At 44.1% G+C, this 125260-nt stretch overlaps 27 protein-coding genes across 33 annotated transcripts; 14 read left to right on the forward strand and 13 right to left on the reverse strand.

The window, feature by feature from the left end:
• Positions 1–510: 510 nt before the first annotated feature.
• Positions 511–16141, forward strand: LOC6495571 (serine protease filzig). 3 transcript variants are annotated; one of them, XM_014907871.3, is made up of 7 exons: positions 513–1671; positions 10085–14021; positions 14347–14589; positions 14655–14839; positions 14910–15025; positions 15094–15213; positions 15279–16141. In XM_014907871.3, exons 1-7 carry the CDS (start codon positions 1461–1463, stop codon positions 15441–15443), a joined length of 4977 nt encoding a protein of 1658 aa, XP_014763357.1. In that variant the 5' UTR covers positions 513–1460; the 3' UTR covers positions 15444–16141. The 3 variants fall into 3 exon arrangements, with proteins under 3 accessions (XP_032306928.1, XP_014763357.1, XP_001959118.2); XM_001959082.4 differs by having other exon boundaries at positions 10085–14017; positions 14403–14589; XM_032451037.2 differs by lacking the exons at positions 14655–14839; positions 14910–15025; positions 15094–15213; positions 15279–16141 and having other exon boundaries at positions 511–1671; positions 10085–14017; positions 14168–14438.
• Positions 16142–16968: 827 nt separating this feature from the next.
• Positions 16969–21235, forward strand: LOC6495572. The gene is made up of 6 exons (XM_001959083.3): positions 16969–17021; positions 18929–19316; positions 19858–19984; positions 20340–20568; positions 20624–20729; positions 20810–21235. The coding sequence occupies exons 2-6, from the start codon at positions 19023–19025 to the stop codon at positions 20819–20821; spliced, it is 768 nt and encodes a 255-aa protein (XP_001959119.1). The 5' UTR covers positions 16969–17021; positions 18929–19022; the 3' UTR covers positions 20822–21235.
• Positions 21236–22211: 976 nt separating this feature from the next.
• Positions 22212–32777, reverse strand: LOC6495076 (TGF-beta receptor type-1). 3 transcript variants are annotated; one of them, XM_014907650.3, is made up of 8 exons: positions 31930–32777; positions 31467–31796; positions 30489–30606; positions 27713–27843; positions 25766–25996; positions 25473–25706; positions 24880–25403; positions 22212–24816 (listed from the first exon to the last, which is right to left on the reverse strand). In XM_014907650.3, the coding sequence occupies exons 1-8, from the start codon at positions 31994–31996 to the stop codon at positions 24634–24636; spliced, it is 1818 nt and encodes a 605-aa protein (XP_014763136.1). In that variant the 5' UTR covers positions 31997–32777; the 3' UTR covers positions 22212–24633. The 3 variants fall into 3 exon arrangements, with proteins under 3 accessions (XP_014763136.1, XP_014763137.1, XP_001959120.2); XM_014907651.3 differs by lacking the exon at positions 27713–27843 and adding an exon at positions 29534–29676; XM_001959084.4 differs by lacking the exon at positions 27713–27843 and adding an exon at positions 30211–30407.
• Positions 32778–32970: 193 nt separating this feature from the next.
• LOC6495075 (mitochondrial import receptor subunit TOM7 homolog) lies at positions 32971–33633 on the reverse strand. The gene is made up of 2 exons (XM_001959085.4): positions 33293–33633; positions 32971–33187 (listed from the first exon to the last, which is right to left on the reverse strand). The coding sequence occupies exons 1-2, from the start codon at positions 33390–33392 to the stop codon at positions 33123–33125; spliced, it is 165 nt and encodes a 54-aa protein (XP_001959121.1). The 5' UTR covers positions 33393–33633; the 3' UTR covers positions 32971–33122.
• Positions 33634–33855: 222 nt separating this feature from the next.
• On the forward strand, positions 33856–36841 carry LOC6495573. The gene is made up of 3 exons (XM_014907872.3): positions 33856–34046; positions 34171–34252; positions 36003–36841. The coding sequence occupies exons 2-3, from the start codon at positions 34202–34204 to the stop codon at positions 36189–36191; spliced, it is 240 nt and encodes a 79-aa protein (XP_014763358.1). The 5' UTR covers positions 33856–34046; positions 34171–34201; the 3' UTR covers positions 36192–36841.
• LOC26515031 lies at positions 34256–35455 on the forward strand. Its single transcript, XM_014908593.3, has one exon. The coding sequence runs from the start codon at positions 34379–34381 to the stop codon at positions 35369–35371; it is 993 nt and encodes a 330-aa protein (XP_014764079.1). The 5' UTR covers positions 34256–34378; the 3' UTR covers positions 35372–35455.
• A 372-nt stretch (positions 36842–37213) lies between the features above and the next one.
• Positions 37214–40283, forward strand: LOC6495574 (dymeclin). The gene is made up of 5 exons (XM_001959087.4): positions 37214–37469; positions 37523–38711; positions 38771–39268; positions 39333–39455; positions 39515–40283. The coding sequence occupies exons 1-5, from the start codon at positions 37327–37329 to the stop codon at positions 39662–39664; spliced, it is 2103 nt and encodes a 700-aa protein (XP_001959123.1). The 5' UTR covers positions 37214–37326; the 3' UTR covers positions 39665–40283.
• A 2521-nt stretch (positions 40284–42804) lies between these two features.
• LOC6495074 (kunitz-type serine protease inhibitor nigrescinin-2) lies at positions 42805–43544 on the reverse strand. Its single transcript, XM_001959088.4, has one exon. The coding sequence runs from the start codon at positions 43466–43468 to the stop codon at positions 43121–43123; it is 348 nt and encodes a 115-aa protein (XP_001959124.1). The 5' UTR covers positions 43469–43544; the 3' UTR covers positions 42805–43120.
• A 603-nt stretch (positions 43545–44147) lies between these two features.
• LOC6495575 (Fanconi anemia group I protein homolog) lies at positions 44148–50042 on the forward strand. Its single transcript, XM_001959089.4, has 13 exons — positions 44148–44333; positions 44397–44851; positions 44909–45144; positions 45205–45314; positions 45386–45836; positions 45892–45980; positions 46040–46152; positions 46204–46469; positions 46523–46866; positions 46927–47258; positions 47325–47656; positions 47712–48477; positions 48531–50042. Exons 1-13 carry the CDS (start codon positions 44235–44237, stop codon positions 49675–49677), a joined length of 4740 nt encoding a protein of 1579 aa, XP_001959125.2. The 5' UTR covers positions 44148–44234; the 3' UTR covers positions 49678–50042.
• LOC6495073 (immune-induced peptides) lies at positions 49975–50938 on the reverse strand. 2 transcript variants are annotated; one of them, XM_001959090.4, is made up of 3 exons: positions 50806–50938; positions 50119–50744; positions 49975–50061 (listed from the first exon to the last, which is right to left on the reverse strand). In XM_001959090.4, the coding sequence occupies exons 1-3, from the start codon at positions 50855–50857 to the stop codon at positions 50053–50055; spliced, it is 687 nt and encodes a 228-aa protein (XP_001959126.1). In that variant the 5' UTR covers positions 50858–50938; the 3' UTR covers positions 49975–50052. The 2 variants fall into 2 exon arrangements, with proteins under 2 accessions (XP_001959126.1, XP_014763135.1); XM_014907649.3 differs by having other exon boundaries at positions 50119–50741; positions 50806–50903.
• A 215-nt stretch (positions 50939–51153) lies between these two features.
• LOC6495072 (PAN2-PAN3 deadenylation complex catalytic subunit PAN2) lies at positions 51154–56123 on the reverse strand. Its single transcript, XM_001959091.4, has 16 exons — positions 55982–56123; positions 55687–55883; positions 55460–55629; positions 54252–55398; positions 54079–54193; positions 53899–54020; positions 53741–53840; positions 53627–53686; positions 53272–53567; positions 53011–53207; positions 52576–52947; positions 52310–52508; positions 52040–52251; positions 51753–51974; positions 51586–51695; positions 51154–51522 (listed from the first exon to the last, which is right to left on the reverse strand). The coding sequence occupies exons 1-16, from the start codon at positions 56034–56036 to the stop codon at positions 51356–51358; spliced, it is 3741 nt and encodes a 1246-aa protein (XP_001959127.1). The 5' UTR covers positions 56037–56123; the 3' UTR covers positions 51154–51355.
• Positions 56124–56202: 79 nt separating this feature from the next.
• LOC6495576 (aminoacyl tRNA synthase complex-interacting multifunctional protein 1) lies at positions 56203–57348 on the forward strand. Its single transcript, XM_001959092.4, has 2 exons — positions 56203–56337; positions 56388–57348. The coding sequence occupies exons 1-2, from the start codon at positions 56203–56205 to the stop codon at positions 57192–57194; spliced, it is 942 nt and encodes a 313-aa protein (XP_001959128.2). The 3' UTR covers positions 57195–57348.
• A 53-nt stretch (positions 57349–57401) lies between these two features.
• LOC6495071 (protein FAM8A1) lies at positions 57402–58692 on the reverse strand. The gene has a single exon (XM_001959093.4). It carries the CDS (start codon positions 58576–58578, stop codon positions 57574–57576), a length of 1005 nt encoding a protein of 334 aa, XP_001959129.1. The 5' UTR covers positions 58579–58692; the 3' UTR covers positions 57402–57573.
• Positions 58693–58809: 117 nt separating this feature from the next.
• Positions 58810–61559, reverse strand: LOC6495070 (stromal membrane-associated protein 1). The gene is made up of 2 exons (XM_001959094.4): positions 61085–61559; positions 58810–60875 (listed from the first exon to the last, which is right to left on the reverse strand). Exons 1-2 carry the CDS (start codon positions 61191–61193, stop codon positions 59461–59463), a joined length of 1524 nt encoding a protein of 507 aa, XP_001959130.1. The 5' UTR covers positions 61194–61559; the 3' UTR covers positions 58810–59460.
• Positions 61560–61689: 130 nt separating this feature from the next.
• On the forward strand, positions 61690–63710 carry LOC6495577 (CDK5RAP3-like protein). The gene is made up of 4 exons (XM_001959095.4): positions 61690–61848; positions 61922–62096; positions 62150–63010; positions 63072–63710. The coding sequence occupies exons 1-4, from the start codon at positions 61843–61845 to the stop codon at positions 63575–63577; spliced, it is 1548 nt and encodes a 515-aa protein (XP_001959131.1). The 5' UTR covers positions 61690–61842; the 3' UTR covers positions 63578–63710.
• An 88-nt stretch (positions 63711–63798) lies between these two features.
• Positions 63799–74805, reverse strand: LOC6495069. 2 transcript variants are annotated; one of them, XM_032450329.2, is made up of 8 exons: positions 74206–74805; positions 68741–70149; positions 67868–68678; positions 67675–67807; positions 67108–67562; positions 66941–67049; positions 66064–66876; positions 63799–66005 (listed from the first exon to the last, which is right to left on the reverse strand). In XM_032450329.2, exons 1-8 carry the CDS (start codon positions 74296–74298, stop codon positions 65071–65073), a joined length of 4758 nt encoding a protein of 1585 aa, XP_032306220.1. In that variant the 5' UTR covers positions 74299–74805; the 3' UTR covers positions 63799–65070. The 2 variants fall into 2 exon arrangements, with proteins under 2 accessions (XP_032306220.1, XP_032306221.1); XM_032450330.2 differs by lacking the exon at positions 74206–74805 and adding an exon at positions 70305–70343.
• A 127-nt stretch (positions 74806–74932) lies between these two features.
• LOC6495068 (proteasome subunit alpha type-4) lies at positions 74933–76272 on the reverse strand. The gene is made up of 3 exons (XM_001959097.4): positions 76141–76272; positions 75839–76044; positions 74933–75633 (listed from the first exon to the last, which is right to left on the reverse strand). The coding sequence occupies exons 1-3, from the start codon at positions 76141–76143 to the stop codon at positions 75045–75047; spliced, it is 798 nt and encodes a 265-aa protein (XP_001959133.1). The 5' UTR covers positions 76144–76272; the 3' UTR covers positions 74933–75044.
• An 8-nt stretch (positions 76273–76280) lies between these two features.
• On the forward strand, positions 76281–78539 carry LOC6495578 (augmin complex subunit dgt3). The gene is made up of 6 exons (XM_001959098.4): positions 76281–76408; positions 76470–76798; positions 76858–77220; positions 77277–77942; positions 77997–78174; positions 78234–78539. The coding sequence occupies exons 1-6, from the start codon at positions 76391–76393 to the stop codon at positions 78375–78377; spliced, it is 1698 nt and encodes a 565-aa protein (XP_001959134.1). The 5' UTR covers positions 76281–76390; the 3' UTR covers positions 78378–78539.
• Positions 78540–78829: 290 nt separating this feature from the next.
• LOC6495579 (atrial natriuretic peptide receptor 1) lies at positions 78830–84224 on the forward strand. Its single transcript, XM_001959099.4, has 11 exons — positions 78830–79675; positions 79737–79848; positions 79907–80072; positions 80396–80473; positions 80646–80922; positions 80989–81544; positions 81597–81712; positions 81772–81850; positions 81906–82549; positions 82602–82926; positions 82990–84224. Exons 1-11 carry the CDS (start codon positions 79381–79383, stop codon positions 83822–83824), a joined length of 3483 nt encoding a protein of 1160 aa, XP_001959135.1. The 5' UTR covers positions 78830–79380; the 3' UTR covers positions 83825–84224.
• Positions 84225–84846: 622 nt separating this feature from the next.
• On the forward strand, positions 84847–87282 carry LOC6495580 (fukutin-related protein). The gene is made up of 3 exons (XM_001959100.4): positions 84847–85883; positions 85948–86064; positions 86126–87282. The coding sequence occupies exons 1-3, from the start codon at positions 85143–85145 to the stop codon at positions 86981–86983; spliced, it is 1716 nt and encodes a 571-aa protein (XP_001959136.1). The 5' UTR covers positions 84847–85142; the 3' UTR covers positions 86984–87282.
• LOC6495067 (dynein intermediate chain 2, ciliary) lies at positions 87059–92174 on the reverse strand. Its single transcript, XM_001959101.4, has 7 exons — positions 91975–92174; positions 89604–90040; positions 89066–89291; positions 88581–89007; positions 88448–88525; positions 87579–88392; positions 87059–87519 (listed from the first exon to the last, which is right to left on the reverse strand). The coding sequence occupies exons 1-7, from the start codon at positions 92020–92022 to the stop codon at positions 87336–87338; spliced, it is 2214 nt and encodes a 737-aa protein (XP_001959137.1). The 5' UTR covers positions 92023–92174; the 3' UTR covers positions 87059–87335.
• Positions 92175–93617: 1443 nt separating this feature from the next.
• On the forward strand, positions 93618–94857 carry LOC6495581. The gene is made up of 2 exons (XM_001959102.4): positions 93618–94309; positions 94389–94857. Exons 1-2 carry the CDS (start codon positions 94271–94273, stop codon positions 94785–94787), a joined length of 438 nt encoding a protein of 145 aa, XP_001959138.1. The 5' UTR covers positions 93618–94270; the 3' UTR covers positions 94788–94857.
• On the reverse strand, positions 94847–95311 carry LOC6495066 (U6 snRNA-associated Sm-like protein LSm6). Its single transcript, XM_001959103.4, has 2 exons — positions 95124–95311; positions 94847–95053 (listed from the first exon to the last, which is right to left on the reverse strand). Exons 1-2 carry the CDS (start codon positions 95212–95214, stop codon positions 94905–94907), a joined length of 240 nt encoding a protein of 79 aa, XP_001959139.1. The 5' UTR covers positions 95215–95311; the 3' UTR covers positions 94847–94904.
• A 255-nt stretch (positions 95312–95566) lies between these two features.
• Positions 95567–96935, reverse strand: LOC6495065. Its single transcript, XM_001959104.4, has 3 exons — positions 96775–96935; positions 95830–95915; positions 95567–95770 (listed from the first exon to the last, which is right to left on the reverse strand). The coding sequence occupies exons 1-3, from the start codon at positions 96913–96915 to the stop codon at positions 95653–95655; spliced, it is 345 nt and encodes a 114-aa protein (XP_001959140.2). The 5' UTR covers positions 96916–96935; the 3' UTR covers positions 95567–95652.
• Positions 96936–98470: 1535 nt separating this feature from the next.
• LOC6495582 lies at positions 98471–99398 on the forward strand. The gene is made up of 3 exons (XM_001959105.4): positions 98471–98606; positions 98996–99163; positions 99222–99398. The coding sequence occupies exons 1-3, from the start codon at positions 98574–98576 to the stop codon at positions 99369–99371; spliced, it is 351 nt and encodes a 116-aa protein (XP_001959141.2). The 5' UTR covers positions 98471–98573; the 3' UTR covers positions 99372–99398.
• Positions 99399–111847: 12449 nt separating this feature from the next.
• Positions 111848–118237, forward strand: LOC6495583 (retinal homeobox protein Rx3). The gene is made up of 5 exons (XM_001959106.4): positions 111848–112388; positions 114133–114412; positions 114575–114704; positions 117176–117263; positions 117440–118237. The coding sequence occupies exons 1-5, from the start codon at positions 112232–112234 to the stop codon at positions 118015–118017; spliced, it is 1233 nt and encodes a 410-aa protein (XP_001959142.1). The 5' UTR covers positions 111848–112231; the 3' UTR covers positions 118018–118237.
• Positions 118238–122632: 4395 nt separating this feature from the next.
• On the reverse strand, positions 122633–123410 carry LOC6495064. Its single transcript, XM_001959107.4, has 2 exons — positions 123235–123410; positions 122633–123041 (listed from the first exon to the last, which is right to left on the reverse strand). The coding sequence occupies exons 1-2, from the start codon at positions 123296–123298 to the stop codon at positions 122917–122919; spliced, it is 189 nt and encodes a 62-aa protein (XP_001959143.1). The 5' UTR covers positions 123299–123410; the 3' UTR covers positions 122633–122916.
• Positions 123411–125260: the final 1850 nt, after the last annotated feature.

The raw sequence follows: 125260 nt of genomic DNA on the forward strand, positions 1-125260 counted from the left end.
CTAAGACATTAATATCTTGAATATCTATAAAAATCAAATTAAAATTCACATTCTATTGTACTATTCTCATATTTCTTTCTATCCAAAAGTATGATATATTGAAACATTTTATTAATAGACTTTAAGAACTCCAATGAACCTTCTTAACAAGTTAACAAACTTAAAGTTTTAGACAATATTATTGTACTTTAATAATTTAATTTAAAATAAATATTCTCAGACTCCTCTCCTTTAAACCTTGAACCTTAAACCTTTAGGAGATCTGGCCAAAAAGTATAAATGTCTTCTTGTTGTTGGTTAATAAGCGGTACATCTAAAATGTATATACATATTATTTGTCCCCGAAAAGGAGCAGATGATCCGTGTTAATCGGACGCCGAATAGCCACCGGCGAAAGCCCCAACCCAGCCAGCTCCATAGCCAGCTCCATAGCCATCGCCATCGCCATCTCTTCTCCAGGTGTGACATGAATAGCGGGCAACAGGCCGCACGGAGCGCTCTTAACCGCAAGGCCGCCGCGTTAACCGTTTCAGTTGGGTTTCAAACGCGCACGCGTGCGGACGCCACAAGAGAGCAGCGATTTGCAGCAGCAGAAGCAGCAACAGTAGTAGCGGCAGAGTAGCAGCGGCGAAAGAAAGCAGCAGCAGCAGCAGCGTTAGAAAGAAACAGGAATCCAAATCGGTGGCAAGAAGCAGAAGCTGAAACGGACGCCGAATTAGAAATGTTTACCATTTAAGCCAGGCTTAATAGAAATACTCTCACGTACACTCTACCTGTGCTCTCACCCGCCAGCGCTCTCTGGCTCTCCTTTCTCTCACTCGCACCTGCTCTCGCGCAAACTCGACTCCGCTCTCCGTGTGGCCGGGAGTTAAAGTGAAAGTTTTCCACACAAAAGTGGCGAAGGTCCGTTATCTTGGCCCCCGTTCGGGCCAACTTGCAATCAGAAACTCAGACACACGCGGAGCGTTCAATTGACCGGACGCTTGGATCGGTCGAGGATCGGTCGTGAATCGGAAACGGAATCAGATAGCTGAGATACTATAATATAACCACCATATACTAACTATATGTGGTGCAGTGTGTTAGTGTTTTGGTGCCAGCAACTGTAAATTCGCAGCTGACCAAAGAAAGCGGCCGAGTTAAATACGCAAAGTGTTCAGCAGCGATCGTCGCAGCAATTAAATCGCGTCTGATCAGAATCGGAATCTCGGAACCCAGAGATCCAGATACAGTTACAACTTATTTTCCACTCGACGCGCGTTCGTTGCCTAAGTCTTTCGTTTTTTTGCGCGCGCTCTTCTCCGTTGCAACATTTGGCTTTCGCACTCGTTCTACCGATTTGCGATTTCAAAATCTGGACAACCTGGGTGACGAATATTAAAGCCAGCTGGTACATAAACTGCTGCCAGACGGTCTAGGCCAAGATATCCCCGCCAAGTGTCCGGCCGCCACCAGCAAACATGTTTAAGTGGGTTACGCCGGCCTCAACGGCGACGTTGTCCCGCTGCAAAGCAACAACTGACAGCAACTGTAGAACAGCTACAGTAACAGAAACAACAACGAGAACAACAAAGCCACAACTACTTTCCATCGCTTTAACAAGTTTAATAATAATAGTCGCATCATTTGTGCCGACAACAAGTGGATTTAGATCAATTGAAACGAATGGCGGTAAGTGACAAACAATTTACCTCATTGAATTAACCGAATGGATCGATGAAAGGCTGGAGATTCAAAGGCACAGTATCAGATACTGTGAGGGAGAGGGGAAAGAAGAAAGTTTAGCACACAACAATAATACAAAAAAATGTAGAATTATGGCAAAGAAAATCAATTTGGCAAATTGCAAGCTCATTTCGCTGCAAATCGAATCGTGTCAGTGGCTTTTGCTGCCTCATTTTGGCCTCATACTCATACAGATACTATATATTACACATCCAGTAAGATACGTTGGGGGGGGCTTTCACTCAATGGCTTGCTTTTGGCCCGGCCAAGTTGACAATGCGCACGGGCAAAACACAAACTATGCCTTTGTGTCAATAAATGAATCAGAAAAACTTTGGCACAGAAAACTCTGGCAACAGTTAGTGGTTGAGATGGTGGTGGTGGTGCCAGCCAGTGGTGTTGCTCTTGCGAATGACTTTCCACACTCCACGCACTTGGCAATTATTTGGTTCGTTTTATGCTACATTACGGCCACAACACCGTCGCCACAAAAGACCTCAAGATGCTCAGGCATCACAGTCACAAGTTAAACGTCAGACATCGACTTTCCATGTGACAGTTTTTTACGAGTGGCGCGGTTTGTACTCTGCCATCTCCATCTCATTGCCGTTAATTGTCGAGGTCATTCGGCTGATTTAAAAAGTGAAACAAATTTCTAGAGTACCTGGTTATTAGCTCGAATCGGCACAAGTCGCAGATTGGGCTCACGAGCCAGCCGACAAAAGACTTCGAGTGCCAACTCAATAAAGGGCCAAAACAACCTATTAGTACTTAGATACAATGCCAGACAATGGAAATCTGTTATCGTTCTTTGATATGTGAAATTTCACACAGCATTTTCACTTCTAAAGCGCCATAAAGTTGGTGAAAATGTTCATAAGTAAGTTGTAACGAATTTATGGTGTCAGGTGTATATAGTCTTTTGTAAGATACTCTGTTTGGCTTTGTTCTTCAACGAGTTGTATCTTTTATTTGTTCAGCTTACGTTGCAAAAACCAGGCTGCAGCTTACAGATCCTTTGGTAAACAACTCTCTTTGGAAAATAAATAAAAGGAGGTATCAAAGATTGTAATACTCTTTGAAGAAACTGGAATATCTGTTTAATAAAATGTACAATTTTCTTTAATATTCCATGATGAGTTAAGAAGACTCAGATCCATCGCAAAGTGATCCTCTATTAGGAGTTCGTTTGACTGCGGTTTCTTCACCTGGGCTGGGGTTTGGGAAAATCAAAGAAAAGAAAATCAATACTTCCGCTGGCGCAGAAGTCTGCTGCGTCAGAGAGGTGGAAGTCAGCAAATGCCAATCATCGGGCACATACACACCTGATCATTAGTATAAAACACGTAGAACAATTTTCAATTTCTATTCGGGCTTTGTTTGTTCGGAACAGAAAGGAAGGAGGACTGGGAAAGCAGTTCGCTGAGATACTACTACTTGGGTAGTTGGGAAAACGCGTGCGAAATGAAAATGTCTTGGCCAGAAGCCAGAGACCAACAGCGAACACCGAACAGCAAAAAACGCTGATTCTGATGGAAGCGTGTGCCAGTTTGCGGCTTTCGTCGTTGCCTGTCGCTCGGCGACTTGACTGCGACGGTTGTGGTTGCATTTGCGGTTTTAGCCATGGCCAAGACTCTGCTGCTGCTGCTGCTGCTGCTGCTGCACTTGTCGACGTTGACTTTGCGGTAATTTGCGGACCGGCCCGCGGGAAGGAAGCTGCAGCTGAATCGGAATCTGAATGTGAAGTGGCTGATGGACAGACAGTTTTCGACGTTCGACGTCGATGTAATTTCAAGATCACGTTTTTACCGCTGCCTGTTGGCCGATGTCCGATGTCCGATGGCCGATCATCGACTTGGTCAATTGTTGCTCCACATAGATCTGGCCAACTCAATTGCTCTCTCTGGCCGGCTGTTTAAAAATCAATTCATAACTCAATTTTCTACTCGTTTTGGCTAATTGTTGCGACCGTTACCCGCTCACACACGCCAACATTCTCGGTTTATGCAAATTTCAAACAAAAATTCCATAATTCCATATACATATTTGAGATTTTTTTTTGTTTTTCCCTCTTCATGCAATTAATGTGAAAGCGACATTTGACTTTCTTCCGAACTAGAGGTAGTGGTAGTAGGCAGAGGCAGTGAGAGGGCCAAAACCATTTTCCCACAGACATTTTACACTTCATAAACTTAACGCAATCGCATTAAAACTGTGACAGATCATGAACATCGAGTACCGGGGAGAGCATTTCACCACGGCCCAGTATAGATTGCACTTCCTACGGCTGAGCACTCAAGTGAAACTACAGTAGAACTCCCCTAACAGCTACTGATACTATATAAAGATCTTTAAAGTCTATTAAACTCATATCTTGAATCGATTTTTACGAGTTACAAGGAAATAAAAGTTAGTGTCTGTTCCGGTTAGAGGTTCTTGACTGTATGGGAGCTTGTGAATGGAGTTCGAACAGTAGCTCGGAGTACTCGCACCCATTTTGTTGACTGTTTGTTTGGTTTATCTTTTAGGCGCATCGGCATTGTTTCAAGTGCTACTAGCCTTATATCGACACCATCGACACCGAGAGCAGTTACAAATCATCAGAGCCGTCGAACTGAAAGAGCTGTTTGATGGCACAGGAAATACATGGCAAACTTTGAATTTGTTTTGACATGTTTGGCGGTGAAAGTGAAATTCTCCCGTGGAGCGAAGCTTGCTTCCGCCGCATGACAACACACATTCTTCGGGGCCTTTGTATTCGCATGGAAATCAAATAAATAAAAAAACGCACTAATGTTTGCATCCATAAAAAAGGTTTTAAAACTCTGCCATTCTGTGGCAGCTTCCTCATACATTCGGTGTGTACTTATTGCTTTTTTTTTGGATGGTCGATGGTGGATGGGCTATTGATCGGAATCGACAGATGGAATCGAGGCTATTGCCAAAATGATGTCATTTATTGCGGCCAAGCACCAACTTTCACTGTTCATTCACAGCCCAGTTTTCTTTTCACAGCGCAACAGGCAACTCATCGAACTTGATATGATTTTTCAGTAAATTTGTTGGCAAAATGTTTCCCATTAACGCGAATTGTCCCCCCAGACAGTTCAATATAGTTCCCATTGTGCACCATTTTCACCAAATTGAATGCTCCCCGGGTCGCATTGTGGCATTGTTTGGCCAAACAACCAGACCATGCCTACCATCGTCCATTGTGACAGTCACCACTTCTCCAGCCACCCAGTCACTCATCCATCCCAGCTACCAAGATCATGACCTGGCAAAAAAAAGTGACCACCAAAAAGAATAATAATGTTAATGAAAACAAAACGAAAACCCGAACATGTGTAGCAGTTACAGAAGTACATGGTAGCTAGTATAATGGCTAAAGTGCTGTTTTAAATTCAACTACATAGTCATAGTGCCTAGGCCCTGCCGTGGCCATTGCCCAATGCTTGGCCACTCGAGGTGCCCCAAACATAACCAGTTCCAAGCTGAACTGGACCTGGACACCGGGAGTGACACCGTACGATTACCTTTCTTATTACGGTCAGCATGGCAGAACTTTCAGAGATGCCAGTTCTAGAATCTAGATTAATTAATTGGTTGAATTATTGTTAACCACAAGCCATTTGTTAGTTAATGGCTTGGTAGATATTAATCGCTCTACTTATTAGCACTTAACAGACAAAACGTTTAAGCCACAAAGTGGCTATAATATATTTTATTTTATATTCTTCAAACTTTATTGCTCATCTCTGGCGGCGTTTTTTTTTCACCTGGTTTGACGAGAAAAGAAATTACGGTTTTCAGTCGAATTGCATGCGTAAAATTCATACCTACACCTGTGACTACACACACTGGGTGTGTGCGGAGATGGACTGGCTGGCACTTGCACATTCACTGTTAGCTTACCGGTCTTTTGGCCACGTTTTTATTTGGGTCACTGTTACGATTTACACCGGAGAAGAACCAGTGGCCAGTGGGATGCTGTTCCCAATTCGCAAAAGGCGACATATGGAGCGAATCGGATCAGAGCATATCGAAGAAAATACAGAGAGAAAAATGAAGATAGAACCTAACATAGCTACTTTCAAGCTGTGATTTATGTAATTCAAGGTGGGAACCACCCCCTCGAATGGGCCCAATATAGCTTGCGTGCAAATCGGTTATAGCCGGGCTTACTTTGTGTAGTTATATGGCTCATGGCCACAGTCCAATTGGCATAAAGTGCACTAGAGCATGCAGCGGGATTTATTTATGTTTATATGCCGATGCTGATACCCAACAATTCAATTACAAGGCGATTAATGGAGATGTTTGGTTGCGGATCAGATGCTATCTGGAGTGTTTCGAAATTGTATCTACAAGAGTAGCTATAAGATAGCATAAGTTTAAGCCAAATGTAACCGTTTAAGCCGAGAAAGGTCAAGACTCAAGAGTGAAGACTCTGCGAAACTTTCCATTTCTCTCACGCAAAGCGGAAAACTTCTCGCGTGATGACACTCTCGAGAAAGATATAGCCGTGTACTACTGACGCAGTGCCGCACGTAAAGCCCATTAAGATTAATAAAAAAAGCCAGCATAAAACAAAGGAAAAAGATAACGAAAACAAATCAGTATTGTGGCCAAGACACTCTCGCTGCCAGCCTCCGAGTCAAGTCATAATTAGTAGCCTAAATCAAGCGATTCATGAAAAGCAAACAGTTTTTCTTCGCTTTTGTCTAGGAAAAGTGAAATTAACATGGATGGTTTATGGTAATTCCATGAAAAGTGACATTTTGTTTTTCTTTTTTTTTTCATTTTTGTGGCTTTATTCGTTGCTGGCCAATAAATCGTTAGGGAATTCTTTTTTCGCCTGTCAATGGTCAGAGTTTCTCTAATTAATTGTGCTTGGGAAATGTTCAGGTTTTTTTTTTCTAATCAGATTCTGGCCTAATCGAACTATTTTGGATTTCACTTGGCCAATAACTAACTGGCCAATAACTGGCTAATAACTATCACAAATGTAGACCAAGAATATTTAACACTTTCACAACGCAATTAGAGCAAGATTCGTTAAATGCAAAACTGGCCAAGATCAGATCAGATCACACGTGGTGTTGCATGTTCGCTTCAGTAAGAAAGTTTTTCTGTTTTTTTTGCAGTCTTGGGCTAATTGATCGATAATAATTTTCCATTTTACCGTTAAAGCGCCTCGTTTGTTTACATTCTTCAGACTCCGGCCGAACACCACCACCGAGATCTGGCATTAAAAAACAAGTTCTACAAAATCTCTGAGCTACAGACGCAACTTCATCGGACTCTTCTGCTCTGGTCTGGCTCAGATCTTGGTCTTTTCGAGTTGGTTTTTGGTCTTAGCCTTGGCAGTATCCATTTACTCATGATTTAATTAAATTTCACTGCACGATAACTGTTCCATTGACCAAAAAGATTGGCCAAAAAGGTTGGCCAGAACCAAGACCACTGCCCCCAAGGGCTCCCAGGTGACATCGTTGTGGCGATGCAACAGAATTCGGCTATTGGGCCAATTTTCTTCGATGATTAATGATATTGCTCAGGTTTCTGCTGCTGGGAAGCCAAACTTGTTATCTCATTTTGCAGCTGCCTCCTCGCTTATATATTTTTCTGGTCTTTATTTCTTCCTCTCTTATAATAAACACCGAAAAATGTTTTAAAGCGGCGCGAAATTATTCAGGCGTTTGACACACTTTCGTTCCCCCGGCCAAAAGCATTCATGTTTTCTGGCTATATCTCTCGGTTTTAGCCGGCTCGACTTGATCTTCGATGTTGCTGCCGTCCAGCGATGCTGTAACCTATTTTGCATGCGACGTCGCCTTCGATTATTACGCTGCCGCATGCATCGACTGCAGTTTCCTGTTGCACAAATTAGGGTCAGAGGACTGTCAGTCCGTAGTCGGTTATCCCCTTGACTCTCAAACCTCACGCACACATGCTTTGTGTTGCATGTGGCAAGGTGCTGCTCCCCCCTCTCCTGACATCTTGGCCCAAAGGCGTGCCCATTTACCGGCAAACATTCTTAGCATATTTGATTCCAGGCAGTTGAAAGTGTTACCTTAACAAGGGTCTTAACATCTGAATATGTTATGATGGGCATTAGTTGGGGTACAGTGGAGCTTCCATAATAATCCATAATATAAATAATAATTAAAAGTAAAACATACACACTATAAACAATGAACTTAATGACTTGCCTCTCCAGTATATCATTTAATATTAACTTATTACCCCTAAAGCCCAGTTCCATTTAAACAAACTCCACTGTAGAACCACTTAAACTCCATAACTTTGTGATAACTTTCAAAATGCATAATCATGCGGCCCTTGAGTGTAGTACACCATTCAATTTGCCCCGGCTAAATCAAATAAATTATGCTAAACTGCATAATTACCGCTGCCTCCATTCGTGTTGCCTGCCAAACTTCATTAAGTCAGGCCCCATAGCCCCCCGGGCCGCGAGACCCAAACCCCTAGCCCCGGAGCCGGTAATTAATTCATTGACTCCGCAACTCCAGTCAGAAGATGGGGCTGACGGGAGGCCTCCTCTGTTAGCCATTTCTCCCTTGAGCTCCAATAGCCCGGCTCTGTTAGATTCGGAAATTCTGTTAATCGAAAAAAAGAGGCTTTTGTTTTTTTTTTTTTGGCCTGGCTAATAGCGCCTCCGGCCATTTCTCACGTCTCTTCGGCGGGACCAGCTCTCTTTCGAGGCCGGCGCGTTCTTTTAACGATTTGCGGAAGAATACTTAAGAGTACTTGAGTGTCTAATCGTAAAAATACGAAATGTCTGCAAATAATAAAGCTGCAAAAAAAATCATTGTTATTTTATTAGTAGACGCCGGAGCAGAAAAACGCACAAAAAACGAAATCGCTCCAAGAGATGAATGAGCCGGGCTCAGATAGAAAAAAAAAAGAGAAATGGGGAAGTAAAACACTATCACTTTTTCTCAATTATGTATGTATGAAGATATTTTGACTGCTATTCTAATGGAATGGCTTTTTGCACTACTTGTTGTGTTTTTTTAGCTGCCTAATACACTTGACTCCACTTTTTACTTTACTTTCACTGAAGCCGGAGCCCTACGTGTCTGGCATATACCCTCAATCGGCTTGAGTCATGATGGCATGGCCTCTATTTTGGGTTAGTTTCCTGCAATTTCGGTTTCGTTACCCTTAGATTTTCATTTAATTAGCATCCAACTAATTGGCACTAAGCCTCCGCCGAATCTAGTCCGTTTGCATTGGGGTCTCTTGCTCCAATTTCGAGTCCAAACATTGACACAGTCCCCGGCCACAACCACACCGATCGAGGCCAGCGTCCGTGGAGCAAGTGGAGCGAACGCTAGAGGTGTTAATTTGTCAGCGTAAACCCGTCAGAAGTACTGGTTTCGCGCTTCTGGTTTAATTGCCCTCCAAATCAATTTCGCTCCAAAATGTCAAGAACTTCCAATGGCAACGCCGTCATTAAATGGTTGGATGGTTTTTTGAGGTACCTTTTGGTCTAGGGACTAGGGCATTGTTTCACAGAAATATTACAAGTATTTTTAGATCAAAACAGGGTCTAAAAACAAGGAGATTTTATTAAAAAAATATATATTTAAGGTAGACTTTAATTCCGATAGTGTATTTCAATATGCAGCTTCCCGAAAAGAAACCTTTCTCTCGCCATTCCCTGAGGTTTCTGTCGTCATTTGGCAAATGAGCTGGAAAAACCCTCTCAAGTGCATTGCCCACACCTGGGTCGCAGATGAACTTTGACATAGCAAGTGGCTGCTATGTTGGTTTCCCAGTCACCATTTGGACTGCCGCCGCCAGCCAGGGCCACTTTCACTTGGTGGTTTTCGAGTGGCATTCGAGTGGCTCGGCCATCCACACAGAACAGGGAAAAATATGGCCACTTTTAATTGAGTTTAAACTTTATAGTTAAAGCTGCTGTTTCTGTTTGTGTGTTTGCCCGAAGGCTTTTTGTCACAATTAGCACTCAAAAAATGGCAATTATATGGATGGAATTGTGCGGCTTTGTGTGGCATTTAATTTGTTGTCACTTTCATTTGAGGAATTTCCCACATTTTCACTACGCCCGCCAGTTATAATCCAATCATGTACAGTTGAGCGACGATGCGATACCTGAATGGCATCTTAATTAAGTTTTAGCCACGGGGAATTTGGCATTATTGAGTCCGGGGATTATTGACAAATGAAATCTGCATAGAAATCTGGGTAGTTAACAGGTGTCGAATGGAAAAAAATAGAAAATTACACAAGCATTTCAAATAAGACTCTTAAGATTCAAGCTTTACTTTCTTGATAATCCAACTAATTATTCTTCTTTATTTTCCAGGTGGTCGCAAACTGTTTGGTGGCTATCGCATCACCCCGAAGCACTGCCGTGCCACCAAGACCCTGCCCAGCTCCGATCCGCGTGCCAATGGACCCACTATCTGCATGTTCAACCACGAGTGCGCCCAACGGGGCGGCGAGGTGGTGGGCGCCTGTATGGACGGATTCCTGTTTGGTGCCTGTTGCCAGATTCCGCCCACCCACGAGCTGGCCAGCACGCTGATCAACGAAGCCCAGAACGCCTACTTCCAGCAGCACAAGCTCCAACAGGCAGCCGCCCAGTCCTCGTTCGAGAGCTATGGTGGCCAGCAGGAGCAGCACCAGGAGCTGAGCGATGAGCAGGTGGCGGCACAGCCCTCGCAGAACATCTACGACCAGCAGAACCTGGACAAGGTGTACCAGCAATTGGGTAGCAGCAGCACCAGCAGCAGCAACATCAGTCCACCCAGCGGCGGCTATGGAAATGAACCCGCCCAGGAGCCGGAGCAGCCTCTAACCTACTCCAGCAGCACCAGCACAGGCACTTCCACAGAAACCGCTCAGTACCAGTCCTCCTCCGCAAGCTTGGAATTCGAACAGGAGGCCTCGCAGCAAGCTGATGCCTCCAAGGAAGCCAGCACCACCCAGAAGGTGGTAGTCAGCCAGCCCGTCCAGCCCCCCACTTTCCACGTCCACAAGCACTCTGTGACCATCAATTCACCCTCTTCCCCGCCCCAGAACGACGACTTCGTGATGCAGGTGCTCAGCACCCTGCCGCCAGAACATGCCGATGACCACCGCGTCGTCTTCACCACCGAGGTGCCCACCAAAATAGCCAGCGGCCTGCAGGACCAAACCAGCTCCGAGTCCAGCTCGTTCGAGGAGGTGTCTTCCACGGCGGCCACCCCTCTGAAGCCTAAGCCCAAGCCTGCCACTCAGAAGCCGAAGCCCAAGCCAGTTCCCCAGCTGGCCGAGAGCATGAAGAGGCCCATCCAGCAGGCCAAGCCTCAGCAGGTGGCGAAGCCCAAGCCCAAGCCTAGCCAGACTGCGGGTAATGTCCACCACCACAACCACCTCATTCTGGACGGAGGAGAGTTCACTCACAGCGACATTACGCACCCCGGAGCTGATGCCGATCTGGTGGAGGATCTTCAGTTCTCCACCGGCTACGGACCCCAGCCCGTTTATGCCGAACCACCGAAGCAAGAGCCAGAGCCACAGCTGCCCGAGCAGAGCTACATCTCCTCCAGCACCGCTGCCAAGCGCCCGACGACCGGCCAGAGTCCCACCACCATCTCTTCAATCACCACCCATGTGGATTCCATCGAGTCCATCATCCTACAGCTGAACAACACCAGCCACGGACCCAGCTACAATGTCGTAAGTCAGCAGACTCCCACCTACGGTTACCCAGTTTCGGGAGCTTCGCCAAGCGAGCCGGCCACCCAACCACCTAATTTCTACCAGGAGAACGAGTCTGTGAAGGTTCAGGAGTCGGAGCAGCAGTCGGACTACGGCTACACCACGACAACCAACTATGACTCCACCTACGACAAGGTATCCGACGAGCAGGACACTTCTGCCGCCGGTAGCCAGTCTGCAGAGCAGCCCACTGCCCGCCCCGGCTACGGTGATGATGTGTCCGCCGTGCTGGAGGATCACACATTGCCAGCCACCAGCTACAATGATGCCATGGCTCCTGCTCCTCCTCAGACCTCCGAGTTCAACAAGATGCCCGTCATGGGTATTGCCTATCCGGTGGATATGTCCTACATTGAGGAGGAGGGCAGCTTGCCAAGTGCATCAGAGAGTGGAGCGGGCTATGGCCAGGTGAACAGCGACTCTTACGAGGCCAGCACGGAATCCGGGTACCAGAAGCAGCCCTCCGTCCAGACGGAGCAGCCCCATCCAGTGCCCACTTACGTCCGTCCCACCACGAATGCCAACAACCAAAACCGCCCCGTGGCTTCATACATCGGAATGGTGACCATGTCGCACTACAATCCCCAACCCGGAAATACAGACTACAATTCGCAGCTGCCCGCCGAGGTCTCCGTGTCCTCGCATACAACCAAGGTGCAGGAGCAGTACGACGAGAGCTCCAATGGCTACCAGCAGCCTTCGGAAACGACTTCTGGCTACATTGCCTCTCAGCCCACAGCTCTTCCTGCAGCTGCACCTCAACGTCCCCAGTACGACGCTGTGCCGGATGCACCATCGGAGCGACCCGTATTGGTAACGGCTAGACCCAAGCCCTCGACCAAGCGACCGGGACTAAAGAGACCCCTTAACGGAGAGAACACCAAGAAGAAGCCGCAACCGCAGAAGCAGCCACAGCTGGGTGGTTACAACCAGGAGAAGGTGGGCGAGCAGAACACTAGGAAGCCTCCATCTGTGTCCGAGTCTCCTATTACTCATATTCAGATCAAAAAGCCAGCGGCCACTTATCACAAACAAGAACAGGTTCAATCTGGATACCCAAGACCAGCTACTGGAGGATACGAACAAACCACCGCTGCTGCTCCTGCTCCAGCTGCTCCCTCATTGAACTACGACAAGCCCGATGCACCGGCGACTCAGTTCGATCAGCCTTCTGCTCCATCCTCCGGATACGACCAGCCGGCGCCGATTCCCTCGCTGCACTACAATGAGGATCACCAGTCCAGCTCGCCGGGAAGGAAGCCATCGACTGCCAAGCCCATCGCCACCAGCTACGTGACTGGACCCAGCACCCCTCGGCCCTCGGCCAACGTGGACTACCACTACGACAATGTGCCTCCGCTCTTCATGGCGGATGACAAGCTGGATGCGTTCATCCAGAGCACAGCCGAGAATATTGTGGGCTCCACTCCCGGCAACTACCAGCCTCCCTTGGTGGCCACCGCCTCCACCCCCGTCTATGTTCAAAGGCCCACTAGCAGTGGAAGCTATGGCCACAAGAAGCCCGGATTTGTGCAGATCAATGGAACCCCGAAGCCACCACGTCCCACTGTGTTGATTACACCCAAGCCCACGGCCATCAACCTGGTTACTTACAGCACCCTCGGCGAGGACAGCAATAAGCTGGCCTCCAGCACCAGTTCCTATATAACCGGAAGACCTGGAGCGGGCGTCAGCTCGAACGACTTTGAGGATCCTGGCTACTTTGGCAGCAGTCCCGTACACTCGGCCTTCACCCAGTCCACCACGGAAGCCATTTACGCCGTGCCCTCGGATGACAAGCCGGCGTTCCCAGGATACTTTGGACCCACGCCCTCGTATCCGGCTTTCTCGGTGCCTGGCGAGAAGGTTGGCCAAAATGTAATGGAGGAGACGTACACATCGCCGAACGACTTCGTCAATTTCCCGCCAGTTCGGAATCCGAACCTGAACATGTCTGCCGCATCCAGTGCTGTGACCAGCGACCTGGAACTGTCCACTCCAGCCTTCGTGGAGGATGTGGTGCTGAAGGACAAGATGCACACCCTGGTGCACAAGCTAGTGGCCTCGCTGCAGGGCAACTTTGAGGCTCTGGCGGATATGATTGAGGAGCCGGGAAGCAACAAGACAGCTTCCACCTACCAGGCGGGAGCAGGAGCAAAGCCTGTGCGAGTAACCACCCGCAAGCCCGTTAGAGTAGCAACCACGACAAGGCCCAAAGTAACCACCAAGAAACCCGTGGTCACGCGAGTCTCCACCAAGGCTCCCAACAAGAAGACATCCGCCACCAGTACAACCCGGAAGCCAGTGACCCGTCGCACCACCGTAGCCACCACCACTCGTAAGCCAACCACCAAGAAGCCAACTCGCCGGGTGAGCAGCACCGTTAAGCCCACAACGGAGAGCGCGGCCCGTCCCGCTGATGACGAGATCGTGGACGAGGAGGACGAGGAGGATGTGAACCCGAATCCCAGCGACAACGAGATCGATCAAGGCGCCCTTCTTAGCTCGTACGGAAGCAACGGTCGCAAGATCCGTAAGTGTGCCCTGAACGTAGCATGGACCCGAAACAACTGTCTTTCTCTCTCTCTATTTCTTGTTCTCTCACCTGCCTATTCACCTGTTCCTAACCGCTCACGCATTAACCAAATCGCTTCCTGAACCTCATCCCCATTCGAATATGAAGCGCGTCGCAAGCACAAGAGGCGCAATAAGAAAAGAACTTAGATCCTGCCACAAAAAATGAACCCCCCTAGTGCTAGCTTCCCCTCCATAATCCATACCCTCATCCATATCCATTACCCATACCCATCCGATATCCGTGTAACTGTCCCCCCAAGATCTATGCCTACCCGAAACTCTCAGACTCGACTCTCGAACACTCCCCACTCCTAACCTCGCATTTCACTCCCCATCAACAGAGTGCGGTGTGCGGCCCCATGTCAAGTCCGGCCGCATTGTCGGCGGCAAGGGCTCCACCTTCGGCGCCTTCCCCTGGCAGGTCCTGGTCCGCGAGTCCACCTGGCTGGGCCTGTTCACCAAGAACAAGTGTGGCGGCGTCCTCATCGCCAGTCGTTACGTTATCACTGCCGCTCATTGTCAGCCTGGGTATGTTATCACCTGAAAATAAAAGAAATTTAAATAATTTCTTACCTTGATGGGATAAATTGCAGATTCCTGGCCTCGCTGGTGGCCGTTATGGGCGAGTTCGATATCTCCGGCGACCTGGAGAGCAAGCGTTCTGTGACGAAGAATGTGAAGCGAGTCATCGTCCATCGGCAATATGATCCGGCCACCTTTGAAAATGATCTGGCGCTGCTGGAGCTGGACAGTCCAGTGCAATACGACACCCATATAGGTAAGTTTATCAGAAGTCTCTTAAGAATATAAGTATATAACACTCTTCTTATACTTTCCCTAACTTTCAGTTCCCATTTGCATGCCAAATGACGCGGCGGACTTCACTGGACGCATGGCGACGGTGACCGGTTGGGGACGCCTCAAGTACGGAGGTGGTGTGCCTTCTGTTCTGCAGGAAGTCCAGGTTAGAATACTCTTTCATACTCCATTAAAATACAAATTATTCATAAACTAATTTATAAATTGTACTAGGTGCCAATTATCGAGAACAGCGTTTGCCAGGAGATGTTCCACACCGCTGGCCATAATAAGAAGATTCTCAACTCCTTCCTCTGCGCCGGCTATGCCAATGGCCAGAAGGACTCCTGCGAGGTGAGATTAAGACCCAAAACTTTCCACTTCTTTGACTTAAATTGCGTAATATTCCTATCCGACAGGGTGACAGTGGTGGTCCGCTGGTGTTGCAGCGTCCCGATGGCCGGTACGAGTTGGCCGGAACCGTGTCCCATGGCATCAAGTGTGCGGCACCCTACCTGCCCGGCGTCTACATGCGAACCACCTTCTACAAGCCCTGGCTGCGCAGCATAACGGGAGTGAAATAAGAAGGACGGTCCTTGGAGAAGGTCCTGCGGCAACCGAGAAGTTGGGATGCTGGGGAGCAACAAGTGTAAATAGAACGTAGAGTTTTAAGAGTCGTGGATCGAGGTGCGAGAACAGTTTGTCGAACTTCAAAGTGGCGTCGCTGTCTCGCCCAACTGTCTTAACCCCCAAACCCTCCTCCAGCTTCCAACATTCCACTAGCTTAATTGATAATCAACTGCAGCAACAACGAAATGGAAAAATCCAAAACGAAAAACACGAAATACGCAATCCGCAATCCGCAATCCGAACAGGCGCTGCTAGTTTCGTATTTTTTTTTCAGTTCGCGTGCCTAACTTTTGTAGAGTCTGAATGAGAATTATGCTAATTGCAAGCCGTAATGCTTAAGACATATTTATTCTAGTTCTAAGCCTATTTATACAACTATTTATTTATTTATGAGACGAAACGGCAGCAGTTTCAGTTTGATTCAACTAAAAAAATTGTTATTTTCGTAGGCAAATTGTTGTTATGTTCAAAATGAATGAGAAAGTGAGCAAATGTTTTTAGTTCAATTGAATTTACTAATTTATCGATTTATACCACTAATCTTTTTCTTAATTACGTTTTATGTTAATTGTTAAGCCAACGACAAATCGAAGCGAAAAGAGATCGAATTCAAATAAACGACATAAATTGTAGAATAAATAAAAATATATATCTTTCACTTTCATATCCACAAAGTTACTTTAATCCTTGAGTTTGGTGGAGTGCAATCCACCATCCATCCACTTTTTTCCGGAAAATGTACTCAAATTACCGCTGCACTCCGAGGCAGCCCTGCATTCCGGAATATTTAATGGTGGGTGGCCCTTTCCGGTCTCCCCCAGATGTGGCAGATGCCAATGCTGCCAGTAAATTGAAAACAAGGTTAACAGTCTAAGCCAACAATTTCGCTCCTCTCGTGTTGGCCGAGTTAGAAAGTTGGGGTTGGGAAATGACTTTGCATAAAATTGTATTACCCTCGCCGGATTTAAATAAAATGTGGAAAAATATTTTAATTAGAAATTCGATTGCGAATAAAAATAGCTCAAGGTACTTCAAAGAAGGTTTACACAATTTTGCGAATTAAATATTTAATAAAATAAAAATGCAAAGAGAGCAAGGATGTAGCCTACACAAGTCCCATTATCCTGATGCAGAAAATATCCTAAGGCTCCTGGCCAAAAATTGCAGCAGGCTTTCTCTGTTAAGAAATTAAATTGCTTGTTTTCGTCTGAACAGATTTGCCTGCCGGGCAAGGATCCTTTGTTGGCCACATAACGAAGCTCATTATATTTTCATCTGAACAGCCACAAATCAGCGTGACGTCATGGCCAAAAAACCGTGTACTATGACCACAAAAAATATGCTCTGCCATTGATATTGATTCCCAGTTGCGGCTGCCAGTTGGGGAGCTTTGGCTGCGCCACAAACACACTTGATTCATAAAAACTAAGCGAAAGCTCTCGGTTACAGGCCTTTTGGTCGAAAGCTCGCCGACAACAAGCAGCCGACAGGTGTTGTGGCGTTCAGTAGCCGACAGGACGACCAGCCAGCAGGTACGTGTGCCACAAGATTCGCATCCCTACCGCTTTCCCCACACACACTCCTCCAGTGCGTTCGCGTGCGGTGAAAGTAAGAGTCGTTGACTGGCGACACGTGTGGAAATGTTGTGCGAATTGGGATTTTGGCGATGGGTGCGGCATTGTGATGCAACTGAGTAATGCAACTGCCACCATCTACCAGTTGAGGGCGTGTTGCCATTACCTCAGCCAAATTAGAGTCTAATTTTCACGTGAAACCGTTTCTGTGTCGGATTTACGTGAGTGGAAACGACCAAGTTGATCAAATTTCGCACAAAACTCGGTTGCCTTAATGGCAGAAATAGGATACAACATAAGAGGGAATGCTAATGCGAAATAGTAGCCTTGCAGATATTATTATAATCCACACTCAGTGCTTTTAGAGTTCCATTATATTCCATATTTTCAAAATAAATAACTTCCCATCAGTTTATGGTCCACACTCAAAGGTCAATTAGTTTAGTTGGCAAACTTTTATAAACTCATCGCCTAAGTGCATGCCACCTGCTCGGCATTAGAAAACTTTATCCAATTGTACAAAATACAACTGGAAACTAACTAATTGCAAAACTTTCGAATACCCCCAAAGCAATTAGCCACATTCTGTTGCAGGAGCTCGGGCAGCCCAGTCGCCCAACGAAGTAGACAAAAAGCAAAGTTTTTACATCTTTTTATGGACGCACTTTGACACTTTCGATAGAATAAGGACTCGAACTTGGAGACGCGTCAGCAGCACTTTACTTAATTAAGAATCGAGCTGGCAGCATAATGTATCTATTTCATTTCCTAACCTGGCTATTAAAGGATCGTTCGTTTCCTTTTCGTAATTAGTCGAGTTTTGATAAGCGACAGTGGATAGGTAATTGGTGTCCGCAAGGGATAAGCCAACCTGAGCCAACCGTCAATATCACGGTTTTGGCCCAAAAGTTTAATCTGACCCGGCTGACCAAAATAGACGAAAGTAATTAACAAACGCAAATGGGTTTTATTTTTTTCTCAGCCCTTTACCGTTACAACCTTCTGGGGTATTAATAGACCCCCACGCGGAAAAGAAAATGTATTTCTTTGCCCAGGGCCAATAGCTATGTAAACTCATTAACTTATTGATGGGAGAGCATGGCGACCATTTCTTGATTAAATTGAATCATTACGAACAAATAACAATGATTGTATAATTCGGCCCATATAAGTATGCTACCATTTCGACGAAAATAAACTTTAAGGAAGATCCTTTAAGGTGGCAGTAAAAAACTCACTTCCTGGGGCAAGTAATTATAAAATCATGTAATTTATATTCATTTTCAAAAGGAAAGCCAAATGTTGTTTATATATTTTAGGCCTTAACAAACATTATTTCTAATGGCTCTTGGCCACACACGTTTCTGAATTCTCTTTTCGACATTTTCAATAGACTCAAGATAATAATAACGTCTATTTTTATGTGGTTTAGGTTTTATTTATTTTTATGTGGCCTAGGCATTAAGGTCTAATTATATCATCCATCGATTTTCGGCTAAGCCGTTAAATTGACCAAAATAGCCTTAACTTAAATTGCCATAATTCGGCACATTTCCTGACAACAACCACCAATATGTGAGCATTACTATTTATGCATGCCCCAGGGGGCAATAAATGCGAAAGGTGGGGTCTGAGAATACATAAATTAAGTCGCAGCCGGTAATAACACTAAAAGCAAACTCACAATTTTAATGAGCTGCCTGACAGGGACATTCCGCCGGCACAAGCGGCGATTTATGCTCCCGTACGGTTTATCCATGCGTATGTATACGGAAATTTGCTCATCCCGGAGAAAGAAAATTGACTCTGCACAAGCATACATTTTAATTAACCGAATAGGAGGGCATCCATTTTCACCATTTCAGGCAGCAGGCAACAGGCATCTGGCAACCGGCAACTGGAGGCATCGGCATCAGCAACAGGCAACTCCACGGGCGATGACGTACTAACTTGACTGCAATGAGTAACATACCGCTGCGGGCAGCTTTGCTGCTGCTCCTCAGCACTTCTCTTGCCACACCCTCATCCGCATCATCATTCACCACCGGAACGGGAAAGGGAGCCGGACCCGGAGCCGGAACAGCTTGGCAGCGTGCCCTTTTTGGACGCAATTCGCGCAACCTAGTGCACCGCAGACCCCCCGGGGACTTGGGACTGAACGACTACTATGGCCCGTATGCCGGACTGGACCTGGATCAGAGCCAAGTGGGGGAGCAGAGGGAGCTGCACCAACCATTGCCGCCTCCGCAGCAGGTGAGTGGGCATTGTAATTGCAAGGCTTCGGCCGGGAAACAATTTTATTTTTTATTTTCTGAAATTACTTTGGTAGAACAGGAAAAAATTGCAGTTGGTCGTAAAAAAGAAGGAGAAAGCCTGGTGTGGATTGGGAGTTTAAACATAAAGGTATTCCTATTTCCTATAAGACCTGAAGGTGGGAGATTTTTCTATGTTCCTTGGCTTCCATTATTGATATAATTAGACTCTAGGGAAATTAGTCTATTTTTAATCCAAAGTGCTGAATTTTGTCAGACACGTAGTTTTTTTAATTAAAAACCAAAAATATTCATACGCCATGTAGGCAAATTATAATTGAAGCCACCAATTCTACCCAAGTTTAATTGAACAATTCCTGCGAAGGTAGCAATCAACTGGAAAGTTCAGAGTTCAACTGAATGTTCGAATTAATCGGTTGTTGCAGCTCAGTGTGGGGGGTAACATAACGCATACGCACCGTGTAACACGATGTTGAACAAACGCCACTCTAATTGCCACCGAATTTGAACCTTCCACACAGCTTCGCCAACAAACCGAGGTATATGGAATTGTAGAGCCGCTGATTGAGGACACGCCCTGTGCGGACCGCGCCTGCCTGCTGAACGAGGACTGCTGTCCCTCCGGGGTCTGCGTCAACACATATGGCGGTAAGTTGGCTTAATTGCATCGTACGTCTCAATCAGCACTTGATGCCAATGAAAGGTTTTTAATTTCATACAAATATGATTAATTAGTTGACCAGATCATTAAAGAGCATAATTATGAAAGCAGAGCTTGTGTTAAATGCAACAAATGATAGTAAAAATAAAGCAGATTTCTTTTAAATATTGGCTCTTATGAAAACAGTATATTAAAAACAAAAAATAAATAAAAGTTCTTAACAGGACAACATAATCCTGAAAGTTTGAATACCTGTAGTTGCCTAAAAGTTTTCGGAGCAATGTCCACAATTATAAAAACATGCTAGATAACTTTTAAAAAATTGCTATATAACTTTTCCAGAAGGTAAATGCGTTTATGTGTTTGGACGACAGCGAGAGCTGTGCCAACATCATGCGGATTGCCCGCAGGGAAGCGCCTGCATGCTGGTGGCCCAGGAAGGAGTCTGGAGGTGTGAAGCAGAGCCGGAATCGGGGGCGGCCCCCTCGCTGCTGGAGGACGTGTTCCGGATGAGACCGAAGCAGCCGTTGGGCAGCGATTGCAGTAGCAGCAGTGACTGCCAGGTGATCAAGTAGGTTGAGGGTATACCAAAAAGTATAATAGAATATTAATGGATTCTATTTCAGTGGCATGTGCTGCCAACAACAACGGTTGCACCATCGCGCCACCATCAAGCTCACCTGCGGTTACTTTCGCGACGCTTTTGATTGCGTGGACATGGTCGGAAATGAGGTGGGTTTATAGCATAATATAAAAAAACCAGTAAATAATTAATTTAAAAATGTCTCTAAATTCGGATTTAATTTCCACAGCATCGGAATTAAAAAAGGCAGCAGGCTGATTGAAACCGGAAAAGACGCCATACAAGCCAAGAACGAGCTAACTGAATAAAATACAAACATATTTCAACATGAATTAAGACGGTTCTCGGATATAAATACAATATTGGAACATATCAAATGTTAAACGAATACATATCAATCTTCGAGTTTGCTGTAGCTTAGAGAAATCGCGTATATATTGCCCGCATATGAGAATTTACTCGCGTACCACGTTAAATTACCTAAATGTTCTTAGATATCTAAATGTGTTTTTAGTAGAAACTCCATATATACTGACTGAGGCATTCAATGTTATTAACAAACGATTATTCTAATACAATTTTACCATATTCAAGAAGAAATTAAATCGTTTCACCTTTCAATTTAAATCAAATCAATAAATGAACTTAGCAAACACTTTTATTTTTAATTTAATTGCTGCATTTGGAACAGGACACCCCAGAAAATTTACCACATTGGAGATTGGTGGATAATCGATACACAAATCGTTTAAGGTATTCCGCTCAGGATCATATAGAAATTGGCCATCGCTGGAGCCAAATCATCCTCCCCATGAGCTTTACGCATTTTGAGGCGGAAATGCTCAGGAAATTGAGGAAAAAATTTTTAAAATATTTAGTTTTCAGATTTTAAGGCAGAACGGTGGAGAATCGACCCACAAATCGTTTAAGGTATTCCGCTCAAGAATCGGATGGAAATTGGCCAAGATATAGCTATCGCTGCGGGCCATATAGGCCTCCCCATGCACTTTCCCCATTTTGAAGGGGATAGCCCAGGAAATTTAGGAAAAAATTTTAAAAATATTTTGTTTCTAGGTTTTGATACAGAATGGTGGAGTATCGATCCACAAATCGTTTGAGGTATTCCGCTCAAGAATCGGATGGAAATTGGCTAAGATATGGCCATAGCTTGGGGCCATATAGGCCCCCCTATGCACTTTCCGCATTTTGAAGGGGATAGCCCAGAAAATTTAAGAAAAAATTTAAAAAATATTTTGTTTTTAGATTTTGATGCAGAATGATGGAGAATTGATCCACAAATCGTTTAAGGTATTCCGCTCAAGAATCGGATGCAAATTGGCCAAGATATGGCCATAGCTTGCTTGGCACTGCACTTTCCGCATTTTTCAGTGTTTTGAATCCCCGTGACCTTTGTCCTTTTATTGCATATGTGTTTTCCTACCACATAATGTTTAATATTTTATTAGAGAACACCATCAAGGCATTTATGAGAAAAGAAATTAAAATAAAAGCTTTCCATTTCCCACCATTTAATATTCATGTCCTCGAACCAAAATGACCCAGGGCATATTGTGGTTTTCCAGCTTGGAAGACTCCACATGGCACACATTTGAAATAAAAAAACACGGCGATTTCTTTTACAAATATTTTCTGTTGGTTTTATTTATTTAAAGTGCCAGTAAAAACGCAGCTTAAAGCTAAAAGTTAGACTCTGTTTACACTTTCAACGCTTTTGTTTTTAACATTACACCCAAGAAAATCATCCTTTCATCGCCATTCCTTTCTCTTCCCATCTCTCGGTCTATATATCTCTCATGATCCAATTCAATTACGATTATTACACATAGAAATGCTTTTAGCTCATATTCTTTATGGCTGAGACACTCTTCGCTAACTTGAGCCTAACATAAGTCGCGAAAAGTATATCGGTTTAGTCCTTAAAATCTTAAAAATTTTCGAACCAAAAATATGTTTTGTTTCTTTGCCAGCAAAATAGGATTTATTATTGTTAATTTAATATTTTTTTTTCACGATTTCGCGCATTGTGTAAGTCTTATCTTGTTTTTGTGTTCGGTTTAAATTGAATCTTAAACTCAGTTCAATGTAAATGGTTTTTGGTTTGGATCAAGGGCTACGGGTGGGGGGTATAGGAAATGCCCCACATCGGAGGTTGTTCAAGGGTTTGTCTTAAAAACAATTTTCGTCTTAAACTTAGCTTGCAACACAGTCAAGCATTTATCAATTAACACTTTGTATTGAATTATGTCTCATTTTTTTGTGTTTGACTCGCACGCACGGACTGCACAGACTATTTACACATATTACAAATACAGGAATAGTTTTAAAAACTAAATATACGTATATATGATCTAATAGATCTAAAATATTTTGTTTAGATTTTTTTTTTCCGAAAGAAATCCTTTGAGTTCGGTCAGGAAATGATTAGCTTCGGTAAAACTAAATTAAAATAGGAAGTGAAATTTCGCAGGCCGAAAATGTAACAATATGTACTATATAGTAGCTAAAATTATATCATGATAATCATGCACACACTGATCGCACAAACGCTTACTTATAGCTTACATCAAAATGATTAAAATGTTAATTAATGTTTACGTTAATCTCTCAGCTGGCGTGTGTATATGGTTTAAGGAAACATGTTTTATGCACAAACTACTATTGCATCCTCATAAAGGTATTGTAATTATAAAAAAAGATAATGGACTCAATTAGCTTATGGCAATCGATATGGAAATTCAATTATTCAATGACTTTCAAGTTTAAACACATATGTATAACTGGGAGTACTCACTAGTACTAGAACTAGTATTAGTGGTTTAGGTTTGTTCATGAAACATCAAGTTCCTTACAATTTACAATCGAAGCAAATATAGTTTACAATTCATATTTAAATATACTAGATTACTTTATAATTATATAGTTTTATTTTAATTTGCATTATGCTTTACGTCTACAGTAAAATAGGAAGAACAAGCTTTGGTTACAAAAACAAGAAACAAAACTAATAAAAGTCGAACGGAACACTAATTAATGCGAAATGAACAAAAAAAATAACAAAAATAATAAAAATTCATTGATTGCAAGGATCGAGAATTTTAATGGATGAAGGTGTGTGCAAATCGTTGGAGCTTATAATAACAAACATAAGCCCATCAACCGATATATTGCGGATGGGCGGGTAACCATGTGTGAAGTGCTTGGTACATATTTTAAGATTAGAGGCACAGCAGCAGCAATAGCGACGCGGGCATGGCAAGCTGCACGTGAGCAGGCGGCGCACCAACTTTGATTCATTAATTCTTTACTTTTTGTTTTACGTTACGATTTCCTGAGTTTATCAACGTTGTGTTGGTTTATGCCTAAATATTTAATTCTCTTCTATTCTGATGATGTGGTACCTCGCTGTCGATGTATATCTTTCACATTGCAGTTAAAAAGTGTTCTGCTTATTGAATCCGTTTGTATATTGGGTGTAGTTGCTTTCACTGCTGCTCAGTCTTGACAAAGTCTGTCTGTATTTTTCGTTTTGTATTTATAGTTTTTGTGTGCTGGATTCCCTTGCTCGCGACCAGGATTTGTAAAAATATATATGGATTGTGTATATAAGATATTTGTTGGTGGTATACCCTATGCCCTAATCGGCAGCTCTAATGGCAGTGCGGTAAGTTTCCTTTGGCGCGCCGCCTTGCTCACGCTGCCCGGAAACAAGCAAATCTCAGCGGAAATGTCAACGAAGGCTATGTACAATAGTTGAGGATGGTTTTTGGACACAAAACTAATAACGAGCTCGTTTTCGCGGAAACAAAGCAAGCATTGAAAACGTTAAGGATGGGTTTAGCGCTTAATATTTACAATTTCCTTTGTATTTCTATTCTTAACGGTTTGCTCGAACTGCTTTGCAGGCGCTGCCAGGACATTTAAGGTAACGCGGGGCCAGGTTACAGGTTGCTCATGAGCAACGCACGAAAGTGTCGCCACAATTGTACGCACTCAAATCTCCTCCCTCTTGAACTCGTCGAACTAGGGCCACAATCAGTTTTTGACCTTGTCCTCGACACTTATGCTCGCCAGCGTCTTTTTGATGCGCAGAGCGGTCAGACGCGCCACGGGATTCGGATACCAGCACTCCTTCATCACCTTGGCCATATTGTGGAGCACATCGGATGCGTGCCAGCGATTTGGAATGTTGGGGCGGATCCTCTCAATGCAGACAACCTGAAAGGAAGAAATCCTTTTTTTAAAAACTCCATATACAGAAAACTATCTGCTACTGCCAACCTTCTTCATTTCTTCGATGCTGGGATCCGGTTGCACGGCATCATAGTACGGCAACTGGTACTCGTCGTAGATCATGCCCATGTTACAGCGCCGCGCGATCTCCCAGAGGATCAAGCCGAAGGCGTAAACATCTGCCCGCTTGTAAGAGTCAAAGTGCTGGGCGTTCATCGTCTCATCCAGTACCTCGGGAGCCATGTAGCGCTTGGTGCCCACACGATGCGTCGAGGGAATGTCCACCGAATCATCTTTTTCCACGTGACGCACGGCCAAACCCAAATCACCGATAGCACAGCTTAGGTTCGACTTAACCAGGATGTTCTTGGACTTCAGATCCCGGTGAGCAATGGCTGGCTTTCCGCGAGTACCCACAATGTCCATGTGCAGGTGGGCCAGTCCAGTGGCAATGCTTAGCGACATGTTCAGCATGGTGTTGGTGTCCACCGCGTGCGTGGTCAGATAATCGAATAGCGATCCATTCTCGTGGTAGTCTGTCACTAGCCACAACTGTGTCCAGGTTCCATTGTCTGTTTGAAAAAGGTAGCAGAAGAATAAGCATTTTGGATTTCGCAAAGAGGATCGTCTGACAGGCTCACCCTTGTTGTCAGCGGCTATGAAGCCCAGGATGTTTTCATGCCGAAGCATAACCGTCTGATAGATCTCCGCCTCGCGGAACCAAGAGCACTCCTCGCGACTGGAGAAGATCTTAACGGCCACATTTTCCCCACGCCAGCGACCGCGCCACACTTCGCCAAAGCGACCCTTTCCGATCACGTGGCACAGTTGCACCTGCCGGGCAATGGAGCGTTGCACCAACAAGGGGAGACCAGCTAGGGGAGAACAGGATAATTAATATTTGATTTATAGAGAAAGGACGCATGGAACTCACCCGAACCGGAACCGGAAGTGGTCATCTCGATGATGTCGTGTATGGTAGTGTTGCCATTCAAAATGGGATCATACACAGAGTCCTCCTTGGCAAAGGGTCTGCCGCTGGCCAAGCGCTTCCGCCGTTGGAAGTAGTACCAGGAACTGGTGCCGGTGAGACAGATGAAGAGTGTCACACCCAAGATGATGGCACCCAACTCCCAGCTGGTCAAGTTGCGCGGCGGCACCATGTCTGGACACATTCAAGGATACGATTATTAAGAAGGATCAAAGGAAGGGATATGTTCATGTGTGAGAAGTAATGGAAAATAAATAGTAAGAGTATGCGGAATGTTAGTCCATCCACTGGGAATGGCATGCACGAAGCCGTTAATAGGTAGATGTGCGTGATACAGGTAAGAAAACAAGGTGCAATACAAAAAACGAATCCCAGAAACTCATTCCGAACATAAGCAATTAGTAGAACTTAAATTAATTAATTTATTTACACAAACATCACTGACCTGCACATGAATATGTTTTTTTGGTTATTTACAAACCTTTGCATACCAAACGACGTAGCCTTCAACATCTACTTCAAAACTACTTCAAAAATGGACAAAAACTTACAAAAATACACGTAAAGAGTTGGTTTTAATGAATTTTTGGTATATTTTTTTTTGGAGAAATAACGAACAATTCCATACCCGAATCTGAATCAGAATATCGCAGACAAACAAACTCATTCAGAGACCCACAAACCACCCACTGAACAAACACAAAAGTGCAATGGAAATGAGCGAGGAACTGAAAAACGCGAACTCTTCTCATTAAAACTGATATACCCTAACAGAAGTTTTAAAAATTATATTAATTAAAATGTATTTAACCTGGAAACATTGCCAGAAAAATATGAAAATAATAATTGTATTATTTTTTATGGAATAATATTTAAAATGCCTTTGGAAATGAAACTTCTGTATGGGTAATAATTATAAAAAACAGCCAGACAGCAAGAAAAATGCGGCCATTAATGAATGAAATGAGAGAACGCTGGCTCTGGGCTGCAAACTGCAGTTGCAGCTTTGGCCCCGGCGTTATGTTGCACATGAATGAATGGCCGAGCTGCATAAACAGAAACGGGGCAGACACACCGACACAACAAACACGTTCACACACATGCAGACAATGGCACAGACAGTCGCCGGAGTGGGAGCACCAGGAGGGGGCCACCCTAACCCAACCTCCCTAGTTGTGGTTATGGTTGTGGGGTTGTTTAAGTATTTTTTTGCTGACTGCGGGTCGACCCTTGAGACATGTTTGTTGTTGCCTGCTTACTTCCTTCTTAAATGCGTTTTTAACAAGTCAATGCGATGATGACTCAAAAGGTCACCAGACAAGCCCACAAAACAAAAAATGCACCAGGAACTCAGTTGGTTGGGGGCCACCTAAATGGCGGCTAGTTCTGAGGAGTGGGGTGGTTGGGCGCCAGCAAGGCCACCGACAAGGTAACAAAGTGGTGCGCGTATACACATGAGATATTTGCAAGAGACTGCCAACGAATGACAAGGACGAACCAACGGCACACTGAAAACAATACCAAGTGAGAAGACCAAAACACTTTTCTATTTATTAATAATTGATGTTTAAAGAGTCAAATAATCATGAATTCAATAATGGTATCGAGAACACTTTCAGAGGACGAACATGGACAGTGACAGGGAGGGGGTTAAATGGACATTGTCGGAGACAGGTGGGCACTGGAAGCGTGTATGTGCGAACTTGTGTGGGTGTGTGTGTTTCGGCCAGGAGTGCTGGATGCATGTGGTGGTGCGCGAATGGGGTTTTGGTTACAAAAAAAACTACGCAAATGAGGTGATGCAGTGGCATGGGCGTGGGCGTGGCTGCCTTTTTTTTTGGGTGGTGGTTGTGGTTGGTGTTTTGCGGGTGTGTGCAATGCTGATCTCACCTGGTAGGACACCACTGTAATTTGCACGCGTATTGCAAAGGCTCTCGGAGCAGCACTCTGAGTGGGCTATCTGGGAATTAACTTTGCACGGGGACGGATCTTCGGGTGGCAAGTGGCCTGCGTCCAGGCATCTACATACACAATATTTAGTTGGGATTTGCATCATCTACTGGGTTATTACTATTGCATGTGTTTTTGTTTTTTTTCTAAATTAAGTTCTAAGTTGGGTAGTATTTTAGATTAGCACTTTTGTTTGTTGTGTTCCAAGTTGATGTTATTTGTTGTAGTTGCGGTGTGCAGTTGAGAAGCAGCTGTTGCAGCCATCACTTACAAGCTAATATTCAGCAGCAGCCTTTATCAGAGGGGGGTTTGGGGTTGGGGTAGGTTTTGGGCCATAGCTTCGTGTTGTCAGGTGGTGCAGAGGCATAAAGCAGAGTCGGGGGAATATGGGGTAAACCACAGCCAGATGGGAGGGATGTTAAGTGTAAGACCTCGGATAGGGGGACAATATCATCGCCCTATAATACGCCCTAACAACAAACCTAATAATAAGAGAGAGCTCTCAGATCAAATCCGACATCTACAAACTACAAACACGGTTTGTACGAGATACTTTGGCATGCATATAGATAGTTATGGTTTATAGTTTAAAGCAGTGGTGGGCAAAACGCACACATTTATAACATTTGATTGTGTGCGTAAGCAGCGAAAAACAAAGAGAGCAACCCATTCACTGAGCGAAAAACTTTGTGTACTAATTCGTTCATCGGTAATTTTGTAAATATTGCACAAAATAAGGTACTTTTTGTATTTTTCAGACTTGTATAATGAATTTACACAATTATAATAATAAAATATGAAAATATAATACAAAAATAAAAGAAAAAATACGAACTATAATAAAATTAATAAAGATAATAAAAAAATATTTCCTAGATAATATTCTTAAACAAATTAAGCATTGCGCTTCCCCATCCATATTTTCTATAAAGAAAAATTTTTCTTCCCAAATTTCAAGAAACATTTTTCTCAGTGATTTTTTTGTCGCAATGGTCGTGCTCCAGTGAGGTCCGATCATCGAATAAATTCATTTTCATTGGTAGAACAGAATATTTTTGGCGCTCAAATGAAATGAAATGAGAGAAAAATGCCAACTTTGGCCCTCTCACGAAAGCTAATGAGAGTGCTTCGGAGAGGAGCGAGCTCGCTCATACTGTGCGTGTGCCGGCAGCGCTGCAGCAGAATTTTTGGCCCTATGCTCGCGAGTTATGGGAAATGAGAGTTTGCCCACCACTGGTTTAAAGTTTAAAGTTCATGGTTGGTAGGGATAAGGTGTGTAAGCTGGATTCCGTATAAGACTGTGTGTTGGTGTGTGCCACAAAGAGGTGGTGGGGCAAACAGTGGGTAGTAGGAGGAGAGAAGAGAAAAAGATATTGGGGTAAAAAAGGCAAAGGGTGAGCCCGAGAAGCGAATAAAGTGCAAATAGAAAAGATAAATAATAAAATAAAGAGATAAATAATAAATAAGATAAAGAGATAAAATAAAGAGCGTTGTGCGCACCTCGGAACTAAACTAATATAACAAAAATATATATCATTACAGATTACAGATTACTTCATTGTTTATTTATTAAAGAAATTATTATTATTTAATTAATATTATTACTATTATTATTATTGTTGTAGTTGTTGTTGCAGTGCATAATTAGGCAAATAGTGAGATAAAAGAGAGAAAGTGCAAACTAAAGAAAGAAATTGTATTTGTTTTGTATTGTATTGTTTTGACTGTAGTGTCGTTGTTGTTACGTGAATGTTGCTGTACCTGTTTCAAATATCCTCTTCATAATCTCATTCTTATTGCAGAACTCATTCCTACAACACTCAACTCTATACGTATCGTACTTGGGCTTACCGCTGAGGCATTCAAACGGTATCCGATGCATATCGTATTTCAAATCGAGGCAGCTACACATTTATGCCCAAAATAAACCCAATTTTCAGTATTTTCGGATTGCAACCGATACAGGGGAGCGAGCGACGAGGGGGAGAGAATAGAGAAAATATATATATTTAACAATTAAATCAAGTTAGTTTTTTGGGTTTTGGCGTTTTATTATTTCGTTTGCTGGTTGCTGATACTTTGATGCTGTGGTGGTTTTGTTGTGATTGCTGTAGTTTCTGTTGACTTTCAGCCTTGTTGCTAATTGAAGTTTCATTCTGGTTAGTAGCAATAATACTTTTATTTAAAAAGATAACTCGGCGACGCCCTGGGCGGCGTTCGGGCATTAGTAGGGCAGGGCTCTGCATTTTGGGTTAAGATTCATGTCAAAAAAACAGAAAAAACTTCAACTTCAAGCACAGAAATGTGGGGTAATAACAGTCAGAAAAAAACTATCAAATCGAGTAACTTTTTTTTTGGCGACGTGCGAAGGTTTGAGGGGAAAGTCACACACAAGAACAGAGGGCAGAGGAGCGAAACACGTGCAGAAGCGCACGCACCTTCAACGGCCACCCGGGAGTTCAACCGCCGGCCTCCCTCCATCCTGATCACGGGCCGGAGCCAACGGTTGCAAAAGTCTCTGTCCTTGCAGCAGGCATGACCACCGTGCCGGGCTGCCGGACGGGCGGTGGGTCCACGGCCCTCGTTGCACCAGATGAACCGACCCGGCGGAAAGCTCTGCGACATATTGAGGCATCTGCATCGCAGATAGTTTTGATATTGACTGGCTGTTCCTATCTGAAATCCTAACAACTAGGTGTTGTGTCCGGAAACTCACCTGTAACTGAAAATGATACCCCTGTCCGAGCTCTTCTCCACCGACGTGAAGCAGTAGCCGTCCGTCTCACAAATGTTGTTCGATTCCTTACAGATGTCGCAGTGGCATTTAATCAATTCTAAAAATTACACAAACATATTAGTTATTAAATGATTAAAGCGAATTAGTATTTAAACAGTTGAAAAACCAACAGATTCCACATAAATACAAATTAATCGATGTGGCGATGGCAGAAATTAACTAATTAGAGAACGAAGACATCCATAAATCAACCGCCAGCTGATTGGTATCTCCTTTGGGGCTGGCATAACCATACCCACGGGGCACCTGGCCGGGCACACGCTTACCCAGACAGCCACAGACACATCCATAAAGGCAGACTTTGCCGAAAGCGTGATGAAACAAAAACAAAACCATTTAGCATTAACAAAGCAGACGCAGAGAAGACAAGTGCAAAGTGGAGGGCCAGACAATGCGACCAGTTATACCCTCCCTCCATTCGGCGGTCTGTGCTTAGGCCTGTTTTTTTATTTGCCGGTTGCAGTTGCAAGTGCCCCGACTGCAGCGAGTGCAACGGCGGGCAAAATGCATCCAGACGTGGGGGTGTCTGCTGACAAGCGGCGTTGGAGTGGGCCATGAGAGCTGTCTGGCTCAGCTCATTGACACCAAGCTGACGTCACGAGATGGGAATGGAATCGGAGACGGAGACGGTGACGGAGACGGAGAAGGCCTTTTAGAGGCATTCAGAGTCTTTGAGGTGTTATAGTCACGCGAGCTGCACTCACAAAAAATATGATATTTTAATATATTTTAAAAATAAACTTAAAATTACTTAGAATTATTAAATTAAAAGCTAATTTTACATCAATGTATTTCAATTAGTAAATATGGATTTCCTAACTAGTTTTCCCCTCAGTTTGTAAGCTTAATTTTGTTCAGTGTACCGACGTTAGCCTGCGATATCCGTTCTAGACTTACTTTCTTGCTTTTTGCTGACTGGCTGAGCTACATAGGGCTTCAGTTCCGGGGATGCTACAGCCGCAGCAGATCCAGAGTCTGATCCATCGCCGTCTTGGGGCACCAACATGGGCACTGCGCTATTGTTACTATTGCTGTTGTTGTTATGACTTCTGTTATCAGTGGCCAGCGACGTCGATTGCGCGAGATAAGGCTGCTGGCCAGCTGTTCCGTTTGCTGCCTTCGCCAGCGGCGCCCTGGTCGGCTGCCATTTGCTGGAACGAGCCACATTCCCGGGATCCGAACTGGAGGCGTTCAAGCTGGTGTCCATTACCAGTTCAATGGGGGAGGCTGATTGTTTTTGACGGGGAGAGAGGAGGGAAATATAGGTTAGTTTCACACCTGGCCAGCACGAGGGTGACCACATCCTCTGCCTCTCGGGGCATCGGAAGCGGAAGCAGAATCAGGAGGGGATCGAACTCACCGCAAACTGAGGCTCCGAGGAGAGCGCCCAGGAAGATGAGCCGGTGAGCAGCGAACATGTTGGGCATTCACAGCGATTATCGGTCGCGGACGGCAGGCTTGGCCTGAGTTGTGTTATTGTTTGCCACGGGTAGTGGGGCTTTTCTTTTGTTTTCCGCGCACGCACACGCATACACGGACACCAGCACAAAAACAGTGCGGCGCAAGTTCAAAGTCTGGGTCTGCGATTCACTTGCTTCTGTTGGACAGACCCGCCAGGATGCAGGGGAACGAGCAGAACCTGCAACAGGAGGTGGAGGAAGCAGAGGACCTCGCCAGACAGCCACTAATTGGCCCTGAATTGCGCATTTATCGCGTACGAATCGCGCCCACGAGTTCTCACAATTTTCGGGGGCATTGCTGACTCTTATTACTGCACTGGACGAGTTTCGCTTATTGCTGCTTATTTCAGTATCGCCACTCCGCCCAATTGGAAGCGAAAAACTCTTCCTCCCATTTCACGAACTTCACAGACGAGGGCGAGTTTTCAGGCGGACTGTTATCACGTGATTTACGTTGCAAAGCACAGCGGCTTTGGGTTGCTCTATAATCCGCGAAGTGGCCGGCACTACGGGACTCACTTTGCAGCAATTTGTTTTTATTAATTGCTGTTATTTTATGTTAAATATACAATTTGTGCAGTGAAAAATCCGCGTTTGTGTGTGTGAATCTGCAACGGTGTGACCAATGTGATCGAAATTTAAAAACACGGCAATACCAAAATAGGTCGGGTACCGCCAAAAGTATGGCAGCCCTTTTTTGTTCCATCTGGCAGCGTTCTTCCATCTTAAAATTAAAATATATTTAATTTATAGTTTTATTTTATCGTTATTTTTGGGCTATGTCTGTTTCTGATGTTTGATAACAATTCTTTAAATTTTCCAGGCTTGAATTTGTTTTGCTTTAGAAGAACTATAACAGATCGGCATGAATAAATGGTATATAATTTTTACTCCAAGCGCAGTTGTCGGTCTCTCACTTATTTCTATAATAAAGCGCCACATTTCTAATGGGTGATAACAGAAATTTATTTCCGATAATTGCAGGTACTTCGAAAGGGCCAAGGAATCCAATGAGAACCAAAATGCGGTGCACACAGCGTGAAACGGAAACAAATCCACGGCATGTTGGGGGTCATGTTTAATGTTTAGTTTATTACTGCCACAAGAGGCTCAGAATGGAAAGCGGTGGCATGCCAGGCTCAGCTCCCTTGGCAAATCCTGAATAACGAAAATAAAGATTGATAAGTGATAAGAGCAATAAAATGCATGTGCTTCTTCTTTCACACCGCGTGTGGGGAAGAAAACCGAAAAAATGGAACTTACCCAAATACAAAACAAGGGGAACAAACCCCCAGTGGAATGTGGTCTGCACGGCATCAACGACAACTCCCAGACGCTCCTTAACTCCCTCAGACAGCTCCATTTTATGCAGATTGTAGATTTTGGTTCACAATTTGTTCACGAATTACGAAATTAGAATCCAATACACCGACGGAGGGCCAGTGTTGGTAAACGTTCTTTTCGCAAGAGCCAATCTGGAAGCTCGAATCTTTTTGAACAAAATGTTTGATAATGATTTATAAGTAAATTATTTTGAAGATATTTTTGAAAGGCTCCGCTGGAGTCTGCTCTGATAGGAAAAATTTCGGTTCGGTGTACAAAAATTTATTTGACAGTATTTTCTGAGGACATTCTTTTCAACTGATCCGGTAACTTTGGAGTTCGAACTGGATAAATGTTTGGCGCCCTTGCTTTAAAAATATATGATCCAAAATACTTTATAGGAATAATATTGTGGCAGTTTTAGTTGAACTCATTTTAATATAAACTTGTTTGCCCGAATAAACCAGACTTAAGATCCCTATCCTTCCATACAAGGCTTTTGCTTTCCAACATCTGGTCACACCCGGAGTTCTACCTTTCTTACGCTGCCCGCATGTGCATATATACGTGCTAGCGTATTTTATTTTTTTGGTTTTATGCACATGCAATATTTAGCAACGTAGAGCAACAGCTGCAGCGCCGGGGAGACAACTTGTGATTGCGGCCCACTCTGTTCCTATCGTCAAACGAAAACGTAAGTGATAAGCAATACATTTTGACGTCGAACACGACAATGATCACAGAATTTAGTGAAAAATCAATTCGTGTTATGTAAGTTGACTGGCGCTCGACTAACGGAGAAATAATCCGCTTTTCAGATCCCAATTCGCTAACTTGTTGGAACGGACCATGAAAACAACCAACCTCGGCCTGTACGCTTTCCGTTTAACCTTCGGTCAGGTGAGCACTCGCATATTAAACCAGAAAAACGGGAAACAACGCTACGCAAAAATGCGTACAGCGACAATCGGTGCCAACTAGTGCTTCCCGGTCACGCGAAACCCATAAATCCCATCATACATCCCAATGGACCATCTAAAGCCAGGAGACTCCTGCCTCGAGTGCGTGGAACTCGGATTAGATCACAAGCTCCGCCTATTCTACATCAATCTTGAAGAGGAACTGCTCAAGTGTGAATCTCGTACCTGCCTTTGGCCCCACAATGATGAGGTTTCCTCGGATGAGGATGTAGACTTCGCGGATCCTGCTGAAATAGATCTGAATGTATGGAAATCTGATCATTCGTCTGCAAGCTTCTCTTCTCCGCCAGCACATCCCGCTCCAAAAACGACTGATAAGGTGGAGAGTTCTTCCTATTCTGAAGAAGCTTCATTTCCTGCAACGGAGCCAGACGATGACGATGAGTTCATTATAGGATTGCTTCAGCAACTAGATCCAGCTCCGCAGATTGTATCTTCACTTCCCGAACTATCCTCTGCAGCCCATCCTGAAACGAAGACCCAGTCCGATTTTGACATGCCGAATCTCATGGATTTCAATATAGACTTTCCCGAACCTGAAACAGAACCTGCTACAGAATCCGAAAAACCTCCACTGGATAAGGAATCTGACCATCCACCCACGAAGCTTAAGATTAAAGAGCAAAAAGGATCCCTGCTGAAAAGCCTTAAAAGCCAATTGTCGGACAAGCTGAATAGTTTGTCGGAAAAGGAATTGCAAAGTGAAGAAAAATTCAATCCTGCTCCTGCTGATATCAAACCTCAAATCACAAGCAACCAGCAGATAGATCCCTTCAGCAGCCCGCTGAAGAAAGCCTCTACGCAGCCGCGTAGTCCCCAACCGGCCTTAAATATTATCATCAGTATTCCGGAGCTGAAAAAGCCCAATTCCTTTTTGGATGTAATTAAGCGCCATAACACCGAGCGATCGTCGGGAGCTCGGGGAGAAAAACGTAACAGATACCCAGGACGGGGTAGAGGCCGCTACACCAAAGCGGTAAAGCACTTGTTCGACAATTTGGAGAACACAAATGGAAAGCAAACGCCGCCCCGACCTTGACTGATTCAGATATGTGTGTTTTTTTTTTAAGTTTTAGAAATAAATTTGCATATTAAATATGCATATACCGGATAAGAACTCAAAGACATTTCTTTGTATTTTTTTTGTGTTTATAAATCGCAAATTTATAAATAGGCGGCACGCGTCTAGCGCATGATAATGTGCCAAGAAATACAGAGATTCCCGAACCGAGAGGCCACCATATCAGCATATTTGAACTCGGAAAAGGAGGTCGTTGGAACTGCGTCACTCGATGGGAGCTTTCTTGAAGCCGAGATTAAAAGTAGAGGTGACAGCGACAGCTATTGATAAAGCGGAGCAAGTGTTAATAGAAAAAGCTGGCGTCGTAACAGTCCACAGGAGGCGTACTATCTAATCTGGCATTACATCGACCCGTTTAATCAGTTCAATGAACGTGGGAACGTATGTGGGGAAATCAGTTTCGTGTGGCCGGGCACTTGAACCTGGTTGCCAACCACCGACGCAGGAATTTGTTATTGCGTAGTATCTCATCGCAGATGGGCGTTGGGCAGTGGGCCAAGTTTATTGTTTGTTTGGCCGCTAAAAATATACATATATAGTATAATGCCTAATGATAGTGTGTGCCTAATGGTTATCTTATCTCCCGCAGGCACCACAGCTGTCCGCACAGGCAACGTCGCACTGTAGCCATGGATTCACAACCAGCTCCTCGGCGCCAAACCGTGTGGTGACGCGGTCTGCAACCATGCTGGCGCTTTTTGGCATCGCCCTCTCCTCGTTCAGCCTAAAGCAGCTGCTCGCCAAAAAGCAAAAACACCAGGGCCTGCGCAAGCTCTAGACTGCGGCAGAATGGGGATCTAAGCCAATGTAGAGCGGGAACCGGAAGAAAAAAGAAGAGCCGCTGCGCCATGTCCTGAAGCCGCATATCCGACTAATTCATCCACCCACCATCATATGTATATTTGCCTATTTTAAGCCATTCACTCACCGAAGACACAATCGGATCAGGCACGCAGCAGCAGCCGGGCATGTTCATTTATTTTAATTTGCTTGTTGATTTTAAGACCCAGGCAGGACAACTTCTCGGGTACATAGATGTATTTTCTTGTTTACACATGCACACTACTCGCTTGCAGAGCCAACTAAAAGGAATAATTTGTGATAAATCTTATATGAGTGAGCCAAAATGATGGCAAGCTAAACAAATGTCGGAACGAAAGAGGTGCTAAATTTATGGAAATCCCAAATTATTATTAAACTTTTAGTTATGTATAGTTTGTGTATTTGAGTCTATCATATATGTATATTTAGTTACAAAATTGTATACCACACAGAGAAACGACAAAGTAGGAAGGGATAGAAAAATTAATGACACCAACGGATAAAAGATCGTGGGGCACTCTGCGTGCACTTCGCGTGCAACAGTATCCAAGAAACAGATTAGTTCTAGTAATATATTCAAATAAAAGCATTATATTCAATTGGAAATTTATTTTTTCTTTCATTTTGGTCACTTCACAAATAAGAGTAGATACAGTATAAATTAGCCAATAAACAATATTTTCTTAACCGATTTCCTACGCCTTTGTCGAAAGATAATAAATTAGTTCCCAACAACATTTCTGTGGGTATTGTTTCGATGGGTTTGAAAATCTTTTTCTGTTTTAAGATGTTTAGTTACTCGAAATACTATTATGGATATTGATGTGCATTTAAAATGGAATTTCAATTTGAAAGATTTAAACAAATTTTCAAAATAACAGTTAACTATCGATAGATATCGATAGGTAACAATTTTAACGTAAGCTTTGTATTTATCGCACAGGTTGGCAGCCCCCTATTCAGGGTTTTGATTTGCAATCGATAGGTGGCAACTCTAATGAAAAGGGAAAAATAAATAAGTGACGTGCCACCAATAAGTGGCCGGCCACAACAGCAGGGTTTTGTTTTGTTCGTTTTAAGCGGACTGCGGAATGGGGATAAACGTCAGCAGGACGGCCGACCTGGGGTCAAACGAGTGGCTCCTGCGGTTTGTGGGTCGACAGCACATCGCCCCTGATGATGAGGCCTTCTGGAGCGGACTCCTCAACTACAATATCCAACTGCCGGAGAACAGGTGAGGCCATAGATATACAACGTCAGCAAGACTTATCTTTGCTGCCCTTTCAGCCAGGATCAGCTGAACCTGGATAGCCGGTTGGAGTCGCTATGCCAGTCGTTCATCGGCAACAACTTGAAGACTGGGAACTTTGGTTCGCTGGTCGCCGTTTTCCTGGAGAAGACCAGCGAACTCCTATCACTGTCTGACCAGGAGAGCAACATGCATGTCTGGCAGACATTTAACGCCCTCTTCATCATCCGCACCTTGGTGAAATACATCAACGAGACAGGATCAGAGTTCCAGTTGCTTCAGCACTTTGAGGCCCTGCCCAGTGCCGAGCTGCTCCAGGCAGCAGTGGAGCGGCAGCAGCAGACGCCGGCGGAGACTGCCAGCATTGCCATCGAGGCGACGGAGCAGACGGCGCCAGTGCCGGTAATCGTGGACGGGTCCAAGTTTGAGACCTTTATCGACGCGCTTGTCAACCTGATCGTCGTGATTCCCGTGAAGGAGTTCACCTACCATCTGCACCTGGAGGCGGTCAACATGCTGATCACACTGCTGTCGGTGCACTTGTTCGCCCAGCAACCCACTGACAAGTCGATTGTGTTCCGAACAGTGTTTAAGTGTCAGCACGCCAATGTTTTGATGTCGGCTCTATTGCACTTCGTGGCGCGGATGGTGGAAGTTCCGCACACCATGTTTGGGTCTAGTTCGGCAGGCTCGTTTGTATTCGGTATTGCTGAATCCCTGCTTTCCATCTTTTCGTTTCGAAAGCAGCAGGATGCACTTAAATCGGGACAAACCACTGGCGGAGAGCTCTCACAGCGCTTCCGAACGGTCTACCCTCTGGCCAATCAGAGCTTACTGCTAATTCTTATCCTAACAAACCACTATACTGCACAGGAAAACGCGTACAGAGCCAGCTTGTTCGGCTGCGCCGACTCCAAGGACTCGCCTAAACAGGGTGCCGGCGCTGGTGCGGTCTCCTTCCAAATCGACTTCTCGGCGGTCTATGAGACGTTATGCCTCATCGTCACCATTGACCAGGCCACGTTGCTCCTGTACTTGCTTCTGCATCGCAACGAACGCTTCTACCGCTTCGTCATGCAGCAACAGAACCTTGAGCAGCTGGTCATCCCCATCCTGCAGACACTATACAACGCCCCCGACAGTAACTCGCACCACATATACATGTCGCTGATTGTACTACTAATTCTCAGTGAGGACGAAGGCTTTAACAAGAACGTGCACACGATCGTAAGTCTCTTCTGCCTTTTTGACACGACTGAATTAAATGAGTCTTCCAATTTTAACAGATGCTTAAGAACATCACGTGGTATACGGAACGCACCATCTCGGAGATATCCTTGGGTGGTATCCTGATCCTGATCGTCATCCGCACCATACAGTACAATATGCTGAAGATGCGGGACAAGTACTTGCACACCAATTGCCTAGCAGCTCTTGCGAATATGTCTGGACACTTCCGAGCCCTGCATCCATATGTGGCGCAGCGATTGGTGTCTCTGTTTGAAACCCTGGCGCGCAAGCATTCACGTTTGGATGCCCAACTTAAGCAACCGGCCGATAGTGCCGTTTTTGTTAATGTGGCAACAACGCCGGAGGACATGCTACAGGATCTGAGTGTGCTGGAGGAAGTGCTGCGTATGGTTCTTGAAATCTTAAACTCCTGCCTCACTAACCAACTGGTCTACTGTCCCAACTTGGTGTATACACTCCTGTATAAGCGAAGTGTCTTTGAGGGCTTCCGTAGCCACCATGCCTTCCAGGATGTCATCCAAAACATCGATATGGTAAGAAAAAAAAGATTTAGGGTTGCGTTCAGTGATTATATCAACATTTTTGTATCATCTGCAGGTGGTTGGATTCTTTTCTTCGCGACTGCAACGCGTCCAAGAGCAACGAGGTGAACTAGGAGTCAACGAAGTGCTGGAGGTGATATCAAAAGGTGCCAGCCAATGGTCCAGCGATCGTTTAAGGGTATGTAGTAAACCCTTTCCAAAGTAAACTCTCACCATCCTGTTTATTTTGTCTTGTAGAAGTTTCCGGACCTTAAGTTTAAGTATGTCGAGGAGGATGCTCCCGAGGAGTTCTTCATTCCATATGTGTGGACGCTGGTCTGCAAGTACGGCTGCGTCCACTTCAGCTCCGAGAGCATAAAGAGCGTAACCACGGACATTGCCTGCTAATATTTACTCCTCGCTCCTTTCCAAACACGCGCGCACACTCGGCTTCGCTTCCATCGTCGTTCGATGCTTCGCTGTCTGTGTTCCGTGCCTGACTCTCTGATCTGTATGTGTCTATCGATCCTTTAACTGAAGCCAAAATATGTTGAAATTACAAATCAAAAACTAAAAGCAAGCAAGCCGCCCTTACGGCGCTTATTAGAGGCATATGCATCTCGAACGTTGACGATAAATTGTAAAGCAAACGAGCGGACTAACGATAATACATAGTTCTAGTTACGCTAATACTACTGATTATGTTTATATGCAATCTATTTGGAGTACGTTCAAGTTAAATTATAGCCTAATCCTTAAAACCAGATCATATTTTGCTACGCTAACGACAGAAAACATATTAAATGGAAAGTTAAGCTCCGAACGCCTATCAAATCGTTTGTTCTAATCAACGGAAAGTTGCAAACCCAATAAAATGTGTGTATACATATGGAGAATCGGAATATATATGCATAGATATATTTACATTGTGTATTTTAGTCTATGATAATTAAATACATATTATTATATATTTAGCAATTGAAAAAGTCGATAAATTATATTATTAACAAAAGTTATTTGTCAGTCATTGTGGTTTTAGTAGCCTTATTTTATATTTCTTCTGTAAGTATGATATCGGAAGCCCTCTGGCACTATCTTATGGGGCAATATTACGTATACGCTGTGTGTACAACTGAGCCTCCTCAGTTTTCTTTTGTTTGGCTTTAAATTTTCATTAGTCACCGCCGTGGCTTGTTTGGACTTCATTATGCATATTTGCACTATCAGCAACTGCAATAACAACGATGGGATGGCTTGTTTATTACTATAACTTTGTATTTTTCCCACCATCAGTTTTGCCGGCAAAAGCGTCAGGAAAAACAAAGAACCGACTTTGCATTTAAGTTCATTGACTTGGCCGGTGGTGGGGGATGGGTGATGTGGGTTGACTTAGGCCCATGATCGAGGTGGCATTATTGTGGTTTGCCGACTCGTGTTGCTGCTGCTGAACTTTTGTCAGCACTGCATACGTGTCTTAAATGCACAAGTTCGAAACTGATGGAAAAAATGCATACGCATGGCAAACAATTGCAGTAGAAATTGCATTTGTTTTATTACCGCAAAAAGAAAAATAAGAAATAAAATGCGGAAAATTTGTTATTGTGAGTTTTTCATAGCGTGTGCGTTTACTGCATTTTAATTATGTTTTTTTTTTAGCGAAAATGTTTTGAATTTCTTTGCCTCCTATTTTGCTATAATTATTTTATATGCTGGTTGCCTTTGTAGCACTTTGTGGCTAAGCAGGTTAAAAAGGTTTATTGACTTCTGGGCTGCACTTTGTTAATTATTTCTATTTGGCCATTGTACTGCATTGGCCAATCGGTGAGAATTTTCCAGAAGCTTAGCCATCGGAATTGCGAAAATTGCGAATCGAAAAGTGGAAAGAAAACTCCAAAAGCATTGCGCATGCGCAACTTGATTGAATCTCGTTCGCACTCCGTTCCCCTCCCTCCGATTGTAAATTGTTGGCAAATTTCATTGTAAAATTAACAAAAACCAACACCATTAATTATGACATCGATTTGGATCGGGGCGGGTAGGCATTAATAAGCGGGGAAGGCCAACATTAAACACTTTTTAAAATGGGTTTTGAGTGGATTTTAATTGAAAATTCTTAACCATTTAAAATATAGGAATTATAAGTTATAACTAATATATTTCTTTCTAAACAAGTAGTTTCAGTTTCTGTAGTTATCCTTTTGGAAGGGTATGGACTGGAGCTGCAACCTGTCCGGCTGCCGGTTAGGATGTTGCAACTCCCCTGGAGCTCGCCTCAGATCGGCTGGGCCCGCATTTTCGCATTTTGTTTTGGCAAGCAGCTTCAGGTCATTGCTCCAGTGGGTTGTTGGTAAATAAAACTATTTACTTTTTACACGAACGGGTGCAGGCAGGCCCGCACAATAATCTTGGAATTTTGCCAGGTCCAGGCCAGGCCCAGGCCCAGTCCCACTACTGGGCAATACAAAAAACCCCCCACAACTTCTTTTTGGGCGTGTGCCCTCGGCGGTGTCTCGCTCGAGCTGCTCCATCTTCGTGGAATAATATTATGCATATTGGCCAAATTAGATTTCGAGTTATTTCTTTCTATAGCCAGACGGTGTCGGGCTTATTGGCAATCGGCTTAGCATAAATTCGCACCTTTCAATTGTTTATGTTTACTTGCTTTGGCTTTGGCTTAAATTTGGTTTTCGAATTGTAATCGGGTTTTGCCTCGGGTATCTCACCGGTTTGTTTGTTTTGTCCATCTGTCCATCTGTTATCCACCAAATTGTTTACGGATCGTATCGTATCCGTGCGTATTTTTACCGCTGACGTAGTGTCAGCCGTAGTGGTTTGCCTAGACCCAACTACCACCCATTGACGTGGTCCACTCATCCACCTCATGTCCGTCCGGGTGACCTTTGCAGCTACATACTCGATCTTGTTAGCTCATTGTGTCTGCTGGTTGTTGTCCGATCGATCGATTGATCAGCCAGTTTGAATGAATGGGCCAGTTTTGCATTGAGAGCTCGGCTTGGACCATTTCCAAGTGAAATCTATGAAAGTTGAACCCAAGTTGAAGCCTCTGGCAATTGCGCCAAGCGATCTCTCACTTGAAAATACAGTTTTGAGGCCGCTGATAGTTTTATTTGGCTTAGATGACTTAATGAATTGTCTGAAAATATATCTATAAATATTTATAAAACTAGTTGTTTAAATTTAGCTTGACATAGAGACTGCATTTGGCTGGCAACAAACCTTTCAAGTTTCTAGAATTTACTAGAAACGAATAATAGTTCTTTTTTTTTGAAAATATTGCATATTTCTTCTTTAGTTTATATAATTTCTTGAATTATAAACCAATGGGATTAAGAATTACTCCAAATATTCCAAAACCTTTCTAACAGAAACCATAAAACTGTTTTTTAAGTCAAAAACTTTATAAGTTTTCGAAAAATTCCTTACATTTTCCAGAGATACTGAAAACTTCAAAGCTTTCAAGAAGATTCTGTAAAGTTTAAGTCATATTATACCCTCATAATTTCTCATAATAAAAAAGAACAATAAAGTATTTTATACATTTTTTTTATTTTGTAAATATTTTTTATCACAATAACTTAAGCTCTAAATGTTGCAGGTTGCAGGCAAAAGGCAACATCCTTAAAAAGTATAAAATAAATGGATCAATGACAGAAACTACATAAATATTAGGTAGAAAAGAACTGTTAATCGCTTGGATTGTGATGTGGGTGAAAGTTTAAAGTACATTGTTTATGCTGCCTTTGGTTCGCTACTTTGCAGAATCGAAGAAAAAAGCAGGCGCCTTTGGCAACACATCGGTCATAAATGGGACTCCGATCTGACCCGCAAACTGGGAGCTCCTCCTCACATTCCTTCGCAGGTGGACATGCAGTCCTTATAGCTGGGGAAGTTGTTCTCGTTGCCATCGCATCCTCCAAACTTGAACTCCACGCATTTCTTCTGCTCGGGATCGTAGCGCCACCGTGGAATCAGAGCCCGGCAGACACCCTTACGGGCCGGCATCAGGCAGAACTGCTCCGGATGCGTATTCCGTCCGGTGTTGGCCACATCGTCCAGGGAGATGGCATCGAAGAAGTCGCTCACATCGTCGTACAGGTCCATGGGTTTCGCATCACTGGTCCCCGCGAGAAGGAGGAGCACCACCGCTAGTCCTAAGCTAACTACTCCGAGTGTTTTCAATTGTCCGCGCATTTTGTGTTTATTTTTTTTTATAGATTCGCGTTTCTCTTTCACTTGTTCACCTGGCGGCTGGAGATACTTAAATGGTGCCGCTTCGGATCTAGCTTTTGTTTTATACAAAGCCTCAGACCTCTGACGTGACCGTTGGCGCGCAAATCTTAGTTGGAGGGACTGGGGTGTTGGGGGAGGCGCTTGCTCCGAGCGGCTAAGAGACTCTGCAAAACCCTCGTTTTGAGCTTTCAACTTGGCTTAAAAGAGTTGCTCTTAAGTTGCCTCTCATCCTATATCAGATCAATTTGAAAGAGATTCGAACGATCATATCTCAATTAATACATAAATGCGGGCGTAAAAAACATGAATTGCAGTTTGAATACACTATTTTATTAACATTAATATGGTTTGAAGTAATGAATACCATAAATAATGTCAATATTTTAGAAACTATTCAAATTCTTCAGATTTAAAACGTTTACCAATCAAATGAAAGGAGTTAAACAAAACTCTATTGCCCTAAAACCTAGTGTAAATATGTTTTTGTTTGTTAAATTTTTGGTATTCATTATTCAACTAAATAAACTCAATTCTTACTTAAAAAATATTCAAATTTTTCAAAAATCAATGTTTTTTCCCCTATCTGGCAACACTTGCATCAAGTATCGAATAACTATCGTTCTACAATTCCTGCTCCGTCTTCTTCTTCAGCAACACACGATCTGGCGCCGAATCTGTTTCAATTACAATTGTAAATTGTAAATTATAAATTAAAACTATATTCAAAATGGGGCAGGATTCCATTTTACAGTGGGTGCGAAAGCTGGGCGAGAAGGGACCTCGAAGTGAATTGGAATTACTTATTCAAAATACTCCAACAAAAAAGGTAAAACGACTTGGATACATAGCGTCCTTTATTATTGTTTTTAATTTTATTTATTTTGATTAGCTAATAGACACGCTCAATGAGACAATGACACGCAGCGAGGGAATTACCTTTTGGAACTACCTCCTCCTGGGCTTCGTTTCCAACAGCGAAGAGTCCAGGCAGAAGCGATTCGCCTGCGTGCAGAGTTTCATGGACGGACTTCGTTGTGTGGAACTGAGTTACAAGCAGACCTTCGACCTGATCACGCGTCTCTCTCAGGATCTGTCTACCTTTCCCTCCGAACAGCTGGCCTGGATTGTGGAGCACTGCGTGGACGGAATGCGACATGGCGATGCCAAGTGTGTGGGTTGGAAGGACCTGTTGCCGGATGCACTGACTCTGCTCTTGGCGAGGCCGAGATTTGTGGTAAATGGCATTGGATTAGATGGACTTGAGTATAGGAACAACACGGTCAATTCTATATTCACAATGCAATGGCCATCTACGATTTTGACGCCAATTGCTGACATGCTTAAGTAGGTCTCAGAATTCCTTCATCGCTTAGTCTTCTAAAGTTTGTGTTTTCTTCGCAGAACTATGAATCTCAGCAACACAGAACTTTTGACGGTTCTCAACAAGTTCTCAGGCGCTCTGCAGGAGCTATCCCCCATGGAACTGCCAGCCCTGTGCTTCCAGCTTTTCTCGATGTGCAACAGTGCATCGCAGCTCATTATGCCACTGCTGGCACTGGAGAAGTACTTTCACAGGAACTTTTACAAGCGTCTCTTTTCCGATATGTCTAGTAATTCCACAAACTTTGATAGCATAGGTTGGTATAACTCTATTCTCATATAAGCCTCGGTTTATTGAAGCTAAATCTTTCCTTTAGACTCTTTTTCTGACAATGAGCTGCGCGAGGCGGAGGAAACCATTCTGCATCATTTGAACTACTGTACTATGTATAAGCTAAACGAGCAAAATTTGGTTATTATGCTAAGGGTAAATTTTAAATCAAGATCCAAACATTATATAAGTGGAGAATTTGTAACAAAATACATAAAATATTTCAGAACTTTTCGCATATGCCAGATGTAGTTTTGACGCCCTTTATGCTAAGTGCCATTATTTCCATGACCAGTATCAATCGTGATCCTGAATCTGCTCGAAACTCCCATTCAATATTGTTGCCTTTCCTGCGAAATGTTATCAACCATAACGAAGAGGAACGCACTTTAGCGGACTATTCTGTATGGTATCGGGATACACTGCAGCGGAAACAAGTCGACTTGCAACAGGTGTTAACGGTGCTCATCGACCAGAACAAAGAGGGCAAGGATGTCATAACTCCGGGGCTGGTCCACCTCGTATTTTCTTTACTTAAATCGCACTCGCCAAAGTTGCACAGTTTGGCTATAACTTTTCTTACCAAATTTATTCGCAAGCGGTTTATTTTTGGCCAGGGCATTATAAAGCTTGTTTCCGAGTGGATGATAGTGTTTCAAGATCAGAATCAGTTCTCAGGTGGGTGATTGGTGGATAATTAAAACTATTTTATATTAAATTTCTTCTTTTCTAGAATGCCTCACACTCTTGAGCGTGGCGGATACGTTCACAGTTTCAGAATGTTCAAAGACCATAGAAACTGTTTTGGAGCACATGCAATGGGCAAGTTTTAAATATGATTTCTTTTGATTCTGTGCAGTAATCCTAAACTCTGTTATTAGCTGTCCGGAGAGCAAGCCATGCGTATGATGAACTTTATATTACCGCTCCTAAAAATATCTAATCGTGTTCGAGATGCTCTGATTGATGTTCTCTGCAAAGCCATGAGTTCCAGGTGAGTGAGGGCTAATCTTATCACTTTTCAACCATTAATTTTTGTTTCCAGTTGCATTCAAAAGCGTCGCATGGCCATCTATGGGTTTTGCATGATTCTGAAGCAGCTGAACAACAGCAATGCCGCTCGCCAGACCTCCAGCGCCACTAGCTATTGCACTCAGCACAGCATTTCTGGATACTCCATGATGTCCCAGAGCACTTTTGGAAGTCGCAGCAACCCACAGAGAAATTTTGACATGCTGACGCTTGAAATCATTGGATTGCTGAGGAATTGCCTTCAGCAACAGTTTGAAATAAGGTGTACACTGTATGAAAGTGAGTATAAGTGCTACAGAGTCTTGAAAATATTTAAAAAATTAATTTTTTAGATCTCCAAAGAGCTGTAGAGCTTAATGCGAAGCTCGTTGTCCATGTTCTGCAAGTGATTGATTGGCATTTTAGGAGTTTTTTCGACACCCCTCCCGAAGAAGATGTTATAGATGACTTGGACACGGTTTTCCGCATTCGTTACGATAGCCTGGTTAGTGCCAACGATGAACAACATATGGAAATTCAACTGAAGGACAATCTGGGAAGACTGATCCAGTTCGTGGCCAACTGCCTAGCCATTTTTGAACGAGCTCCGACAGGCTACGATGCACGAGAGATGAACCGTCTTTTGAACCTTTGTGTGCAACGGATGGTGGACAACAGACTTCCATTAGAAGACACTGTGAGTAGATCTGAAATTAAACTAAAAAAATATAAAATAATAATACATTTTGACTTTCAGTCACCTCCAGCCACGCACTTAAAGTGTGCCCTCGTGTGGCAGCAAATGAATATAATCGAAGGAATCATATCTCACTTGCTGCTATCCTCGAAACCCAGCAACGAACAAATATCTCACATTCTGCCACTTTTTAAGATGCACACCAAGCTTACTGAAAATCACAAGGCCTTGGCAGGTGCCTCGAAAAAGGCTCAGAAACAATCAAAGCATGGTTCTAACACCGAAAGCAGTAATATTACAATGAATGGAGTGCAAGTAAAGAACATTTGTCCGCAGCCGGAAAACATTTGGGACTTGACTATTTTGGAAAAACTACTACATCTCTTGCTGGAGTAAGTGGTTTAAAATGATACTATTTTCGTACGAGGATTAACTTGAAATTTCTATTAACTTGACAGTGATGTTGTTGCCTTTGCTGCTCCGGAAAAGACTGTTCTGCTGCGGTCCCATCAGCCTCTAGTTCAGTATGTTTTGCAGATTGCCGCCAAAAAAGTGCAATCCATCCGACAAGAACCAGACTACAAGCAGCTAACATACAGCAAGCGGACCCTAAAACAATTGACGGATATTACCAAAGTCATATACGAACGCTGCATCCGTAGGCTGCCGGAGTTGTGGAAGGATTTTGACATGCAGAGCTCCGCATTGGCTGCCGAGTGCTTTATGGAATGTCTGCGTACAGCCCACGAGATTTATCCAAAGAAGTTCAATGAGTTTGTGAAGGGATTTGGTGAGAAAACCAAAGAGGAAACTCTTCTATTTCATAATTATTTAATCATTTTCAGACATGGCCACTTTGACCAAGAACAAGGAAGCAGTTCTCGTCCTCCAGGATGTTTTGGACACGTTTATGGATGAGTATGGCAGTGATGATTCGATTTGCAAGGATGAGTTCGTAGCGAAACTACCCATTTGGCTTTTTGAGTCACTAGAGATCATGTTGGACCACATTCAGTACGATGACCGGTTGGCCACAGACTCATACACTTGGCTCCTGAACTTTTGTTGCAATTTCGAGATCTTAAATGCAGACATGGGCCTGGTCCATAGGATCCTTTTTGTTCAGCGGCAGAAAACACACTTGGGACCATTCTTTGACAACATTGCCAAGCAATTGGGCAGTGTGCTTGGCGCCCACAATGATGACGTGCCAGTTGATTCTGTAGGACCGAACCTGAAGTCCCTTAGCATGGTGACTGTGGAGAGCTGCTTACAATATCTGTACGCTGCTATCCAAAAGCAACTGGCAGATGTCGATTATTTTGTGACAAAAGCTAACAATTTAAACTACAAATGCCAGATAGTCCCCGAATCTGACCGAATATATTGGCGCGGCAACCTGGACGTCATGGATCGTTCCATATGCACTCAAATTATTCACATTTCAAGGACTTTGCTGGCACTCACCAACGTTTGTATTCCACTGGGGGCTTCCATGGACGGTCTTCTGAAACTTCTGATTCAGCACTACACATGTATGAAGAACCTGACCAGACACTTTCTGTCTTGCTGCTCCTCGGACTCGACCAACACGAATATTCGTAACACAAAGTAAGTGAATGAAAAACTCTTAAAACTTTTTATAATCTTTACATTGATTCCAGGTTCGAACTTCTCCTGCGAGATGTGGGAAAACAACTGCCTTCCAACATATATGAGTTGATTAACTACATAGAAGCGAATGCCATAGACGAGGAAGCTCAGCAGCATCTCAAGAAGCGAAAGGTCCAGGCAGAGCGAGCGAAAGTTCTGCGGGAGACCCGAATGATCCCCAAAGTCATAATGGTTATTGAAGACTTCAATAAACACATAATTCTGCTCTCAAAGAAGGCAAAGGCTCAGAACCGGCTGACCGATTATTTGCATTTTGGAACCATGCGCGACTTCGACATTAAGTCCACTGATCTTAAGGCGGCTATCGAACGCAGTATTTCAGATGGCCGCAATATCGCGGTGGATGAAAGCCATGCGGAAGAGGATGAAGACGACGATGCCCAGTCATGTGGGTATCCGGAAGAAGTTGAAGATGAAGAAGATGAACCTGTGCAGGATGAACCAGTGCAAGTAGCGGAGAAAAGCCAGCGCCGGAGACGAGTGCTTAGCTCCGATTCGGAAGAGTCTCAACCTAAACGGAAACGAGGTCCCAAGCCCGCTGAAAAGCAAAAGAATCTTGAAGAGGATCCTCCAAGCACTTCAAAATCAGTACGTTCCAAAAAAGATAAAAAGAATCCGGCACGGACTTCACAGGATAAAGGGAGTAGTGATGGGGAGGAACCACCAAGCACCTCAAAAACTGTACGTTCCAAAAAGGATAAAAAGAAGCCAACACAGGCGCCACAGGAGGAAAGTGATGGCGACGAACAGCCAGCTAAAAAAACAAGAGCCTCTAGGACTCGACCATCAGTCGAAGTACTGGAAAGTGATGGCGAAGAGGAGCCTGCCAAAATAACCAGAGCGTCTAGGACTAGGACTTCAACCGATATAATGGAAAGTGATGACGAAGAGCCACCATCCAAGCAACAAGAAGAGTCTAGTGAAGAGGTAATCGAGGACGAAGAACAGCCGGCTAAAAAGACCAGAGGGTCTAGGGCTAGGACCTCGCTGGAGGAACCTAATGGTGATAATGAAGAGCAGTCGTCTAAGAAAGGAAGGGAGACCCGAAAGCCAAAAGAGCCTGTGGCAAAGGACAAGCCTTTAATTAGAGTTCGCCTGGGTCTCTTAAGATCGGGGAGGTCTGGAAAACTAGATTGATTTGAATTTCAACCAAAATATTAATGATTTTGATTCCCCAAATATGTTTTTTAAGTTTGTGAAGTCAGAGAATCTTTTTTAGTTACCTATATTACATTTTGTTGTATTAAATACTATTAGTTCTTCTAAAACTTCCATCCAAAAGTGTAAGGTAAACTTCCTAATATAAAAAATTAATCGAATTTGTTTCATAAAACTCTAAAGAACCGTCTTTGTTTTGGTTTAATGGATTGTTCAATAGAACAATAATGAATAAAATTAAACCGGTTCAGAGATACAAGTAACAACCGCACCACGTTTATAAATATAATTATTTATTTTTTTTAAGTTTAAATCAAAATATATAAACAAGTAACACAGCGATATCCAACCTTGCTAATTGTACTGAAAATAAAAGGATGTCAGTGACTTTTATGGGTTTCTACGAAGTGTCCTACTTACATGTTGCGTACGTCCATGCCCAGAAACTATGGTGCTTCCATCGGGACCAATAGAGACGGTTCTCCCATCGGGACGCTTCCATACCGAAACATCCCCATTCCAAACGCCAGCCTGATCATCGCGAGCCACAAAGTTCTCACCTTGGACGCGGCCATCGTTGATGCTGCGACTACTCCTTTGAATGACGAATCCTCCGGGGCCTACGTCCACAGTCCGACCAGGACGCTCCACATGGAACTGCGGACTACGACGATCCCTTGAGACAACGAAGCCATCAGCGCCGTAATCCACCGTGCGTCCAGGCCGCTCCACATGGAATTGCGGGCTACGTGGTCTGCGCTGTGCATAAACGACGTTCTGGGGGACAGCGACCGGGCCAGGGACTAAGGGACCAGGACCGCTGATGGTGTGGGTACCCGGTCCTCCGTTCTTCCGGTGCAAATATGTGTTCCCCTGCTCATCTGTATAGACGTGCTCCCGAGGCGAGGATGTCAACTGGAACTGACCGCCCACTCCGGGCACCTTGTAGGTTCCTTCGTTCTGACCTCTTATATAGACCTGGTGACCGGGCACCCCGAAGACGTGAGGGCCATTACGTCCATCATACGTGTGCTGGCCATTGGCTGCTGCGGGATAATGAAACAGTTTCAAGACCGACCGGGTGGGTAACGGCAAGAGGTTACTCACAGGCGCAGAAAACAGCTCCGGCGAGCAGCACGAGTATTCCAAAACAATGCATCGCTACCTAGGTTCTCCGACGAAAGCTGGGCTTCAACTAACTGGCCTAACTCGCTCGTGGCATTTATAAGTAGCTGCGCAGTAGCCGAAATTCAGGTACTCATCGAATTAGCGAACAAAGCCTCAAAAATAAAAATCCCAATCGTCACCGACGATGATAAGAGATCGGGGCGGGAATTTCAGACAGAAACCGAACATATTGACCCATCAAATCGCATCCACGTGCAGCCAGGCCAGCCTTTCATAGCTTACTTGACAAATAAGAACCAGTTATTTTTAATGATAAGACATAAAACGTTTGTTTTCTTTCAATGTTTTGAACGTTTGTTACAAAGATACACAAATAAAATACCAGAAGCACAAATAGAAAATGAAACACATTGAAACCAAGTTAAATAGATGAATGTCGCGGTCATCGGGTAGGTGTGAAGTTTGTACTGACGATTACTTTGATTATGCATTTCGTCGAATTGACATTTTTTTGGCCAGAGACAGAGACCTATTCCTCCGGCACCTTCCACTGTAGTTGCTTTCCGCGCTCGTACAGGTTCTTCAGCGCGTTGGCGAATTTCTTTTCCTCCTGCAGCTTCAGGTAGTGCTTGTACAGTTGCAAAGTGGTCCGGGCATCCTCTATAGAGTCGTGCGTCTCAGATTGAATTTTTGTTCCTACATCGAAAGTGGAAGATATTACCAGAACGAAGATTTCATTATAGTCTAGTGGGTACAAACCAAAAAAGTGCCAAGCCAGAAATCTTAACGACACCATGCGATGGTGTGGCAGATGGAACAAGTGCACCGTATCGATTATTTGCTCCGACGGCACATAGATGTTGATGACCCTAAAAGGAATGGATATTATTCAAGTGTCTTATATTATTTTAGAGTTACTGTCTTACCTGAAATCATTCTTCAGACCATGTCCCACAAAAATGACGCCTACATCCACCAGATACTTTAGTTTCTGGTAAGAGTACTTGAGAGCCGTCAACCGCTTGTTGCTAAAGTTGGCGTCCAAGTCCCCAGGCTTTATGCCGGAGAACTGTGTTAGATAGTCAACTACCTTCTCCTGGGTGGATATATAATCGTCCATGAAGGGAACACCCTCTTGTGATCCTTGTCTGTGATGGAAATAAGTTAATTAAGCATAAATTATAAATAAAATAATAAATAGAGGGACATCTACCCCCGAATACAAGAAATACGAGCCACGCTCATGTGACATGGCTTTATGGTCGCCGTCTTGCCATCCGGACGAATCTCATTCTCTTCCGGATTCAGCGTCACAAATTCCGCATCCATTGCGACAAGGTCACCTGACTGCGGCATTTCGTTAGTCTGCAATGGTTTCAGTGTGGCATCCGTGCTCCCATTACTTGGTGTGGGATTTGTCATATCCTAGAAAAGAATACAATTCAGCAATAGTTTATATTAAAGTCAAGGAGGAAGTCCTCACCTCCAAAAAGGGATTGGATAGATTACAAGCAGAATCAGAGCTACTTTCTGAGGGGAGAGGTTCTTCGCTTTCCGTGGCAATTGAGTCTGTGGAGCTGCCAGAATCCGTCTCGTCTTCCACGCTCATGTAAAACAGAACGCATGGAACCTTCCAGTCGAGAGTAAACCAAACCGACTCTTGCGGAGAGACAGGAGAAATGCTAGGAAAGACATAAATATATGAATATTTGTCTTCATTATACGAACAATTTTATTAACTTAACTCACCTGAAATCATTGAAGATGTACCATTGATTCTGATGCTCTTCGGGAGACTCAGCTGCCGCCATCTTCATGACATGGTACTGCCTTTGTACATTAATTAAAGACACCAGGTTCTTCTGAGTCCCGTCATCCACTTGGCAAACCACAGCATGCAGAGCGTATGTTCGACAGTTGTCCTCCTTGATGGTGGACGTTTTCTCGGCCTGTTCCTCCTCCTGTTCTGTTTTTGCAGTGCCAACTTCCGACGGAGTTTCCACCACCAGCTCTCCCTCCTCGTTGAAGCCCATCGTGAAAGTCAAGGGGAACCATGACTTCTGACGTCCAATGGGCGAGCTATTAACGTTGTTTGATTGGCTCGTGTGGGAAGGCGACTTTCTGAAAGGCAAAAAACATATATTAATAATACAGAAAATGACTATCGCTAAAGACTAAACCAACCGGTCTGGGTGCATGAAGTGACAATCGCTGCGAGAACAGTTCGCTCCATAGCGACATGGCTTGCTGGTGGTCAGAGAAGCAGCTACTTCAGTAGAAGGCTTTTCATTACATCGGTTTAGTTGTCGCTTCAGGAAGCTTATGTCCTTCTCGTTATTCAGACCGCAGTTGATGGCCAGGGTTTGAGGAAGAGCAGTGACCTAAAAAAATAATAAATTTCAATAATTATCCAGTTAATACTCAAGTTATTAATGGGAAATCCACCTTTACGATTTGATTTGTTGGCGAAAACTTCTTGCAGCTCTCGCAGAAGGCCTGGATACTTTTCTCCGAACTGAGAGACCTCTTTAAAATGGTTCCAAAATTGAAATACTGCTCATTATCTTTGATGTGGGTGGGGTATGACATATTACAGGCGAGCAGAATATTCTCCTTCGACTTCTCCACGTGGCATTTGATGCACCGGTTGACACAAATTTGTTTCGTGCCAAAGATCTTACTTATTTCAGTCTCTGCATTGATCTTACTGCGCTCCCGATCCTCATCCTTCGAGCTCTCATCTAAAAATGTAATTTATAATAAAATATATTCCACTAAAAACTTGCCATGAGATACTCACCACATATGGAATCAAAGAGTTCCGAGGAGCCACTTGTTTCTGCTGCTGTTGTTGCATCGGCTGAAAAATAAACATAGTTGATTATTTTTTCCAAAAGTTTAGCATTCGTGTTACCATTTAACGATGTTTGCACAGATCCGCTTGAAGCGGACGAGTTCTTGCTGGAGTCGAAGATTTCGTAATGCATTTGATGCAGAATGAATCGGTTCCAGTTCTAATGGCGTGCATTGTATTAGCAAAAATGAAAAAAGCAAAGCATATTAACTACATGCCTGTATCAGAGTGATCAGATTGACATTCGAGGAGCAATCCGTCAGAATCAAGCCCAGAGCCGAGGCCTCCGGAACCGTACGAAAAGATCTCAAGAAATTGCTGGCCTGGCACGGCGACGCAGCTATAAAAGAGGGTTTTATTTTTAGTTATAGTTACATAAACTAGAAAAGATGCCTTACCAGTGCTCTTGTCCAGCATGTGGAAGAGAAAACCAAGTTCGCAGGACAAGCAAAACTCCTTGGAACAGGAATGTTCGATAAGCTTCACGCGCAAGGGATCCGTAAAGTAGAGAATCTATTGAAATAATAATTGTAAGTAGTCTAAAAACATCATCATTTCGAGTAACACCTACTTGCAGCATGGCGTTGCAGTAAGAGTTGGGCAACGTGGCTTCCAGTCCAGCGAAGCACGTCTGATTATGCTGCTCGAAGTCGAAATCTTGAGTGCCAAGCTTCGTATATTTTAGTTCGACCTTGCGATACCGCCGTGGAATGATTTTAACGCCGTTTTCTGCTTTAACAGCAGCTACAGTTCCATTACCGTTCGTGTTACTGACACTTCCCTGTTCGAGCACGTAGGGAATTTGATTCCGACGGGCAGTGCGCGGGTTGGGCGAATAGCCGATCGGACCCTGCATTTTCATGTTGTTCAGCACCTCGGGCTCAATGGTCTTGGGTCTGTGGTAGTGGTATCGCAACAGCTCCTCCGGCCAGTCCGAGAACCACTGTGTCCCTGTTGTAAGATGTGGCAGCATAACCGAGGACAGTGGAAAGTTGGTGTCCGAGAGGGATACCATCGGCAAGGGCGGAACAGCGTCTGCGAACTCCGTGTTGCGCGAGAAGGCGTTGAACTGCGGCTGGGGTGTTTGAACAGCAGCAATCAAGTTGATGTGACCGCTCTGGTCGCCGAAAGCCATTGCCTGCGAAGAGGAGCTGATGTCGAAGGTGAGACACTGGCTGCCATTGGTGTTGATCTGGTACATGGAGACACGGGGCTCGCTCAGCTCGACAGTATCCACCAGCTGGATTTGGCCGTAACTTGACACAACGGCCAGTCGCGATGTGAGCGACGGCAGGAACTGCAGCATTTGCGGATCGATCAGCATCGGAATGGGAGCTATCTGACGCAGCATTCGCAGGTCATAGACCATTAGGAAGCGATCGACAGACAGGTTGTTCTGCCGGCCACTGTAACCACAGGAGATGAGCAGGTTGCCCTGGACGCTGAAATCCGACAGCCCGTTAGTGTGGGTCTTTATTGTATGCTGCACCGCCAGGCTATTGAGGTCCCGCAGCGTCACCGTTCCGAACTGGTCGCCGGCGAACAAATAGCGGGAATTCTTGCGCAGTACCGTGCAGCCAGCGGCGCCCACATGCTCCAGCCTGGTCTCCTTGAGCGTGCGGATGTCGAAATCGATCAGCTCTTCCTGCAATCCGGCCATAACGAGGCGGTTCGGGGACAACTGCAACATGCAAACCATCTCCGTCATGTTGTTGGACCTATCAGGATTAAAATATGAATGGATATAGGAGCAATCAGGAGCTGAAGACTAGATCATACTTATGGGTAAATTTGGGTAAGCCCCTTCGGATTTGGTGACGCAGCGAGGTCTGGGTCAACGCCAGCACTCCGGAGTCGAGCGTCGTGATCTGGCGAACGATGTCACAGGGATGCACCTGGAAGGAAGTGTACTTCTGCATCGAGCTGGTGTAATAAGAGGTGACATGGCCCTGAAATTCAAAATTTGCTGATTACATGCATATTCACTACAAGAAGCCGCCACTTACTCCCTGGTTTCCCATCCAAAGCAGCTCTTCGTAGTCGTCAAACGCAACAGTGGAGACTCCAAAATGCTCCCCGCCATCGGCGAACACTGGCACCAGTTCCACATAGTCTGGCTCGGTGTTGCCGATGTTAAAGCCATTGAAGCTGGGTGAGAAGTTTCCGGATCCTCTAGACTGTCCCTCTAGATTGTCGTAAACACCTGGCGAAACGTAAACACAAAACAAAGGAGAAAGCTTAGCTACGTGCGCTTGTTTGTTTATACGTATCGGTGTGGGGAAAAATGGGACTCTCACGTACTTAGTATGTCCTCAGGGGCCCCGATTGGATCGGTGCCGCAATAAACGTAATCCATTTACTTATCCGTGCTCGCCTGTGTGTTTAATGTTTCGATTTGCAAATTTTACTTCTAAATTTCTAGCCGTTTTCGTTTCCACTACCGATGACACTATCGGTAGAGATGTCAGGGCAAATACCGATAGTATATCGTCTTACGAAATACGAAAAGTGCCACCACTGCAATGCTACGTACTTTTGGATCCGCATGCAAGACAATTTTTAAAAACTCTTCGGGAAATCGTAGAATGGCCGCCCTGCAGCAAATCGTGGATAACAATGAGCGCGCTCAGGCCCTGCTCGAGTCAATCAAATCTGAGGTAAGTAATGGCAGCGATTCGGTGCCGTAGGTAACCTCTTGTCTGCACAGATGACCGGAATCCAGCAACAACTTGTACAGCGCAAGAAGCAGGAACTGATCAAGGAAAACGCCCAGCTGGCCAAGGAAATAGAGTCGGCTCTAGCGCAGCTAGTGCGGTTGGAACTCCAAAACGGGAAAACACAGATTGCGGTTCCCGGCTCCCGTGGGCTGTGCACCAGTGCTCCAGCGGCACCGGCAACGGCCGACCAAAAACCTCCAGCAGAAGCTCCAGCGCCAAAGGCTGCCAAGGAGCCCAAGCCAGAGAAGAAGGCCAAGGACAAGAAGCCAGCTGCCGAGAAGCCCGCTGCTGCTCCGGAAGCTCCGGTAGACGTTGGTCGCCTCGATCTGCGCGTTGGTAAGATCGTTGAGGTGGGCCGTCATCCCGACGCCGACAGCTTGTACCTGGAGAAGATCGACTGCGGTGAGGCGGCACCACGCACCGTTGTGTCCGGCTTGGTGAAGTTCGTGCCACTGGAAGAGATGCAGGACCGACTAGTAGTGGTTATGTGCAACCTAAAACCTGCAAAGATGCGTGGTGTTACCTCCGAAGCTATGGTGATGTGCGCCTCCACTCCGGAAAAGGTTGAGGTGCTCAGTCCGCCTGCCGGAGCTGTTCCCGGTGATCTGGTCCACTGTGAGGGATATCCACGCCAGCCGGATGCCCAGCTGAACCCCAAGAAGAAGATCTTCGAAGCCTGCGCTCCCGACCTGAAGACGAACGACGCCCTGGTGGCCTGTTATAAGGGTGCTGCACTCCACGTGCCTGGCAAGGGTAACGTAGTCGCCCAAACATTGAAGAACGTCAATGTGAAATAAGCCAATACACAAAGCATCACCTAGATTGCTCCATCTTTATCAATAATACTTAAGGTTACAAGGTTCACTTAAAAGTGGAACTTTCTTCCTTATCAAGATGCGCAATAATAACACTTCTAAGAATTAAATACAGACTATCAGTTAACAATGTGTATTTAAATAGCCTTTAATATGACAGCCTTGCATTGAAATCCTGAAAAATAATTGTAATGATTGTTATTCGACAGTTTTATTGCACAAGACAGCAGTATATAACATCAAATTTATTTTAACAAGAACGTCTATCTTATGTGCATAGGAAAGAGTATAAACGTATAAATATTTTCCACATTTTACATGTATACTTGGCTGCAATCGAGCCGATTTATAACATTGCGCTTTAGCGTTGACGTTGCGGTGCTACTTGGGTGCGGAACATGGCATTGGAATTGGTTTCGACTACTATAGTCTTGGTTAAAATATCGTATGCGGTACGATTATTCTTAAAGAAGATCATAACGACGCATATGGGGAACAGCAGCGTCATGACCAGATTTTTGGCCAGGGCCCGAGCAAAGGCACGCCACAATGTGGGTGTCTCGGCCGGAAAGATGAGAGCTCGCAACGGCTCGCGCTGTGGCTGGAGCACGAACTGGGGCAGAGCTTGTGGCTGTAGCGGCATCACCGCCTCCACATGATGTATACGAATTTTCATCAATGACTTTCCGGGCGTGGCTCCGTTGTAGAAGACCGTCCAGAGTGCCTCGTAGCAGCAGACTGTTAATTTGGTGAGGAGTTCGATTAACAACAGGTCGGATGACATGGATATGAAGTCCAGCGAGATATCGAAGAAGTTAACAAACAAATCGTCCTCTTCCAAGGTGCGTCGCATCACCTCCTTGTCGAACTCCAGGTCGAAAAGGTTCACAATTCCGAATGTAAGGATAATCTTTAATATGAAAAGAATAAAAACGTCGATTGCCTCCGCCACGGCACGTTTCCAGAATGGTGCCACAACGTATTCATAGCCGCCGATGCGCTGGATTATATCAAATTGTTGTGCCTCGTCGAGTACACGGAATCGGTTGAAAACTGGAGGAGGATGTGGAGGTCCGGCTGGGGAAGCGGCGGCTGTCTGATGAGCACCCGGGGCGGATGCCCCTGGGCTTGCTGCTGGCAGCTGTCCCAAGCTGGCTGGTTGACTAGCAGATGGCTGACCCGGGAACAGCTGCGGGTAGTTGGCCATCAGGTAGTATGGGAACATGGTCATGGCGTTCTGGGCAATCGATGCCTGTTTCGCCCATTCCGCCAGGCTAGCGAAATAGGCCTCCTTGGTTGACAGTTCCTGGCCTGGTGCCGGGTCCGCCAGTAGCTTCTGCAGCGTGTCCTCGATTTTGTCGCTCATTTCGTGGAATGTTGATTCTCTGACTTTTTATTTTGGATTATTTATTTGTTTCCAAGTTGACGTGTATGTGTCCACAAAGCGGCTGATACGCAGGCGTTTCGTGGTGAATGGCAAACATTGTCTTGATAACGAAAAAATGGGCGGGAAATTTAAAAAGTTCAGATTCAAAAGTATTTGCTTCTTTTGCAAATATCTGAAAATTAAATTAAATATTAAGAACACAAGTAATTGTTACATTGGTCTGATTATTTTATTATTACACAGTTCGAAGTTGTTTGATTTATTCCTTAGACATAGCAACTTAAAAATCGAATACATTTAATCCGACTCTCCAGCCAAGACATTTAAGTTTCAGACATTGACAAACAATCGTGGATATTTAAGGTTCTTAAGGATATGAAGCATTTAAAAAGTACGTTGCCAAATCTCAAATCTCTCTAAACACTCTGATCCTGGCGTGGACGATTTGTTTACGCATGTGTATCAAATACCTAGCTAATTTCTCAAAATAACATGTACATTTTATTGGAAAGTGCATTAAGTTTCTTAGTTAAATCTTTTTATTAGTTAGGCTGTTACACATGTATGTATGTATAATGGTATAATTGGAATAGATTGAACGATTAGACGCGGTCCTTGGTGGTCATGAACATTATTTAAATACAGTGGCTCGCTTGACAGTGAATTCTTCTATAATACGTATAGTTATGCTTCGAATCCTCTAAGGACAACTAACTACATTGGCAAGTTGTACAAATCGAATGCCTGCAGACAAGCATTAACGTCTCGCACACACAGACACACACTGGTTGCGACACTGAGACGAACACTTGTTTCTTAAAATTAATTAAAGGAATACAACTACATAAATACACGCCGTATTTATTGCCAGACATTACCAATATTTAGGTTTCCAAATTGCTGATTTAAGTTTGACGGCACCGATGAGGCTGGTGGCCCGGCAGCTGCAGCAAATCCGCCCGAGCCCTGCTGTGGTGCCATGGACATTCCGCTGGGCTGCATTAAATTCATGGAGAGGCCGCTCAACTGCGGCAGCTGCTGTTGTTGCTGCGAGGGCACTGAACCAAACAACGGCATCCCGCTGAGGATGCTCTGGTTAGTCTGCATCAGATTTTGGGCAGTTCCCTGGCCACTGGCAGCGTACGGACTACTTCCCGAGTTGGGAAACTGGCCGCCACCAAAGCCAACGCCTCCTAGGCTCATAACATTGGCACCACTGCTCATGGGAGCGTTGCTGAACGCATTTGGAGCTGCCATAACCGGCGAGTTGTACATACTGACCGAGTTCGGCGGAGTCATAAACTGGTGGGGAATCTGCTGCTGCTGCTGCTGATGCATATATCCACCGGGAGCCATGCCCGTAAATCCGCCGAAATTCATTTGCGGATTGTGAGCAGCCGGCGTGTTTCCATACAATGCCAGGATGCTATCCTTCGAAAGCTTGCCCGATGCGTCCTTCTCACTACCTGAGATTCCCAACGAGCCTTGGCTGAAGAAGTCCTGCTCCTCCTGGGCCAGTGAGCCTGGCTTTCCGGCTATCAAGCCACCAGCATCGCCGTTGCTTCCGTTTGTCTTCTCCGGCTGTACGGTCATAGCGTCGGCACTAAGAAAGCTGGTGAAACTTTCGTTTTGCAGGTCTTGGCTGGCACTATTGCCAGCACCACCACCACTGGCCATTGGCATGGGTTTGGTGGGCGACGATAGGCCCAAAAGGTCGCTTTCGCCGGCGCTGCTGTTGCTGTTGTTTAGCTGAACACGCTGGGATGTCTTCGGGCTGCAGCCGCCGACTTGATTGGGCTTCGGCTTGGGTAGGGGGGCAGGTAACGGGGCGTTCTTGGAAACCGAAGAGGTGGAGGCAACAGCACGCTTGTCGACGCCACCGGTGACTCCCCCAATGCCCAAGCTGGCCTGCGCAGTCTTCTTTTTGCGCTTTTGGCGTTCTAGTTCCTCGTCGATTTCCTTGGCCCAGTCGACTTTCGGTGGGGATGGCGGCACCCACTCACGGGCCAAGTACTTCTTATGCTCGTACTTGGCGCGTATAAAGTTTTCCAGTGCTGAGTCCGTCTGCGGTCGCCGAAATCCATCCGGCAGCTGCGCCTCATAAACGGCGCGGGCCCGAGAGTTGCCCATTTGCTGCAGCGAGATCACCTGCTCTGGCGTCCATGTATCCAGATTGACGGACTTGACTCGTGATATGTGCACACCAAGGTTGCGGTGAATTCCAGCGCATCGAATGCATAGAAACATGCCCAGATTCCATGAAGCCCATCGGGGACCTGAAGAGACAAAATATTATTCACTGTAATGTAATCACAAGCTAGTGCTTCCTATCCCGACCAAGTGTTTATCTTGAATCCGCCCTCCCAGAAGTGAGTGTGAATTTGTATTGTGGTGGGGATGCACACACATCTACATATTCCTACTTTTGTGCGTCATCATCGGCGTATTTTATAATGCAGATGATGCTCCTAGTTATTCAACCTACCCTTTGCATCGCAATCCACACAGTATTTGTTGTCCTCGTCCCGGAGCATCTGCGTGAGCAGAGTCTGGCACTTCTCCTGGATTAGCTTCGTCCGCTGGTTCGAGCTCATTTTTTGCACTTGTCTTGTCTCTCCGCTGGAACTGATATCTCTGGACGCTGTAGCGGGTTGTTCGACGTGGCGTGGGCGAGACGGGCTGTTTAGAACTTATCGCTGCAGCACATGGATATACAAATACAAGCGAATTCTGGAATTTCGGCCCCAACGAAATGGAAAACAGTTTTTGCTACCGAAAAAAAGAGTGTACCAGTGTTGGCAGGTAATAATGGCGACACCCCCTTAAAACTTCCTACAAAAAACAACGGTCCTACTAAATTTTCAGTGTTGCCATAAAAATGTATGAAAAATTTGAAAAAGTGTTTATTTTTAAAAAGTTGCAGTTTATTTGAATAATTTTCTATTGGAAAGTTTATTAAACAAAATTATGCTACTATGTTTATATAGTGTTTATATTATTTCGCACAAAAAAGGGGAAGTAAACATGGATGCTGTTGCTTATTTAACGGATCGAAAATCACAGAACAATAAATTCATGAATTTTATTGTTGAAAAATGTTTTAAAAAACATTAAAATGATTTGCGAGGATATTAAGTAAATTTGTAGAAGATTAGAATTTCTCCTTTGATATGTTTTTAAATCTGTTTGGCAGTGTGGTCACACTATTCCGCAGCTGTTTGCGTGGACAAAATATTTTGTAAAATGAATGTAAGTTTAATTATCTGTTTTGATTCCAAACGATTGACACAATGATCCTCACTATCCCACATCTCGCCCACAGGAGTCGGAGATTCCCATTGACATTCACACGCTGAAGCTGCAGGATTGGCTGGTCAGCAGGAGGATCGTCCCGAAGAATGTGCAGCGGGAGATCAAGGAGATCCACACAAAAATTAGCAATGCCCTTCAGGATATGCCTTCCAACGAGCAGCTCATCAAGCTGTTGGCCAGAACAAGTGAGTTTTTGGAATAATAATTTCCAATACCAACTTTATATTATTCCTTTTAGACATAAACTACTACCATGTGAAGGAAATCATAGAGATTCTGAAGCAAACGGAGAAGGACACAAAGAGTGTGTTTGGAACCTATGGCAGTCAGCGTATGAAGGACTGGCAGGAGATCTCTCGGCTCTACGAAAAGAACGCCACGTACCTGGCGGAAACGGCCCAGATCTTCGTCCGTAACGTTAATTATGAGATTCCCGGGGTGCGCAAGCAAATGACCAAGTTGGAGCAGCAGACCGACGAGAGCCTTAAGCGAGCCCATGACCTGAATAAGCCCGAGACCCAGCTCTTAGCCGAGCACGCCGCTCTCTTGGACCAATTAGGTGTGAAGGGCGAGAACTTGCACACTGAGTTTTTGGAGGTACTGTCTGGGCTGCCCGATCTGTATGCCAAGTCCCTGCAGGGAATCGGCACCATCCAGGCGGGAATCGACCTCTACGCTGAGGTTAGCGGTCAGAAGCAGTCGCTGCCTATTCTGAGCCACTTGGTGGAGTTCGGAAACACCACCGTGTACCAGTACATCCACAAGGAAGCACCGCTGGTCGTGGAGGAGCCTCCTATTAGACTAAACCTCAGCGAAGGCGCCGCGCCGAAGGATTCGGATAACGCAGCAACCGAAATTGACTTTGGAACTATTGATTTTGGCACAGATGACAATGGTGGGACTTCTTCCACCGTATCGGCCGAGATTATTGATTACGGGGACTTCGGAAACGTGGACATGCAGGAGAATGATGGCGGCGGCATCGACTGGGGCATAGAGAGTGCTCCCACCGATGCCGTGGAAATCAATTTCGACATTCCTGTTGAGGAGTACGGAATAGTGGTGGAGGGCACGGGCATGGATGGCGGCACAGCCAAGGGTAGGCACATCCTTTGATACCTTATCTCTCCTTATTTCTAATTAGATGGTCTTGTTTCCAGGGGATCAGGCCTACACATTGCTGGACTCTCCCAACTATCGGGATCGATTCTTGGATGAGATCTACGAACTGGAATCATTCCTGAAGCTGCGCCTTTACGAACTCAAGCAACTAGAGTCTTCGAGTGACATCATGTTCTCCCTGATGGACAACATTGCCACCCACGATGCGGAGAGCATCAACAAGATCCTGCGAAATGTTGAGAAGCTCATCCAGCAGACCTCCGACGAGCAGACCCGTCATCTGTTCCAGCTGAAGCACTCTCCGAAATACGCCAATCTGCTGGCCAGCAAGCTCCAGCAGATGACCAAGGCCGTGGAGAAGCTTCGCTCCAACCGAGAAGCTCTTAAGCAGCGAGCCGTGGAGCTGCGGGAACAGCGGCAAGAATTGAATCCTGTGCTGGAGGAACTCATTGCCCAGACGCGCACGCTGCAAGGACACATAGAGAAGGACATCTCGAAGCGCTATAAGAACCGGATAGTCAACCTGATGGGGGGAGTTAACTGAATCAAAATTTGTTATTAATTTTTAAATAAACGGCCAGGTCAATTGGGAAATGCAAAGATGGTTTTTATAAATTTTTTTAAAAGAAGTTTATTTTATTTTGCTATTTTTATTAAATATACAAATTTTATTTATATTGTGTTCTTTCTTTTTAATTGCCATTTGCTTTGTTTTTTTTTTTTTTGTATCCAGAATACAAACCTAATTTTAGTGAAGTTTGTTGATTTCTTTTCTTTTCTCTTTTTTTTTTTTTGCTTTTGTGTTTGTTCATAAAAGTATCCTTACACATTTAACGTTTTAAACTTTCACTTAAATATAAAATTCTTATGTTGCTGAATTTGAATAAATGTAAAACAAGAACAACGCTTTGATTAACTTAAATATTGGGGGCATAGGGGGTGGTGGTAGGTATATCGAATTTAAGGAAATTCATCAAAAAATTAATAAATTTAATAATATATATGTACGTAGAATAGAATAATAGGGGGAGCTGTAAAATCGGAAATGCTATTGAGTAGCTATACAAGGTATTCGGGTGTAAAAAGCCACAAAATTTTAGGGGGATTTTAGGGGGTATACGGGTATACATTGGGATATCAACTAGACTTAGGCACTAATCTAACAAAAGTGTGGCTGGCTGTTGGTCAGCAAAAAGGCTTTATAAGTATAATCAATTCATTAACTAAATAGAAAATAACAAGCACTATCGAAAACACATTTAATTATACGGGAAGGGGCCTCATGATATGGTTTACAACTTTGTGTGTGTCGCTTGGCTCGGGCTACAAGCGTCGTTTGCTTCTCTTTTTTTTTATTATTGTTTGTTCCATTTTAATATTTTTTTTATCCGTTTGTGATGTGTCGACCCGACCCAAGCTCAAGTCTCAATAACTAGGGTCTCTCTTGGGGGCTGACATTCATTTCATTTCATTTCACTTCATATACGAATAAAAAGTTAAATAAGCATTAAAATTTGTTCGAAAGTTGCTTGTGGTTCTGCCATTATTGTTAGTTCTTTCTTACTCACTAGTTTATATGTTTCATATAATTTATATATAGAGATATATTTATTTATATTTATAGTTTTAATTAAATTTTGCTTTTCCGTTTACTTAGGTGCTACTATGTATATGTCTGGATTTAATTATGTATACATACTTCCGTTTATCTGATGTACATATCTCGTAAACGATTTAATTTTATACACGAATCATAGCGCCGGTCGGATTAGAAATTCTGAGCACTTTCTGCTCTAATCTTTATGGTATTGCTCTTAATTTCAAAAAAACTCTTAATTTTTTTTTTTTCGCCTTATCTACAATTCTTTCCCCCCTAAACTTAAAAAAAAATTCGAACCAAACTTGTTTTCCTGTTTTCCGTTCATTCCCTCCGTTTTAATGAAAAACATCGCCTCTCTTGGCTGGCTCTGTCCACCAGCGTTGGTGGTGATGGTGGCTCAGCGGCTGCTGATGACTCAGGTGCTGGTGCCTCGACTGTCAATCGTTCTTCACTGGGTAGTAGATCAAGTCTGGTTGCTGGCCGTGCGTCGGCATTTGCTGCATCATGCCCATCATTGGTGGCAGCACGCCCTTGGACTCATCCCCCAGCATGGAGTAGCCCACTCCCACGCCCACGCCTACCCCAACACCAACCCCTGTCCGATCGTAGACGCTGCCGTGCGGCGTTGGCGGAGGAAGGAGATGAGGATGCGGGTGCGGGTGCATAGGTTGCTGTTGCTGGGCCTGCAGGCTGTGCGCATGGTAGGCCTGGAAGCTATTCTGTTTCTGCTGTTCGCTGACCAGCTGCTCGCTTAGATGCTGATCATAGCCGCCTCCGTAGACGCCGCCACCACTGCGCATCAGGCTATTCGCATAACCGCCTGCGTTGTGATGTTGCTGCTGCACCGCCTGCTGCTGTTGTTGCTGCTGCTGCTGCTGGGGGGCCGGCTGCTGCTGTTGCTGCATCAGATCAAAGTTGTACTCCATTGGCGCAGGATTTGTGTCAATGAGATTCGTGAGTATGCTTCCGATATTGTTATAGTTGTGAGGATCGCTAGGATTTGCTTGACCCTGTTGCGGTTGCTGCTGCTGCTGCTGTTGTTGTTGCTGCGATGCCTGTTGCTGCTGTTGCGGCTGCTGCTGCTGCTGTTGCTGGGGAGACTGGCTGAAGCCAGCCGCAGGCCACATGTGCTGGAAGCTCATCAGGTCACCACCGAGGGCTTGTTCTTGTTGCTGCTGTTGAGGTTGCTGTTGTTGCTGGGGTTTGTTCACGACTTGTTGCTGTTGCTGCTGCGCCGGCGGCACACTCATTGGAAGCCCAAGGAACTCGGACGAGTCCACAATGAAGAACTTATTATCCTTAATCTCAACTTGCTGATTGTTTGCTGGATTATTGAAGTTCATGTTGCCCCAGGCGTTGTAAGCCATGTTTTCTGTTCAAGAAAATCCACAAAATTAGTAAAGTTTTTAACAAAAATTAATCATACTTACCATTCATATTAAAGTTTGCGTTGCCATAGTTGCCATGGTTTATATTGTTATGCCTTCCATGATGATGTTGTTGTGGTTGCTGCTGCTGCTGCTGTTGTTGCTGCTGCTGCTGTTGATGTTGCTGTGGATGTTGCTGCTGCTGCTGTGGTGGCTGCTGCCTTGGTGGATGAGGGCTCTGGGGAGTGTGACTCCTCATGTGTTGCTGTTGAGCCAGGTGATGTTGCTGCTGCTGCTGTTGCTGAGGCGGTTGTTGCTGATACTGGCTCAATAGCTGATGTTGCTGATAGCCACCAGCAGGGCCAGCCTCGAAGTGGAACTGCCCTTCCTGAGTAAAGCTATTCATCCGTTGCAAATGCAATTCCCCGGCGCCAACCCTCGGTTGTTGCTGCTGCTGTTGTTGTTGTTGTTGTTGGGGTGGCGGCGGCGTCGGATGTTGCTGGTGCAGCGGATTGGGTTGCTGTTGTTGCTGTGGCCCAGCCTGCAGCTTCTCCGCATTAAAGCTCTGACTGTACATGGAATTCTGCTGAGATTCACTCGTTGACACTGAGTGCTGTGACGTGGACGCCGTGGAGGACTGCGAACTGTTGCTGCTAACCATGGCGGCATTAAACTGATCCTGTTGCAGGCATCCCGGAGTCGTGGAGACAGGCGGCGGCGGTGTTGGCGTGGCTGCTGCGCCTTTCAGTTGCTGCTGCTGCTGCAGGGAAGTGGCGGCGGCGACCGCTGCTGCTTGCGCCTTGGTCTTATTGGCCACCGACTTTTTGCTGGCCTTCACGGGCGGCGGACCGGGCATGTCTTGTAGGGAAGCCATTTCTGGAAAGGAAGAAAAACAATGAAGATCATCCAAGCCACCCTCGTTAAAGTTAGAAGACTTTACCTTCTTCATTAGCCTTCGGGAAGCGCTGCTTTCCCTTTTTAGGCGGCGCCGGCTCGTTTCCATGCATCGTCTGTTTGTGTCGCACCAGGTGGGTCTTCCACTTGAAGGTCTATGGACACAAATGCTATTTAAGTAAAGAAGGACTAGACTGATTGAAGGAAACCTACTTGATCGCAGTAGTTGCAACAGTGCGGGCGCTCCTCCGAATGTGATGGGAGGTGTCTCTGGAGCGACTTGGCCGAGCCGAAGCGCTTGCCGCACAGCGTACATTTGCATTCGGAGACGTCGACATGGGCGTTGCTGTAGTGCTCCTTGAGCGCAGGGTATGTAAAGTAGGATGAGCCGCACAGGTCGCACACATAGGGTCGCTTGATCTCGGTATGCAGCTGGACGTGCCGCTCCAGATTGGCCTTTAGAGTGAAACGGTTATGGCAAATGTGGCACTCGAAGAAATTGTCCCGCTTATGTACACGGATAATGTGCTGGTAGAGGGCGTTCTTTGATTGAAACTCCTCGCCGCACACCTCACAAATGGCCCCGTCGGCCTTATGGCCCGTCTCTTCGAAGTGCTGTTGCAGCTTCTTCTGTGGGAACTTTTGCCCGCACTCGCCGCACGGAAATGCTGAAATAAAATAAAGTAGAGTTTAGAATTTTGAATAGATTAAATAGCCCTAATGCTCTTCGAAATGGCTCCACCGTAAAACTTGGTGAAATTTACATTCGCAGCGACTCACTTTTGATTTCCTTCTTGTTGTGCGACTCGACATGGGCGTGGAACTGCTGTTTGCGAGAGTACGACTCCCCGCAGGTCTCGCACACGAACGGAAACTCCTTCACGTGCATCGTCCTGTTGTGATGGATGATTTCCTGAAAACAAGAGTGGACGGTAATGAGTGATATTCTTTCCATTCCTTAACTTATGCTTACCTCCAGAGTGTTCCCATTGGGTTGACCGCAATCGTGGCAGTAGCCAGGATGCATCTTGTAGTGGTCGAGCAACGATTTGCGCTTCCGGTAAGACTTCGGGCACAACAGGCAATTGTAGCTGGGCTTGTCCTTTTTACTCCCGGGCGTATGGCCGCCACTGCCCACACTGCCGAGCTGGGAGGGCGGCGCCTGCAATGAGGTACTACTACTGCTGCCGCCATCGATCAGTTGCTGCTTGGCCGCGTCCAGTTCATCCAGGTCGTGGTCGAGTTCATCGTCGTCCTCGTCCGGCGACATGTCATTGTCGTCCAACTCCAGGGAGGAGTTCAACTGCCCACCGACAGCGACACTGTCCCCCAGATTCGATAAGGCGGCCAGTGCCGGCATTTGCCGGTTGCCCATCATGGAGTTACCATGCTGAGCAAACGGACCCTGCATCATCGGTTGTTGGGGATGTGGCTGATGTTGCTGGTGCTGCATGGTCACGTGCTGCTGCTGCATCATTCCACCCATCATGGAGAGCGGATTATTGCTCGAGTTGTAGCGATTCGGCTGCTGGTGCAGATGCATCTCATTGGAGAGGCCGGAAATGCTGCCCGGCATCACCTGGCCTTCCTTTCGATCCCTGCTCTCCAGGGGCATGGTCATTGGCAAGTGGTGCGACGGCTTCATGGACACCGCTGTTGGATCCGGCGACTGCGCCACCGACGACAGTTGCGGACAATGGGCATTGCCATTATTGTTGTTGATTCTGATGCTATTGCTTGACGTAAGGCCGTTGATCACAAGGTTCGCGCTGCTGCTGGCGCTTCTGCAAGAAAAATGGTAGAAAATTAATAAATATTTCAATGAAATATAGTATTCTTGACTTACAGGTGATTCGAATGATGACTATTGTTCTCCAGGACCACCCCGCCGCCGACTCCGTTGCCGCTCCCACTCCCGCTGCTGCTACTATTGCTGCTATGGCCGCTAGCACTGTTCACACTGCCCAGGGCACTGCCAGCGCCACCCAGCATGTCATCTATTTCGGGCTCCATCTCCAGACCATCGATCAGACGTCCTGCGCCTACGCCCTCGTCAATGAACTCCTCAAACTTCATAATCTCTTGGGCGGCGGACGAGAGCTGGGACTCCGTCTCCGATTCCAGCTCTGAGTCGCCAAAGGAGATGGCCGGCAGCTGATGGTCCTGCTGAATATCCTCCTGCTGCTTCTGCTGCTCCAGCCGCTGAATCTCTTCCTGCTGCTGCTCCTGCTCCTCCTGCTGATGCAGCGTTATTTCCTCCAGCCTCTGCTGCTCCAGCTCGCTCTGCTTCATCAGGCTGATCAGCTGGCGTCTCTCCCTTTGCCGACGCCACTCCTCCAGCCGCTGCTCCCGCAACTCCTTCAGCACCCTGGCCGACGGCGTGGTGCCCAGCAGCCGACCGGTAACCACAAAATTCTCGTAGAACTGCCTGAGGAAGGGCTTATGGTGCTGGCTGAGCGCCAGCCGGAGCAGAGCCCGGAACTGGGCCTTGAAGGCCCGCTCGCTAAACTCGCCAGTGCTGTGATGGTAGTGCATGGTGTACTGGCTGTCCTCGTGGAAGACATACCCATCGCCCAGCGTGGAGCGCTCCTCTTTCCGCCGCACACTGGCGATGGTGAGGTGCATGTTGTTGGTGCGCTTCCGTTTCACGAGCTTTCCATCGATGCTGCTGCTGCTGGTGTTGCTCGCCTCCTCCTCCGCGCCCAATTGCTCCTCATCCTCAAAGGTGGCCGTATACTTTCGCTTAACCAGCAGCGACGAGCCGCCGGTCGGGATCAGGTCCAGTGGATCACCGGGACCCATGGACATGCCATCGACATTGTTGCCATCGGTATGGAACTGCAGGGAAGACGAGTTCTGGGTATCTACATCATTGAGGAAGTCCTCCTCCTCCTCCTCGAGGCACAGGAACTCCTCCTTGCAGAGAATCTTTTCAAAGTTCTGGTTCAGATCAGTCGATCCAGCCTCATCCTCGGTCTTCTCGCGCTTTATTTCCGCCTCGCCCTCCTCCTTCTTCTCCTTTTTGGCGGTCAGCAAGAGCTGGAGTTGCTTGGTCCTCGCCAGCTCCTGCTGTTCCATCCCACCACCCAATCTGGCTCCATCGCCATTGCTGTTGGTTATGTGGCTGAACAGATTCCTGACGACTTGGTCGCAGGCATCCGGGTACTTGCACTTAAGCGTCTGCAGCAAGAACTGAATAGCATCGCACCGCAATGCCGTGTTGAGGCTGTCCAGTAGATTTAGTGACTGATCCACCTGGAAAATCAAAGGAGATTAATTAATTTTCAATCAAAAATAAATAAATTGTATTTTTAAGTCTATAACTCCGTTTTGAAACTGGTTTCTGGAATAAAAACTATCTTTTAGTCCCACTGTACTTAAATCATAGCCAGCTAGTAGAAATAAATTACCAACTTCCGCTTCAAGCCGCCCATTTCCACAACAAACTACATACTACTGAGGAATGCGGTGGGTGGGAGAGATTGTTGGCAGGGTTGCCACCATTAATGCGGGATATTTGTTAGTCCGCTAAAGACCCAATTAGAAACGTCATTAGTTTCGATTAAATGGCCAAAATCTCACACACACACACACGCATACAGTCGCTGGAAGAAGTAACTGTCGTCAAACACAATTGCTGATTATGATTTTCCAAACAATTTAATGCAATTAGAACTGCCCGAGAGAGTGAGAGAGAGGGCAGAGAGGGAGGCAGGTGGCATATAGCGCGCGCGCCTCAGCTTCAATGAAACGCAGACAGCACGGCGACTGAGCAGCCAACGCCGCAGCAGCAGCTCTGCCTGCGAAAGCGATTAGCAAAAAGCAAACACACAGAAATAGCGAATGAAGATGGCGAAAAATAGGAAAGAAAAACAAAAAACAGCAAAAACTGTCAGTGGGGGGGGGGGGGGGGGGGGGGGCATAGAAGGGGGGCCAGAGAAATTAAAACAGCGCACAATTTGTGCTACTTTTCCCCATTCCACTATGTTGCTATTATGTATGTATGTTTGTATGTATGTATTTGCTATGTGAATGCCAGTGTTGTATATTTGCAGCGATTTGTAGTTGTTACAAGCACAATGTGGGGCTCTCTTCCCGTTGCTCTCCTACAGCCCACCCACCCACTGCGCGAGAGGGAGAAAAATATACAGAGGAGACTGGAGTAGGGGGCTTTAAGTAAGCGGCAACCCTAACAAGAAATAGAAACATTTGGATACTCTACACTACTAGAACTTTATACTTTATAAATAATATAAATTTTATTAAAAAAAGACAATCTGTTTTAGGTCTTAAGGTTATGTCAAAAGCTATCCAAGAGAAGAGACAAAGAAACTTTCTCCTCTTCCAACTGCATTTAATCAATCGACTCGGAATAAAAACAAAACGGTAAAAACTAAATTTTGTTTTTATTTGTAACGATCTTACGATATTAGACAATAGATTTGAAACAATGTGGCAACGCTCCTCCTCCCAAAACGGTTTATTTGTCAATAAAGTTGTTGTAAATTTAGATTTCAGATAACACGACTTACTACGTGTACATACATGCACATATGCACATATATACAAACATTTATAAACTTTATTTGTGTGTTGGGGGGAAAAGAAAAAAAAAAAAAGAGAGCCGAAAAGCGGGAGGGACAGAGACCCCAAGAACGTGCAGTGCAAGAGAAAAGCAAATGCCATATTTAATTAGATTTTTTGTGTTCTAATTAAATTGTCTTCAGTGTGTGTGTGAGTGTGAGTGTGAGCTTTTATGCTCGAAGCAAATATGAGCTAGCTAAGGAAACTAAAAATAATTGCATGTATGTGTATGTGTATATGTGTGTGGGGAATAGTGGGATGAGTTTATGAAGGAGTTAGTTGGATGGAGGAAAGTGATACGAAGTGATTGGGTAATCCTAGAGAGTATGCCAAGTTCGGTTATGGGATGGAGAAGTCTATTTCATCATGATTTATTTCGCCTTTAGTTGCTACACAGAAACATTTAGTTCTTTGGCAATTGTTATGTACCTGTTAGAGGCGCACATAGATATTTAAAGAGCTATCTTCAAGATACATACATACATATGTATGTATATCTGTAGATACATTTAAAAACTTGGCACAGTTGTGCTTAAAACATGAGTACAAAAAGTATCTGAGAGATAAATATTCAACTAAGAGATACTTTTTTTTTCGTAGATTGTAAGATAGTATCTTTTAGTTTGTCCATAACTGTTAATACATACATACATATGTATATGTACATATGTATGTGTATTCATTTATAAACTGTTTTTAGAAGGGTGAAGCGTTAAAACCGGTGCCCGGTGAGGGGAGGTGGGAGGATAGATGACGTTTGCTGCATTTTTAGCAAAATTTATGTTACACATTTTGTGTCGTCCCATCTCCCTCGCACCAAGACACACATTAAAGATCGTAAAGTGGAACTCACACACACATACTCACACATACAGACAAATAGTTGTACTAATCAAATAAAAATAGCATTTACATCGTCCGCTCTCTTTCCCTTATTTCTGAGTTTTATTAATGAAATTGGCACATCCACACAGTGCAATCAGTGCGAGAGTGTGGGAACATTTTCAACAAAATTAAATTTTAATTGAATTTTATTTTTAACTTTAAATTAATAAAAAACCACTTTATATAAACAGAATAATTAATTTACACTCATTAAGTTACAATTAAGAGCCCAGTTAAGAGCCTATTAACCAGTTCCCTTCCCGCCAAACGGTAAATCTAATATAAACATTCGTGTGACACACAAAACAATGACAAGTTGCTCCACTGTGCAGAGCTGTTTACTATTCTTCTTCTTCCACTTGTGCTTTGCTTCGAACATTCGTACTCGATTGACTGTCTCGCTCGCACCTGCATGGGGAAATGCCTCGAATTTATATGCATGCAAGAGGAGAGAACCCCCATTCAGTACCCCAACCCCACCCACCTCCCACCTAAGCTCCAACAACACACACACACAAAGAGAACGAGAGAAACAAACACACAATCATACTCCTGCTCTTGGGGCCCAATTTGAAACTGTTGTTGTTGTTTGTTGTGTGTTGTTTTTGGATTTTGTAGTATTAGTATTTATGTAAATGTGTTTTGTTGGCTGGTGCTGGTCTCTTCTCACTCTCTCTCTTTCTGTATGTATGTGTGTGTGTGTGTAGGATGAAGTAAATGTAAATGTTGTTATAAACTAATAAAAATAAAAATAAATATTTTCTCAAAAATAACGAAGGAAAACAAAACAAAAGTGAATAATAGCAACGGATCTACAACAACAACAACGCCGTCAGCAATGATGAAATGGGTCGAAAAGTGGGGAGTAGCAGTGGTGGTGGTGGTGGTGGGGGGGAACTACAATTCATTTTAGAGGCAAATAGAAAAAAACAAAAATAACATTATGTGGCATTCGTCGACAAAAAGGGGGAAAGAAAGGGGGAGAAAGTGGAGGAGGAAAATGGAAATGGAATGGGAGTGGTATGGGTTTTGCTTTTGAATAGGGATAGTGGGAGTGGGTGGCTGGTTTTGGGGGAATGGTGGGGTTTTTTTGGGATGCGGGTGGAAGATGGAGCAAAAGAGTCGACGGAAGTTCACACAGACACAACACAACCATAGTCAGTGTGTGGGTGGGAATTGTGCAAGAAGCGATTGCTAGGCAGGAGACGGAGGTGGGGGGCTCTGGGTTTTAAATCAACGAAGCTTTTAAAATAATAAACCAAATAGAAGAAGAATTTTCAGAACCACCCTTTTGGCCGTTTACACTCAGCCGAAATGTTGGAGAAATGGCCCCCAAAAACAAAAAGTTTTTAGAAGAAATTCCCAATCTGAAGTTGACCGCGATTCCCGCTCAAACTCATTAGCAGCGTCTCTTTGTTTACTTCAGGTGGTTCGCATTTCCAATTGGAGCGCAAAATCAAAATCAAATTCAAACGCAAAACTTATATTATTTGTTTTAAATGTTTGTTATTTTAATCGGGACGACCTTTTCACATTACAGCAACAACAATAAAAGCAACAATCGAGTAAAAAACAACAAAAAATACGGCCAGTGCACACTGTACTTCACTTCATTTGTTATCTGTCCTACACCTCCTCTTCTATCATTCTCTCTTGCTCTCACCGCCGCTCTCTTCCTTGCCTACGCATTACACGTTGTTTTGCTCCTCTCTCAATTAGACACACACACACACACACACGAACATACAGCCAAATAAGAGTTGAACTTGTATGCGTGTTGATATCGTGATTATGGGGAGTCGAAGGGAGGTAGGATGATAATGGTAAACATTATTTAATTACCAGTAATTTAAAATCCAACTGTGTAGTTTTGTTATCCATTTTGTTGTTGGTTTCTGCATTTGGCTGAATTTTATTTATACGTTTCACTCTCATACACACACACAGTCACACAGAATCTCACTGTCAAACACGCACGGCCAGGCATTGGTGTGCGTGTTTTTTATTATTTCGATTTTCTTTAGCCCCTGCTTCGCGTTTCTTCGTTTCAACATTGAGAAATTCCACTGTTTTTTTCACATTTTTCTGCTTTCGACGCTTATGAGGGGGAATTTGCAGATTTTGTTATTGCATAAATCTGGCCCACGACATATTTAACAGCCGTGCACTATTTAGCTCTTTCTGCTTGCAACTTTCTGTGGCACACACACATACACGCGCGCCCCGCTTTTGCTTTTGCTGCGTAAGAAAAAAAAGGGTTTTTCCAGTTCCGTTTCGACGCGTTTTTAGTAGCGCGTTATTTAGTTGGTCGAAAAGCCCGCCGAGAAACCGATATTAGTTAGTTTAGCAAATAATTTTAGTTTTTTAACAGCAACAGCAAATAAAAAGCGACGGCAATTAGAGGTGGAAAAACGTCGATGGAAATATCGATGAATCGATAATATTCCACAGATTCATAGCGCCATCTTTCGGAAAAAATTGTAAGCAGACTTTTTTCAGCTAGCGCCATCTGGTGGCATGAAAATAAATACTAAAATTGGTATTATTTTTTAAATATGGGGCTGAAAACTATTGTTTTTGAAATTTTATTTCACTCTCTCCTCAAATACAAAAAATGGGACTGAATGCCCCTACGCTAATAATTATGCATGTATCTATCCACCGGTGATCAGAGACTCAGTCTAGGGCTTGGCCTGCTGCTTAGTCTGTTTCTCCTTCTTGGCTGCCTCAGCCTCCGCCTGCACCTTGGTGTATTTCTCGATGAGCTTCTCCACGTCCGGCTTTCCCAGTACGCTGTAGACAGTGGTGTTGTTAACGCGCTGCAGAGTGGCCATTTCAACCTTCTCCGGGGTCAGTTTTGTGGTATCCAGAGTCATGGAAAGTACCTTAATGGCCAGATCCTTGGCGTCCTCCAGCTTCAGCTGTACGTTCTCCTTGTCGGCCAGCTCCTGTTTAAGCATAGCAATAGCAGCGCCGAAGTTGTTTCCAATGCAGGTGGCCTTCCAGCCACCGTAGTTGCCGCTGGGATCCGACTGGTACAGCTGGTAGCCGTACTTGTTGTCCCAGCCCATGTAAAGCAGCGAGACTCCGAAAGGACGCTTGCCGCCGTACTGGGTGTAAGCCTGCTTGATATCGCAGAGGTGTGAGACGAGCTGCTCGCAGGGAATCACCTCGCCGTAACTGAACTGGTAGCGCTGGGCGATGAGGCGCAGCTCTGAAGTCAACACGTTGGCGTCCGATGTGATGCCGGCGACGGAGCAGACCATGTTTCTGAAAGGAAACAAAGGATAAAGATATAAGATATAAAGTTTTCTGGAAAAATGGGCATCAAAATCCCTTTTCTGGAAAAAAGGTACAAAAGGGCACCATATCTAGAATTTAGTTTTAGTCCATGAAACTGGGAGAAACCCAGGATGTCGCTCATAACAGAAGGTGTTCAGGAACCTTCAGTACCTATTTTTCGCATGTCACTTACTCATTCAGGCGGTAGATCTTCTCCGATGGAATGGCGCTATCCAGAAGTTTGTTGGTGCTGCGGCACTCGGCGGCTAGCAGGATACCGTCCTCCGCCAGGATACCTAGACAAGTGCCGGCGTGCGAAATGGCCTCCATGGCATATTCCACTTGGTAAAGGCGCCCCTCCGGCGAGAAGATCGTAGTGCGGGAATCATAGCGGCGTGCCTACAACGATGATTGGGTGGTAAGTATCCTCATTGGTTGCTCTTGCATATCACCAAATAGTAAACTCATCACCGGCTGGCCTAGACGTCTACTTACCATCGTAACAAATTTATAAATTTACAAGTTTATTTGGCAAAACGAACAGAAACTTCCTTGTCATTCAGTGTAGGGATGCCAGACAGTTAGAGATGGGCGGTGACGATTTATTTCGAATTATTTCGATAGGACTCAACTATCGTAAGTGAGAGACCCAATATATTTTCCAGATACGGTCACACTGGGCAAGTTTTAATTGTGTTGGTTGGACGCGCGAATTGTTTTTAAATTCAGCTGATTTCGTTTGAATATGGGCGATTTGCTTAGCGTGCGTATTATTTAAATATTTCCCTATTTTATGTATAAAAACTTTCTTCGCCTATCTGCAGAACTCTGAGCTTTTCAAAAAGCTAGGCGTCGACAGCTCCAATCAGTGGATTTTATACGATGAGCAACTGGAGAAGTTCTTCAAGTTTTTGTCCCAGGATGTCACAGACGCTAACATTCTGACTGAAAGCCAGGTCCTGGAGCGGGAGGAGATGCGACGTCGGAACGAGTGGCTTGAAGAATCAGATCGAGAGCTAAAGCTGCTGCAAATCGAGTCCGAAAGTCCAGGGCTGCTCAAGTTCAACCGCCAGGACGTTTCCGGCTTAACAATGGAAATTGCCTCGATTGAGGAGGCTTCTAGGGACTATGCCCTGCTTCTTGAGGATATGTTGTAAGGGATTCTTGTAAACAATACCTCCACCAGACACCAAACCTTTCCCTATTTTTCAGGAACGCCAAGCATTCAATTACCAATCACTTAAGCGAGCTGGAGTGTGCTGCCTGTGAGCTGCAAAGCAAGGAGAAGGAATTGCTCAGCGAGTGCCAGTCGAAGGCAAAGCAGCTGGAGGAGCTACAACGTGAGAACTGTCGCTTGAGCGGAGAGGCCAAGAAATCTTTTACAACTCCACAGATGCCACCGCTTTTTATGCATCAACTGCCACTGGAGCAGTATTTCCTTAAATGCGACTCATTCATGCAGTACTTTACGTTGTACGTGAAGGAAAACTTTAAGATTCAGGAGTATGATGAGTTTCAGATTGCCGAGAACGATTTTCTGCACGAGAAGCACAAGCTGGAGGATCTGCAGAATGGGTAGGCATAAAATATATAATAATGTTTTTATAAGTTTAAGGATTTCCTTCTTGCAGAATTCAGCACTATGCACTCTCATATATCAGGCATAAGGCAAAGGCGCAGGCCACACAGGCATTGATTGATCAACTAGATCTCGGCCAAATCCATTGCCTCAGTCTGGCAGATATGGCTCGCGAAATGCACGAGTTGCAGCTACTAAATGAGCACCAGCTGAGCAACGTTCACGATACCCTAATGAACGATCTAACCATCCACGTTCAACAACATACTCAACGTCGCATTGAGCTCGTCCTATATGAGAACACCAAGCTGAAGCTCGACCGGGCAATGCAGCGTCATGAAAGCGACCTAAAACTGACCAGGATTATATCGGATGCACTGTCCAATGCGGAGCTGCTGTGGATCGCTATTCAGCTGGACTGTGACAAGAAGCGAAACTGCCTGGACACCTCGGAGGAGCTTCGCAACCAGGCACAGGCCGCCTGGCAACGGGTACAGACAATGCGTTCTATTAACTCCACTCATCAGGGCATCTGCGGTCAGTTTATTCAGGAGATTGCCAATCTTCTATCAGCGCATCTTGGGCATACAGTTAAGGCTGGCGAAGCGAAACCCTGCCTCTATGAGTATGAAAAGTTTGGGCGCCTGCTGTCGTATTCTCTTCATAGCATGCTCAACAAAAAATCCTCTGATTCCGTACGCGATCAGCTAGACAAGATGTGAGTACTTTCGAACTTAATCGGATCATTATTTACAAAATTTTCACCCAATAGAAAACGCTTGGAGCAGACCCTGCGGCCCTACGTTTACGATTCCCCTATTGAACAGCCTATGCTAGAGAATGTTCGGTATTTAAGTGCCATTTACAATGTCACTCAGCAGCAAAGTCGTCTGGATGAAGCTGTCCGACAGCTACGGACAGATTTCATTCAAAACGTCTCAGGGCGAATGGTATGTGGATTTAATCAAAATAGATTTTTATATTAATTGTTTCCTATTTAATATTTTAGGATCGGGACAAGCTGTGGCGATATAGCGTAGTCCTGTGGATCTGGTTTCTCACAGAGCCCCAACGAGTTCTTTATGCGATTGATGAAGTTAAGAAGGCGTCGGCTGCTCAAATCCGGCCGGGTGGTGGTCTTCAGCGAAAGTAAATTTAGTTAAAAAGCAATCTGGTCACTAAATAAATTAATTTAATATACATTTTGTTTGACCTGAGGTCGCGTGGGTTAATTCTTTAGTTATGCAACTATAATTGTCACATATCTCTATTAATTTAAAAATAAATATTACAATAATGTCTTAATTATAATCCATTCTTTCCTGTTTGCCTTAAAATCATATCTTATTAATGAATGTCGTAGAGCTTTAAGAAATAGAACTGCTTTGCTTTAATAAATTCTGCACGAGTGCCACCAAAACAGACAACTTAATTGTTGCCGGCACGCGACGACGTTTCCAAACGATTAACATTCAAATTCGGCAGGAGAAGCAACAAGTAAGGCCATTAAATCCTGTTCGGCTAACCTAGAGCCACTTGGCCGGCATGTTCCCTGGTTTCCTATTGGCTGTTCCCACTCGGGTATTTGGCCGACATGGGCCGAGCTTGAATCCTGAATCATATAAAAGGAGCATCCGTTCTTGGCGTGGCTCACTTGGTTATCTCGGTTCGGTATAGTTTCCCTCTAATTCCTCGGTAGTGCCTCGGTCATTGGTAAAGTGTTTTTACAATTTTTTTAAAGTGAAGTGTAAAAAGAATAATTACCAAATTGTAGCTAGTGAAGTGAATGTTTTTAAAGCAACTCAACATTTAAGGAAGCTTTAATTTTAAGGATATTTCGGAGAATATTGAATTCTTTCATGGTGGGCATTTTAAAGGGTCCAAGTGGATAATAATTCGCGGCTCATTTCCCTTATTGTGATTTGAATTAATTTCAAATTTATATGTATTTCAAGCTCATGAACTAAAAAGGAGCTGTAAGATAAATTGAAACTCTTCAGATTCGGCCGAGAGGGTCAGGAATAATGTGATAATTTCGTACAAATTATTTCAAGTACATTGAAAATGTTGAATATTTTGAATACAGTTCGTCAAATATCAAGGGAATTTAAATGCTAGGCTCTGTAAGGATTTGAAAGTGAAAGGAATCCTTAAAAATGAACTTTCTTGGAATAAGCATCTTAGTTTTTGGTGTGGTGTCCATAGAACTCATGAGTATTCCCCCGAATCCAAAGCGAAATGAGATCGCCTGGGACGAGTCCATTAGGGATATCACTTTCGATATCACCACGTCAGGAGTAAGCTTCAATGGCAACGACACGGGGTCGGAGGTCAAGTCCTTCGAGAGGAGCAGAGAACCCAAATCCCCTCAGATGGCCAGGTACAGTGAAATTGGCGAAATTGGTCAGATGCGTGTCTATAATGTCGGGGTGCTGATGGCTTCTCATTTGGGTAAGTGCTGGAGGGACAGTAGGAATAGTTCTTAGAGTTGATGGACTCGCCATCTCCCCAGACTCCCCGTTCGATTTGGAACGGTGCGGACCTGCCGTGGATCTGGCTCTGGATCAGATTAATAAGGTTTTCCTTCGGCCTCATAACATAACTCTTGTGAAGAAAAAGGCCAGGTTAGTCTTGAGGCTTGAGGTTTTAAGTTCAAATTATTGCTTATGTTTCGCATTTTAGTTACCCTTCCTGTTCGGGTGCCCGAGCGCCAGGACTTGCCGCCGATATGCACTTCCAGGACGACGTAATCGCCTTCATTGGACCGGCCTGTGCGTTTGCCCTTGAACCGGTGGCACGTTTGGCCGCCTACTGGAACACGCCCATCATTACCGGCATGGGGGATCAGGTGAGGTGATGGCATCCAGTCGCGTGCCATGCCGGGCGACGCAGCAAGCCGTTTTCAATTCCGCTGGATGAGGAACCGGAGGATTAATTTAATCCTACTGACGGTTTCAAGTCCACACACACCGTATTAAGTTGTTCCCCGGCCCCCGCACAGCCGGAGACAATCACATTTAGCCGCCTTAATTATCTCGTGGTCTCGTACTCTTGACATTGGCAATTAAATGGCTCTCGGCTTCCTCTTTAATTTGCATTTAAGTTTCCCGTGTTATTGATAACAAATGGCCTTTTTCCCTCTGCTCCCTCGCTTTCCCGAACCGCTGCCAGCCACCTTCGTCGGAGGGTGAGCTAACGGTGACCTCTGGCATCCTGGGGAGGATACACAAGTGGAAGAACGAGAATACGGTAAGTGACGGGAATCTGCACAGGACAAAGACAAACATAACACTTTAGTCAACAGAAATTAACATTTTAGTCAACAAACTCACTCCCAGTTGCACTTTTCATTAGTTGGCTTAAACCATTCCTGGCTTGAGCAACGGGCTACTAGCCCTCTCGCTATTCTTACTCCTTGCAGGGCATGTTCAAGGACAAATCGAAGTACCCCACCCTCACCCGGATGTCCTACTGCCAGTGCCGGCTAATCCTCGTCTTCGCCAGTGTCTTCCGACAGTTCAACTGGCGTCATGTGGCCCTATTGGTGGACAGATCGGAGCTCTTCTCGTGGACGGTGGGAAAGAATTTGGAGTACGGGCTGCGCCAGGAGGGATTGCTCAGCTTTGTGCGGGAGCTGAATGGCAACGAGGAGGAGATATATGAGAACTATCTCAGGGATGCCAGCATGTATGCCAGAGGTAAGATAAAAATTCCATAATTATTCTAATTTAATAATTATTTTAATTAATTTTAATCACCAACAGTTGTCATCTTGTCGGTTCGAGGGGTTCTGGTGCGAAAGTTCATGCTGGCTGCCCACAGTCTGGGCATGACCAATGGCGAATGGGTCTTCCTCGACGTGGAGATCTTCCAGAGCGACTACTGGGGCGACAAGGGGTGGGAAAATAAGGACGAGAACGATGCCAAGGCCAGGAAAGCCTACGAAGCCTTGCTTCGAGTGAGCCTGCTGCAGCCGACTAGCCCCAAGTTTCAGGATTTCGCCGATAGTGTCCGGGAGAATGCGCTATTCGATTACAACTACACCTTTGGCGAGGGCGAGGAGGTGAACTTCTTCATCGGCGCCTTTTACGACGGCGTCTACCTTCTGGGAATGGCCCTGAACGAGACCCTCACTGAGGGTGGCGACATCCGGGATGGCGTCAATATCACGAGGCGCATGTGGAATCGCACCTTCGAGGGCATCACCGGACATGTGCGCATCGATGACAATGGCGACCGTGATGCGGACTACTCCATTCTGGATTTGGATCCCATTAACGGAAAGTTTTCCGTGGTGGCTCACTACTCTGGTCTCCATAAGTAAGGGTTCCTATTGAGTTTCTATTTCACTAATTTAGAGTTTGATTTTAAGGGAGTATGCTGCTGTCCATGGGAAAAAGATTCATTGGCCAGGAGGACGCGAAGAACCACCGCCGGATGTGCCACCGTGTGGCTTTCTGGGTAATTCCCCGGATTGCCATGGAAATGGTATATAAGATGTCCTTCTCTGGAAGACTAAGAATACTTTAGAATTGATTTCTTTACAGAATCTACTATTATGTATTCCATAATAGGACTCGCCTTGTTCCTTGGACTGGTCTTTCTGGTTATTTGTTTGCTTCAAAAGTAAGACTTAAAGTTAATTGAAAAGGAAAGATTTTAAAAATAAAAAAAACCTCAGACAGATGAAGCTCAGCAAGGAACTGAACAACATGTCCTGGCGGGTCCGTCCCGACGACGTTCTCATCGAAATGGGTGGCATGTTCGGCTCCAAGGGAGGTCTTCAACGACTCGACGTGGAGAACATATCCCTGCAGCAGTTCGGAATCCATTCCGGGCGTGCCTCGATTGCCAGCTTTACTTCCCTGCCCCCGCAGGTGTACACCACCATCGGACAGTTCAAGGGCGAGAGGGTGGCCATCAAAAAGGTGAACGTAAAGAAGGTGGAGTTGACTCCGCAACTTCTCTGGGAGATTAAGCAGGCGAGGGACGTGAGCCACGAGAACACGGTACGCTTCGTGGGAGCCTGCATCGACCTTCCCCGGCCCACAGTGCTCATTCTCACGGAGTACTGTTCGCGGGGTAGCCTCAAGGACGTGCTGGAAAACGAGGCTATCGAGCTGGACTGGAACTTCCGCATGTCGCTGATCCACGACATCGTCAAGGGCATGAACTACCTTCATAACAGCGATGTGGCTGCCCATGGAAAGCTGCGGTCGTGCAACTGTCTTATCGACGGACGCTTCGTCCTTAAAATCTCCGACTTTGGACTCAGTACCTTGACCACGCCCTCGGACTTTGTGCGGGATCAGAACTACTACCTAAGTAAGTGGAGCCAGTTGGTGACTCTTGTAATTACGGTTTCTATTCTTTACAGAGCTGCTTTGGATTGCGCCCGAATTGCTACCACTGACCTCTATTCCGGGCTGTTGTCCAGCCACACAACGCGGAGACGTCTACTCCTTTGGCATTATCCTGGAGGAGATTGTGAATCGCGGCGGTCCCTACCAGGAAGCTCGTCAGCAAATGGACGTGCACACGATCCTCCACAAGGTGCGACAGTGCAACGGATTCCGACCACTTATCCGGGAGCGTGAGTGTCCACCAGACCTCCTGGAATTGATGGAGAAGTGCTGGGCGGATAACCAAGAGGAACGACCCACCTTTTCCACAATTCGCAGCAACATCCGGACTATAATGAAGTGAGTCATGGACTTTTATCGGGAATATGAATAGGAAACTCCATTTTGTAATCCTTATTCCAGGGGCTTCTGTGAGAATTTGATGGATGATCTGTTGAACCGTATGGAACAGTATGCCAATAACCTGGAGAGTCTCGTCGAGGAGAAGACCCGACAGTTAAGCCTGGAGAAGCAGCGCACCGAGGAGCTGCTCTACCAGATCCTGCCACGTCCTGTAGCCCAACAACTGATGGCCGGCGATCTTGTGGAGCCCGAGGAGTTTAGCAGCGTAACCATTTACTTTAGTGACATCGTTGGGTTCACGGAACTGTGTGCCCGGAGTAGCCCCATGGACGTGGTTAACTTCCTAAATGATCTCTACAGTACCTTCGACCGGATAATTGGCTTCTACGATGTGTACAAGGTGGAGACCATCGGCGATGCTTACCTGGTGGTATCGGGCTTGCCAGAGCCAAACGGAGACAAACATGCCCGTGAGATTGCCTTAATGGCACTGGACATTCTGCAGGCGGTCAGCTCCTTCAATCTGCGCCATAAACCGGAGTACAAGATTCAGATTCGCATTGGGATGCATTCAGGATCCGTTTGCGCCGGCGTTGTTGGCAAAAAGATGCCCCACTACTGTTTATTTGGAGACACGGTTAACACGGCGTCTCGAATGGAGAGCACTGGATTGCCCGGCAAGATACATGTTTCCTCCGCCACCAAGGCTATCCTAGATAAGTTCGGTACCTTCCAGATGGAGCAGCGTGGCGACGTGGAGCTTAAGGGGAAGGGCACTGTAACCACATACTGGTTGAATAGCACCACCGAAGCCGAGATTCGGCCGCCCACTCCACAGATTCTGGCGACCGACGAGGTTCCATTCCCCCTGCTCTTCGCAGGTATGGGAAAGTAGTCCCAAATATTAGTATTTTCGAATGTATTTTACAATGAATTACAAATAAATTAATCGCTTTTATTGTTTTGAAAAAGTCTGTTGAATTATTGCCATAGGACTGTGATCCTCTAGGCTTTATTGGTCATTTCGCAAAGGGCTCTTCTTTCATTATAGCAATTTAGATCATTCATTCCGTACAACTCCTTCGTAAACAACACATCTACACAATGTTCATTTCCATTTGAATTATCTGGCTGATTTAGAGCCCAAGCTGTGTAAATCATAGGTCTGCCAGTTTTCACTGAGTAGAAAAATCCTGTAGCTCTTCCTTCGTCAAAATAGGACAACCAAAAAGCATCGGTTGAATTGTTGTATCCCTTACCAACTAAATAATCTGCTATAGCGTTAAATTCTTTGTCTGACTCAATTGAGGCTAAATCGGCATTATTTTGAACGCAAGTATCTCGAGCAGAAAAAAAGTTAAGTTTAACTGGAGAAACATAGTATCTTTTATCGCCTACATGTAGAAATGAATCTGAGTGAACAAAACCAATTAGCTCAATAAAATATACTTTAATTAAATGATTTATTACCAGTTGGAAGTCCTGCGGTGCTTATAACGAATGAGGCCAAACTGAATATTAAGACAGACCACATGATTTAGTCTTTCAGAATGAATACTCTGGTCATTTTTTAACCCTTATATAGCAGATTTTTATCGTTGAAGGTGCGATAAGATTGAGTAGAATGATTATTTAAGTTCATCTATCTTGACAGACATTTATTTGTTCAAAAGATATTCATATAAATATTGTTATACAATTTATGATAAGACTTAGTTTATATTTGTTTCAGATTATTATTTTAGACATAAGTCTATTAATTTGATAATAATACAGGGCGCCACAAAAGGGGCCTTTTTGAAAGGACCAAAAAAAAGCTTACCGTAAAGCCCTTTTTCCAGGGACCCAGAGCTTTTTCCAACAGAAATCAAGGATAAAATAAAGGTATCTTTGGGTCAGCTGTTCGAGCTGAAAGCGCTTTTCCGCAGGGGGGAGGAAATCTGTATTTGCGCATACCGTGGAAAAAGGAATTGCCACAAAAACAAAGTTGTGAAAAGCAGAAATAACAAATAGAAAAAGTTTAGCCAAAAAAGAGGAAAAGTGTGCCCGGAATGAGTGGACGAAACCAGCATGATCCGGTGGTCAGCACGAAACCATCCAGCCATGTAGATGCGGAGTCAGTTTAAATAACCGGGAGAAGTAGCAGCAGCAGCCGCAGATACAGATACACACTCCGCCAGAGGACCATCGTTGAGCACAACCTGTAGTCCGAGATGAAAGTGTTCCGGCTGCGTTTGGTGAAACTCCTTCTGCTGGGATTCCTGTTAGCCAACCTGGTGTTCTTCTATTACACCTGGAACACGCTGCTCTGGCGTCGGATTAGCCGGGCTCTGTCCGGGGATCCCAGCTCTGAGCCGGAGGACATGCCAAAGGTCGCTAAACTGTCACCGAAGGACAAAGTGCGCAACGCAAATAAGCACATCCGGAAATCCATCACTATAGTGTTCTACGGTCAGTACAATTTCGAACAGGATCTGAAGGCCAGCATCGACAGCATCCTGGACGTGATACCCAACATGCCCATTCTGGTGCTCCAAGAAGGCGGTGCGGAGTACGCCTACCCACCGGTTAGCTATGAGAGGAACCTCACCGCCGGCGAGGAGCACACCGTGATATTTCAAAGCCTCTCCTTTGACGTGCGACGCACACGTCAGGAGCTCAATCCTTTGGCCGCCATCCGCACTAAATATGCCCTTCTCATGCCGGATAGTGTTCGGCTGAGCAGCAAGAACCTCTTGCAGAAGATTCTCCGAGAGATCAACTCCCTCGGGCAGCCGGGACAGCCAAAGGAGCAGCGTCCGCCCGTTCCTCCAGAGGAAACAGTGCGTCGCATGGTCCTCGTCCCGTTCGCTGGCAACCTCAAATCCTTCAGCAGCTGCCTGAAGATGCAAATGGACCTGCCCAACTGGACGCTGGAGTTGGTGGCCACCAACGACAGTCGCCACTGCGATTTGGTGACTACTACCTCCTACAAAAATATGAATCTTAATCTTTATTTAATGCTATCCTTCCTTATAGTTCCTCCAGAAACATGCAATCCTGCTGGATGTGGCTGCTCTGGGAGCAATGCCTGAACCCTTTACCCTACCCTTCCCGGAGATGCTCTACATGCAAGCCAAAATAGCCAATCTTTCGGTGAATTCTACCTCATATATTTTCATGAACCATGATCTCATCCTGTAACTTATTCTTTCAGACCACGGTGTTCCCGCAAGCGTTCCAGGAGGGTCGACGCCTGTTTGCTTCCTTCCACACCAAACAGCGACGCATGGAGCTTCGGCGGCGACAATTCCGGGAGATGTACAAGAAGCTGCAGATCAAGCGGATCGTTCGGAGGACCTACAAGATTCCAGGCAAGGCTCAGGCGAGGGAGGTATGGGGCCACGGCCTGGTCCTGGATGGCCAGTTCTCCTCGTCCAATACCTCGCTCCCTCTGGTTACGGACATCGATCTGTTTGGCTGCGAGCGAACGACAAAGTCCTGCATCGGGAACGTGTACGGCGGCAGACCTTTCTATTCCTACATGGAGAAGCACACGCCTCCTTGCTGCCTGGACAAGCTTAGGACGACCTTCAACCATGTGCTGGAGGAGTTCGAGAACGTGGGCATCCGCTACTGGCTGGACAATCACGCCCTGAAGAGCGCCATAGAGACGAATCAGTTGTCGCCGGACGCCTATGACATAGACATAAGTTTCAACGTCCAGGATCTGGAGCGATCCAACTCAATGAAGAAATCGCAGAGTAAACCGTACGTGGACAACGAGGGCTTCTATTGGATCAAGGCCACCGATGGCCACTACTTCCGCGTACAGTTCTCCAAGCCCAACCAGGTGGGCGTCAATCTTCTGCCCTATGAGATCAGTGGCACGGAGGCGCGGGCCAGTGGATTCTTCGGCTGGAAGGCTAGCACCTTCTCGGCGGACTTCTTGCATCCTATGTCCACCGTCCTGTTTCTGGGGAAGAGCGTCATGTGTCCAAACAACGTGTTCGAGTATCTGGAGGCCAAGCACATCAAGGTTCTGACCGCCGACGTGGACGTGGAGGAGGAGTAAGTCAGTTAGGGTTCAGTTTGTTTGAGATCAATAGGTGTATACTTCTGTCTAGTAACAATTTTGTAACATTATGGATTTGACTACAGTTTTGTTTATTTGAACGACTTAGAGCATTATATTATACAATTTTGTGATCTTTGGTATTGTTTCCAAGTTCCTTTGGTTGATGGACATCAACCGCAAGTTGATAATTAATTTATAGATTTATAGAAACATAACTCTAAACATAAGGCGGATGAATTACGATTCTTTTAGAACCAGCAGATCTATATGTGTAAAATATAATACATGCAATCAGACTCCAGTGTTTATCTGCCTTGGCTATCAAAATATATTCCACACATATGTGGGATTAGCTCTTAACGGTGGTGGCCGCATCATGAATAACCGCTCCTTCTGGTAGCTCGCGGACCAGCGAAAGGAGCTTCTCCAACTTGGATATTTGCAGAGTAGTTTGGTCCAAATAGAGCTGTTTCTTTGGCGGCTTAACCATCATGCGCAGATTGGGCGAGAGCTTCAGCGAAGTGGTGACACCCCTGAAAGAAACAAGATGTCCAGCAAGACCATATCCAGTATATATCCAATAGCCACTTACTTTTCATCGCCCACCACGATAAAGGCAAGCTTCTCGTTGAAGGCCAGCCGGGTAAGCTTGTTCTTCCGCTTGGGCACCACGGCCTGGACGCATATGGCCTTGTACTTATTAACGTTGAGGTCAAAGACGTGAACCTTGCCCTCGGTAGTCACGGCGGCAAACACGGTGCTGGAGTACGGGGCCCATTTGACATCGCCCACGGCAGCGCCCAAGTCGAAAATGAAAAGCGGATCGGCCCGCATGTCCTCCCAGACTTTGACCCGCCAGTCGCCGCCACAGGATACGAATATATTGGAGTTGAAGCGGTTGAAGTCAATACGGTAGACGGACATGTTGTGGGCATTGTAGGTCATTAGGTACTTGGAGCTGAAGGACGTGCTGCATTTGTAGATGTAGCCACACTCCGTGCCCACCAGAAAGATCTTTGGATCAACGGGGTGGAACTGCATGCAGGAACCTCCACTTTTTAGACTGACTTTCGTTCCGTCCGGACCGTCCACTATGCCATTGTCCCTGTAGAGCGTAATGATGCTGGTGACCCACAGCTTGTTCTGCATCAGAATCCAGTTGAAGACGCGTCCGTCGGAGGACACTGAAAAGAAGTTCACCTCGCCATCGGGCATGTCGGGTCCCCACCTGATCTGCCACACGCACTCTGCATGCTTGCAGTTCACTCCCTTGGACACGTAAAGTGGCTCCTTGCAGTCCTCGCGAAGATTGTAGACGGCCACATTGCCGTCATAAAGCCCAATCACGGCCAGAAAAGGATATGTGTGATGAATGTCACAGCACATTACGCCACTGTCAGTTTGGACTAGAGATTGAGATGTAAGAAGGATAGTATTGAATTTAAAGAAATGGAAACCTACTGATGTAGTCTGGAAAAGAAGGATTCTTGACGGTGAAGAGGCACAGGTATCCTTCGTTAGTCTGTTTCATGAAGTCATCTGAAAATAGGAGATCGATTAAAAAAATTTTTTTTTGATATTTTTCAAAACGCACGGGATCCAAAGCAAACGGCAAACAGATCATAGTAAGTGGGATTAAACAGGATATCGGTGACATTCATCTTCTTGGTCTTGTCGTACTGAAACTTCCACAGAGGAAGGAGGTTACCCTCTCCATCCCGGAACTCGTCGGCCGGATCCTCCCAATAGCGATAGTCGTGAGCAATGTCATCGTAGATATTCTGGTTGATCATCCGCTCGAGGATCTGCCAGCACTTGAGATACTTCTTGTTGAGCTGCTCGGCAATGGCGGACTTGTCCCGGAACTTCTTGGCCCGCATTCCGCGCTTCTTCTCATCTTTTTTTCCGCCATCCTTCTGCTGCTCCGCAAAGTTCTCCAGATATGAGTCATAGATCACCCATTGCAATACATTGGCTCCATACTGGGAACGGGGTGGAGGAATGGTCTGGGTGTCCACATTCTGGAGGGCAGTAGGGATTACATTATTGTCTAATTGATATTATTTTAGGATATCTTACTCTCTTGGGGTTTGTGGTGGTCAGGGCAGCTCGTTCGCAGTAGTTGAACTGGTTGATGAGTTTGCGTTTCTTGGATGGGACTGCCACTGCCCGGGCTCCACCAGCGGTTTCCTCGTCGTCCCGATGTTGTTCTCCCTCTCCCTCGCCCTCATCCCCCTCAGTGCCTTTGCCCTCCTCGTCGTCCTCCTCCTCGACCTCCTCCTCCTCTCCAGCGTCATCCTTCTGACTAAAATGCATAAATGGATTATTTTCAAAATTCTTATTTTCGGCATGTAAACAATAAAGTAGCTGGTACATTGGTAACAAGAGAGAAAGTATGAGGTAATATCGACCCTTGAGAAAAGTTTTTTTTTATGTCTGCATGTATTAGCATTTAGACATGACCAAAAAAAAAAGGTCCCAAAAGAAGCAGGCTTGGTTATTACGACTGGAAACTAATTTAAGTTTATTCACAACTTCTTGTATCGCGTGCCCATATCGCCCCAGTTTAAAGGAAGTAATCACCTGTAAGATATTACCATTCTTGAACATGACTTACCTCTTACCACCGCCATCGTCCTCATCCTCGCCTTCGCCCTCCTCGCCGTCTCCCGGCTCCACTTCGCGCTGCTCCACCACCGTATAGTTGGGCATGGGCAGTGGGTAACCGATCTCCTCTGACTCCTCGATTTGTCGGCGCGCCTCCTCCGAGTCCACGTGCAGTGAGTTGCCGGCAAAGGAGATCAGAGTGACCGTGTTGCCCGGCGTGGGGGCCAGAACGAACTCCCCCTCCTTGAAGCTATAGACGACCAGGTTGCGTATAATATTGGTGTTTGTGGGCGTCAGAACTTTGGTGACCTCCTCGCCCAACTCGGCTTCGGTGAGGTCCAGCTGGTCGTCCGGCTTGAGCAGCTGCCGGGATCGCATCCAGGCCTCGTAGTCGTCGGCATCGCCGCCTCCGCCTCCTCCTTCGCCTCCCTTGGTCTTGGAGCTCCTCAGCTGGGGGAAAGGGAGCAACAGCATGACGAACTTTGCGGACAAGTGTGTGTGTGGCAATTGGGTAGGTGCGGTGCATGCAACAATCCACTGAGGTGCCTCAAAAGTAACGCAGCCGGGATGGAGGATCTAGGTGGGTGAATACTTACCCCACTGGAGTCATCTTGGGGTGCAAGGACATGATGGGTTTTGGGTCAAGTGGAAGAGAATGAGAAAGGGGAACCAAGCGGAATGCGGCATGCGGCTTGAAAGAAGAAACACCCGAATCTCGGGTAATACGGTGTATCCTGCCAGGAGGCGTTACCTCGTCGCCATCATCGTCGCCGTCGCTGTCCCTGGCCACTTCCTCCTCCTCTGGTACGTCGGTTTCTGTGGCAGTTGCCATATCTTCCGCCATTCCACTGCCAACTGGACTAATTGTGATTGAGATGGAGAGCGTCTGTCCTACTTAAATTCTACTACTACGACTTGTATTTACTTTACTTTCTTGGCGAAAAGCTACAGATTGCGGTTTGTATTTACAAGATGTTGGTATGAAGAGAACTCGGTTATTCAAATTAGATAAAATCAGTCACTCCAAATGGATATTTACAAGTCCCTAGCTTGGCAATGCGTTTCAGAACATATAAAATAATAAATAATCGAATATTTTATAAATCTTTGATTTAGAATCACTATATAAACCCCACCATTCCCTCTTCTATACTTTTGTAGCTGAGCTTTCAAAACTCAAAATGTCAGACGTTCGGGTTTAAAATGTTTTTTGAATAACAATTTACACCAAAAATAATATAAAAATGTTAGCTTATCCCTTTAACATATAATTTTTTAAAATCTTTTGAATGATTTATTGTAATATTTAGTTTAAAAACAGAAATTTTTGAACCATTTTATAAACCCTCGAAAATGGTTCTGAAACGCAGAGCACACACACTCACATTCACACAGAACTACTTTGCTGAATCAGCTAAAAGAACCGGCTAAAAGTGGCTAGTGGGGATGCAATCTAATGGTCAAATACCGCCATGGCCTTGTTGGCTAGTTTCCACATCCTGGCTTGTGATTGGTATAGCGAATTGAAAATGAATGACCACGAGAACACCACGAGACGGGGTCACAAAGGACCTTTAGAAATCTATCCGGCTTCGCTCCGGAGGAACCTGTCCGGAAAGAGTCGCAAAGCTAGACTGAACCAAAGGAAAACAAACTGAAAGCCAAGACAATCCCGATGACGTTCGTCACGTCAGCGGCCTCTCAACGCGAATGGAGGCAGAAAACTTTTCGTCCTGACGTCACAACAGGATGAGGCGAAATAAACAAATTGCACACAACTTGATTATGATGTCCTGGAAGGGGTAGTGCGACACCGAGATTGGCTCTTACAGAAATACATATTTATTTTGATGTGAATCTAAATGAATAAGGTGAGCCTAGGGTCGTATTCGTGAGTGATTTATCGACTCTTTTATTGCGTTGGGCCTGATGAGACTTCGACACTCACCAGCTCAGCTGGGCCTTAAGGCCAGGCCAACTAAATTGGTAGCTGTAACCTAATTGCACCGCTACGATCGGGCCTTCTAGCTCTGCCTCCTATTTCCTCCTGGCTTTCCGGCTTGGCACGCACATGGTGGCCATTGTAGTGCCACGCCTCCTCTACAGCCGGAAGGGCAGGAAATTGCAAATTATGTTTCGTGACAAAGTTCCATCAAAGAGGGCTGCCTGCCGGAGCCAAGCTTTCAGCCAAACTTATTAAAAAGTAAGCGCAAATAAGCGCAAAAAATTTTTAAACCCAAAAATAGACGGGCAGTCGCAGCAAGGACTTTCATTTTGGCATTACGTTGCCAGCCATCGAGGCGATAGGATGTGTGTATAAAGTGTGTCAGGTGTAATTCCATTCTAGTTCGTAAAATAAATATATTGACTTTGATAGCTACCTTCCCTTTTCCCGATTTTCCATCACCTTTTCCTGCTTTTTGGGCCATCGTCACTGCAACTCCTCAGATTCCACGGGTATCAACGCCACCGGACTAGGCTCTTCACAATTTCTAATAAAATTTAACAAATCCTCTCTCCAACTTGATTTAAAAGTGTTTCTGCTGTGTTGCTTCGGCCACTGACAGCCGCCTGAAAAGTTGCTTTTTGTGTGCGTATTTGACAGAATCAAAGCAAACTAAACCAATATTTTACGTAATCCTTTGAATAAGTCCAGGAGGCTTTTGTCTGCCACTCCGATTACTTTGTTTATTTCAGTTTCTATAGAAATTTGGCAATCAGCTTACGCACCGAGCTTCGGTTGCCATTTGCATATCGATTTGGACAAGAACAACGGGAAGGAAAAGCTAACCTCGGGCGGAAATAAAGCTTATGTAAAATTGCTGGAAATTGGCCAAGATATAGCCACCGCTGGGGGCCATATCGTCCTCCCCATAAATTTCCACATTTTTAAGGAAATTTTACAAAAAATTTAAAAAATATTTTGTTTCTAGATTTTGATGCAGATTGGTGGAGAAACGATCCACAAATCGTTTAAGGTATTCCGCTCAAGAATCGGGTGGGAATTGGCCAAGATATGGCTATCGCTGTGGGCCATATCGGCCTCCCCATGCACTTTCCCCATTTCGAAAGGGGATAGCTCAGAAAATTTGACAAAAAATTTAAAAAATATTTTGTTTCTAGATTTTGATGCAGAATGGTGGAAAATCGATCCACAAATCGTTTAAGGTATTCCGCTCAGGAATCGGATGCAAATTGGCCAAGATATGGCTATCGCTGTGGGCCATATCGGCCTCCCCATGCACTTTCCCCATTTTGAAAGGGGATAGCTCAGAAAATTTGACAAAAAATTTAAAAAATATTTTGTTTCTAGATTTTGATGCAGATTGGTGGAGAAACGATCCACAAATCGTTTAAGGTATTCCGCTCAAGAATCGGGTGGAAATTGGCCAAGATATGGCTATCGCTGTGGGCCATATAGGCCTCTCCCCATTTCAAAAGGGGATAGCTCAGAAAATTTGACAAAAAATTTAAAAAATATTTTGTTTCTAGATTTTGATGCAGATTGGTGGAGAGTCGATCCACAAATCGTTTAAGGTATTCCGCTCAAGAATCGGATAGAAATTGGCCAAGATATGGCTATCGCTGTGGGCCATATAGACCTCCCCATGCACTTTCCCCATTTCGAAAGGGGATAGCCCAGAAAATTTGAGAAAAAATTTTAAAAATATTTTGTTTCTAGATTTTGATGCAGAATGGTGAAGAATCGATCCACAAATCGTTTAAGGTATTCCGCTCAAGAATCGGATGGAAATTGGCCAAGATATGGCTATCGCTGTGGGCCATATAGGCCTCCCCATGCACTTTCCCCATTTCGAAAGGGGATAGCCCAGGAAATTTGAGAAAAAATTTAAAAAATATTTTGTTTCTAGATTTTGATGCAGAATGGTGGAGAATCGATCCACAAATCGTTTAAGGTATTCCGCTCAAGAATCGGATGGAAATTAGCCAAGATATGGCTATCGCTGTGGGTCATATTGGCCTCCCCATGCACTTTCTCAATTTTGAAGTGTATCCCCCAGGAAATTTAACAAATCATCTAAATAAAAAAAGCTTGTATTAAGAGTTGTGACACAGAAACCTAATAACTAAGCTTTACATACCCTTTTGAAAGTTTTTGAACTTATTGATTATAATATCGCATAAATAAAAAGTAAACGAAACCTTCCCTTGCACCAATTTTAATAAAAGCGAAGGTTCAGCTCGATGCACTTCGCCGATGGTCTCCGAAACAAAGCAATCTCATTAAGATCGATAATCTACGGCAGCCGCCCGGGAGCCATAAAATGTCTATGTATGCGGAGTCAGCGGAGCCCAAAGCCCAAATGAACAGCGACACCGCCGCTGTGGTGACGAGCGCTTTGATTGGAACGCCTCTTGATGCGACATGCATATCAATTAATTACCCCCACAACTCTGGTGACCGTTGATACATTTGGCTGGGTCCGGTGGACAGTGGACACTGGGTCAGGCGGGGATTGGGTAATATGATTTTGGGGATATTACAACAGAATACGAGAGCTGGAGACCGATTGCAAATCGCTGGCCACTGCCACTCTTTTGGACTCGAACCGATCGAGCCCGTGCAGTTGGCCGAATTTATTCAAATCAGTTGAATTCCGCGTGAGGAAGCGTCGAGGTGTCGTCTCTCTTCTGATCCCCGTTGTAGCTACTGCAATGTGCAAATACGTCTTAATTGCTGCACTGGCCGTGATGGTAAGTGGCCAATTAAACAGTGGCCATCCGCCGCCAGCACCCACTAATCACCGCATTAACATTGCCCTTGGCTGCACAGAGCTCCGTCCCACGAGTCCGGGCCACGCTGCACGACCTGCCCGGGGTCTTTGACTTCTCCAACCTGGATCTGGTCAATTTCCAGTACTTCAAGAACCTGCCCTCTCAGGATCCACGCACCGCTGCCACTGCCAATCCCTTTATAGAGCACTTCCAAAAGAAGAAGGCTGTTCTGGACTACTTCGACCGTCTCTTCTTTGGAAATTCACCATTCCAGCAGCCCAGCGAGATTCCCTTTGATCCACACTTTGGCCGAGCATGGCGGCCAGTCTACGAACGAAAGTTTGGCTATCGTGGTGAGCGTCTCATCGCCGCCTTGGGATCCGGGTACTCCGTGAAGCAGCTCCGCCACTTTGGAGCTATTCCCCGGGAGTACGGAACGCCGCATTATCCCAGCTGAGTGTATTAATTGTTTTATAATCGAAGTAGTGCGAGTATTTATGAAATAAACCTAAGTGGTCCTATTTAAACTATTATTAGTTTTATTTTGGAAAGAAACTTAAGTGCTATTGGTGTGTTAGACTCTCCGTTTTTGCGTGGAAATGTAGAGGACATTGTTGCCGCGAATGAAGGCATCGCCGTATTTATTCTTCAACTGCCCGTTGACGTACTCCTCCGTCTGTTCCAGGCAAATATTCATGTATCCGTCCAAGCAAGCCAAAACACCTAAATCGAAAGCATAAACGTGATGAATGCCGGCTGGCTATCTGAGTTTCCTACTAGTCCTAGTCCTTACCTCGATAGTCCACGCCATTATTGAGTTTCACGGCGACGGGGCGTCCGTGAATCTGATTGATAAATTGGGAAAGAGCTTCCTTGCGGGACATACTTATTGTTTAATAAATGCAAAATTCGGTGAGTACAAAATAAATGCAAAACTATAAACACGAATGGTGCTGCCAGACAAACCATATAGTGTGGCTCAAAGGGTTGCCAGAAATTAAAAATACTAGAAAAAGGTAGATTGCAAAATCGAAAAAGCTAAGATAAAGTGTTTGTGTGTGCAATTATTATTTAAATTTTTATGCCACTTTTAAGTATTCATTTAGATTCAGTTACTAGGATTGTAAACTAAACCACTAGAATATATAGTCGTCGCTCACCATGGCAACGTCAACCAGGGCTACAAAATGTTAGTTAGCGCCATCTATTGTTCATGTAAGAAGTATTTCAAAATCGTTTTTTGATTGTTTTAAAAAGATTTAATTTAAATAAAGCGGAGAATATAAATTATTAACTAGAAGACAACTTATAAATAAATAGGTTTAGTGTATGCCTTCTAGTGGCGTGTAGGTTTTGTACTGATACAATTCCGGTCCGCCATATCCGTACAGAAGTTTTCCGCGACCGTGCTCATCATAGTAGGGATAACGGTATTTGGGCCTAAAATATAAATAATTTATTAATAATAGTATAAAAAATAGAATATATATTCAACACACCTTTCAAAGTACTGGAAATTGGGCGCCTTTGGCTGAACTGTGGCCAGTGATGTCTGAACCATAACGGTCACAATGAATAAAACAAGCTAGAAAAATAAATACAAATTTGTTATTTAAATAATTTAAAAATGTAAAGTATTCTATAGTCCCTTTACGTTTGTTTTATAAATTAAAGGTTCTACTTTTATTTTTCAAAAATCTTTAAGCCGGAATGTCAATAAAATGAATGGCGTAATATTAATTTAAAAAAAGTGTAAACACATAATTTTGTCTTTCTCCTTTTACTTTAATTTCTAATTTCTCGAACAATAAAACAAAGCTTAAATTGACTTTATTTTATGGGTAATTGCATATAAACGAGTTTGGACAACGGAAGCATTAATTTCGGGAAGTTCGTCTCCACATTAGTTCACTATGTCAGCCAGAGAAACGTGGTTACTGGCAATTGGACGACGCCTTCCAAGAAATCGCTTTCAGTCGGTCGGTTTAACCCGAGCAACGGTGGATGACGCTGGTTATGTAATTACAATAGCAATAACCGCGATGCGCAACTTGGCCACAACTTGTTGCCTAGAGATTATGACACATTTCGCCTGGCTTTCAACTTGGCCGAAAGAGAGCCTAAGAGCATGTTGGCGATGGCCTGCCTGTTTCAAGGTCTCTCTTCAAGTCCCCCCAATTTGGCCCACTTGTTTCGGAAATGTGTCAATCATATAGTTGGCAATAAACAAACAAACAAAGCCAAAGAAGAACGAGCACCTGGCTCATTTGAAATTCAAGTCACTATTTCCTACGATCGCCGACGGTTTTCTTTTGGGTGCGACTTTCGCGCAGGCGCAGCGGGAATTGTGTCAGTGGGCCCAGACCCAAACCCAGACACTTGTTAATTGGAGGAGTCAACGTCTGCACTCTATTTGGGCTAAAAATCTAACCATCTAGACTTACGGGCAGCAGCAGAGCGTTCAACTTTGCCATGGCTATTTGAAGATTTGAAGAAATCCCGATCGGAAGTCTTGGCGGTAAGCGTGTAATAACCAGGTACGAAGACGTTAGCCGGGCGCGTTTTGTTTGGCAACTGAATTGCATTGCCCGCCGCCAGACGGCCAAGAGTCAACAGCCAAGATCCGAGCCCCACGAAGAGAGCGGCTAAAGCTTGACAAAGCTTCCAAGTCGAAGCCAAAACCTGGCTTACACTTAAACCAACAAATTACAATCCTATTGGGCGTGTACGAAGTGAAAAATATGAAAAATACATGGCGTATGAGTAATTTATTTAGAATTTATTAAAGCAATTATGCAATTAATAGGGTAATAATATATATAAAATGAGAAATTTAAACCAAAATACTTTCAAAACCTTTATTTCTCATTCCATTTGTTAATATATTTGAAACTTAAAATAAATAATGATAATTTTAGTCACATTCTCTTCTTCCAGTGTACTTTGAAGTATTTATTTATTTAATCTAATGATCCTCAAGATTTTGCAATTCACAAGGAAAGTGAAAGTCCTGAATACTAAGACTAAAAGCTTTTTCCGCCAGTATTTAAGCTGCCGGAACCTAACGAATAAACAAACAATTTTTGTGGCCAAGACTCACCTGAGCCCACTCACGTAGACGCCTCTTTCTTCATTTCGAAAGAGAAACCCTAATCTCCATTAAGAGAGAAAATCAAAGATCCAAAGAGTCCGGAATAGCGGTCTATAGAGACAGCTGTTCAAGTGGGCAAAAATGGAATTGAGGCCAAATTACCAAAATGGTTGTGGACCAACTGGATGGCTTTAACTCTTATCGAGATGACGACGCTGGACGCCACAATTATGTAACTTCTGCAACCATTAAGCGACGAAATCCAGCAAAAAAAAAGCATTTCTACCAACCCGATAGCCCAACCAGTTTTTGCTTTCTTCGATCGCTAGGCTGTGCCATTTCTTTTCAGCTCTGGCGCACTTTCTTTGCCTTGCATTTGCATTCGAAGTCACATTTTTCCTTGGGTTTCTATTTCTGTTTAACTTAAGTCTTTTCGTGTATCTTTTTTTTATTTTATTGTGGGTTTATTTTGTGTTCACTTCGCGGCAAATGGCAGTAACCTTTGGCAAATATGCGTACTTAGTTCCGTCTGCCATGAAAACCAATTAGGGTTGTCATAAAAAAAATTAAACGAAAAAAATAAAACAGTTCATGAAGCCAAACAAGATTATATTTTTAAGTACCTGTTCGAAGGTTGAAAGCAAAGTCACGGATCGGAGATCACATTTCATTCATATATTTTGGAAAATGTTTTAAGAAAATATCAACTTTAACGACAACTAGTTCTTAAAATCGTTAAATTGCCAGCCAGTTTAATCCATTTTCTATCTTATTTTTTATAATACTTTATATTATTTTCTCAGAACCAGTTTGAACTGAATTATAAATTATATTTTAAATGGAAAAATTTTCCAATTACCAACTTCCAAACCGTTTAATATTTGTAAGCCTTTGTATCTCATAGACTTGCCACTCTCTCAACTTTTTGGCTCTTCGGTCTTTGTAACTTCGAGAAGTGGGTTCGACCTGCCATAATATTGTTTTTTTTGTTGGAGCCGTTGATTTTTATTTTCAATATTTTTTGAGTTGGCGCTTGGCTGCGTTTTATGCAACTACACGATTTCTGCGATTCGTAGTCTTCAGTGATCAATGGTCCAGTGACTCGCACGGGTGGCGCTTCAGCCTAAAAAAACACAGCTGCGATCTGACATAATGTTACACCTGAGATTTGTATTTATGGGCGCTGTAAGTGCACTGAAATGTTGTTAAAAGTGTGTTGGAAGTAAAATAAATAAGCCATGAATAACATTATTAAGGAAAAGTGCACATAGTATTGAGACGAAAGACAAATTTTGTGATTTGTGTGTGTTTAGCGGGGCGTATGAGTAATAAACTGTTTCTCGTGGTGGCTTTATTGTATATTTTGAGGAGAATATGTGGATATAAAGTGCTTTACCGGAAAATAAATCAAAAATGAATAAATAGTGATTTAAGGAAGCTCTACAAACTCTTTCGGAAAATATTATCAAGATTATAATTCAACTGACAAAATAAATGAGTTTTTTAGGAAATTTTTGTTTTACCTTGTTTAATAACTGTTTCATTTATCCCATCTGTCCCACTTGTTAATAAAGCTGCTGGTTATCCTGCTCCAAGCTAGTCAGCCCACTGATGGCTTCATCCTGCGCCTGATCACCGAGTCTCTGCAGAACAATGTGGCGGGAGAGCCCATCCTGCATGAGAGGACTCAGTGGAACTTTGATCCGGAGGCAGCCAAAAAAGCTCGGGCATTGTACTACGAGGTAGGTGGCTCTATAATCTGGTGTTCCCAATTATCTAAACCATTTCCGACTCTTGCAGAAGAATGGTTTCCGGTCGGCCAAGTTCATAGAGCGACTGGGCGTGGGCCTGGATGGCCAGCACGAGGAGCGGCGAAAGGAGCAGGTCGAGCGGGATACGGGTCGACTGAACGGAGAGCACAATGTGAATTATCCGCCTCCCCCTGTTTAGTCATAAATAATAATAATTTAAATTTAACTCTTGTTTCGTTTGTAATGCCTTATCCGGCAGGGGCAGGGCTGTGGGGATTGTATCCAGCATATTGTCATCATTTTAATTTGCTGCGATTAATTGTCATTGTGCGCATTAATGTGCTTCACAAGGATTTGCATAATTTGCACAACGTCGAGCCATGGGATTCCGCCTCTATCCATAATTTTCTCTGTTTTCCGCTTATTGTTAATGACGGCAGGATCTGGGGGATGGAGGAGAAGCTTTCCAGCTTCGGAGCTTCGGCTAAGGACTCACCGAGTCCCCAGCAATGTTGTTGTGGTTTTAATAAACGTTATTAGCCAGCTGGGATGGGAGAGCTCCCTGGAACTGCAAATTGCCGCAATTACATTTGGCTAAAGCGAAAAGCAACGGCAGCTACTTACTTTCGCAATTTTGCAATTTCATAATTATGTCGCATAATTGAAGCCAATTTCGCTTCGAGCTGAATTGGGACAATGTGGAAAATGAGTGAAAAGTGTCGGCGAAGGATTTGTGGAAGTGGATACAGGTAGGCCACCATAAAGCAGTGTTTCAACAAGTCATTTTCAACAATTTTTAAGTCATACTTTTAGGCATTTAAAGATATTGGATAGAAAATCTCTAAAATAATAATAATACATTAAAAATGTATACATTTTTCAACTTATAAGGCAGATTATTTTATGGTATTCCATTCTAAGAAGCTACGCTTTCGAAAATAAATTTAAACTAAAAAAAAATATATAAGCTATATAATAGCCTTTTTGTTTAAGGATATATAATATAAAATATAAATCAATAAGAGCTCTCTTAAATTAAATTTCCTGTTAATAAAGATTTGTGAATTGGCCATAAACCTGATTTCGAAAATCGAAAGCCGCCAATCGGACGGATTAACGCGAACAATGGCCACCGCAAACTGCCGTGCCACTGCAACTGCCACTGTCAGAAGTGGAAAGTGCCACTGATGTTGCGGGTGTGCCACGGAAATGAACTGTCCACGCAATGATGCAATAATGCAGGGAATAAGGCAACAAGGCAAACTGCTGCGTTAAATAAATAAAATTACCCACAATTTGCTGCTCTTTGGTGATTCGAGAGTCGACGGAAATGCAAAAAGGAAATTACATTACAAGTGGAGAGTGTCCTCAGTGTGGGCAAATGGAATGGCAATGAAGTATGGTGCGTATACGTAATCCGGCACCAACCAGCGATAACACCATAAAATTGTTTAATAAATTGTTAATACCACATTGTAAATATTTCATTGATAACGAGTTCCCACTCCATGGCACTGGCCACCGTGCGAACCGAAGCAGTTGTTCCTGTTTACGACACTAATTTAATACGAAATCAAACAGTCATCGGCATATCGATAAGGCGAGCCAGCGGGTTGACTTTTATTAAAGCAAAATGTAAATAAAATCATAATGATATTTCGATGGCCCAGCCCAGCCCAGCTCAGTCACTTTCAGGATGAGAATGAATGCATATTCATTAGCCTTATCAGCTCACTCAACATCAAATAAAATGTTTAATAATATGTGCAAGTAAAAGGGCGGCAGGTTGGGTGGCAAACTCGATAATAATGACGGGATATCACATCAGGTTGAATCAATTGTCGCGTTGTTGGGTATTAACTTTCATTTTGTGACGATTTTCCCCTGACATCAATTGCTGTGAAAGCGGATTACTTGTCATAAAAATACGCACGCAAAAAGAGGGAAAATTTATGTAAACGCTCCAAAAAAAAGGGGCTGGCAGCCAGTGTTTCCGGTGGAAAATACGCTACGAGTATAGACACTTTCAATGGCAGCTAAATGTTTTTTGATACTATTATTATTAGACAGGTAGTACGACCATGAAAGGATGACAGGGCTATAGAGATTGATGGGAATACTCTTTCTTTTAATAGCTAAACTTAATCAATTTGAGATTATATCTTAAGTGGCTACTGAGACTAACAAAAAAGACTTATTGTATTAAATATTAAGACTACAAAAAATTTAATCTAAAATATTTAAAAGGGCAATCAAGTTTTCTTTTAGATAATTTATGTCAAAGAGTATAGAAGCCTAAAAGATTTCCAAATGCACATTCCAGATTTGGAATTGAAACCTTTTTATGAATTAAAACAAAACCTGAATCTAATGGCTAGACATTGCATTAGTCTAGGCGGCAAATTGGCATTGGGAAAATGGATTTCTCTCCACCTCAGCAAAATGGGAAAGGCACTTCCTCATTCCTGAAACCCCAACTATGGTTCCCAGTTTGCTGATTATTGGTTCAATGTACCTGAAGGACATTGGCTGTTGGAAACAATAATGTAATGGGGCGTGTGGGTGGAAGGGTTTTGGAATGAATTTCTTAATGCATTTCCGTTGCGCAATTGAAGTCAAAGCTAAAGGCAGGGCAAGGACTCTGACGTCGGCTAATGCACAGGCCACAGCAACAATAAATGTCAACTTGTCCTGCATGCAAGTGAAGTGTAGCCAGAGAAAGGCAAATCAACTTTGCTTGCGCATAAAATGTAATTTATAAAATGTAATATAATATCAACAGCACACAGAAATCGGGGGGAGACCCAGGGGTGGAGATGGGGTCATCCTACAACAATGCCATAATGTCAACCGGCTTTTGTCCTTGTGGCTGATTCTGCTGGCTACCCGCTGCTGCTTGAGGGTCTCATTCTCTTTGCATTTTGCACAGAGAGAAAAAAGTGAGAAATCAAAAGGTTTTAAAGGGTTTCATGAACCATAAACTATAAAACAGAAACACTTTTTCTTAGGCTTACTTATCCCACTTTAAATACTTTATTTTGATATATTTTTTTTTAAATGTTATATTCTTTTCTCATAATATTTCTTCTTCTCAGCTAAGCAGCCTTTATTTTATTTCATTAAAAGCAGGAATCGACTTCCTTGCTCCGCTCTCCTCTAGCAAGCTCTCTTCTTCGCTACAGGAGGTCCTTTAGCATATCCTTGTGCCTTTTTATTTGAGGGTAATTGCGATGCTAGCAGGGCAATTTTAAATTTTATCATTGCACCCGCATCTGTCGCTGACAGATTAGTTAGTTCTGATTCTCATCCTGATATTCTTTGGCCTCAACCGATTCATTGCAAAAGTTTTCATAACTTTATCAGGTAATTATACATTTTAGAAATCTTTGAAAAATAAATTAAGTTTTAAGATGAAAGGCTTTAAAGGTGGGTCAGGTTTTAACATATGATATAAAGTTTTAAACTCTCTTTTTTTTTAAATATATTTTGTCAACAAGGTTCACACGAACATAATGGTATGTTTGTACTTTATTCCTTCAATATACTTGTATGGGATTTATTTTCTGTATTCAAATGCAAATCCATTATGGCACAACGTCCTCGACTAATGCAGTGAGCAAACTTTGGGAAAAGGAAAGGCTTTTCTTCAGTTAATGCTTTGTTATCGATATTGGTAATGTATTCAGAACACACACATAATAAACATGTTAAAAGTCTCGAGGCTTAAAGGGTATATTGGTTTAAAAAATCTATGGGTCTTATACTTTACTATACCGTAAACATACCATAGTTATTCTATACTATATAATACTAATTACTATAATATTCTTCTAATATACTTGAGCACATTACAGTCTTTAGTTGGCAGGCCAAATGCAACATTTCCTGATCAGAGGAATTCATTTAATTCGGTTTTTGGTTTCGTTTTGTAGGTTGCCACTTGAATTCACTTGATTACAAAGTAATTTATTGGCAAAACGAAAAGTCGGAGGACCGGCAGCAGCCGTAGCACCAACAACAAGCTGTGTCAACAAGGATTTGTCTCAATGACAGCCTCCAAGCCACCCATCCTTAGAGGCCCCAACAGCCCCAAACACCCACCCAGCCCCTCTATCTATCCGCTGTGCATACAAAATGGGCCAAATCCCAAAAATCAACAAACAAATGAAAAGAAAATTCAATAAAATACGTTACGAATCGTAGAGGAAACTTTTTCGCTTCTTTCTTTTGGTTTGGAGGGGAAAAACTAATTACACAGAAAAGCTGAAAAAGCGTCTGGCAGTGGGCGTGTTAGCCGAACCGAGGCACGCCCACCATTTTAACGGGCCCTTCTATTTAACTTTCATTTCTTTTCCCCTTACGTTTCTGGCTTTCTTTTTTTTTGCCTCCTTACGTCTTCTAGCATTGCGTAAGGCGCATTTAATTACGTATGCCAGGCAGGAGTTGCAATTCCCATTCACCTTTTCTCTGATTTCTCAGCCATTAGGGACAGTGCGTTTTCACACTATAAGGTGTTAGGGGGACCAATTTAATCGAGGTTGGAGGAGTCCTTTTTTAGGATTTGTTTAAAAATATTTTAAGTAAAGTGTTGAGTAAGAGAATTGTTTCAAAACTCAAAGCTAGTAGTTATACCCGGTACTTCTACCATCTTATAAGCCAATTCTCCTATAGAAACATAACTTATATTACTGAATCGCACTGTCACTAATTCGGACGCAGAAAAAATGCGAATAAAATTAATTATTTTGTCAGTTGATACAGCAATGCTAACTGCTCAGGGACCCTTCTTCAAATCCAATCCCTTGCTCATTTCGGTTGCCGACCCGCATCCTTTGCTGCTCCTTGGTGCTCGGTGGCTTGTGCTCTTGTGACACCCACAAAGCCGCAGGACACGACGCGCCGGCCGCCCGCCACCTGCCACACACAAAATTGGCATGTTGTGTCAATATAGACGGCAGACACTGTAGCCGGAGCCTGGCCGTGAGGTTTGGCTAAGTAAGGATCTGTCAACTGAAAGCCATACAAAAAAATGAGGAATTCCCCCCTTTGCTTGTCCTTTTTTTTTTTGGTTTCGTGGCCCGCGGTCATGTTATTTTTTGCAATTTAAGCGATATTTGTGAGCACAAGGAGTGAGGATTTTGCTCCTGGAATATCCTGATATAGATATCGTCGTTGATGCATAAAATGTTTACAGAAAGCAGTGATTTTTTATAAATCTTTTGATGATTTAAACGATATTGTAATATCGTGAAGATGGACGAATAAAAATCGCTGTTTAAATACTGTAAGAGCCAATCATATATTCAGGGAATAGTTTTTCGCAATTTTCATTGACATGTCCTTTGAACTGCGAATAGATTTCAGTTGGCCTCTTTTTTAAAGAACCTTAATGAACCTGTCCATGGCCGCCAAACGGCCAATAACAAAGTTAAAACAAACAGCGGGACGACCATAAAACTACCATCCCCCATAGCACTCTGGGGGCCAATGGTCCAACCAACCACACGTTTCCAGACAATTACAGGCAAATTGCGTTGAAATGAAATTTTCAACGTTTCGATTTTTGGTTCTCGTTCTGATGTCTTTTCCCTTTTATTTGCTGATCCTTTTTTTTTTTTTTGGTTGGCTCTGGAGTCTGAAAAGTCAAAAAAACAAGATCCAAAAATTTTCATTACAATTCAGTCGGAGCAAAAGGCCACAAAAAGTAAAAGACAACGCACAAATGTGTGTGCAACGCAAAATTGCGGCTCAGCTAAATGCAGAACAAAGAAAAAACAGCAACAGCTGCAGTCAGATAAAGATTAAATGAACGCTAAACTGGCAACAGCGAAAAAACAATGGCCCGGGTTGGGGTCCTTTTTGGGGGTGGCGTTTTGGCCAGATTGCTACATTGGCAAAGGGTTTCTGGCCACTCATACTACACAGATCTATGAGTGCCAGTGCTGTCGAATCTCAGACAATCAATGAGGTACTTTGAGGGAATTTTTATACAGTATATTTATATTAAAAATATTTATGAGTAAGTAAATTGTATTAGTTAACTATTAAACTTCGAATAAGAAGTATTTCTTTGAATTTATTTGTTTGGAATTATAGATAAATTCAACTCTCTAAAAAAGAAATGAAGAATTAAAGAATTCACTTACTTAAGTGATGCTTTAGTTCATAAAAGTATCTAAGTAGGTATAAATAATATATACAATATCATAAGTTTATTAAATTTTTATTTATGAAATTTGAAAAAAGGATAATGGCGGAAAAACCGCCAACTAGCTGACTGGGCATTCCCAAAACGAGTCTGCACATGGGTTAATCTCTGGGCGTTGATTTTTTGTTGCAGCTTTTAGGCGCAAACGCTTATTGCATTTAGTTTTCATTTTGTTCGCAGCCGCTGCCCAAAAAACGAACTCAAACAAAGGCCTCTCCGACCACGGGCCAAATCCCCCAAAATGGAACCAAAAAAATGGGCGAAAAAAAAAATTTGGCTAACGAGAAATTGCACTTGGCCAAGTGGTTAGGGGTGGGGGAGTGGGTGATAAATGGGCTGTGGATATGTGGATGTGTGGTGGGCGTGACTTATTTGCACATGATGGGCGAAATTTAAGCGCTTTTAAACACAATTGTTATAAATAAACAAAACAAAAAATGTAACAAATTTCATTTCTGCAACGTTTTTGTTTGAGTTAAAATTGTATGCAAGTTTTTGCATGGAATCCCTGATGATGATGTCTAGGTGTGTGTGTGTGTGTGTGTGTGTGGTTGGGCAAATAAGGAAATTTACAGCACTTATGCAAACTCACACACACACACACACATACATGTGCAAATGTGGAGCCCTCACCCACACAGAGGCAATTGAATGCAATTTTGCATGAGATATTAAAAAATACTTTTTTTTCGCCATTTTTTGGGCTGCCAATTGTGTGTTACATTTCCGTGAGTGTGAGTATGAGTGTATATGTGTGTGAGCTGTGGCGGTAGGCGTGGGGGCGTGGCCTGGAGGAGTCCTCGTAGGCTGCACTTTTTATTTTATTACGCCTCCATTTGCTCCGGCTGGGGCCGAGCAACAATAACAAATGAAAACCGTTTTTAATGAAATTTTTGAACAAGTTTCCACACCACACTCTGCCACTCAGCCACTTTCGGCTCTCATAAAAAACGAATGGCCCGAATGGGAGTAGGGTTTGGGAAAGGGTTTTTTTTTTTGAGAATCGACAGGCAATATGCAGATGTCCTGATGAGCCTTCATCAGCCTTTCATTTCCTACCATTCGAGTCTCAATTGTTCCTCATTTGCCAATCTAGCCATAAAACTGCTAAAAACTTATATTTTCTTTCTTTTTTTTTATTTTTACACTCGAATGAGAGGAAATGTTTTCGAGGGTTTTTCTTGGGCACACACTCGGGCACAAAAGGTGTGTGATTACAATTGTTGTTTGTCCAGCCCCCGCCTCCCCCGGTAACGCCCATGCGTACACATATCAAGCGCCTTATTGTATTGTCGCCAGAGATTGAGACTCGGATTCGGATTGAGATTCAGATGCAGGATTCAGGATCGAGATTCCCAGGCAGGGCCAAAGCCAGAGCCACAGCCACTTGGCAGTTGTCAGACTTTTGTCGGCTTATTTGTTTGTTTGGCTACAGTTTTGCATATTGTCCTGCATATGGATGGATATGTGGGCATTATCCCTCTGTTGTGTCCTTCTGGGCTGGCCCAAAAACGGTAGCCACTCGACCATTGTTCGTGCGACCAATTTTTATGTAATTCAAGTGCACAACAATGTGACAGGTAATTTCCAATGAATTTCCTTCGACCCACACACAGGACAGAGGACTCAGATGGAAGACAGGACCACATGTGATTGCCCATCTCCAAAGGTGAAAAAAGAAGGTGGCCAAATCTGCACCGCAGAATGCCAATAGAACAGAAGCCGAGCCGCATAATTATTGGGAAAATACTTTTGTCGGTCTCGAGCTGTTTGAAGTGAGCAGCCAGCCTTCTGATGACTGAAAAGGAGTCCACATCCTTAGCCGCTTATCTTGACGAGAAATTTGCCAGAAGTACGACCATGCATGTCCTTTCATATGTGCTTTAATTTGGACCAAAGTGAGTGTCAATTTACCACTAATCTGGCATATGTAGACCAATTCGCAGATAAGTGTTTTCCCTACTAGGAATACTACGGGCTTATCGCCAAGGATCTGGAAAAGTGTGCCTGAAGGCGGCTCTTCCGCTTTCTAAAAAACTGAAACCTGGATGTCCTCTTCCTGTTCCGTTGAAAATCATCCATCCCCTTTTCAAGTAACCCATTCTTTTTGGCCCCGGGACTTAATAAACGTGGCCAATAATGCTGTGCACAAAAATGTTTAGATACAAAACTTTACCCGAGACCGAGATATTTGTATGCGGCCTGGGTCCTTCCGCATTTCTCAATCAGTTTGCCTCCTTCTACCGCGATATTAGATTATGGAACTAAATGTCAAACAAGCCTTGGCCCGTCTCCATTCACAGTTGTTTGATTACGTCCACAAACAGTCAAGGATATTGGATAATTCAAGCGCCTGGCTACGTGAATGTGTCGGTGTCCTCCTCCCCAGTATTCCCAGTATCAGTATCTCAGCCCTCTTGGTATGGGGTGTGTGTGTTTTGGCCCGGTTTTCGGTTGCTAGCCAACCTCAGAAGTTGCTCATTTGCTGCCGCATATTACATTTTGCGAGAGCAATGGCGAACTCGCCCGAGGAGTTTGGAAAACGATTTATCTTGGGTTATGCGGATTTCAGAACCTTCAAGTCTTAATAAACTCGATAAAAAACTAGAAAGCGAAATGGGATTCAAAGGATACCCTTTTATAGTTTCTATATAGTATCTATATAGTAAATATAGCGATTTAAGGTATTTATGATAACAAAATACTACTAATTTTCACAATATTTCCAAAAATGTTCAATTATAGAGTATATATTATATTATATTATATTATATATCCTTTATAATTCCCATTCCACAAATAATTGAAAAAGTCAATCGGCTTTTCCTGTCCCCTTCAGAAAACCGCTCAAAAATGTTGTCAGTGGCAGCCATGCAACCAACCCATCCATCCACTTGCCACCCACTCAGTGGGTTAAAACTCAAAATTAAATATCCCAGTCATAAGAAAAGCTATCAGCTCACCTCTAACCCATTCCCGTTCCCCAGAAGAATATCCGGTAGACAATGGCAGGCAGACTGTAAGTAGACGAAAACTTTTTAGTTGGATTACGTGGAGGGTAAGGACGAACGCACACACGTATCCATCAGATACTTGCCTTCTGCTGGATACTTACCCCACCCACAGTCACCCCACTCGCCCACACACACGCACTCACCCACGAACGAAATTCATTTTATTACTTTGATATATTAGATTTAATGGTTAAGAAAAATGTTGCCAACAGCATCTGCCCCACCGCCGTCGACCCGGCACCACCCCCGAGCTATCCGAACGCCACCCCACCCGCACCTTTTCCGCCTGGTGGCTCTATTGTGGAAAGTGGGTGTTTGTGGGTTGTTGTCGTCGTTGCAGTTAACCTTATTAAAAGGTGAACACAGTCATGGCACCAGGGAGAATTGCCACAATGTGTTTACACGCAGCAGCAGCAGCGGAGGGTCGGGGCTGGCCAAGTGGGTGGGTGGTGGCTGGGGTGGGGGTAACACGATAATGACCTCGTTGGCTTGGGACCGCGGTGTGTGTGAGTTGAAATGTTGGGACATCCAATGAGGTTGCAGCTCTGATGCGCATGTCCCGAGAGAAACCCCCCATCTCGGAGAGAAGGAGAGAGACTTTCGCTGGAGAAATTACCTAGCCGAGCTCTCCAGCTTTTAGTCATCGTGTCCTCCACCCTATTTTACAACAACCACCCACCCACACACCGCCTGCCTCAATTGATGTGCTAATTTAGAAATTACAATGAAGTGTAGCCTTCAATGAGTTTGAGTTTGACTTTGATTCAATTTGTCATTTCACACTTGGCCTAAATGGCTTTCGGTATCAGTATCAGGCCTTTGCTGTGGGGTTGGGGGTGCTACGAACAGAGCTTCTTTAGCTAAATTAGTTGGAAGTGTTCAAGAGTGCAGGACGATGGGGTTTGCAAGGGAAACAATTGTTTTAAGATGAAATTTTTACATATAGAATACAAATTTATATATTTTTTAAGAGTTTGGGAGATTAATATTTAGATTAAGAGTAATGCTTAAATGATTAACAATTAAAACCAAAATTATACCTCTTCAAAGCCTAGTAACTCAGACATTCAATGATACTCTACTTCTATGATATTAAAGAATCAATATTACTGACGTCTTCAGTCTCTCTTACTCAGAAAAATCTCCTAAAAGATGAATCGTTTATCAATCGCTTTTTAAAATATCTTTATATCAGAATACTTTAATCAGTTGGCCCCTGGATAAATTAGGGTCTATCCTGGGCCATATCGAAGATCGGGTATCAACAATTAGCGAACAAGAAACCCCCCAAACCAGCCCTCCTCCGGCTTGTTAGCCAGACTAATGAGCCACGATTACGGCTAAGTGCGACGATGATGCTGCACAAATTTCAACGGTATTATGCATTCTACATTAGATCACAGATTACGCTCTGACAGATCTCAGCAGGTACTCGATCCGAGCCAGAGCGTCCTTAGTCCTCAGCTGCCCTCCCAGCCGCAGCTCTAAATTAAACGAACATGAAATCGGATTTCTGAATGAAATCTGCATAGGAAAGCGTCCTATGAAAATATGATTAAGCGCCTTGGCTTAGACGGCCGCTAAGCCGTCGTCCTGGCCTTTATTCGGCAGCCAGTGTCCTGTGAATCCAGTGTGTCCTGTGGCGTCATACATCTGGCACATTAATGAGCACGGTCAGTGCAGCTTTGTCCCGGCTACTTGTTCACAATTCTGCGGAAATAACGTGTTCCTTGTAGAGCAATGCATTTTGGCTAAAAGGTGCCACGATCTTTGGCTTTGTTTGGGTTCAGGGCACAAAGGAATTGTGTAAGTTTCGACAAATTAGAGAACATAAATCCGCTGCTGCGTTTTGTCATCATTGTGAGCGGCGTTTCGGTTCAGACATTGTGGGCATTATGTGTTTTGTTATTCCGGTGACCACTTTTAGCCGCGTTTGCCTTTCCATTGTGTTATGCAACCTGGGCTAGTGGGAGAGCTTTGGGGATATAGCCTGGTCTAAGCAGTTGCTCAGCACAAATCCTAGGGCCCGTCGGATATAATTTTTTCAAGGCTAAAATCATTTGCTTATATTGTTTTAGGTCCTATATGGATGTACGGTATATATTTAATGAAAATTCGAATAAAACACTTTGATAAGAAGGAAGGAAAATGTTTTGATCCATACTTTATTTATTTTTTAGTTTAATTAATTACATTAACTACTATTAACAGTAATAAACTAATTACTACACTTTTTTATTGAAAAATACTTCAGAAGATTCTCAAGAACTCGGTGAAGCATATTTATTTAGAAGTCTAAAGAATTTAAATGGTTGATCTTTAAAACAGTAGTTTGTTCCTCAAAATAACATAATATTCTACATAATATAAGATTAAATACAAAGATTAAGTTATATTAAAGTTATATTAAAGATTATACAGATGTATTGAGAATATAAAATATGTTTCTTCATATTTAAATTATGATCTTTAACTAATTCTATGCTTTTCTGTGCTTTTGTAGTTATGCAATTTAATTATATTTTATGGATTGTTAAAAAAATATAAAATTATGATGTGGAAATCCGTACTGTACCTGTTTTCGAGAGGTGATCAACTACAGTAACCTCGAAAAAGATCCTGTGGGACAAGATCAGTTTAATCAATGAACTTACGGCTCCGATCCGGCGATACTCCTTGCTAAGTAAAGGGATTCATTGATCGTTTGGATTGTTCAATGAAACCAAGGGCACATTCTCAAGCCGCTGTGGCCTGAATCCTGGCGATTAATCTATTGCCGAAATGGAAGCGGAACTAATAAACGATGTCCATGCAAATGGCCGACATGGAGGATTTCTTGATTCAGGTAGGCACTTCGCCTCGCAGTGGTTCAACCTGTTTTGTGATTTGCGGATGAGCCAGGGCCAAGGAAGGGATGTTCTAGAGGGAGAGAGGGGATGTACAAGGGCATTTAGGGGGTGGGGAGATGTAGTATCCATGAGATACATAGATAGTTTTTAACAAGCAACAAATTTGTGAAATAAATAAAATTAATGAGCAAACTACGCTAGTTAGAACCATGGAACGATATCGGATACTGGTGGGGATGAGGAGAGATGGAAAGAGAGGCATGACGAGTGAAAGGGAGGAAAGCAGAGCGAGAGGGAGAGTCCCAGAGTGAGAGCCAACACCCCTTAACAAAAGCTACCTGCAACACCGAGGCACAGATACTGCTGCCACCCTTAGAGGCAGAAAGGGAGAGAGAAAGTAAGAGCAAGCGAGACAGCCAAGTGGCAGGACATGGGCCAAAGCGAAGGATTGGGAACAGTGAGCAAGTCAGCACAGCCTCGCCCATTTCGTTTCAGCCTTACACTTGCAACAACAATAGCAACACCAACACCAACAGCAACAGCAGCAACCTCTGCGGCAGCAACAACAACCTTTGGCAGGAACAACCAACAACGGTTGGACGTATTTAATAGTACGGTTCCACAGGAGGCGAGCTCAGTCGGTGGTTGTTGATCGTCCCGAGCGTTACTCGCACCACTCGCTTCCTGGTTACAGCGCACCCCTGATTATAGCTTTCAGCTCGTCGCAGTGGCTGTGAAAATTAAATCAATTCGATTTGTCGTCTAACCCAATCAACACAATTAACTAAGTCATTCTCGGTGCGTGCTCTCCTTCGCAACACATCTCATTCAGTGACAATAATCAAATAATAAAATAAAAAGATTCAAAGCTTTATCAACTAAATATTGAAAAAAAAAATCAATTAAAACAAATAAAAATTTCGAAAAGAAAAGGAAATCTCGAAAAGAAGTGCCATAAACGATTGAATTGGTAGCTCTCGGTGGAGCTATGATGACCACAACAACCACACAGCACCACCAGCATCATCCCATTATGCCGCCAGCCATGCGTCCCGCCCCCGTTCAGGAGAGTCCTGTATCTCGTCCCCGTGCCGTCTATAGCATCGATCAGATCCTGGGGAATCAGCACCAGATCAAACGCAGTGGTAAGTCTATATTTGGGGATTTCATTTTTGATTTGAAGATTTTTCGAAACTTTTCTAAATGCCGACGGGGATCTCTTTTGGACAAGATCTTTTTACTCAGTTTCTGCCTATCAGGGATATAAATTTTAACCATTTTAAATTCAATATATGTAGTTTTTTTTTAATGATTTAACAACTTTTTTGAACTCGGAATTTAGATTCTTTTAATTTTCAAATGAGACTTCCAATATCTATTTCCACAAGCGACTTTAAAGCTTTATTTTATCAAGATTCCATAAAAATCCTTTTTATACCTGACCAAGCATTGTTTTAAAAGTATATTGCATTAAAAAACTAATAAATTTGTTTAATAATGATTTAAATCTTTAAATGGTAAAGTAAAGATCTCAATTAAAAGATCCTTTTGAAAGAAAATGTCTTTAAATGTCTTAAAACTTTAGGAACGATAATGTTGAAACTAAAGCTTAAACTCAAACTTTAAATATGATAAAAAACTTTAAAGTATACCTGACTACTAAGCTTAGGCTACGCTTAATTTTGTGAGGAATAAATTAGGCAAAAGCCCACCCAACGTCCCAAAATAGTTGACCACATCAAAAAGATTTATTTGAATACCCATAACAAGACAACCGTCTGTCTGCAGCTGCTTTCGGTCCCCATATCATATGCAAATTGCTCGGAAAGGACTTTTTATGGTAGTTAGTGTGGGAGAGACAGAAACTTTACGGCAAACATGAGCCTCGAGCTCCACCCAGGCTAAAAAAAAAAAAACATATCATGACAATAGGGGAGGTGTTTTCTGCTTGTAGAAACTCTTGTTTGGGGGCGTGTTCGAACTGCAGGAGGCAGTTCGCCCAAGGATCGTCTAAAGAATAAAAAAACAGTGTATCAAAACAAATCTGGCCGGATGTGACGCGTTTCAGCCGATAGGAAGAGAGTGAGGTAGAAAAGCAATTGCGCCATTAGACCCCTAATTAGATTGGAAGTTCTTTTGGGTGTGCGAAGCCTGGGAGCAGGATCTGAAATTGCCAGCCAGGACGAGCCAGGCAGGCAGAGCACCCATTGGCCCAGGACCAGGCCCAGGTCCTGGTCGCAATTTGGCGACAACGAGCGGCGTGCGCACCGCAGGATACTGCATCCTGTGAGCCTCGTTCTCGATTGTTGGCGCGTAATTTGATGCTAGCTGGAAATTACCTTTTCGCCACAACAGGCTGCATAAATGTTACGAAATACGATAAGGATACATCCAGAGAAGGCGTCCTGCTGGGCGCGGACGTGTCCTGGTGCCATTGTGAATCTGATTAATTTGAGGTTCATTAAAGTTTGATTACACGTTCTACGTTCTCTGGTAGCATTTCGTTTTCCCAAAAAATCCCAGTATTCGAATCCCTGTTCGCCCTAAGGCCGTGTGAAAGGATATATATACGAATTTATAATCGCCCGACTGGGAGGGGGAAAACTTTTTCTGGCTTTATATTTATTTATTTGTTATTGATTGCCAAATCAATTTGCGTAGCTTTCGAGTGAGACTCTGCTCAAAAAATAAAGGAGGGTTAAAATCCAGGATATAACTACTTCAGATACAATTGAATGAATTTCAATTCGGTTCGAGCGGCAGCAGCTGCCGCTGAAAGCCGCTCAGCTTTTGATTTTCAAAGTCAAACGCAAAACTTTTTGTTCGCGAGTCCTCGAGTTCAATTTAAAATTGTTTAACTTTTCTCCTCGTATATTCTCCATTCCGCAGACACGCCCAGCGAAGTGTTGATTACGCATCCCCACCACGCCCATCAGCACCACATCCATCACCTCCACAGCAGTCCTGGCAACACCAATGGCACCACCAACCTCCAAATGCCGCAGCAACACCCGCAACAGCAACAGCAGTTGCAAGTTCAGGCCAAGCGCGAGGACTCGCCAACAAACACGGACGGAGGACTGGATGTGGATAATGATGACGAGCTGTCCTCCAGCCTGAACAACGGCCACGATCTCAGCGACATGGAGAGGCCGCGTAAAGTTCGGAGGTGAGTTTCCAGCGACAATCCGCTTAACAGATCAAATCGTATTTGCCCATTGTCGGGCTATTAAAAAACATCCAAACAAAGGGTACTTGCTCGGCCCTTATCTGCAGTTCATAACAAGCATCTAACGTGCCGTGCCGCCTTCGTCGGCCTTTGATTTTCCAGATCTCGCACAACATTTACAACGTTTCAATTGCATCAGTTGGAGCGGGCCTTCGAGAAGACCCAGTACCCCGATGTGTTCACAAGGGAGGATCTGGCCATGCGCTTGGATTTGAGCGAAGCACGCGTCCAGGTAATTGAAAATGTTTAACGATTTAGGCAATTATTTTTGAATTAGAGCAGGCGCTAAATATCTTTTGATTAAATATGATGTTGCATAAATCGAGAATAGATACATGGTACTTGAAGGAATGATAGCCTTAAGCTCTTTTATTATTCAAGCTTATATTGAAAGAGTAATATTATTCATAACATGGATCAAAAATATTTATTAGAGTATTAAGTACAGAGCTTAGTTTTTTAATCTTTTGAACTTAACTGGTTAACAATAACCAAAACAAAGTAAATGATCCAGTTTTTAGAGTCTGGGAACTCGATAGATAAGCCCCTGAAACAATCACCGAACCCAATTTGTAAATATCCTTTGAAACACTTAAACCCCACTTTGTATACAAACACGCTTTAGATATAGTCGGGGGGTTGGCAGGATTTTTAGGGGTTGGCTGAAAGGACATTAGATATTGTGATTTTCCAAATGATTAAATTGGCCGCGCTCACATGGTGTTGGTATTTTTATTAACTCTACTTTTGGGTAAACAATTAAAGTGGCTTTGGGTGGCTGTCTGCCTGCTGCAGGACACGCGGCATGGACACACACACACACACACACACAAGCTCATACGCACCCATGTACACAGTTGACTACACATGTAATTAGGGTGTCCTTTCGCCTCGACTCTGAACACAATTTGATCTCGGTTGAGAATGCTTTCAAACACTTCACATTTGATTGAGCGATTCGCTCAATTTTGTTACTATATATGCTCGTGTGTTGAGAGGGGGAATGAAAGTATCGCAATCACAGGCGGGGAAAAAAATAAAGCGAATGTAAAACAACTTGACCTAAGCACTCACAGAGGGATTACCGACTCTGCATACAAATTGTCCGCTTCACGGTCCTCATCCGAATCCTCACATACTCACATCCTCGCAACCTGGCATTCACATCCTCGCATCCTGTCATCCGCGTATCTGTTAGCAGATTAACTGTAATTGGTCATTGATTCGCATATGCAGAGAGTTTTGGGACTTCAATAGTAACAGATTTAGAGCTGTCCGTTTTGCACCACAATTTTTTGTTTTGTTTATTTTTTTTGGCGATGGATACAAAGTATCTGAAGCTTAATCCCCGCCTGGTTTGGGGTCGATGAGTGGGCAATTATTTTGGGATTTGCAGGCACATGGTGGGGTCACTCAAATAAAAAAAGGAGTAGCCATGGATTGAGGTCCCACAGCCAAATTAAATTTTTCAAAAATGGAGAAGAGCTAGTCTTAAAGTTCAACCCATTTTTTTTTTTACGATTTAGCGACAGTTTTTGTCTCGTTTTGATCGCACATGTGTGATAAGAGATGAACGGATATCCGCAATTCAACTTTTACTGCCTGGCTGCTCGGGCACAGTGGTTTAAGTTGTTCGCATTATAATTGCTACCAACTGACAATTAAAAAGCCCACAACATGGGTCGGTTGGGTGGCATTTTCCCAGCCGAGACACACTCACAGGACACAGGACACAGGACAATAATTGGCAGCAATTATAGCAAGGAAATCGTTGCTAATTTAGTACTCGCTCAACTGCACCCATTGTTGCCGAGTCCTGAACGGGGATATGGGGGCTGTGTCATCTAAGTACAGGGTGTCTATAATTGCGGAGACGACTCCTCTATTGTCTCGGACTTTTGCCCGGAGTACAGCCACCAGTTGTCAAGTGATTTCAATTTACAAACAATTAATTTTCCCATCAAATGCCAGAGACTTGCCTCGGATTCAAAATCCTTTCCCTTCGTCCTTTACCATCCTCGGAGCGGAAATGTGTGTGCAGCCAACGCCTATTTTGTGGGGTGTACGTATGTGGGAGTAGGAGGAGGTGGGAGGTCGAAGGACGGAGGTAGCCGGAGGTCTGGAGTCCAGTCAACCCCAAGCAAGTGTCGAAAAATGCATAAGACACCCTTTTGGCAGCCAGGAGGTAGACAAAGACAGACTACTGAGAGCATTGCAAATCAGAGTAGAACACTTCCGATTGGATGCCATTGTATTTGGCCTTCCCATCCTCCTTTCGCCGCAATCCTTTCCCCTTAACTCATATCCTTTCGATGCTCAGATATTCGAGGCGGGAGACCCACAAGAAGCCACCGAAGGATACAAGTTTTTGAGCTAACAGATTGATAGATTGCCGAATTGTTCGAGTTTTGGTCAAAGTCAAAGCAATTATAAGATTCTTTGGGAGTAGTTGGTGTTAGGGTTATAGTTTGTTCTAGAGGATACCCTTTAGAGACCACATACCATATTTTAAATTAATTATTTTTATAAATTATAACTGAAAGCATCAGAGCTATAGCTTCATATTTACTTATTTTTATACATATGTATATTGTATAATATTAAACTATTGGTAAGCATATAACACTCCCTTTTATAAGGGGTATCACAATTTGCATTCGCAAAACAGCAATTCTAAAGTTCCATCTTTCTTCGCTTTTGCAGGTGTGGTTCCAGAACCGGCGGGCCAAATGGCGCAAACGTGAGAAGTTTATGAATCAGGACAAGGCTGGCTATCTCCTGCCCGACCAAGGTGAGTGTCCTACCCCTGCACCACCCCACTACACTACATCCCAACCACCTACCCACCCACTGATACGCATTTGATTCGTCCACAAATTGCCAAATTACGTGTGCAACATAATTAGGAATTATGCCGCTTGTCATCAACCCCGAATCACCCACAACCATCCCTTTTGTTCGTTTCAGGTCTGCCGGAGTTTCCGCTGGGCATTCCCCTGCCGCCCCATGGCCTGCCCGGACACCCCGGCGCCCTCCCCACGGAGTTCTGGCCCCCGCACTTCGCCCTGCACCAGCACTTCAATCCCGCGGCAGCCGCTGCCGCCGGCCTCCTGCCCCAGCAACTGATGGCGCCTCACTACAAGCTGCCCAACTTCCACACCCTGCTCTCCCAGTACATGGGCCTGAGCAATCTGAACGGGATCTTTGGAGCGGGTGCTGCGGCAGCGGCGGCGGCAGCTAGTGGCTCTGCAGCAGCGGCTGCGGCAGCTGCGGCGGCGGCCGGATATCCGCAGAATCTCTCGCTCCACCAGGTGAGCCAGGTGAGCCCGCCCTGTAGCAATAGCAGTCCGCGCGAGAGCCCCAAACTGGTGGCCCATCAGCATCCCCCGCCACATGCGGTCTCACCCTCCGGGGGCGGTGCCACCACCCTGATCTCGGGCGGCCTGATGCTCACCTCTACGGCCGCCCAGTCGCCGAGCAGCGCCACCGGAGCCAGCAGCAACGCTTCCACACCCGTCTCCGTGGTCACCAAGGGCGAGGACTGAATGCCACCACTACTTCCCCATGTACATATGCTGTAGATATATCCGCCTAGTTCTATATTGGATCTGGATGCTTTGTCTTTGGCCAAAGTTAACGTAGTTGTAACGCCCAAATAATAATCTATCTGTAAAATATCTTCAAGCGATTAGAAATAAACACTTAATGTTAGAATATCCACTAAGGAGAACATGTCGATGAAAAATAAATGAAATGAAAGAAAAACTAATGCAATTTTTGTATTTTTGGGTATATTGGAATAAAAAGTTTTACCTCCTAGTCATTACTAGTTATTTTAGGTCTTTATTAGAAAGGATAACACCTTAATATTTATAGCGACACCCACCCTTTTCCCCATTTTTCAACAGTACATGTTTGGGTTCGGAAAACCCTATCATTGATTTCTATTGTTTTTAGATCTTTTAGTCAACTTTAATTTTATTTATACATTTTTAATTATTATTGAATGTAAAATGATCGATTTTTAAATATTTAAAAACTGAAAGTCCTTGGCATGAGTTGAAAACTTTTTTGGATTCTATTTCATTCGATGGATCATTGTTTTTTGTCTTTAATATTTATAATATAGTGTCTTTATTATTTTTATTTGTTTTTTTCTTATTTTATTACTTAAACAAATTATAATTATTCATGTTATAAATCTATAACACTTAATAGACTCATTTTGGATATTAAAGTCTGAAGATGGATAGCATCTTAGAAAATTACCGATTTAAACAATTATTCCCTCATTTTATTGACTGCAATTCCAAAATTAATCTCTTCAGCTGTTTCCATTAAGTAATTTTTCATGTTACCTAACATCCTCTTCCCGTGCTGTATGCACTACAAAATAATTGTTAAAAAGTTTTGTACCTTAAGTAGGGCTTATGGTCCTACAAAGTCTCATTATAAATTGCTCAAATGCTACAATTGATTGTGTGCAAACTCGGCTCGACCTTTCCGTGGCCGGAGTCAAATGAAAATGATCTTCGGCTGGGAATCCAAAGCAGTCGACTACCGTCGGAGGACCTACCCCTGCCAAATTGAAAAGGCCAAATCGTATAATAATCTCGATATTATGTCAAATTTGCGGAGCTCAGGAAATGTTGCCTAACATGTGAAGTGAGCGATGAGAAGGAGACGTCGAAGGAACCGAAAAAGTCGTCGAGAAAAATAGAACAATGGACCAAAAGGAATCTATCGCATTGTGCCAGGATACAGGCAGACAGACGTCGAGGAAATGCAATTCTAAAGGATGTTTTGAGCCAAAGGATTTGCACCAAATTCAAGTGGTGGTAGCTGCCCAGGGAACAGGGTGAGTCCTTTTGTAGTGGGCCGCATGCAGAGCTAAATGCTATATTGATATCTCGTAATTTGTGCCATAATTACTTTTTAATAATTTCGCACAGCACTCGGGCTCTCGGCAGGATATCGTGTTGTATGTATGTGCAATGGCCTCAAATTTAATAATAAATCGCCGTCAAGTTCCTGTTCAGCCACTCGCTCGCTCAGTCAGTCAGTGATGTGTGCTCCGATTCGGGTTGGAATTTGATTACACTTACGATTACGAACGGGTATATACTACATAAATGGGCGAGGGAATGGGCGAGGTCACAGCCAAATTCCCTGCACAAATACAGCCAAAGTAATAATAATGAATAAAATGCGCGACTTAACGGATTTGTCACAGTGAAAAGGATGCTCCAGGAGGAGGCGGACCAGCCAGCCAGCCCGCCAGCCCAGTCCTGTTGTCAAAAGAAGCTCTCATAAAACTCATATGCAATTGCCTTTTGTGGCCGTTCTTTGTGTGAAAGGTATAGTACCAAAAGATATCCTTCGAATGGAAGGCCCTGTCATATTCTATACTCTTTCTAAGTTGGGGGAGTGGGAAATGTTACAACAAGTTGGTCACTTATTTTTATGGTTCTTTATTGAAGTTTAGGTTTTCAAAGGAACTTATTATTAGGAACTAATTATGCCACTTGGAACTTATCTTTTTCATATTACTTAAAGTTCTCTACGAGGAAGTATTGTATCTAAAATAAAGTACAAATTTTACCTTTCTATCAGCCTCGAAAGAGTATCCCATATTTAATACAATCGCCAACTTTTTTCATCTTGTTTCTATCAACGAAAATTCAATAAGTTGAAGTAGATCTTTTATTTGTGCAAGTGTTTGGCCAAGCTGCTCATAGAAGGAGGACTTCCAAGAGGCACCAGGGCTGGGGTAAGCCGCCCATCTACATTTCGGGACATCCAAAATGTCCTTGTGTGTTTGTGTGTCTGCTCCTTTAGAGGCAAGTCCCTCACTTCCCTGTGAGTGTGTGTGTATGCTCGTGGAATTTCATTCAGTGTGCAAATTCAGCGCGCCACTCTGCGGGCTATAAATATATGAAATTTATCAAGTGGCCCTTTGAGTTTCGTATTTGTGGCTCTATGAAATTGAGTGACGAGTACCGCCTGGTCTTTCCCGCCTTCCTCCACGCTATTTGCACTTGGCTCAGTGCAATTTCACCTTCTCGGTGGGTGTGTTTTATGAGCCAAATACTCTTCAGAGTGTCCAACACAATGGGTAACGAAAATCAATTTTGTCCTCGACACTCGAGCGTATTAAAATGGTAACAGTTACGCAAAACAAGAGAGCAAGTGAATCAGATTTAAGGCGGTGGGTGGTGGCGATGGTGGTGCACTTTAAAAACTGCCAACATTTTCAAGTCGTCACCAAGCTGAAAAAGGGGTACAGGGGAAAAAATTGATACCACTTTTAAATACTATTGAATCTATATGAATTATTCTCATTCATTCAAACTTCGATGGAGCAGTAACTTCCACAGAAGAAGATCCTTATTATTAAAGTATTATTATTAAGTTTATTTTATTAAATTTTTTCTCCAGTGGAAATATGTATATTGCGGCGTAATGAACGACAGTTGATGAACTGAATACTGTGGGCCAACTGAATACAGCGGTAATTAAACAAGTTAAATCCGCTCAACAGACGCTCAAGAAAGATTCCACCTTGCCACGGAGCTTGCCGTTTGCGTCCGGCCCTGTTTACCGCAGTATATTTTCATTTCATTTGTGGCATGAAGAGCAACTGAACTGCAACGCTCGTTATGCACACTTAAAAATTTATTTCGCATTTAATTCATCAAAAGTTGTCAGCGAAATAATTACGCGGATTGTCTGGCTGGCTTTCCGTGGTGGGCTGCGTGGGTTGGATGAGTTGGGTGGGACGGAATCAGGACCAAAGGAAGCGCCTTAATGAGCGCCATTTTGTGGCAGCCACACAAAAGGTAGAAGAGGGGCGCTTCATAATTACTGTAATTTGTGACCACTTGAGCAGACATACTTATTTTAAGAAGTATCGGGTGTCCTTGGCATTTTCCGATCGCACAAATAATAATAAATTGCCAACACACCGCAACAAGCGATTGCAAACGAAGGCCATTTCCGACAGGATATTCAGTATGTAGGAGTCCTGGCGACAATTGGGAAACACGATACTTTTGTGTCAATTGCTACTGCTTCGGCTCCAGCTAAGTATTTCAAAGCGAGCCGACTGTCCCGAGCCGATCCTCTCCAGCTGAGATTTCTCAGCTCCTTGAGGACATTCAAAGGACATTCTCGAGTGTCCTGGCCTGTTTGCCTGCCTGCCCTGACTTTGAAAATGTGGCTAAGCTGTGCCTAATTTTATCGTTCGATGATCGTCGCCAACAGCTGATCCTTAGCCTCCTTCGTCCCGAGTCCTTCATATCTGTTGGCTGTGATTAAAGAAAGAGCAGTGGCCCCGTGGTTTTTGTTTACAGGTTTTAGCCATAATGGTTTCATGCCTGATTTACTTGATGAGGTCCTTGGCCAGTTGGTTTCAGGTATGTATGTATGGCCTAGGTAACAGGCAGCTGGCTTCGTCCTTTTTGGCTGGCCAGTCAATTGTGTCCTCATTAGCCATTGGTTTGCTACCGAAGATTGTTTTGATGATATTTCTATAGTGTTTTGGGAGAGAGATTGCTATTAATTAAGAAGGAATGAAACTACATTTTTGGGAGGACCAAAAGTGGGACCAAAAGAATAAAAAAAGCAACGGCTTCACAAAATAAACAAAATAAAAATATAAATTATGACTCCTATAAAACTAATCTAACAAAAAGTTAAAAATACACAAACCTCTTTTTTGATGCTCACCAAGTGCATGGCCTATATCTATAATAATAAATTAAATAAACAAACAAATATATCAAAATGAGCTAGGAACAGGAAGAAATACTATTAAATTAAGTTAATCAAATGTATGCGCTGTGAAATGAAGCAGCTGCTGCGTTCGGTATGTTTGCATTTCCACCTTGCTCGCGTTTGTTCACGACCACAGGCTCATAAATTATATTAATAAAAAGGCAATACGAACAACAATGGCCCAAAGGAGTAGAGGATTTGACGGGGGAGGCATGTGTGTCATTGCTGTTAAACTTTGTTTACATTTTGTTTATTAAACGACGCGGAAAACTAGCGGCAGAGTCCCACACTGCGAGCGTGTTAGAAACTACGGGTCACACCTGACTGCCAATTCGCTACCCCTTTTTCCATCCAATCAGCCCAGGTATGTTAGAACGATAGCAGTGACGGGGCGAGTTTTAGTTGTATTTGATTTTAATTAAATTTCCGCAACTTTGTCACAATTTGTTTGTGTTTTAGAACCGAACCCTCCACAGCCTGCCTTGCGTGCCGGCGTGCCGTCGCTCCTGCCGTCGCCTTTATCCTTTTCCTTTTTGGCTTCAAATGGCTTTGTTTGCTTTGCTCGAGCACGTGAATGTGAAAAGTTTAGTTATTAATTGCCAGGCCAACACCTTGGCAGGTGTCGCTCGTTACGTTTGTGACGTGAAAATTTTTGGTTGATTTAGTTCCTAGACGCCAGAGTCATACTTTTTACTCAGCCGCATGCCTGCAGCCTGTCGCATTTCGTCCTCGGGTTGACGAATTTGTTCCAACTTTTTCAGGACTTGGGGGACGCGTGCCAGATGAGTTTGTTCTGAAAGAATTGAGAAATTTGAGAAATATGGAGTAATTACGGTATAAGAGCATTGGGGATGGGAAGATAATATAAACTTGAGTGCCTGGTATTTATAGCTTCTAGACTGATATGTGTCTGGTATTTATACAACTTTGACTGTATTTTATTTACCATAATTTTCTATATAATTGATTAATATAAAGTGACTCACCTAGCTCCTCGGCTATGTCCACAATGGTTTGCCTGTGACGGCCATATTCATTTGGGTCTGCCATTGCTGAAGAGTCTCTGGTGAATAGCCAATAATTTTACTGATTTCCTGAAATGCCTCAAAGTGTTTTTATTGAAATGTGCCGAAATACGATCTGACAATGCTGGCACTGCCTGCCCTGGGAATCGGTTTCGATTTTCAATACTTTTGATTTCTCGCTGTCTATTCTTTGCTCCGTATTGTGTATGTCTGCCAATTATTACGCCTGATTTAATAAACTCAATGAGGCTCTTAACTGCTCAAAGTGGCTGCTAATCGTTTCGGTGTTCGCAGTGGCAGTCGCTGCAAAAAAATAAATAAAAATGTGGGCGAAAAGGGAAAATGGAAATAAAATTGTTGTGCACGCTGTAGAGACTGTGACAGATCAAAAGAAATGGATGACAATTGGCGCTTTCCTTACCAACCGTGGAGACAAGTCAAGTCCTTAGCTTTCCACCCACAGGCAGGCACAGGGAGACAGTCTCCGGAGGAGCCTCATTGACGCTAAATCGACCGGAACCGGAAACGCGCCGCAAATTGCAAAGTTTGAGCAGCACTCTCTCTCTGTGGCCCTCTGCCAAATTAATTTCATTTCGAATTCAGCATTTTTTTTTGCGTGCGCTTTCTATGGCGGGAAATTGAAAGCAATTTTCTTTGCACTTTTCGCATTTCCCCGCGATTATATTAAATGTGAATTTCCTCGGCCATTTCCTAGGCAGAGGGCACAAAAAGCAACTCCGATGAGGCGTGGCCAGGACCAAGTCCTTTGTTTGATCGCTGTCAACATCCATGAATTCATATTTCGATGAACGGTGCCATTTTTTTACTGCAGTCCTCTGTGGATTACGGGTATTGTTTTTTTTCGCTTTCTGCATGAACAGTTTCAAGGACATGACCGAAAATTCAAGTGCGCGGCACTTGAAATAACAGAGCGACATTGGGAAATGAATGGACTATAGAGACGGTGCTAAACCCTTGGACAACAATGCGTGAAAAAGCAGTGTGAAATTGTCATTTGTTTAGTGAAAGTATGCTTGGCACATTCAATACTCAATGGAGGTAAATCAGGCGCATAATTATCATGGCTCACGTGTGTGAGCGCAGGACTAAGGACATGTGAAAAGGTGAAAGGTCGAGGGGATAAGCTCGAGTGTGTGTGTGGGACTCGGGATTTTCACGGTGTTCGGGGTTCTTGGTTGGTGTGGAAAATAGCTTATTTAAATTGTTAAATGCTCGCATTATTTGTGCTAATTTGTGGGCAATTTTCTAATGGACCCTTTTCACACATAATGCCTTGGGTCGGTGGTCCTTGAAACACTCTTTCTTCAAGCGGCTTATACTACACATATAGACTGAAGAAATGCCTAAGCCGTCGTTTAAAAATCTGTTGAAAACCGTTTCGAATGCGATTTATTTGCAGGTAGGGGTTTGGGGAGGTCAACCTCCCAGAAAACCCAACCAACCACCCGGGGGGCATGTGATGGAACCAAGTCTATTAGAGTCAATTAGCGAGCGATTATAATGACTGGCCGGGCCGGCCTGGCCAACCCCCTGTCAATCAGCCAGGACTTTGGCCGGTTAACCCTCCTGCATCGTTTTAAAGTCATTGAAAAATTTGCACATAAATTGCGTAAAGTGCACATTTTTTTGTTTTTCTTTTTTTTTGTTCAGCCCTAACACGTTTACACAGCCTCGACGAGCTGGTCCTGGTCCTGGTTCTGGTCGTGTTTCTGTTCCTGTTCCTCCTCGGCCAGGACCTTCTACTGTGTTCCTGTGGGCTGCACCCTTTTGCTGTTCAGCTCTGCTCGCACAAATGGCAATCACCCCCAATATCGATGCCAATGAGTGTGTGTTTTAAACTGCATCACCCCTTTGTCTGGTTGGGCTCTGGATCGTTTTTTATTTGGTCAGCCAAGGCGAACATTGTCAGCCCAATTTCACACAAAAAATGCAATCAAATGTGACGCTTTCCATTATCCATGCGATT

The sequence above is a fragment of the Drosophila ananassae genome, chromosome 3L (assembly GCF_017639315.1).
Source record: "Drosophila ananassae strain 14024-0371.13 chromosome 3L, ASM1763931v2, whole genome shotgun sequence".
In the NCBI taxonomy this organism is placed as follows: Eukaryota; Metazoa; Arthropoda; class Insecta; order Diptera; family Drosophilidae; genus Drosophila; species Drosophila ananassae.

Bases quoted from the DNA above. Each gene is read 5' to 3' on its own strand.
- LOC6495575 (XM_001959089.4), top strand. From the start codon at position 44,235: ATGGGGCAGGATTCCATTTTACAGTGGGTGCGAAAGCTGGGCGAGAAG. The intron at 47,657-47,711 runs GTGAGAAAACCA...AATCATTTTCAG, and splicing joins TGAGTTTGTGAAGGGATTTG to ACATGGCCACTTTGACCAAG. The intron at 48,478-48,530 runs GTAAGTGAATGA...CATTGATTCCAG, and splicing joins ACGAATATTCGTAACACAAA to GTTCGAACTTCTCCTGCGAG.
- LOC26515031 (XM_014908593.3), top strand. From the start codon at position 34,379: ATGGACCATCTAAAGCCAGGAGACTCCTGCCTCGAGTGCGTGGAACTC.
- LOC6495581 (XM_001959102.4), top strand. From the start codon at position 94,271: ATGTGCAAATACGTCTTAATTGCTGCACTGGCCGTGATG. The intron at 94,310-94,388 runs GTAAGTGGCCAA...TTGGCTGCACAG, and splicing joins TTGCTGCACTGGCCGTGATG to AGCTCCGTCCCACGAGTCCG.
- LOC6495068 (XM_001959097.4), bottom strand. The intron at 75,634-75,838 runs GTAAGTGACATG...GTTTCCTTTCAG, and splicing joins AAGATCTACCGCCTGAATGA to AAACATGGTCTGCTCCGTCG.
- LOC6495572 (XM_001959083.3), top strand. From the start codon at position 19,023: ATGAGTAACATACCGCTGCGGGCAGCTTTGCTGCTGCTCCTCAGCACT. The intron at 19,317-19,857 runs GTGAGTGGGCAT...CCTTCCACACAG, and splicing joins CATTGCCGCCTCCGCAGCAG to CTTCGCCAACAAACCGAGGT. The intron at 19,985-20,339 runs GTAAGTTGGCTT...TAACTTTTCCAG, and splicing joins CTGCGTCAACACATATGGCG to AAGGTAAATGCGTTTATGTG.
- LOC6495571 (XM_014907871.3), top strand. From the start codon at position 1,461: ATGTTTAAGTGGGTTACGCCGGCCTCAACGGCGACGTTGTCCCGCTGC. The intron at 14,590-14,654 runs GTATGTTATCAC...GATAAATTGCAG, and splicing joins GCCGCTCATTGTCAGCCTGG to ATTCCTGGCCTCGCTGGTGG. The intron at 14,840-14,909 runs GTAAGTTTATCA...CCTAACTTTCAG, and splicing joins GCAATACGACACCCATATAG to TTCCCATTTGCATGCCAAAT.
- LOC6495076 (XM_001959084.4), bottom strand. From the start codon at position 31,996: ATGCCCAACATGTTCGCTGCTCACCGGCTCATCTTCCTGGGCGCTCTC. The intron at 30,408-30,488 runs GTGAGTTTCCGG...TCTGCGATGCAG, and splicing joins GGTATCATTTTCAGTTACAG to ATGCCTCAATATGTCGCAGA. The intron at 25,707-25,765 runs GTGAGTTCCATG...GTTCTCCCCTAG, and splicing joins CACTTCCGGTTCCGGTTCGG to CTGGTCTCCCCTTGTTGGTG.
- LOC6495574 (XM_001959087.4), top strand. From the start codon at position 37,327: ATGGGGATAAACGTCAGCAGGACGGCCGACCTGGGGTCAAACGAGTGG. The intron at 37,470-37,522 runs GTGAGGCCATAG...CTGCCCTTTCAG, and splicing joins ATCCAACTGCCGGAGAACAG to CCAGGATCAGCTGAACCTGG. The intron at 39,456-39,514 runs GTATGTAGTAAA...TTTGTCTTGTAG, and splicing joins GGTCCAGCGATCGTTTAAGG to AAGTTTCCGGACCTTAAGTT.
- LOC6495067 (XM_001959101.4), bottom strand. From the start codon at position 92,022: ATGGCCCAAAAAGCAGGAAAAGGTGATGGAAAATCGGGAAAAGGGAAG. The intron at 89,292-89,603 runs GTAAGTCATGTT...TATGCATTTTAG, and splicing joins GACGATGGCGGTGGTAAGAG to TCAGAAGGATGACGCTGGAG. The intron at 87,520-87,578 runs GTAAGTGGCTAT...TGTTTCTTTCAG, and splicing joins ATCGTGGTGGGCGATGAAAA to GGGTGTCACCACTTCGCTGA.
- LOC6495069 (XM_032450329.2), bottom strand. From the start codon at position 74,298: ATGAGAGTGAAACGTATAAATAAAATTCAGCCAAATGCAGAAACCAAC. The intron at 67,563-67,674 runs GTGAGTCGCTGC...ATTTTATTTCAG, and splicing joins CAACAAGAAGGAAATCAAAA to CATTTCCGTGCGGCGAGTGC. The intron at 67,050-67,107 runs GTAGGTTTCCTT...TTGTGTCCATAG, and splicing joins GTTGCAACTACTGCGATCAA to ACCTTCAAGTGGAAGACCCA.
- LOC6495582 (XM_001959105.4), top strand. From the start codon at position 98,574: ATGTTACACCTGAGATTTGTATTTATGGGCGCT. The intron at 98,607-98,995 runs GTAAGTGCACTG...TTGTTAATAAAG, and splicing joins GATTTGTATTTATGGGCGCT to CTGCTGGTTATCCTGCTCCA. The intron at 99,164-99,221 runs GTAGGTGGCTCT...CGACTCTTGCAG, and splicing joins CTCGGGCATTGTACTACGAG to AAGAATGGTTTCCGGTCGGC.
- LOC6495070 (XM_001959094.4), bottom strand. From the start codon at position 61,193: ATGAGCTCGAACCAGCGGACGAAGCTAATCCAGGAGAAGTGCCAGACT. The intron at 60,876-61,084 runs GTAGGTTGAATA...TTGTCTCTTCAG, and splicing joins TGTGGATTGCGATGCAAAGG to GTCCCCGATGGGCTTCATGG.
- LOC6495072 (XM_001959091.4), bottom strand. From the start codon at position 56,036: ATGGATTACGTTTATTGCGGCACCGATCCAATCGGGGCCCCTGAGGAC. The intron at 55,884-55,981 runs GTACGTGAGAGT...ACGTTTCGCCAG, and splicing joins GGCCCCTGAGGACATACTAA to GTGTTTACGACAATCTAGAG. The intron at 52,252-52,309 runs GTGAGGACTTCC...ATTCTTTTCTAG, and splicing joins TATCCAATCCCTTTTTGGAG to GATATGACAAATCCCACACC.
- LOC6495075 (XM_001959085.4), bottom strand. From the start codon at position 33,392: ATGGAGCTGTCTGAGGGAGTTAAGGAGCGTCTGGGAGTTGTCGTTGAT. The intron at 33,188-33,292 runs GTAAGTTCCATT...TTCGTTATTCAG, and splicing joins TCCCCTTGTTTTGTATTTGG to GATTTGCCAAGGGAGCTGAG.
- LOC6495066 (XM_001959103.4), bottom strand. From the start codon at position 95,214: ATGTCCCGCAAGGAAGCTCTTTCCCAATTTATCAATCAGATTCACGGA. The intron at 95,054-95,123 runs GTAAGGACTAGG...CTTTCGATTTAG, and splicing joins TAATGGCGTGGACTATCGAG to GTGTTTTGGCTTGCTTGGAC.
- LOC6495071 (XM_001959093.4), bottom strand. From the start codon at position 58,578: ATGAGCGACAAAATCGAGGACACGCTGCAGAAGCTACTGGCGGACCCG.
- LOC6495578 (XM_001959098.4), top strand. The intron at 77,221-77,276 runs GTAGGCATAAAA...TCCTTCTTGCAG, and splicing joins CTGGAGGATCTGCAGAATGG to AATTCAGCACTATGCACTCT. The intron at 77,943-77,996 runs GTGAGTACTTTC...TTCACCCAATAG, and splicing joins CGCGATCAGCTAGACAAGAT to AAAACGCTTGGAGCAGACCC.
- LOC6495579 (XM_001959099.4), top strand. From the start codon at position 79,381: ATGAACTTTCTTGGAATAAGCATCTTAGTTTTTGGTGTGGTGTCCATA. The intron at 79,849-79,906 runs GTTAGTCTTGAG...TTCGCATTTTAG, and splicing joins CTTGTGAAGAAAAAGGCCAG to TTACCCTTCCTGTTCGGGTG. The intron at 81,545-81,596 runs GTAAGGGTTCCT...TTTGATTTTAAG, and splicing joins CACTACTCTGGTCTCCATAA to GGAGTATGCTGCTGTCCATG.
- LOC6495065 (XM_001959104.4), bottom strand. From the start codon at position 96,915: ATGCAATTCAGTTGCCAAACAAAACGCGCCCGGCTAACGTCTTCGTAC. The intron at 95,916-96,774 runs GTAAGTCTAGAT...TTATTTTTCTAG, and splicing joins TGAACGCTCTGCTGCTGCCC to CTTGTTTTATTCATTGTGAC. The intron at 95,771-95,829 runs GTGTGTTGAATA...TTTATATTTTAG, and splicing joins AATTTCCAGTACTTTGAAAG to GCCCAAATACCGTTATCCCT.
- LOC6495580 (XM_001959100.4), top strand. From the start codon at position 85,143: ATGAAAGTGTTCCGGCTGCGTTTGGTGAAACTCCTTCTGCTGGGATTC. The intron at 85,884-85,947 runs GTGACTACTACC...CCTTCCTTATAG, and splicing joins ACAGTCGCCACTGCGATTTG to TTCCTCCAGAAACATGCAAT. The intron at 86,065-86,125 runs GTGAATTCTACC...TTATTCTTTCAG, and splicing joins CCAAAATAGCCAATCTTTCG to ACCACGGTGTTCCCGCAAGC.
- LOC6495064 (XM_001959107.4), bottom strand. From the start codon at position 123,298: ATGGCAGACCCAAATGAATATGGCCGTCACAGGCAAACCATTGTGGAC. The intron at 123,042-123,234 runs GTGAGTCACTTT...CAATTCTTTCAG, and splicing joins GGACATAGCCGAGGAGCTAG to AACAAACTCATCTGGCACGC.
- LOC6495573 (XM_014907872.3), top strand. From the start codon at position 34,202: ATGAAAACAACCAACCTCGGCCTGTACGCTTTCCGTTTAACCTTCGGT. The intron at 34,253-36,002 runs GTGAGCACTCGC...TATCTCCCGCAG, and splicing joins TCCGTTTAACCTTCGGTCAG to GCACCACAGCTGTCCGCACA.
- LOC6495583 (XM_001959106.4), top strand. From the start codon at position 112,232: ATGATGACCACAACAACCACACAGCACCACCAGCATCATCCCATTATG. The intron at 112,389-114,132 runs GTAAGTCTATAT...TCCATTCCGCAG, and splicing joins GCACCAGATCAAACGCAGTG to ACACGCCCAGCGAAGTGTTG. The intron at 117,264-117,439 runs GTGAGTGTCCTA...TGTTCGTTTCAG, and splicing joins CTATCTCCTGCCCGACCAAG to GTCTGCCGGAGTTTCCGCTG.
- LOC6495073 (XM_001959090.4), bottom strand. From the start codon at position 50,857: ATGCATTGTTTTGGAATACTCGTGCTGCTCGCCGGAGCTGTTTTCTGC. The intron at 50,745-50,805 runs GTGAGTAACCTC...ATTATCCCGCAG, and splicing joins CGGAGCTGTTTTCTGCGCCT to CAGCCAATGGCCAGCACACG.
- LOC6495576 (XM_001959092.4), top strand. From the start codon at position 56,203: ATGCTACGTACTTTTGGATCCGCATGCAAGACAATTTTTAAAAACTCT. The intron at 56,338-56,387 runs GTAAGTAATGGC...TTGTCTGCACAG, and splicing joins TCGAGTCAATCAAATCTGAG to ATGACCGGAATCCAGCAACA.
- LOC6495577 (XM_001959095.4), top strand. The intron at 62,097-62,149 runs GTGAGTTTTTGG...TATTCCTTTTAG, and splicing joins CAAGCTGTTGGCCAGAACAA to ACATAAACTACTACCATGTG. The intron at 63,011-63,071 runs GTAGGCACATCC...TCTTGTTTCCAG, and splicing joins GGATGGCGGCACAGCCAAGG to GGGATCAGGCCTACACATTG.
- LOC6495074 (XM_001959088.4), bottom strand. From the start codon at position 43,468: ATGCGCGGACAATTGAAAACACTCGGAGTAGTTAGCTTAGGACTAGCG.